The sequence below is a fragment of the Cheilinus undulatus genome, linkage group 10 (assembly GCF_018320785.1).
Source record: "Cheilinus undulatus linkage group 10, ASM1832078v1, whole genome shotgun sequence".
In the NCBI taxonomy this organism is placed as follows: domain Eukaryota; kingdom Metazoa; phylum Chordata; class Actinopteri; order Labriformes; family Labridae; genus Cheilinus; species Cheilinus undulatus.
The window spans coordinates 47210298-47354476 of NC_054874.1; the positions used below are offsets into that span (position 1 = coordinate 47210298).

Sequence of the window (144179 nt, forward strand, 5' to 3'; positions counted from 1 at the left end):
TGTGAGGGAGCTATGAAGCAGCGCCGTCTAGTTTGGGATCATATTTAGAGGAAGAGACCTTAAAAGTCTTAACAGAGACTGTTTTCCTCTGAGCACTCAGAAAAGAAGGTTTTATAAGCTCTTAAAACACAGCACTGATTTGGTGACTTGGTGGGCTGAGATCCAGCAGAATTTGTTATGGGAAAGAAGCTTTAGATTTATACACGGATTATTTCAGCCCCTGTAACGGGTCATTGGCATCGTCCAAGTCAACACAAGCAATATCCAATATTAGCTGAGTTATTTTCCCTTGGTGTGTGACCAGAAAATCAACAAATCGATGCTTTTTTAAATTTTTTTTTTCAATTATTCACAAAAGGGAATAATGCACTTTGATATTTGTTTTATAAAGTTGAATTGATGCTGAGAAAACAGATTTATATTGTTCTAAAAAGATGGAACATTTTTAACACAACAGCAGGGCTGGAAAAAATTTTTTGCCCGTTCTCATTTTGCTTCTTTACTTTCAAGTTAATTTTTGCACATGATATTCAAAATACAAAGTGTTTAAAATGTATAAGAAATATAATTTTATGTGTCTAATTGCAGTTATAGAAACTTTTATGGATGTCCTGATCAGGTTTTTTTAATCACCTGTTGTTGAGATCAGCAGATACCAATCATATTTTGTTTTTTCTTGCTACCAGCTGGTTTAACAGTTTGTCTACTTAGCTTTGTAATGTACTGATGCCTCCTGTAGATGGCAGCATAATCTGGTAAAAGGAGCACGGAAGTCATTCTTATTCATTTAACCTCAGTTTATCTCAGAATTTTTACTTTAATCTCAGGATTCTGACTTTAATGTCAGAACTTGGACTTTAATCTCAGAATTCTGATTTAATCTCAGAATTCTGATTTAATCTCAGAATTCTGTCTTACATCTCAGAACTTGGACTTTAATTTCAGAATTCTGGCTTTAATTTCAGCATCCTGACTTTAATCTAAGGATTCCAAATTTATTCTCAGAATTCTTACTTTAATTTCAGAATTCTGACTTAATCTCAGAGTTCTGACTTTAATCTCGTCATTCCAATTTTATTCTTAAAAAAATCCGACTTTGATCTCATAATTCTGACTTTATTCTTAGAATTACAACTTTGATCTCAGGATTCTGCTTAATCCAAGAGTTCTGGCTGATTTCCTAATTCAATTCTAATATTCTGACTCAAATCTCAGAAATCTGACTTTAATCTCGGCATTGTGACTTCATTCTTAAAACTCCAACTTCCATCCGTGAATTCTAGGTTTGACCACGGAATTCTGACTTTACTTTAAACTTGGCATTCTGACTTTAATCTAAGAAGGCTTTATTCTCAAAATAACTTTTTTAAAAATCAAAATAAATGAAATAATGAGATCAGAATAAGAATTCTTTAGTAAAAAGATTTTTTTCAAAGTAAGAAAATAGACAGAATTCTTACTTTAATCTCAAAATTCTGACTTTTCTCCAGAATTTGAAAGTTTTTTCTTTTTCTCAGTGGCCCTGCTCCTCTTCCTAAGTACCGCTCGTATGTGTGAGGTTTCGAAAATGTCTCATTCATCCATTCACTCATATTCATTCATTCATTCATTCATTTATTCATTCATTCCTTCATTTGTTCATTTATTCATTCAGTCATCCGTTCATTCATTCATTTATTCATATCATGTATTGTTGCCTCTGAGTGCACATAGACTGTGCATTGATGTTACCGTCCTCGTGTGTAAATATTGTTTGTGTTTCTTATATTAAGAAGGTTTATAGTAACTTCACATGAACTCTCTCTACAGTTAAATGTTTTTAAAAGTCTACAGCATAAACGTAGAATCACTAGCACCTAAACAGTTACATTTCTGACTAATGACCCAGCACGGTCGCTTCTCAATGCTCCAGGAGATTTCTCATAGTGGAGTAAGAACCCTCCAACAAATGTCTGCCGTTCTTCTTCTTCATGTAAATACTTGTAAATATTTCTAGTGCCATTCCAGATGTTGGAGGGACAGAAAAGTCTTATTGTAAATAAATAAAGCTTTTAAACTCATCATGGTAGCGGCCTTCTCTGAATCTGTTTGACCTCCATCAGGGATCATCTGTCAGCAGGTCATTCTGCTGCTTCCAGATGAACACGACGATGTTTTTGTGTATTTGAAGAAGAACGTTGGTTATCAGGTCATGACTAAAGCTGGTGGGAGGAGTCAGGTGTTGCCTCTGTGCCTGCAGACGGCTGATAGCAGTCAGCTCGGCAGTGAACTGTACGCTCTGTTATTGTCTTCTTACCAGCGCTGGAAAAATTCAAGTAAAAGTAGAGTTACTCTGGTGAAAGTTTACTGCAGCAGGAGTAAAAACACTGGTCTGTAAATATACTCAAGTAAGAGTTACTGATCACATGTTTACTCAAAGTGCTGTAAGGCGAAACTACAGGCACATACAACCCCAATTCCAAAAAAGTTGGGGCACTGTGTACAATTTACATTTTAAACAGTGTCTCGATGTTTTTGGAATTGGGGTTTTACTTTAAGTCAGTGTCAGTACAGCTGCAGATTTTGAAATTATAAGGTCCCATTACTAAGATTTTCCCATATCCCTTGATTCCGTGTAGAGTTCCAATGACAATTCAGGACAACTCTTCACTAAGAAGTTTGTTATTTGCTTGTCTTAAAGGACCATAAAGCATTAAAACAACATTAAATTAAGATCTTAGACTGTCACAGTGATTTTCAAACCTTGTCCATTATTCACTAGACATCATGGAAGGTTTCTCATATCTCCCAGTCTGGAGTGTGTCTCTGGAAAATCTCTTTTTGAGGGTCTATGTAAACCCAATCACTTAAATCTATCCCTCCATTCCAACAAGAACTGGGACACCCCTACATGCAAACACTCAAAATGTAGGGACAGGCTGAGAGGAAGGGGGGAATATAGAATCTGGATTGAGCTTTTCTCTCACTATGAGCTTCTGAACGTCACATGGAACCAATAAATCACAACTGTCCAGTTTCAAGATGATGGAAAGCTTGGACCTCCTCTTTTTAGCATTTAGTTTTTAATGTTTTTACTCAGAAACTGACGCTGAAGTAGAGTGAGATATCACCCCTAAAGCACAAGAAAATAAAAGTAAAACTGATTATTTAAAACTATTTTTTAAGAAGTGCAAATACACAAAAAGCTACTTAATCCCACTGATGTTAGTAAGTGAGTTATATTTCCAACCCTGGTTCTCAGTGAAACTCGCCTGTGATGTCACGCTGTAACCACTAGATGGCGACACGTCACAACAAAACACGACCTTAAATCAGAGCCATTTATCTGAGGTTAAATTGGTCTGAAGGATTCAACAACCACAAAACACATTTATTTAAGGGTCCTAGGCTTTAAGCTGGAACTGTTTTTAGTGAGGTTTTATTACATGTAGGACTATAATCTCTGACAGTTTTATAAACTCAATAATTGTGTTCTGTGCCATAATTTTAAATTACTCTACACTAATTAGGATTTTAGTATCATATATTTAAATGTACTTCTTGCTATTTTGGATTATTCTGAATTTTTAGGTAATTTGACACCCCAGTGGCAATTTTAGAATTTTGATAGTCCTATATTCACATTATATATATGCAATCTTTATAATTTATATTAAACATGTTATAGTGACTGTGTATACGGGGGATTAGAATACTGGTTTAGTCTGTGTTTACTGTTTCTCTGCTATTATTTATTATTTACATATCCCTCACTTCTTTTTGCCACTTTTAACCAATTTGAAGTGCCTGTTTGCCACTTTATATCCATTTTTGTCAACTCTCTGCCCTTTTTAACCCGTTTGAACCTTTTAGGTCCATTTTTGCCACTTTTTTGTCATTTGTCATCCTTCATAGCTTTCATCATTTTTTTCAGTTGCCCCTCTCTTTCCCAATTTTTGCCATTTTTTACCACTTTTTACCCATTTTGCCTCTTTAAGCCATTCACCCCACATCTTTTGCTACTTTTTATGATTTTTGCCACCTTTCACCAACTTGTGCCGTTTGAAACCCATTTTGCAGCTTTTCTTCAGCAACTTTCAACTCATTTTTGCTACTTTTTTGCAGCTTTTCATCCATTGTTGCCCCTTCCTTTAGTCACTTCTAACCCATATTGCAGCATTTCTGCATATTCTGCCACCTTCGTATCATTTTTGTGACCCCTTTTTTTTTTTTCAAGGTTTATTTTTGGGCATTTTTGTGCCTTTATTAGATAGAGGAGGGCAGTGGACAGAGTCGAAAACAGGGTCAAGAGTTGGGGGAGAGACATGCGGTAAAGGGTCTCAGGCCGGACCCGAACCCCGGCTGCCCGCGTACATGGCGAGCACCTTTAACCACTAGGCTACCTGCTCCCCGACTCCTTTTTTTTTGTGCCTATTTTACTTCTTTAACCCAATTTCCCCCACTTTAAATCCATTTTAAAGCTTTATTTTTTAGTTGTTTTTTACCCATTTTGCCTCCTTTAACCAATTGTGCCATGTTTTACCAACTTTTATTGCTTTTTGACCTTTTTTTTTTTTGCCACTTATCACCTATTTTCTTCCACTCATTTTTGCATCGTAACCCATTTTGACCCTTTTTTAGACATGTACAGTATTGCGAATTATTTTGGCTAACAATTTCATCCTCATCCGTTTCACACTTAAGTTCTGCACACGTTTGGTTTTTGCTTTCAGTATTTTTTATAGAGATATTGTTAAAATCATTAACCTGCTTGTTTATCAAAAGAATTGACCTCTCTGACATTGATTGTTTATTTTTGTTGATTTTGGTGTGGTTTATTTATTATAAAACCATTATTATTTATGTTCACAGCCACTATTTTTTTGTCATATTTCTGATTATATTATATATTCAGCTTATCGTCTGCTGCTATTCTGTGGTCTTTACTATTCCCATTTAACACAGGGACAGTGTTTTCGTGTTCTGATAAATATTATATATAATCATCAGCATATAATGCTAACTTACACTGAGGTCCTTCAGTTTTTACCCTCTTTTTTCATTATTTTTCCTCACATAATCTGCCAAAGATTCAATACACAAAGGGGACGCTCATGGAGATTCTTGTGGCTGTCTTCAGCTCATAGGGGTTTTAGCTCTAGTTTGAGCTTTGGAGGTTGTAAACACAGTTTGGAGCCTTAAAGTAGAAGTATAAAAAATCTTTGACAAGTCTCAAAAACAAAAAGCCGGCCCACCCAATTAAAGGCTTTTTCTGTGCCAAGGTTTAGTATTAGATCTTTTTCTGTGTGCATTTTCTGATAATTGTCTTTTTACAATGAATGATTTCATGCATTTCACAGACTATTCAGTGTAGAATGAAATGACTAAAAACACCATTATTGAGTGTTTCTACTTTTAGCCCCAGGGGGATTCAGCCTAAGTAACATACATTATCAGCCCCCTAACATACGTGTGCACACGTAGAACATGTGAGGGTTTATTCTAGGATTAGGAAACGTTTGTTGGCCATGCCTTTGGAGATTAATGTAAACACCAGGAGCTCTATTAACACACTGCAAACTAATTATAGAAGAGATTTGTACAATTAAAAACCAGCTATTGAGGGAATTGTCGATGAGCTTCTTAATGTGAGCTTCAATAATCAGTCCTATAAGTAACTGAGCAAAACACATCCCTATCTATTTATAGGTAGTCATTTAAATCATAAAACCCATTCGAATTTTTGAGAGAGAACTATAAAAGGCTCATCAGAGGTTCATCAGAGATAAACTAATGACCAATCACTTCACACGCTTTAAGGACAGATATCAGCAGTTATAAATCTAAGTTATTGATAAAAAAAAATAAGTTGTTATTATTAAATACAGGACAATACATCTGACCAAAGATTGCATATTGAGGTCAAGAGATTTCACTTTATGACCCAAACAATAACTGTAATCAGAGGAGTGAGTTTTTCTCTCTGTGCTGTGAAAAGTCTTTCCCCCCTTACAGATTTCCTTCTCCTGTCTACATATTTGTCAAACATAAATTTTTCAGATCAAATGAATGTTGACATTAGACAGAGAAAGCCATCCAAACCCACCTGTCTCTCTCTGAAAAGTCGTCGCCCTCTAACTCTAACGACTGGTTGTTCCACCCTTGGCAGCAATGAGTTGTTTACATCTCTGTGGGGAAGTTTTGTCCCTCTCTTCTCTGCAGAATTGTTGGGATTTAGTCACATTTTATGATTTTCCAGCGTGAATCAATAACCACCATAAATACAGAAGAACCGGTCTGACAAAGTGACGAAAGCTAAAAGATCTCCAACACATCATGGTGGCATCTAAAGGAGAACAGATGAGGAACAAAGTCACTGACATCTATCAGTCTGACAGGACTATTAAGACATCTCTAAGGCTTTGGGACTCCAGCCAACCACACTGAGACCCATTACCCACAAATGGAGAAAACTTAGGACAGAGGTGAACCTTCTCAGGAGTGGCTGGCCTACCAAAATGACTCCAAAAGCGCATGGATTACTCATCCAGGAGGTCCCAGAAGAACCCAGAACATCTAAAGACCCACAGGCCTCACTGACTGAGTTAAGGTCAGAGTTCATGATTCAACAATCAGAAAGAGACTGGGCAACAACGGCATCATGGGAGAGTTCAAGGCCAAAACCACCGCTGAGCAAAAAGAAGACAAAGGCTCATCTCACATTTGATTAAAAACAACCTGATAATCCCCAAGACTTCTGGGAAATATTCTGAGGACTAATGAGACAGAAGATGGACTTTTTGGAACCCTGACCTACTCCTTAACTCTGCACTCAAAAAGATAATTATGCCAAAACCCCCTGACTTTAAGTAATTAAATTAGATGTACATTTTCCCTGTATTTTTTAACTTAAGTTTAAGGTACAACATGCATTAAAGTAATGCATAAAACCTTGTAGAGAGAGCTTGAAATAATTTACTAACTTATATTTTGTTTAATTAGAGTTGTGCAAACTTGTGCATCGAGGTTAAGTGACTTTTTTGTCCTGTCCAATCAAACATGAACTCTGACTTCTAAACTTTATATCTAATCAAGTCCAGCGAGTCCACCTCTGAGTTGACTAAAAACTAAATGAAGGTTCTGGAGTGGTCTAGTCAAAGTCCAGGCTTGGATCTGATTGAGATGCATTGTTATGACCTTAAACAGGCCGTTCATGCTGGAATACCCTCCAATGTGGCTGAATTAGAACAATTCTGCAAAGAAGAATGGGACAACATTCCTCCACAGTGATGAGAGACTCACAGACAGTTCTGACAATCGAGGGCCAGGTAGGCTTGGATGGCTTTTCCCTCCTCTACCTGGGTTATCTTTGTTCAGTATTAAACGTTTTAGAATGGTCTGAAATATTTAAGTGTGATAAATATGCAAAAAAATAAAAATAAAATCAGGAAAAGAGAAAAGTGTTTCTCACAGCACTGCATACACAGCTTTGATTAAAGTTTGTTAAAAAATATGAGATCAGAAAAATAAATACTGAAGACTGGAGTAGCTTTTTAAAAACGTTTTTATTAGTGTAATGCAGTAAGTTTCAAAAAGAATGATTCAGTTTTATCAATGAGACAGTTTTACAGTGATTGGGCTCCACATAGAGTATAAGACATGCAGTTAAGGAAAAAATAGCATAAAAATCATATTTTACATTCTTAACTTAGTACCCTGAAATTATTATCACCCTGAATTAAAAAAGAAGGACCCTCTTGGTTCAATCCTCAGAATTTTGTTTAAAGTGTAATTTTATTTTGGAATCCCTTTTCTCTAAATGGTTTCTCATATTTCCAACATACACTGGTGTCTCCATCGTTCATCAGAATCCTCCTCTGGACAGTTATGTGAGAAAATTCAGTGACGAGGAGAGTCACATCATCAGCAAACTCGCACACTTTCAACTTTAACAGGTTAATGTTTGTCAGTGTGAAGTTTGAACATTGTGTAGTGCAAATGCCAAAAAAGACTGGAATGTATTCAGAGAGTTGCTTTTCACAGTTACCGTTGTGCTATCGAGCCCCGTTAATGAGAGCTCAGCAAAATCTCAACATCCACGGCAGGGGAAGTAAACGTGGCGAGATCGACTCTTTTAACATGGAATCTTGGTGGAACACTCACCAGGGCCGACACCTTTACTTCCACCTCTGGATTTACTGGCAGGAATCAGCACGGCAGTGACAAAAGTGTTTAAAGGTTTACGTAAAAATGTTGAGGAGAACGTCAAATTTTTAAACAGTGGAAAAATAAATCAAGATTGTTTAGAATTAGATGACAAAAAATCCTTTTCACTGATAATTCAGAGAAGACTCTTCAGAAGTAAACATGAAGTCCCAGAAGCCCCACACAGACATGCTTCAACACTTTTCATTTAACTCAGGTTTCCTAGGAGAGGTAAATTTCAGGTGTTTTCTCATGATCAAAAATCTTTTTTATGTTTTCTGTACATAAAAGTTGTTACGTCTCTGCATTGGGACAATCGGGGATGTTATGGTTTTTGGATTACCTGTCCATCTGTCCCAAACAAAATTGTGGACATAATATTTCAAGATCATGTTGTCTGATTTTCTTCAAACTTGGCAGAAAAGTCCACCCTGACTCAAGGATGAACTACTTAAATTTTCAAGAATATATGACAAAAGTCAAGGTTACTGGACCATCCATTCACCCATTGCTCATGCATACAATATCTCAAGAATGCTTTGCAAACTTTGCAGAAAAATCCGCTCTGGCTCAGAAAATCTGATTCCATTTTGGAGACTAGAGGTCAGAGGTTAGGCCATTGTCCCTCATGTTAATCCTTTGCTTGAGATCCCAATATCTCAAGAAGTCTTTGCAAACTTTGCACAAATATCCACCCTGACTCAAATTTAAAGAAAATGCATTCTGGAAGATTTAGGGTCAAGGTGGTCATTGGGTCACATGTTCATCCCTCATTTGTGAATACATTATCTCAAGAACACTGGGGGGGATTTCCTTTAAACATTGCAGGAATATCCACTCTGACTCAGGGATAAATACTGCTCATGTCTAAGACTTAGGTCAAAGGTGAAGGCCATTGGACCTCATGACCATCCCAGTATCTCAAGAACACTATTAGGGATGTTCTTCAAATTTTGCAGAGATATCCACTCTGACTCAAAGACAAAGTGATTGCATTTTGGTTATCATAGGTCAAAGGTTAAAGGTTAAGGCATATGTCCCTAATCAACCCTTGTTTGGGAATACAATATTTCAAGATTTCTTTGCAAGCATTGCAAAAATATCGTTTTGACAATTTGGAGGCAGTAGGTCAAATATGAGGATCGTTGGGCCATACTGTATTTTTATCCCTTGCTTTTGAATGCAATATCTAAAAGATGATTTAAACATCGCAGAATTATCCACGGATGAACTACTTTGATATTTGGGATCAAAGGTTAAAGAGTAGGGCCATTGTCCCTCATGTTCAGCTCTTGCTTGTGAACTCAATATTTAGAAGATTTCTCTGCAAACATTGCACAAACATCCACTCTGATTCAGCGTTAAACTAGATGCTCTTTGGAGGTAGTAGGTCAAAGGAAAAGGTCTTTGGGCCTCAGCACGTTCATCCCCTGCTTTGTGAAGGCTCTATCATAATGACTATTAAAGGGATTTTCTTCAAACTTTCCAGAATTAAGGATGATTTGAGGATGAACCAATGATATTTTTAAGATCATAAGTCGAGGTTATTTTAGACATTGTCTCAGGATCTTTCTGTAGACATATTGGTCTAATTTTTGGGAAACCTAGCATGGTTATGCAGAGTTACAGACGAGATATAAAGAAAAACTGAGTTAAATGAAATGTAGCCAATTTATTTCTGCTTAGGGCTTCTGTATGTTTGCACACCTCTTGTAGTAATCCTTTTTTATTGTAATATTCATAAGAAATATCACAAACCTAACAGAGAATCTCTGCTTTGTAAACTGTGGTTTTAAAAGGCAGCTCAGAGTCGAGCCTGTCTCTCAGTTTTCTGGTGTTTCTGGGCTCCTGACAACAGAAAATGCTTCGATAATCCAGTTTTCCCAGTGTAATCTCTTAATCTCGACTTCCCCTGTCTGAAAGAAACACAAACCAGAATCTGATGAGGTTGTTTAATGTCTTTGAGGCCTTTCACGTCAACATCCAAACCCTCGTTTCTCTCACTCAGCTGCTTCTCTTCTGTTGGGAAAATATACAGTGTTTATACTCAGTGTAAAATAACCATTATTGGTAAAAACCTCCAATCTATACGATCATATATCCACCCTAGGGTTCTCTACACTGACAGCTCCACGAACACTGAAGTAGCTCATGCAACCAAAAACAAGACGAGCACAGATTGGACGGATGAGTTAGTGCTAACCTCACAGACACGATGACGTGGTTTTAGCCCTTTTCAAAGGCAGTTCACATGCTGTGACGCCTTGAGATGAGTCCCAGGGAGAGACTGGTTTACATACAGAGGATGTATGGCTGTAGTTTCCATGTAGGGAAACAAAACAAAAAAAAAGCTTCAATTATCTTAATTCAGATGCTGAAGGTGGAGCTGACCTGGTCTAGGTAGTGAAAATGTAGTGAAATAAAGGTGGTGGATCTAACATCATACTTTAATGCTTAAATCTGTGTCTGACAGTCATGCATTACACCAACACGGGTGGTTAGTCTATGAGGATGGGAAAAGCAATGGTAGAAGATGCACCTCTAAGGGTTGGTCTCTTATTTAGAGTCTTAATACTTGGTAGGGTTTAATGAGAAATGGAATCCAGTTTTACCAGTACACCTATTGAAAAAGGAACCCCTTTAGTGAAAGTATCTTTTCTTCTTTGAATTGCACGTCCCCTATTTTCTCTTTAAAAGCCTTAAATCAATCAGAGTCTGAGTCTTAAGGCCGTGATCACAGAGGATGATGCAGACTAGTCTCACTAGACGGCTGTGCAGAATGAGTCTGGTTATACGTTAGTGCCTTCAGCCTTGAATTTCTCGTGTTTAGCTCATATAGCACTGCGAGTCCTGCTTACAAGTAAAGCTGAAAAAGGAGAGACTTTTCAAAATAATAGCTGTATTTCCTTTTCTTACATTTATCTGCTTCTTGGAAAATCATATCTTCAAGTTTTCACACGTAAACTTGTCTCCTCCATCAACTGCACCTCATGCTTAAACGCACAGCTGGTGGAGGACACAGGAGAGTTAAAACTTAGTGGGTTAAATGCAATTTGAAAGGGGCATTTAGCCGAAAAGGGAAATAGACGCCTGTTAACACTCTTATCCTGGACACACAGAAATGAACAACTGGGCATTCTTGCACTCACATCTACAGGCAATTTAGAGTCATCAATTAACCCTACTTAGAGACGGAACAACAGATGTAGACAGTTCCTTAAAAAGCATATCGTAGACTTATGCCACATATTTCTCCAGGCACACATCTGTGACCAGTTGTTGGGTCCAGGCCCACCAATTTGGAGCCAAGGGTTGCAAAAAAATCCACTGCTAACCACTCAAGAAGTGAAGCAATTAAGAACCCACTTTTCCAATGGTGTGAAAGGAAATTCTGACATGTAATGTACCAGCAAACCCCAACTTTTCCAGGTGTTAATGTCTTGATTGTCTCTGAAGACCACGCGTGGGAATACCCTTACCCTGGACATATAGAAATGAACAATAGGGCACTCTTGCACTCACATCTGCGGGCAATTTAGAGTCATCAATTAACCTAACGAGCATGTTTTTGGATTGTTATAGGAAGTTGAAACCCACACATGGCATGGGGACAATATAGAGGGATACAGGGATTTGAACCAGAACCTCTTTGCCACTGCTCCACCATGCTACCCACAGTCTATTTTACTTATGTTAAAGTGACCACAACTGCAATGCTAATTTGGTTAGCTCATTAAAGCCAATTCCCATATGTGTTAGCATCAAGCTAAGGGGAAAAATGCCTCATTTGCCACTGCAGAAAACGAACTGCCTGCTGTTTAGACTACTTTAAAGTTTGACCCCAGCTTGAGTTTCCAGAGTGATCACAGCCTGAAGCTTCAGCAGAACCTCAGACAACAAAGAACACTGAACACTAAACGCGCCCATCACATGGCCAATCTTTCTGGATCCAACGCACAAATTCTGTTGCCTGGAGACTCCGACAGAAACAGGAAATAGTCCATTTTTTTTCTTCTTTTTTTGTCTTTCTACTATTTAGTGTACTCTCTTGTCTACCAAACATTTGCATGCTTTACATTTGAAAGGAATGTGTTAAGTTTTTTAAATTTTTTGTAGTCGTGGCTCGACCAGGGAGCTGCCCCCAGTTTCTGCCTGTGCACAAAACAGATCATAGACACATTTACGTCAATAAACCCGGACTATGTGAGTCGATAACACGGACACAGAGAAAGACACACAAATAGAAACACACACTAACATTTCACGTGTATACACTCAGACAAATAGAACAATGGCTTCTTCTACAGACATTTCCTTGTGTATACATCAGTATACATGTTAAAGATGGTGATAATTTACAAACAGATATGCATTTTTTTAAACAGAAAACAAACAAAAGACACTTAACTTTCAATGCTGACATTGTTTTTATAACTTTAAGTAATTATTGCGATCTAAACAATATGGCTTTGTCTAGTGAAAAGTCCTATCTGAGCTAGAAAATAAAAAAGATCATGTTTTTATAGAGCTTATGACTACTGCATCATAAGCCAGTCATTTTTAAAGTTGTTTTAAGTTACAAACTCACAGAACAATGCAATAATCATACATTGTTCATAACTAACCACAGAAAAGCCACCAAATCATTAAGATATCACCAACATGCTTTTTTTAAATCTCTAAATATCTGTATATTAAGGTAGTATCACTAAATAGACATAGTTTCCATTAACAGCACACCTACTTAGATGCCATGGAAAAATAACTTACTTTTTAAAAAAATATTCTCACTCATAAAACATCAAATATAGCAGCTTGGCCAGTGGCTTCTAAGTGACAACCTCCAGTGTTGAAAAATGAAGATACTGCTGTAGTGAAAACAGCTGCAGTTCCTCCAGTGTCCACTAGAGGCTGTCTCAAAAAGCTGATGAACCCCATAAGGTCCCATATTAAAATGTCCATTTTTATAGCAGAAATTAACTGGCTTACCGCCGACTTTAAGGAGCAGATTTGGACTCATTTTGCTCATTTTCCTTTGTTTTGTAAATTTAAGTGCGTAGAAGACCTAGCGGGCAGATTGTGCCTTGAGTTGCACATCATTCCTCACTCTCTCTCTCTCTTAATTTCCTACTTTATTCACTGTCCTGTCTTTTCCTAATTAAAAAGGCAAAAGTCCCCCCAAAAAATGAATCTAATTTTCTTAACTGACTAATTAACATCTAATCTTTATGTTCTGAATGAGTGCAGAGCTAGCATTCTTCCGAGCAGCTAGCTGAAGCTAGTGGTTGGCAGTAAACTGGTTTCAATATCACCAGCAGTATTATTTCTGTCAAGCTATGGATTTTTGCAACACATGTTTAACAGGTTTAACAGGTGTTGAAGTGCACTCTCCCAGACCATTCGTCTGAGACGTCGTACGCCTCAGAAAGGAAGTGCTGCAATTTTCCGGTAACATACTTCCAATTTTAGATTCTTTCTTTTAAAATCCGACTTTATTCAGAAACAAAGTCAAGCATAATAGACTAAGAAATATTTCAAAAATACAACAGAGAAAAAGATCAGATGTCTAATAAAAAAATATGTTTAAACCAGTTTTAGGAGAATACACAACACTGGCTCGTTTTAGCCAAAGCTAACGTAGCTACACTAGCTTCGTATTTAACGATACTGTATAAGCCTATGTAGCTAAGTTAGTTTAGCAATATGAGCTTTAGCAACATAGCTAACGTAGATACGCAGTTAACATCTCCACATAGCTGCTTTGTGAGCTTAGCTTTAGCCATATTAACTACATAGCTCCATTAGCTATGTAGCACATTTAGCTACATAGCTCTGTTAGTTTTGAAGCTCCATCAGCTGCATAGCTACGTAAGCTATGTAGTTCAATAGCAACAGATACGTTTGCTTTGGTAAACACAGCTGAAGTTAGCTTAGCTATGTCAATAATGTATCTACATAGCTGCTTTGTGAGCATAGCTTTAGCTCCATTAGCTCCATAGCTCTGTTAGCTATGTAGCTCAAAAGCAGTACACAAGTTAGCTTTAGAAAATGCAGCTGGAGCTAGCTTAGCTATGCAGATAGCATATCTACATAGCTTTTACAGCTGCTTTGTTCGGCCTATCGTTAGCTCTGTTAGCTATGTTATCTTTGGATAAGTCAGTTTTAGCAAAAGTAGCTATGTAGATAACAAAGATACATAGCTAACATAGCTGCTTCATTAGCTATGTAGCTATGTTGGCCACATAGCTTTCACTGCTAACAGAACTACAAAAGCTACATTTGCTACGCTTGAATATTTTCATGGAGGAGGAGCTTAAGACTGTTTGCCTTATTAATCAGGGCTGAAATAAAGTAATTTCAATTTTAGGTCATACTGCCTTCCACTTTGTAACAGATATAACGGCCATTTATCTTGAGTTTGCTCCTTTGCTTGTAATATTTCAAAGTGTCGGACCACTGGCCAAGCTGCCATTTCTGTAGATTTAGAGTGAGAACAGACTTGTCATTGTGTTGGATTATAAGATGCAGGCTGCAGCTCTAAATGAGCTCTTCAGGCAGTGAAAAGTGACATCTCTCACCCCAGTTTTCTAAGGCTCAGTCTACAGTTTTCTGGTTTTATTAAGCCGTAGAATACTTTTAAGGAAACAGGATCATCTTCATAGCTGAGCGGTGGTCTTTGGGATGCATGCACTCGCTGAACAGGCTGATGGATTCCTCCCACAGACCTTGCACATACAGAAACCCCCCCAAGCATGCAGGTCTTTTATTTTGGCGATGACAAAAGAAATAGTAAGGTCTCACCAGTATTTCTTTGGTCTTAATGTTGATGGACTTGAGCAACATGTTAAAAGGTGAAAGGTTGCACATTTTCATTTCCAGCTTGCAGCACACTCACACAAAAAGAAAGTATAGAGTAAAAAATCCACATGTGACCTGGTATTTTCATTCATGTACGGAGAAAGAGAAAATAAATAAAGCCAATGGACTGGTTTAGCATCAGGACCCACCACCAAATCCAAACTGCACCCAGAACTTCTTAAAATGTTCAATAAGAATCGAATATTTTTCAGTGAAATACAGGGAGGTTTGGAGTTGGGATGGACAACAGATGTAGATAGCTCCTTCAAAATAAAACCATAGACTTTGCCACATATTTCTCCAGGCACACATTCATGGTCCCAACCCACCACTTTGGAGCCAAGGGTTGCGAGAAAAATCCTCACTTGGGGTGAAAGGAAAGGACGACATGGAATGTACCGGCTAACCTCACCTTTTCCAGGTGTTAATGTCTTGATTGTCTCTGAGGACCACACTTAACTTACATTACAATGATTTGGCATGAGCTTTGTGTAAATCTGGATGTATTTTGGGTTCAAACAGATCTACTCGACTTGGATGGATGATACCTTGAGCTAAATAAAATAATGTCATATTTTACTTGTCTAGGATCTTAACTTTTCATGCATGATGGCGGTCTCACTAGCAGGGGCCGATTTAGTAAGAGGTCAAAAAGAGGGGGAATAAAAGCTTTTTTTGCAGCTAACAGTTCTTCAGATGCTCAAGGCTTTGTACGTTTTTGAATAGCTGGGTAATCTCTCATGCCATCTTGGGTTTCCAGAAGTTTCTGCTTCAAACATTAGCTTCAGGAAGTCCAAGAAACTACCAGAAAGCCAAACCCTTGATTCCAGAACTGTCTGATTTTTCATCCCTACAACTGTTTGAGTGAAACCCTCATTGACAATTCCTCTGCTGGAGGAGATGATATGAAGGCACATGTCCTAAAAACTCAAACGTTGGTTTATTTTTATTTTATTTTTACAATATAAAGACTTAAACCAGGTTCATAAAAGTAGAAAACACCCACTGATGTAAACATGCTCCGTCTAGTGGAAAACATGGTGGCAGTGCCGTGAAAGACCACAGACGACAGCGGTCGTAGTTTAAGGGAATACTGCTCTCCTTTGGTCCCCGTCACCAAACGATGACCAACCGGTCAAAATGTAAAAACAACAACTAGGACGTACTTGTAAGAAATGTGCTAAGTGGCAGTTGAGACGTCGTACAGTAACTGTGACAAATAAACAGGGAAGAGTCGTCGAGGAGTAGAAAACAAAGTAAAAGATTTCTAGAAAGGCAGTGTGTAGCCTCTAACAGTTTGGCAAAAAACCCCACCCTCCCACCCTACACTCATCCTGGCCTCCAGACTCATCCTCACTCATCCCTGTCCACCCAAAGTCCCACAGAGAGATCCCCGCCTCCCTTTCCCCCGCAGCCTAGCCGAGGCCAGACTGGACCCTGATTTTAGGGTTCGTTTGATTTCTGTCGTCGTTTTTTGTTTTACTTCTTGAACATGTCCTGTAGAGGTCCGGGCAGAAACTTAAGGACAGTGTCGAGGATGCTCTCCTCGTCCTCTTCGTCGTCGTCTCCGCAGCCCCGTGGGATCGCCTTCTTGGGACGCGTCAGTGAACCCTCGCAGGCCTGCTCCATGGCTGCTTTCTCCTCCGCCTCCTTCTCCTCCTTCTTCTTCAGTCCATACTGAACAAAGAGAGGAGGCGTGACATGGTGGTACAGAAATTAAAACCAGGAAAAAGTAAGAAGATAACTTTTAAAGATCACACCCAGGAGTGCTGGAAGACAGCCGTGCTTACGGCCAGCCTGCTGACAGAGTTGGCCCCTGATAAACCCAGAGAACAGGCCCTCCCTTGCGGGGATTTATCGATTATGCATGTGTGTTTTATCATGAGCACTCTAGCTAGCATTACGGCTAACAGTTACATCATTTGAAGCTGAAAAGTGAGTCAAACAATTATTGGGTCTGATCTCCTAAGCAATTTGTGCCACTCATTGTCCATTTTTGATACTTTTAACATATTTTTGTTACTTTGTACTTATATTTGATACTTTTTAACCATTTTTCATCTTGTGTTTCTGCCCATTTTTGCCTTTTTAACCCCTTATTGCCACTTTTCTGCCCATTTTGCCTTCCTAAACCAGTTTTGCCCCTTTAATCCCATTTTTGTTTCTTTAAACTAATTTTTGCCATTTTTTACCCATTTCTGACATACCTAACCACTTACTTTTTTCTGTCAATTTTTGCATCTTCTAAGCCATTTGTGCCACTCATTGCCCATTTTGATAATTTTAACTATTTCTTGTTATTTTGTACTTATTTTTTTGATACTTTCAACCCCCTTTCATCACTATTTCCACCCATTTTTGCCTTTTTTAACCCCTTATTGCCACTTTCCCCATTTTCTGCCCATTTTTGCCTTTCTTAACCAGTTTGCCCCTTTCATACCAATTTTGTTTCTTTTAACCAATGTGTGCCACATTTTACCCATTTGTGATACCTTCAACCACCATTCAACACTTTTTTCTGTTATTTTTTGCAACATCTCACCAAGTTGTACCATTCATCAACTTTCAATCTACTTTTTTGCTTTTGTAAACCTGTTTAATTTCCCTCAGGATGCATTATTTTCCTTTTGAATCAATAAAGCATCACTTATACACAGGTATGAGTATTTATGTGTGTTTCTGTCGTGATGGGCTGTCTGAATGTTTTGCTGCTGTAATGAAGCAATTTCCTGCAAAGGATTAATAAAGTATCTATCGATCTAGTCCATCCATCCATCCATCTATTCATCCATCCATCTATCCATCCATCCATCCTACGGATTTACTGTTTACCTCACTCTGCATGCCTAGTCTTTGTGTAGCATCTGATTGGCTTAGTAACATCACCTGCACCTTTTGTAGGGATGAGAGGCTCTGAATTTATTCAAGTGATTAAAAAAAAAAAAAACCTGTTGGGTACTTCCCAGTTGGGTTGTCGTATGTTTTACGGGACATGTTTAAACTCTCATGTTTTCCTGCCACAAATTAACAATCCGCTTGGCTTTCACTATCGCTGCCATGACTGTGTTTGTTGTGCTTCCTCCTTCAGCCAGATTGCTTCCTGGCTGGCTATCACTCTGTTTTTATGTAACAATCCACAGAACGCATGTTTGGTTTTCCTCTGTGTTCCCCCTGCACAACAGGACTCTTATTGTACAGTGCTTAACAAATTTATCAGACCACCACCCAAAGTAAGGTTTATCCCACAGCTGCCCTAAATTAACAGCACTGGTAATTACCAAAATCATTTTCTATGTTTCTCCAATGGTCAATACACCAATATGTAGAAGCTCTTCAACCGAAATGATATTTTTGATGCTAAAATATAATTATTATTGTTATCCATGAATTTTCAAATTTACTGATTCACAAAAAAACTGAAAAAATAGTAAAGCACATTAATATTTCTTGATTAATATGTCAAATTATAGTTATTTACTTGCATTCCTGAACAGAAAAATTAGTTCAGTGGTTGAATGTTATGCTTGATTCATTTCTGACTTCTCAGAGAAGCCCAGTGAGCCGGCTCAAATTTGGGTGAATTCAGTTTGAAATTCCTCATTCCTGTTCAAAACGGTAAAACGTGGAGAGCTCACTGAAAATGAAAGAGTCCGCATTAAAGCACTTCATGATGCAGGAGGTCTCTGAGACAAATATGGCCGGTGGTTGAGTGGCTCTGGTTGAATTCCTGGGCCTTAAATCATCTTGATTATCTTGTAGTGTGTATCCTGATTTAGGAGCATTTAAACGTTGCAGATCTGAGCTCAAGCAATGAAGACCTGCAGCTTGTTTGTTAAACAGTGAACATCTATCTTAACACAAATGTTTAATGAGAAAACAAATCCCTACCTTGTCCCTGATGGTCTGCCGTACTTTTTCCCTCTCGGCCTCCATGCGGGCATGTTTGGCCTTCCTCTCCTCCTCCTGCTGCCTCAGAGCCTCCTGCCGCTCCTCCTCCTTCTTGGCTGCATCAGGATCCTTCTCCTCCTCTCCACCCAGCATCTTTCCCATGTCTTTGGTGGCTCCTGGACAGAAAAATACAATCAGATAATACGATTAACCCCACTGTTTATCTGACTCTCTGTCCCTTAGAATTAAGATTTTATTTTTCCACCATAGAAGTCAAAGTAGTCAGAGCAGTATGAGCAAAAACAGACCACATGTTCACTGGCATACTTTGTCATATTCAACAATTAAAACTCTCTATGTTAGCGGTTCTGAGGATTATGTAGCGACGGGGTTCTCTGAAGATCCTTGAGGGGGACTTGAAAAACAGAAGAGAAGGAGAGCCAGCTGGAAATGTTTCAAAGAACCACTGAGACGGAGAAGAACACATTCTTCCATGTGGTGTGGGCCATCTGTCTGCAGGATCTGAGCCGACACGTTCAGGTGTACAGCCTCTATCTGACTGATCGATCACCAATCACAGTCTAGGTCACGTTTAAAGACAGACTATTTCATTATTTCAAGAAGCAAAGCAATAACGGGCTGAGTTGGCAACGTTTTTTTTTTTTGTTTTTGGTTTATTGATCTAACACCCTGATCAGTTTAAAGCTGTGATCTTAAAGACGAAAACTCCTCCACACTGTCCAGATTGCACAGATGTATTGGCAATGTTTTAATTTTCACAGGAGCAGGAGTTTGGCTGTATTTCAGATCATTATAGTAGCCCAGTATAGTAGAAATATAGCAATATTTTCAGTGCTGTGAAAACGTATTTGCCCCCTTCCTGATTTCTCTCTTAAATCTGTCCCAATTAAATGTCTCAGATCACCGAACTAATTTTAATAAACCCAAGGAGGTTATGTGATCGGGTGGGTTTGTTTGTTTGTTTGTTTGTTCATTTGTTTGTTCGTTTGTTAGCAACAAAACTCAAAAAGTCATGGATGGATTTTCATAAAATTTTCAGGAAATGTCAGAAATGGCATAAGGAAGAACTGATTAGATTTTGGGACTGATCCGGATCAAAACCTGGATCCAGGAATTTTTTTAAAGGATTCTGTACAGTTGGGAGATAGGGCTAATGGCAGAGGTCTGCACTGTTACCACTTTACACCAGGAGATGGCGGACATGAGTAACTTATTCAAAGTTTTGGAGTTTATAGAGTTTGACAGACACACGCCCGGTCAAGGAGACGAGTTGGAGCGTAACAGAGAAAAAGACAGCGAACTGTAGCAAGAATACTCGCAATGCTGGGAGGAATAGAGGAATATTCACCCTCTGCCATGACTTCCACACGTAGCGAAGCCAATGCTTTGCCTCACCGTGTCTCCACCCCACCGGGTAGGAAGCAATCGGCGAATTAGATTTTGGGAGTGATCTGGACCACCGTCTGGATCCAGGAATGTTTTTAAAGGATTCTTCACTATTGGGAGATAGGGCTGATGGCGGAGGTCTGCGCTCTCTGAGTGCTTTTCTAGTTTATTAATGGGAATAAAGCCACCCAAACCTACCTGGCCCTACGTAAAAAAAAATGAATTACCCCCTAAACAAATGAGTCTTTTTGATCACTGAGGAGGAATTTTTGGCATGTTGTTTTGTGTTATTTTTTTGCTGGACTAGACCATTTGGACATTTTAAGGGAGGGACAGAGGCCCCCCCAGTATTTACTTTACTCTGTTTGATACAAATTTCAGTCTGTTGACTGATTCATTTTGTCCCTTTTGATTCAATGACACTAGAAAAAATAGATCAAAACAAACTTTTCATTGCAGGTTCCTCAAGGGCCCCTCACTACTGTAGGCCTGGGTAATCAGTACCCTTTTCCCCCCTGTGCTACGCCCCTGGTGATGGCAACATGGTAACAGTAGTCCAAAATGCTAAAATCAGGTCACAATGCTTGTTGTTTTCTTATTGCAATCGACCCCTCACAGCCGACCTGCAGTACCTCCAGGGCCCACAAGGTGTGAAGCCAGCTCTGGAGGGGGTGAAACCTCTGAATAATTAACCCCCAGTGTACTGTTCAATGTAAAGCTGAGACATATTTTGAAGAGTTCAGAGCCTAAGCTGATCTTCTCGGAACATAAAGTTTGAATTGAATAAAAACAGAGATTTTTGGGGGAGCAGGTACCCAGGTTATTCTAAGATGCCTCTATCTCCTTCATTCTCCTCTCCTCCTTCTCTCCCTCTCCTCGTAAACACTCTCACGTCTTTATCAGTGACAGGAGCTGCTCAGTAGACGTGAAAGTGACTCCCTCGGGCCATCGATGTTGCTGCTGTTACCCCGCGCTGATCGATAGTAAATACAGGACCACCTGAGCGTGTATGAATTATGGATCCTCCAGCAGAGAGAAAACTTCATCTGGGTATTGATCTTTTCTCTCAGGCGCTGCAGAGCGGAGAGCCGGGCTGGTCGACTGGGTTGTCATCTCGTACCTTTCTTTAACCAGGGCTGGAATAAGAGCTAAATATGGTTCAACTCTGAGGGGATTATTTCAGGAAAGGAATGGGACGGGAGGCTTTTTCTGACATTGTGAGCTATAGGGGAAATGAAAAGGCTTCAGTGATTGTCCAGCTCAAATATACCCACACTAGAGGCCATTAGGAGCTGGTTATAATGAGGGTGTGACTGCTTTGGCTGAAGCTTTGTCTCTTTTGGCTGACCTAACGTGAAACCCCAGCCTGGTCTGAGGTTTTTCTATGACTTTACTCTGGAGATTTCATGTTTGAGAACATTACAGGACTGACCGCTGCTTTTAGAAGTCATGAAGATCATTAAAAATTAACGCTGCAGTCATGGAGAATAATGACAAACCTATAAAGAGAAAAAATAGTGGCAACAAAGAGCTGCCTCTTTAAGGGGCCATATGAGAACATTTCTGCAGAAGCAGAGTAAATTACTCCGAAAAATGAGAATATAAGGACCGGTTCCCTCCCAGGTTTATAAACCAGCGGTGGCCCGTCCTGTCGGTCTCAAACAGTGGTCCTAATTGCCCTGCAGCGCTGCGAGGTGGCAGCAAATCTGAAGATGACAAATTAGCGCTCAGCTGGTGGGAGGCGGGGATGGTGAAACGTTCCCCATGACTCAGTGGGGAGTCGGGTGAAGGTCAGACCATCCGCTGTGTGAGCTTCGGTGTGTAAAAGCACTCAGACACACCACATATGGACCGTCTGTATACTGGGACTGTATGAAAACAACTGACACTGATAAAGGAAGTGCTCTGTTCCTCAGGGAACAAGAGGAGAAGTGAGAAGTTTCTTTTACATTGACTTGCTTACTAACCAACAGGAAGTTTTGCTACCTCTGTATAGGGGCTGTCAAGATTAATGAATGGGATTAGCTTATGCTGATGGTCACTCTCCATAGCCCTCTCTCTCTCGCTCTCTCTCTCTCTCTCTCTCTCTCTCTCTCTCTCTCTCTCTATATATATATATATATATTTATAAACATTTATATTTAAAAGCTAATTTCATTCATACACACCAATACTCATTCACTGATGTAGTAGTGGGTCCATGAAGCTCATGGTCACAGAGAGAAAAAACACTTTCTTTAAACAGGCAGAAACCTTGAGTAGAACCAGACTGAGTGGTGAACATCTGCTACTAACTACTAGAGGGAGGGACAGAAAGAGAGTAAAAATGTCAGTTATCACTCCTCCTCATTCTCCAGAGGGGCAGAGCATTTTCTCTTTAACCTCTCAGAGTCTCTACCCTTCATATGTCCTCTCCTCTCATCCATCCATCCTCCTCATACGTCCTTCTCCTCTGTCCTCCACCCTCCGTATTTGTTCCTCTCTTTGCATCCCATCAGAGTCCCCTCCCCACCTTCTTTCCTCTATCAGAGACCAGCTAAAAAAAAAACAAACTACAAATTAAGAGTTAAAATACGTGACAAAAGTCAAAATAGAAGACGCATGGAGAATTGGGGATATGTTGGATTGATGTGGTAGGTTTGGTTGGGGCTGATTATGAATTTTAGAACCGCTGTGGGAGGAGAAATCTGCAGGAGTGCATGTACAAAATGACTCTGACATCCAAAGACTTCCTGGTTAATGTGACAGTATTAAGAGGTTCACATTTAGTTTTCTCTGTGTAAGCCCCCTGGTAGATGATAGTATTTAAGCTAAGAGATTTTCTCACTCATCTCTGTAACGCTTTTATTTTTTACGTTGTGCTGTTTCAAGCTTAAACTGGAGAGTCCTTGCTGTCAACTGTACAGACACAAATGCATCACGGCCGCCATGCATCCTCCCGTAAGACTGCAGCACTTCAGCTGTTGCCTGAAAATCAATGGTTGCATGATGAAGCGTGCACATGTACACTCTTAAAACTGTGGGTCCTGACCCAGACTGTGGGACAGAGTGCGCTAATGCAATAGTATGCTCATGTATCTGAAAGCCCGTCTTGGTAGGCTGCTCATCAAAATGAAAATCAAGCCTTGACGCAGCTGTGACGCAGACGCCACGCACCCAGACTGAAACAGCCAGCAAGGAAAGCGAGTTTTATCTCATTTTCTAAGAATCTCAAGATGCTTTTAAAAAAAATAACAATGTTGATAAAATACTGAGCTAAAAATGACAGAGACCACAGAGGAGACCATGACACAGAGGAAGTCAGAGACAACATAAAGCCCCCCCCCCCCAGGGGGCAAGATGGATGGTGCTGCAGCTGGATAATTTGTTCAGGGTGGAGGGTTTGAAAAATGGAACTCGTTTAAATAAAATATGACCTCCATCGCAAAATTACGCCCTCACGTATCAGATGAAAAATCTGCAGCATCGATCAGATATTTGGGAGGTAGTGCAGCGTCGTGTTTACGTCACTGACTCCTCATGTTCTCCTGAGGTGTTCCTGAACACTGTAAACTGGTTTCTAGAGTCTGGCGACCCAACAGCCTGCTTTGTTATTGCAGCGTCCTTGCCGTCATCCCGTCTGCACAGGAAATGAAACCGTGAGCTCGACCTGGCTGGACGGGACCGGCCCACGCTCATGTCTGAGAGATTATCGGAGTAATCTCTAATATGAATTTCTTTATGAGAAAGGCGAGATGACTGATATTCAGACTCAGAGAGGAAAGCAGGATGTTCATGACAGGAGGGAAATATTGGATGGTACCTTTCTGTTGAGGAGGATGAGAATCTGGTGGGAAGAATAAACAACATTCAACTTATCCTTATCTTTCTCTCTGTGTCTGTGCAGTTTAACAAGTTAGCTCTGCAAGCCACATACTTCTTTATGTCGTGTTTTTATCAAAAAAGTGATCTGTTATGAGGAAAATGCCATATTTCTAGATACTTGAAGCATCCCTGCACCAATAATACTTTGCATAAGAGCAGTTCACCCGTGTATGTTGTCAAACGATGCAGGCCCCGACCCTTTCTGCATGGAGACGATTCACCAAAAGAAATGCAAATGTAAAAACACAGGTCAGGGGATTTAAAAGCTAGAGGTACAAAACCCACACTGATTTGGACAGACCCCTGACGAACCCAGAGCCCTCAGCTGTGATTTATTGATAATATCGATGCATGTGGGTCAGATCAGTAGCATTAAGGCTAGCATCGTGGCTAACAGAAACTTCATTTAAGAGCTGAAAAGTGCTTAAAAATTATTTTGTTCTGGGGTGAATGTTTTAGGGTTTTGTTGCATTTTTAACCCCTTTTAACCACTTTTTCTCCCCATTTTTGCCACTATTATTTTCCACTTTTCATCAATTTTGCAAAATGTTTGCCAGTTTTTGCTTCTTTTAACCGTTTTTACCAATGTCCATCCATATTTTGCCTCTGTTAAGGACATTTTTTCCACTTTAAAACAATTCCTACCCAGTTTTAAACCCTTTCTTCCCATTTCAGCATATTTTGTCTCTTTTTACCAGTTTCTGCCACTTGTTTCCTCTGTTGACCCATTTTAACCAATTTCACAACTATTTGTCATTTTTTTCTAATTTAAGCTGCTTTGCACTAGTTTTAATGACCATTTTGCCACTTGCAAACCATTCTCCCCATAAATTCTAATGGTTAAACCTATTTTAACCCACTGTTTAGATGCATTTCTTCCCCAGGCTTGTCTTTCCTTCTGATAAACACCACAGTGCTAAGCTCAGTCAGGCTAGCTGCTAGCAAACAGACTCTACAACTACAAGAAAAACAGAACCAACACAAAAAAGAGAAAACAATTTGGAAAAAAAAGCAAGGAACAAAATATTTTAAAAAGCCTCTATCGTATGGACCAAACCATTTTAAAAGCCATTTTTTAAAATATTTTAATAAACATGTCTTTTTAAATGATACGGCCGTTACAATGAGGGGATAAGACATTTTTCATGCCTTTTGGTTTCCTCTGTTTATATATTGGCCATATTTTTCCATGAGCATCCAGCCAGTCTCTCCACAAATGAATGGGTTCTGACCTCTTGATCAGCTGAAATGATTTAAAAAAGCAGTTCCAAAAATTTTGCATCTATTGGTGATGCAAACACCAGTCAATGACTACTTCTCTGCGATTGGTGACGTCCTGTCTTTGACTGATTAATGCAACACAACATGGAAGCGAATGAATCCGATTTCTAATTAAACAACAGCTGAAAAAAATCTGTGGCCTGCAGCTGAAATCTATACTTCAGTCTGCATCGATGAAATGTTCAGGAGGCGTTTAACCTCTAATGACATTAGTGAGTGTGTATGTGTCTGTGTCACGGTGATTAGATAAAAGTTTGAGTGGACAAAGTGGAAAGAAGGATGCTTTGTGCCTGTTTGTCTCAGAATGATGTAGACTGTGTGGTTTTTAAGCTGATAAATAACCTACAGCTTTATTTATACATTCACAACAGTCATGTTTTCTTTAAGACTGCTTGTCATATGATGTATGACTCAATATTTTATCAAAACAAGTAAATAAAAGGCAAAAATTATGTTCTGTACATCCAGGCTAATGGTTACCTGCCAGAGCAGGTTGGCTGAACAGTGAACACATCTTTTCCGTCATGCAAAGCTCACAGTGTGGCTCTATGCTCTTCATTCCATACATAAATGTGGCCCAGTTCTGTTACAAATGCCACTATACTAGAGCTACAGTGCTTAACAAATGTATCAGACCACCTGTCATATTTGTCTCAGAGACCATCCAGCATCATGAAGTGCTTTAATGTGGACTCTTTCATTTTCAGTGAGCTCTCCACATTTTACCATTTTGAACAGGAATGAGGAATTTCAAACTGAATTCACCCAAATTTGAGCCGGCTCACTGGGCTTCTCTGAGAACTCAGAAATGAATCAAGCATAACATTCAACCACTAAAACTAATTTTTCTCTTCAGGAATGCAGGTAAATAACTATAATTTGACACATTAATCAAGAAATAATAATGTGCTTTACTGTTTTTTCAGTTTTTTTGTAAATCAGTACATTTGAAAATTCATGGAAAACAATAATAATTATATTTAAACATTAAAAATATCATTTGGGTTAAAGAGCTTCTACATATTGGTGTATTAACCATTGCAGAAAAATAAAAATTGATTTTGGTAATTACCAATGCTGTTAATTTAGGGCAGCTGTGGCAGAAACCTTACTTTGGTTAGGGTGGTCTAATAAATTTGTTAAGCACTGTATATCCAAGCTAACGACTACAGTGCTAGCAGCCATCACTACTGGCTCACAGTACAACTAAACTCAGCAGTAGTTACAGCCTCGATTTCCTTAAACAATGCTGACTGGTCAGAACTGATTTCAGAGCAAGGTTAGCATCATAGAGGTCACTTTGACAGGTCGATGGAGATCACACACATGCCAACATGCCAACGACCTTGAGTGATCACGTGACTTCAGAAAAAACAACAACAACAAACACTAATGTCTGTCGATACCCTCTTGCTAACAGTCTGCGCTGGCATGTGCTACAGGTGCAGCAAATCATAAACCGAGGGAAAGATTGTGTCTGGAATTAAGCTACAATTGTGAACAGTAAAAGTATGCATGATCTGGCTGGATATGCTGCCTGGTCAGCTCACTCTTTTTGGTTGTTGTGGGTACCCCGTCAAAGGTACTACGACCTAGAATCTAAAATATAAAACATGTTTGATATTTAAGATTTTGGGTCTGGGAGACTATGACATAGTTTGGAGCAGTAAAACAATCAATTTGACACCACACACATGAGGATCATTCAGACAAATAATAGTTTTCGGCAAGGTTCCACTCAGGGTACGCCCCCACGATCGTCGGGGGAGGCAGTGGAGGTAAATGCTGTAGTGTGTGGCCAGCCTGACCTCCAGTTTCCACATACAGCGACAGCAAATCGCTCCCTCTCTAGTCTATCAGAGCATTTCCACAGCCGGCGCTCCAGACCGGCAGCGGCGCATGCCTAGAACGCCACTTCGCTCCACTTTGTTTGAGATATGCTGCAGGTTTATTTTCAGTGCCAGCTGCTGCTAAACTGCGTCAATACCTGTTGATCAGAAAGCTCCAAAAAAGGAATTCACAAGCATAGAATATCCGGTTCTTTAAAAATACAACACAATGCACCGACTCCTGATCCCAAAACATCGTTATATCAACATTATGTCTCATCCTGCAGCCAGAGGTCAGTGGGTCATAGAGCTACAACGGCGCCATTGACAAGAAATAATTAACTTTTGAGGACATTTAGCCCAATAATTTTACATAAAACCACAGATCCTTTAAGCAAACATTAACCTTTGAACTTCCTAATGTACTCACACAATGGTGGAAGCAATAATATCATGGACTTATACTAGAAAGGATGATAAATTAACCCCAAAAGGTAAAATAGTCCGCTGTTAACGTACTATTCCTGCATGAACTCGCAGTTCTCCCGTGATCTCTGCCTGCTGCGGGCCGCTCAAGGGCAGTTTATCATGTTTGTCTTCTATAGGCACATTTTTAGCAGTGTTTCTGCAAACACCAGTGCACCACCAGTGAAAATACATTAGCATGGAATTTCAGCAAAAAGACAAATAATACTCAATGACTAAATCAGTGTAGTGTACTCAGCTCATTTGTTTGCATGAGAAAGACTGCAGCGTTACTGTTAGATTGATATCCTGACACGCCCATCTCAACACAACACTCCCACTGGGTGGAGAAGACTTCATCCTGAAATGGTATCCTCCCCCCCGGGACTCTGACAACCACTGAAACCTCATCTCTGCACGACTGTGTGTTTGTGTGGGTGTATGTATGTATTCATGGACAGCCAGCTGCGGCCCAATGAAATAAATGCCACTCTGTTCCAGGAGAAAAGGTCACGGCACCTCTACGGGAGGTAAATTACAAGGAGGTTTAGAAAGAGAGGATGCTCGGCCAGGAGGAAAGGGTGGTCAGAGTTAAGAGAATAAAAATGCTAACAACCAAATCTGCCCCTCGCCCTGCAGGAGGGACAAAAGGATGGATGGGAGGAGAGGGAATTGTATGGAGAATGTAGGAGAATGGATGAATGAATTAAATCAGGAAACACAGGGCAGGATAGCCACAATACAAGCAAAGGAGGAAAAGGTGGAGTGATGGATGAATTAAGACAGAGACAGATGGAGTAAAGGAGCTGCATGTTCAAACGGAGCATTATTTAGATATTGTAGCTCTGTTATTTATCTAAACTGAAGGCCTGGTTGCTGTTTTGTTGCTTGAACCCTCCCTGAGTCCAGGAAAAGCATCAAGCTCCGGTTCCTTAAAGCTTCAGGACAGGATTAGATTTGATTATTCTCCATTGTGATTTATTGGAAAAGTCTTTTTTCAGTCTGACTGTTCCAATTGTGTGTTAAAGTAGATAAAAATACCCTGTGGGGAAACAGAAACGGCCGAGCCAGAGTGTTGGATTAGCCTGGCGAGATTCAGCACGGGACGATTTCTAATAAAAATAAAGCTTCTGTTCAGGTTCAGGCAGAAACGTTGGAAGCATGCTTTTATAATAGTGCTTGTATTGATTGTATTGTCATAGTATCGAAAACAATGCAACCCCAGTACCAAAAAAATTGGGGCACTGTGCAACAGTTAAATAAAGAACAGAATGCCATACTATGCAAATCTCATAAACCCATAATTTAATCACAGTAGAAAATAAACGACACATCAGATGTTCAAACTGAGACGACAAATGTTAGCTCATTTTGAATTTGATAGCAGAAACACATCTCAAAAAAGTAGGGACAGGAGAACAAAAGGCTGGAAAAGTAAGTGCGGGAATGAAAAACAGCTGCAGGAGGAGTTTGCATCTTATAAGGTTAACTGGCAACAAATAAGTCACATGACTGGGTATAAAAGGAGTATTTTAGAGAGGCAGATGCCCTCAGAAGTAAAGATGGGCAAAGGTTCATCAATCTGCGACAAACTGTGTTTAAAAATTGTGGAACAATGTCAGAAAAATGTTCCTTAATGAAAAAGTGTGAAGACTTTGTACATCCGCCGTCTAGAGTCCATCATATCACGGAAAGATTCAGAGAATCTGGAAAAACCTGTGTGAGCAAGAGGCAAGGCCAAAGGTCAGTATCAGATGCTGGTGATCTTGGGGCCCTCAGGGGCCACTGCATTAAAAACCGGCATGATTCTGTACTGAAATCACTGCATGGGCTCAGGAACACTTCCAGAAATCATCGTCTGTCAACACAGTTGACCGTGCCATCCACAAATGACAGTTAAAGCTGGATCATGGAGAGAAGAAGCCATATGTGAACAGGATCCAGAAATGCCACCGTCCTCTCTGAGCCAAAGCTCTTTTAAAATGGACTGAGGGAACATGGAAAACTGTTCTGTGGTCACATGAATCCAAACTTGAAATTCCTTTTGGAAACCATAAACCCCATGTCCTAAAGACTAAAGAGGAGAGCTCGGCACACAGTTCAGTTTTACTCGACTATTTCAGCAAGACCGTGCTAAACCACATACTACATCCATCACAACAGCATGGCTTCACAGAAGAAGAGACCGGGTCCTCAACTGGCCTGCCTGCAGTCCAGACCCTTCCCTTACAGCAAACATTTGGAGCATCAGAAAAAGGAAGAAAACCCGTGACTGTTTAGCAGCTAAAATCCCACATAAGACAAGAATGGGACAACATTCCTCTCCCAAAACTCAGTCAACTGGTCTCATTCCTCAGACATTTACAGGCTGGTGTTAAAAGAGGAGGGGATGCTACACAATGACTACCACGGCCCTGTCTGTACTTTTTGAGATGTGTTGCTGCCATCAAATTCAAAATGAGCTCATATTTTTCATGAAATGATAAAATGTCTCAGTTTCAACATCTGATATGTTGTTTGTGTTCTACTGTGAATCAAATATGAGATTTGACAATCATTGCATTCTGTTCTTCTTTACATTTTACACAGCGCCCCAACTTTTTTGGAATTGTGTTTTTAATACCAAACTGTTTGCATAAAGTAATATTTGATAATTCGCCAGTATTACAGGACTGTGATATGATAAAAGTGACTTTAAAACCGGCTCTGATTATGCAGAGGGACGGAGGAGAGGAGCATGGAGGGAATATTTCACCTGGGTAAGAAAGCAGGTAAAAGCTGTGCCCCCCTCCACTACATATCTGACCACCTCAACCCCCCCTCTCTAACAGTGTTGTGTTTATTAAAAACATCTACCTGACTGCATTATTTCTGTACTGTGGTGTTCAGCGATAAGAAATTTATGAAGCTCTACTTTTCCAGTGCATGCCAATCATGAGCATCCCTGCATGTGTACAAGCAGCAGAGCATGAAATGACATCTCTGATGTCGTATTCTCCTCCGGTATTCAGCTGCTTGGATGAATCTTCCTCTGTGTGAAATGGTTTTGTTGGGAATGACCACATGGGTCATTTCCTGGGGGGGGGGGGTCGCTCCAACCTAGTTGTGTTGTGAAGGTGAGGGGTCCTCTTGTTAACCTCATGCAGGCCTACCCACAGAATTGACAGAGCTCCTGAAACACCCTGTGAATGCCTGCCTGCCCCCCCCGACCACTTTGAGCTCATTTTGAACCCCTTCACATCACTGTTTGCACCTTCTTTTTTCCCAAATTTGTTTCCACACTTAACCCATTTCTACCACTTTAAATAAATTTTTTGCCACTTTTTAACTGCTTTTCACCATTTTTACCGCCTGTTTATGCCAATTAAATCCATTCTATTGCCACTTAAAACCAATATTTACGACTTTAAGCCAATTTTTGCCACTTTTCACCATTTTACTACCCACTCTTGACACTTCATATCAAACTCTTTTTGCCATTCTAACAATGTTTCACCACATATTTTTTCAACCTTAAACCCATTTCTGCCACTTTTTAACTGCTTTTTGACATTTTTACTGCCCAGTTCTGCACTTCAGACAATTTTTTGCCACATTTAAATGTTGTTTTGCAATTTAACTGCCTATATCCAGCACTTCTGGACAATTTTTGCCTCTGTGAAACTATTTTTGCCACATTAAATCAATTTTTTGCCACTTTTTGACTGCTTTTCACAATCTTTACTGCCCATATTTGCCACTCATAGCCATTCTTTTGCCACTTTAAACCACCATTTGCTACTTTAAACCATTTTTTTGCCACTTTTTAACCACTTTTCACCATTTTACCACATACTTTTGCCACTTCTTTCCTTTCCTCAAACCATATTTACTGCTAATCCCTTTTTTGCATCTTTTCAAACTCTTTTTACCACTCTAACAACTTTTCACCATGCATTTTTTTTCTAAACATAACCATTTCTTTCATGTTTTAACAGCTTTGCACCATTTTTACAACCCAATTTTGTCACTCTGGACAACTCTAAGCCAAATTTTACAACCTTAACCCATTTTTTGCCACTTTTTTTCTACTTTTCCCAACTTATTTCTGCTCTCTTTTGCCACATTTGACACATTTTAACTGCTTTCCACTGCTTTTCACGGTTTAATTCTGCCCCCTGTGGCACTTTTTGCTACTTTAGAACCATTTTTGCCAGTCTCTCACTGCTTTTCTCCACTTATTTCTGCCAATTCTTACCACTTTTAAACCACTGTTGCCTTTATTCTGCAATTATTTAATCATTTCCCCCCCAGAAGTGATCACAGTTTGTTGTGCTTTCTTCTCTGGTATTGTCATGTCTGAATACATCATGGTTTAGCAATGAAGTCTAACATTATTTTCCATTGGGGTTAGTTTTAATGTGCCTAACTACATTGCTAACATTAGTAACAAAAGGTAAAACTGTTTAAAGAGAGGTGGTTTCTTGTGAAAATACCATATTGTACTATAGCATAAATAAATACATTTATTTTTTGTTCTTTTGATATCAGTGGTTATTATTCAGGTTAAATACAAAATATCATTACACAGATTAACTTTACAGTGGACCATGATTTTGCAGACCTCCATGGGGGCCCTATCTAGCATTCCCTTTTACCCCCCCTTATTGGTGGCCTTGCCTCATGAAGAGGTGTAGAAAACGATGTGCAGGGGTATCAGTGAAAGAAAAAACGCTTTTACCAGCTACAGCCTTGAAAACAAGTGAAAAATCACAAACTAGTCAGGTTCCTTTGGGTTCCAGAAGCAAGAAATAAACTTTTAATCTCTGAAAAGTATATTTTTATCCTCTCAGCCTGAAGTGGTTTTAAGCTCTTTAGTAAAGTTCTTTAGAAATCCTCATTATGTCTGCCAGATCAGGCTAATTTGACTGAACTGAGACACAAGACGGTTTTCTTTAGAGATGGGCTGAACAATATGATTCACGGTTCTATCTTTAGGTTCACAAGTAGGTCAGTTTTTAGGCTTTTATTCCTTTTATTAGCTGTCTTCAATGTTATTTTACCAAAGAATTACACATTGTTTATTAGTGATGCACCAATGCAGCTGTGGACCATCGGCATGGTCCCATGGTGGCCCTGTGAACGCTCATGAGCCCACTGGCCAAAAAAAAGGGACACGTGCCGATGACAGTAGCCAACGTGTGTCAGACGTGGAAAACTGAGAAGTCTAAAGTGCATGCTGAGTTTGCAGTGTGTGAAATTTTTGCATGTGGTTGAAAAATAGTGGCACATTTAAATCATTCTCTCTTTGCTGACAGGAGTAAAGACTAAAAGGCTGGAGCCGGACGTCTCAACCTGGTGGAATAGTACGTTTTACATGATGATGATAATCCTCCTGGAACAAAAACAGACGCTGCGGCAGACTATCCGCTTTAACTACGCAGCAGTTAGTTTGAAAAATCTAACACACTTCTCTCTTCATTTGAACAGCTGACAACAGAATGACTGCTTACATGATCCCTCGGTAAAAGCCCTGAATGTTGTTTGTTTTAATGCATGGAGGCAGCCATCATCTTAGTGCTAAAACAATAAAGACTACAACCAAATACAACACCAAACCAATAACTACGTAACTGAGGCAGGTCCTACTGTATACAGATTAGATTTTATAGCAAAAGTCTTAGCTGAAATCAGTAAAGGGAACTGAAATCTCCTCAAATCTGAGATGTGATAATTCAGTTTTCAATAATGTAAAAGGGAATGAGAGGAAAGCGAGAAAAGCCCCTGTGGATGGTAAATCCAATCTCAAATTTGGTCAATATGAAGAGAGGGAACAGCAGTGCCCAGGTCCAATCAGGGTGAAATTAATTTAGTGGCCTCGGTCTGACTCCAGTCTGGGTTTTGGACTTCAGAGGGGCGCAGTTTCAAAAGCAATCTATCATGCAGCAAATTATCTCGTTCTGGTGGAAGAAAGGATGGAGAAAAGAGGTAAGAAGTGAATTTAAGAGAAAGATTTAGGTGTGTAAAGACAGCCGGGAATAAACAAGGGAGACTAAGAACAAGGAGGGAGGAATGAGAAGACTGGGGAGGATGGAGAGGGAGAGGGAATAAATCTCATTTCACTCCAGCTGCTGGTCACTGAGCTGATGAAACTAGATGAGAGAGTTGATTTAAAGGGACATTGACCTCTGGCCCCTGGGGGCCCCTCACTTATAAGAACACTCACAGAGACGTTTTTATTTTGCTCTAACTGAATGAGTCCAACCTCAGCCAGCGGTGCGCTTAGAGAGTAACACTGCCTCTGCAAACTCCATCATAATATCAGGAGAGGTGCTCTGAATAGATATGGACTCTTGTTTATGACTCTTATAACATCTGATGTCATCTTCATAATTCTAAGTCATAAAAGGCGGTATTAGGCCAATGTAAGAGCTACTTTAAGAGTCACATGTTGACTTTTTCCAACATTTAAAACAACATTATTAAAGACAGAGGCCTGTTTCAGGTTGGAATTCCAAAACAGCAACGAAGACTTAGAAAGCCAAGTGTTGTATGAAAGTGAATTAGAAAATGGCTCAAGCATTTGTATGAGGTGTACTTACCACCTAAAGCTTGTTTCATCACAAAATCCATGATTCCTGATCGGTAAAATCGTTCTCCTTAAAATCAAAGCAAACTGAGCATGTAGCCACCAAGTCTGGGATGTGTGTGTGTCTCGCTCCGTCTCGCTGTCCTCGTCCTCTGTCGGGATGCTGAACGTCTTCACTGACTCTCCTCTGGACCTGAGAGAGAAGAAATAAAAAAAATCAAGCTTTGCATACATATTCAAAATCACAATTTCATCACAAACTAGGGCTGCAAGCAGCACTGAAGGACCCCTGTACCATGGCGCATGTCGCATCATTTGGCAACCGCGGGTGCATGGGAATTCTTGGGTGATAGCAACCTGTGCAATGTGCTGCAGCACAGCAGAGACCATGTAGATCCTCCCAGGTCTCTCAAGTAGAGATACTGCACTTTGTATATGAGGTAGTACTGGGTATCAACACTAGATGGCAATATAACAAAATAAGATGCTGATATGTAAAGGTGGTCAAGCCAAAACTGTTATTTATTTTGTAAAATACCAAAAAAAATTGGATTTTTTTTTCTAAGGGGGTTGCTATTGGAGTCTTACAGTAGGTGGCGCTACTGAAAACCATGACATTAACATTTACATACATTTTTAAGTCAGATAATGAGTAAATGTGCAGGAGAAGCCAAAGAAACTTGAGCGGGCTTGTCGAGTGGCCCTCCTACGTGAAAAATTAAACATTCAAATGAACATCAAATAGTATAAATTATTACAATGCAATTAAAAAAATGTTTAAACAAAAAATAAAGAACAATATTCTGGCAGGAGAAAATACCAAACAGAAGTTAGATAGACTATAATGTCATACAGGTGAAGTTTCATAATAAGAGTTATGGCAACTTCCTGTGAAATTGGCGAGACACTGAAATGCTCACCATCCTCAGTGAAGTGACATATCTGTGTTGTTGGCATTTATTGAGGACTTCAGCATATAATTAGAGCTTGATAGGTTCAGCACATTAAGAGGACAAAATAACTGACCTGTTTGTGTCACTTCCTGTTGCCACTAGAGGGCACTATGATGAGATGTTTGCATGTGGGTTTGTTCAGTATGATATCATTGTCTTGCAAGAAAGAGCAGAAGATCACAGAATATTGTTTACCAAGGTTATACAAGATTAAAGCCATTTGGCACTATTAAAAATGTCTTATTTTGAAATGAAATGAAGTTTGTGGACTTCCTGTTTGGAGTTGGGCATGGCTCCATGAGGCTTTTTTGTAGGGCTTTCACACATATACAGAACAAAATTTATAAGCATAAGCTTAATGGTGTGTGGGTGCTGAATATTTAAAGGGAAAATGACAAAAATCAGAGGCAGAAATGTTCAAACAGAAGGGGGCGCTGTGGCAAAGTAATGATATTGAAGTATGAATGTATTCAGGATCAATATGTGATCATCCTTAATAAGTTGGTGATTATCAAAATAAGCATTAATAAGTTATAAGGCATTATTATTGAATTTTCACTGCAAAAAATGTTCAAAAAAGTAGTTTAAGTTTGGCCGCGGGTCACAGCCCCACCCTATGATGAAAACACAGTTCACACAACTTAAGATCTCAGGGTTGTCTAGTATGAGCAGACAACATCTGGAGTGAATCGGATGAAATCCCTCGGACTAGTTTGTTAAAATATGAAACTTGTGAATCGCCCGGAAACGCCAAATTTTGACACTTAGCTGTTTGTAGTGCACATCCTGTATTTTAGAGGATGGCCTCAGGAGACACTTTCTGTTTTCTGATCATGATATATATGTAGACAGATTTCCATGCATGTAGCTCTTACCCCGTCCCCTATCTCACGTTTGGGGCCCCTGTGGGACCCCTGCTTAGACCCCTGCTTAATGGACTTGTAAGATTCCACCGAAATACAAAAATTTCCACTGGGGGAAGATTTTCTGTAAAGTTCGGTGAGTTTTTGAGCATGTTAAAGCCCCTATAATAACGGTTCTACTGACAGAAAAATGCTGAGTCCTTGCCGGCCGAGGTCGGTGCTCAGCCCTAATAAAGTCACTCTAAAGGACAACAGATCTCCAATAAGCCGAGTACTGAACCGTGTGAGGCTGCAGATGTTACAACAACAGATAATGGGATCTTCTTAACACCCTCCTGCTCCGTGACAGGAATCCCATTCAGGGAAACAGGAAATCAATGCTGAGGCCATTTACCTAAAGTCACTTAACTCAATACCTAAGCATCCGTCATCTTTATCACCAACTGGTCATAAATATTTACAGACACTGAGGGCTTTTTCTCCTGATGAATATATCCAATTCAACCACAACACTGGTCCAGCATAAATAAGGATTAAGAAACAGCTCATATCTGCATACTGAAGCAGCATGTAGGTCAGACTGACTAAAGGTATTGACAATCAATATGTCATTAATATTTTACACTGCTATGGCATTTAGATGTCTCAGTTACAAAATCCACATCCTGTTTTTCTGTTCCAGTAGGTAATGTCAAACCTGTGGCATTTTTTTAACCTCTCGATTGATTGGTAAACTACGGTGGCTGACAAGTGCAAACAATGCTGGCCTACATTCAGAAAGCTTTCAGACCACCTTCACTTTTCCTTTTTTTTTTTTTTTTTGCAGCCTGATGCTACAGTTGAAAAAAAAGTCATTTTTATTGTCATTAATATTGTTTGCAACATTCGTCAGTTTTCAGCCCCTCTTATTGATTTTATGAATTAATTATTGTCAATATAGTTTGTTTTTTTTGGCAACAAAATTCTAGTGTAGTGATTATAGTATAAAGAGAGGCTGGAGAACCCAGTCACCGGTTAATAAGCATCACTGGCTATCATTACATCATGAAGACAAAAGAACACTCCAAGCAACTCAGAGCAAAGGTTATTGAAAAGTTGAAGTGGGGGGGGGGGGGCAAAATCTGCCTAGATCAGACTGTTCTCACAAACTGAGTGGGCGTGCAAGACGGAGACTAGAGAGAGAGGCCACCAAGACACTTAGTTTTTCAATATTTGGCATTATAATACTGTTCATGTTGGAATTATAAGACAAAACTGGTGGTGCCTCCATATGTTTGTGTGCATAAATACTTATTTGACTTTGATCAGCATGTTTTAGAAATATTACAGTAAAGAGAGGTTCCGTTTCTGCATCGATCACTCATAACTGAATGCTAATCTTCAAGGATTATGGCTCTTATGTCAAGGTTAGGAAGTGAATAGCCTCAGTACAATACAGCTCTATTCACTCTGTCCTTTTTTCCAGATGTCCTTGTCTGATGGCTTCATCTCTCCTTTATTCCATTAGTGTGTCCTTGAGCCTGCTTCTGCAGCGATAAGAGAAATGTTCTGCTGCCAGACCGAAAACACCAGAGGATGCACAGCGCTGTCTATAATCCAGATACACTGCCTACCTCCTCTGTACTGGGCTGTATTGATTTAAGACTGAGCTGAATCAAAATAATGACTGATAAGATGCAGCAACGAACACAGACACATAAAATGATATCAATCAAATCATGTCTCTAAATTCAATAGTGAGCTCTGGACCTGGATCCGGAAAGATCCGATGGTAAACGAGGTTATGGATCTGTCGTATATCCATAAAGTTCATGGAGGCATCACAGCAGCTTTACAAATGTTGTTTACTTACTCTTACACTGCTAAAAACAATGTTCACCCCCTTGGATGTTTACCCTTTTATTGATTCTATAAATCAGTAATTCTGACTATGATTTGGCTTTTAAATAAGTGAGTGCATAAATATTCACCACCTTTGTATTTTAGTAGAGTCACCTTTGGCTGCAGTCACAGCTCTGAGTCTGTGTTGATAGATCTGGACTCTGAATCTGGAATTTTACTCCATTCCTCTTTGCATAACTGCTCAAGCTCTGTCAGGTTAGACAGGTACTGGGCACGACCAACCCTTTAGAAGTCCAGCCACAATTTCTCTATTGGATTGAAGTCTGGGCTTAGACTCGGCCAATCCAGAACATTCTCCTCGTTGTCTTTAAACCATTCCTGAGTAGCTTTCTCTGTATGCTTCGGCTCATTGTCTTACTGGAAGATAAATCTTCTCCAAAGCTGTAGTTCTCTTGCAAACGGAATAACATTTTCCTATATTGTGCCCTATTCATATACCTTTACAAGCCTTCCAGGGCCAGCTGCTGAGAAGCATCCCCACAGCATAATACTGCCACCACCGTTCTCCACAGTGGGGCTGGTGTGTTTGTGGTGATGTCAGTGTTTGCCGTCTTGTCTGATGGTCAAAACGTTCCATTTTGGTTTCATCAGACCAAAGAACTTTCTTCCTCTTGACCATGGAGTCTCCCACATGCCTTTAGGTGAACTCTAGTCCAGACTGAATCTGAGTTTTCTTCAACAGTGTCTTTCTCTTTGCCACTCTCCCATAAAGCTCTGACTGGTGAAGGACCCGGCCAACAGTTGTTGTCTGCAGAGTCTCTCCATCTCAGCTGCTGAAGCTTGGAACTCCTTCAGAGTAGTCATAGGTGTCTTGGTGTCCTCTCTCACTAGTCTCCTTCTTGCACGCTCACTCAGTTTGTGAGGACGGTCTGATCTAGGCAGATTTACACATGTGACATATTCCTTCATTTCTTCATGATGGTTTTAACTGAACTCTGGGGGATGTTCAGAGACTTGGAGATGTTTTCCTGACGTATGATTTTTCAATAACCTTTGCTCTGGCTTGCTTGGAGTGTTCTTTTGACTTCATGGTGTAATAGTAGCCAGGAATGCTGATTAATGGGTGACTGCACCTTCCAGACACTCCATACTAAAATCACTGAGACACATTCACAGCACTCAGGTGATCCCCATTTCACTAAATGTGAGATTACGTATTTGTTTTTGCCAAAAAAGCCAAACTAAACCAAACCATGACTGATTTAAGAAAACAATTAAAGTGTCAAATCTAAGGGGGAATACTTTTTATAGGCTCTGCAGGATGCTTGCTCATTCTTGAATTGGTTAAACATGAACTATTTAGCACTTTTTTGCAGTCCAGAGTCTTTAGTGTTGCCTCACAAAACCATGAAGACAATCTGGGGCCTCTGTGAGAAGACAGGAGTAATTCATCATGTTATAACGTGTAACAGCGGAGCATCACTCTACCTGCCTCCTTTAACATCCTCATGAGGAAGCCAACGCCAGAACGAAGCCTTGTTATGTAAGAAGTTCTCCGTGGGCGTTTGGTGGAGGACTGAAAAGCTCCAGCAGACTGAACTTCTCCTCTCTGGTGATGGTGGAGCGGCTTTAAATCCTTATATAACCCTCCTTTCCTTTCATACAGGGCCAGATATACCATACAATCACTGAAGACAGCACCCAAGGGCATCCACCACCTCCCCCCTCTGCTCATCTCCCATCCCCCAGCACCCAACCATTCTTCTCCCATCCCACACCACCCTTTCTTCCTCATCTTCTCCGTCTTTTTTTAATTTCATAATCCAGGCACTGGCAGTGGTGCGTGACGTGGGATAATGTTATCAGGGCCGGGCAGGACGGCGTGCTGATCCTATCCACTTAATTGGAAGTTGTTTCCGAGTTTCACGGTCGGAGACGAGGATGAGAGCGGCTCGGGAAGGCGAACACGAGTCTGTCAACGGAACATGTTTGCGACAGGCGAAGGGAATGTGTTAAAGGGGGGGAGAAAAAGGCAGAGAAAGGCTTTGGATGTGTGTGAATTTGGTTCAGAGATGACAGCTCTATTACTGGAGAAATAACCAGTATGAGGAGACACACTGGTTTCAGTGGGGTTGCTGTCGCCTTCTCTAATGACACACTGATTGCCGTTGTCTTGCAAAAGCTCATTTTTCTAGTATTGCTGTTTTACTTCTACATGAAAGCTGGTTGGAAAAAAAACCTAAAGGACTGCAATGTTTCTGACACTGATTTTGGTCTTTTGCATCATACAATTTCTAAATTAATAACCAAAATGCAAAAAGCATGGTAACTAAATAGCATAAACCACAAGGCTTACATAACTTGCAATTGTTCCCAATTAGGAATATGATGCATTTATAATGTAATGTATAATTTAAACTGTGACGGACTGAAAATAAAAGATGAGGGGTTTCAGACTTCACAGACTTCTTTAAAAATGTAAACTAAACCATGATGATCTGAAATATCTTTAAGTCATAACAATCAGAAAACGTTAAAATAATTAGATAAAAAGTCAGGGATGAGGTAAAATAGATTTGTTTTCATTTCATAATCTTAATTTTGCACCTCACAGTTATGACGCAGAGTCATGTTTGACTTTTATTTCATATGTTGACCTTTTCAATTCACAATTTTGACTTTTTATTGTATTTGTTTACCTTTTAGATCCACAATTGTGATTTTTTAAGTAATATTTTGACCTTTTAACATGATTGTGACATTTTCCTCACATTTTGACCAGTTTAGCTCCTTACTTTGACTTTTATCTCATAATTTGACCTTTTAGATTAGGGTTGTCAAACTCGAGGCCAGGGGGCCAAATCCGGCCATGGTACAGTTACACCCAGCCCACAAGATCATATCATGTTCTGTTAAGTGGCCCTAAAACATGAGGTCTGCGTTTTTTCTCCAGTATAAAAATGTAAACTTAACTTAGTGAAATATCCTTAGGTCATAAAAATGTGAAAATATAAAGAGTAAAAAAATTACATAAAAAGAAATGTGGGAAAAAATTCATTTCTGTTTTCATTTTTATATTTCCAGTTTTGCATTAAACAACTATGACTTCAATCTATTATTTGGACGTTTATTTCATATTTTGACCATTTTGAATTGATTACTTTGACTTTATCTAATATTATGGCATTTCAAATTTATAATTTTAACTTTATCTCATATTTTGACCTGGACAATTTGTTATTTTCACTTTTTATCTAATCTTTTGACTTTTTAAATTTATTATTTTGACCCTTATATCATATTTAATCTTTCAGGTGCACCAAATTCAATTTAAAGCCATATTTTTGCCTTAAAAACATAATTGTGACGTTCTTTTTACATATATTTGTCTACTAAAAGCATTATTTCAACATGTAATTTCTAGGGCTGTCAAAAATAATGCGTTAATATCGCACTAACTCAAATTACTTTTAATGCCACAAATTTTTTTGTCACATGATTAACGCATGCGCGTTCTGTGTGACCCTCGGCCCATCCCGTAGTTTGCCACATCAGGAAGCAGTGCCGTTGATGCAGTACAAGCGAGCAGAAATGGATACAGGACAGAGACTTTTGAATGGCAGGTTCAGTTTTTAGATCATGTCAGAAAAGACTGAAGTTATTTTCTCTTACTGTCAACATGAACTGAGTTAGCAGGAGTTCGTAAAATACCCTGTACCATTCACTAGCCGAGCACACCGCTAATGCAGAGAGAGACGCCCCCCATGTTAGTTTACCATGTTATGCTCTCAGCATATTTTTGGAGCATTCAGTATCTTTGAGATTAGTCTAGAGATTCTTCTGGACTTTATCTGTTGTTGTTTTGGGTTGTTGACATGAATAAACATTTGCATGAAGAAAGTATTTTTGTCCACGTGTGTTGATGAGGGTATTTAAATCTTGAGAAATAGACCTGAAAGGTGCATTTAAACCAGACAAAAGAAAAGTGTGATTAATTTGCGATTAATCTCGAGTTAACTATGGAATTTGTGAGATTAATCACGATTAAAAATTTTAATCTTTTGACAGCCCTAGTAATTTCGTGTTTTGACCTTTTGAACAAATAAGTTGGACATTTTATCTCAGATTGAGCCCTCACTTATCATTTAGACTTTTTAAATCTCAAACTCATGTATCATAATTGCTCAGTTTTTTTCCCCATAATTTATTACTGCCAAAAAATTGGGTTTACAGATTGTTTAATGTGGACTCTGTTAGGCCCTCAGGTTAGACCTTAATTCAGAATCCCTTCTGTGATTGAGTTTGACACCCCTGCCTCAGAGCCACTCTCAACTGAGGGGGTTAGAAAAACATAGATTTTCAAGTTTGACACTTCTGCTCTAAGGCATTTTGGTTAGAATGATGACAATTTTGAACACACACTGATAACTGTTATATGCTTTGTGACTACAAGGCAGACAAAGTGTCCATGAATGAGGCTAACAGGTCAGCAAAATTACGAGTAATGGTGTAGGGAACTCAAAATGCCATGTCCTCATATGAGGACGCAGCATCGTAGGAGGTTACGGTTTCACTGCCATGTCTACTACGGACTATATTTGCAAATAATCTGGCCTGGCGTGCTTTCGTTTTTTACTGTTTGATGTTTCACCCTGAAGAGCGTCTGATCCTGGTCAAATTGGAAGTTTAGTTACTTTTGAAACATTTGTCTTAAAGCACTGTTGAAGCCCAGAGAAGGAAAAGTTTGTTCATCAGTAAACACAGTCTCTCTCTCACACACACAGTAAAAAGGGCTGACAGACATTTTTCTCTGAGTTTATCCTGAATAAAAAACGACCGTTCTCTGTACAAAATGACAGTCTCAGTGCGACCAAAGACAGAAAATAAATCCTGCAGACGTCTGTGAATGAATTAATGATGAGCTGCTAATGCCAGGCCTCGCTCTCAGACCTGCCAGGCAGCGACTTCAGCACCCTCAAACATTATTTATTCATGTGACGATGTGGTGATAAATTATTCCCTCAGCACTGACTGGAAGGCAGAGCGCGGATACATGACTCCGTTTCATTTTCCCTTTTTTAAAAGTGACTCGGATGTTGGAGCAGATTCTGTGAAATGATGTTTCTATGATGAAGCTAATTTAAACTTAAATAATTTATACTCTAATGAGACTTAATGTGGCTTATTATAGCTCTGACTTTTCTTAATTTAGACAGTATGATAGATTAAATATTGCTTCATTTCTTCACACATCTTCTATTTTTGCTCTGGTTTGATGAAATCCAGTCTTTTAAGTCATCTGGACTCTTAGTTCTTGCCCTGCTTGTTTCATGGATCAGTGGTCTATTATTTCCACTTCTTGTGCATTTTGCATGTTTTCTGATTGTACTGCAGCCTAAACAGATTTTACTTTACTGAGGAAAGGAAAGTGAGAGGAGTCCACTGATGATGATAAACCCTTTATTGGCTCTCTGATTGGTCCGCTGACCTTCCCCTGTAGCAACCTTTGCCAAGCTACATGTGGGCCAAGTATTATTAGTCAATCGAGATAAAACTGGGACCTTAATTTTGTTCCTTGACATGGTTATTATGTGTGGTTAAGGTGTCTGTGACCCCCAAATTGCACATACTCCATCTGCTCTGCATTTTACCTTGCAGACTGGTAGCTTTCCAGGAGCACAGCACAGCCCTGAGCATCTGGAGACTCGAGATCACAAGATCACAGAGAACTAGTTCATGACGTAAGAGTAAAATAGATTATTCTACCTACCTAGAGTTCTTTTGCTGTGTGTTTTAATACTATTCCGTATTTGTATTGCTTCTACCATAGGTGGGTAAAGAACACAGTCTTCAACTCGAATAAAAAGGAAGCTGTGGAGCAAGGTTATAATAGTTTTAGATTTTTCATTAGTTTTTATATCTATAGCGTTTTCACTTTCTGTGTTCGATTTCAGTTTAGTTTTTATTAGTTTTGACTGTTGGTTTGTTAGTTTAGTTTTTATTTTGCAAAAATGCTTCGTTTCAGTTTAGTTTTTATTAGTTTTAGTGTGTTTTAGTTTTTACAAGTAGATGTTGAGGTTGAGTGAGCGTCATACATTTTTTAAACATATTAAACAGGCTACTCTTCACTTATCATTTTATTCACTTAATGATGATGTCTGAATACAACTCCAGACATAAAACTACTGTGTGAAGTCTTAACCAATTAGATTAGGCAACTTTACACTACCCAGACTCCGGTGTAGGTGCCAGTCAGTCTGGTTGTGCCAAAGACTAAAACCAAGGATATTTTATCTCCATTTTTTTTTTGTTTGTTTTGTAAGCACACTATACAGTTTTAGTTAGTTTTTCTTTTTTTTTTTTTTTGGTAAAGCTTGGTTTTTATTCAGTTTCAGTTAACTAAAATTATTTCTGAATTTTAGTGTTAGTTATTTAGTTAGTTTTACTTAACTATAACAACCTTGCTGCAGAGTTTGGCGCATTACTGCCACCTTCTGGACTGGAGTGTGGATCTCAACCTGAAAATACCTAGTGGGGCAAGTTAGGGTTGTGGGGAGGGGTTCAATGTTAAAAAAAAAAAAAAAAAAAAAAAAAAGGTTCATCTTCAAACTGTTGGAAATATCTGAGTATTAACTCAACTAAAATCATATAACATAGGCGCAGACATTTTCAATCAATGTCTTCATTGTATTTCATTGCAAAACGTCTCCATATATATTAAGATAAGATAAAATAAGATATTCCTTTATTAGTCCAACAAGGGGAAATTCGAATTTACAGCAGCAATAAAGTGTCTTAAACAAAGCCCGCCATTGGCAACAGAAACAAAATGAAAATAGAGGACAAATAAAAGTAGTTTTCAAGAGCACTAATAAATACAAAATATGTAATGTAAACACAAATATATACATACAAACATGTGTACAGATAGCTTATATATTACAGATTGGGTGTGGTAGATATTTATATGAATCCTGATGGGGCTCGATCTATGTGTGTTGCTCGGCTGCCCACCTCTTTTGACCTGGAGACCACTGCCAGTTTTCAGACCCGTCAGGCATGCCTACTCTCCACATCTACTCCTTACTTCAGCCTCCATTTTTGGCCCAAACATGCCAAAATGTTCTGCACAGTACTGTCTAACTTAGAATGTGCAAATACTCACAAAAGGTGCTTTCAATCAGAACAACTATGATGGCATCTAAATGCTCCCCCTCCTCATGGGAAGACTCCAAAATGGACCCAAGCCAAGAGGAACAGTCCCAAAATCTTCTACAGATGTTGGATTAACCTGTTTTTTCACACCCTTGCAAACATGAGCCACAGAATACACAGGTGATGGCTGAGAATAACCGTAGTAAATCACAAGAAAGCAGCACAAAACATAAATGAGACACAGCAACAGAACAGCAGCTTCCAGCAGCAGTTCATGCTTCAGTCATCAGACACGCCCCATGATTTCAACTATGAAATTATATCTAATGTTGGTTTAGTCATTTTTCAAATAATTACGCCACTTCAGTGCAAAATTTCACCAAAACTTGAATTGCACATTTTAGGCCTATGACTTTGAAAAAAGAAATGCTGAAAATGTTATATTGCCCTTGATGAGAAAAGTGCAGTTTATTTTGACAAACTGTCTGTTTACAAAATCAACCCTATTTAATAATTCTAAAGGCAAATCACCATCTCCATTATGGAGACTGTTCACTCCATTCATAGCCCTAAATACAAGGATTAACTGTTAAAGTTTTAAAAATGACACCTGTATGATTCCACATCTGCTTATAATCCAGCAAGCATCCAGGAATCAGTGAGTGAGCTCAGGTGAATGAAGAAATACACGTTGTAAAGAAAAGGTTCAGAGTGAGTAAATAAATCCTGGGCTCTGTATTGAGATTGACTCTGAGTGCTTTATTCAGCGGTTGACAGGCTGAACAGCGGCTGAGCGCCGTATCGATTTCGTTGTTTGTCATGTGAACAGATGGCTGAGCGTGGCTCCATGCTGTAGCAGATAATTGCTCCATTAATTACATCATATTCAACACGCTGCTCCAGCGACTTTCAGCTGCATTAGCAGAAAAACAACAGCTTCAGAATGTCTGCCTCATTCTCTCCTCAACTCTCAATAAATACACTCCAACCATACACAGCAAAACAGTTAAGATCATAATCTTCTGAGCCTTCATGCATCTCTTTCATTCGTTCGTGTCCCTTTGGACCAAAATGGCTCATTTTACACACTAGGCTATAAAATATATTTAAATATTATTATCATTATATATTTTTTAACCACTCCCCCAATTATAAATATCAAAAAATCATAAGGTTGAAGAATTTTAACCCCATACTGACCAGGGTGTGTCGCAGAAATCCCTGGTGTTTTAGACGGAAAAATAAAATATGAGGGTTTTTTTAAATATACTGCATGCAAAGTCAATATTTTTTCTGGTGATCGTTGCCTGGTATACGTCAGTGATTTTCAGCAACTCATTTGATTTTTATGCATTGTTACTTTTTATGCGATGATAAATGTTAAAAAAAAAAAAAAATGAAATATGTGTCCCTTTGGACCAAAATGGCCCAATTTATAAATCAGGCCATGAAAATATCAAAGATTCCATTTGGAAATATTTAACCCCTTATTGGCCATGTTCTCTCATGGAATGGATGTTTGATAGAAAAAAGAAATTACACACTCATATATCCACCCACACATTTTCAAATCTCAGGTATAAAAAATCGTTTTTAAACAAGATAAGACGTTTTCCTAAAGATTTAATGTTTTTTCCCCAATGGACCACAAAAAGGGAAATCGATGCCATTTGGTGGAAGATAGTAAAAAATACAACTTTCACAAAATAATAAAGAAAATTCACAGGATTTCTTGCACACTGTATGTTCTTACGGCTCCAGGATAAAAAAAAAAAAAGTCTAATTATAATGGAAGTAGATGAGTCTATAATGGACACTAGAGACACAGACGGCAGAGGTTTTGCACACAGTGCATTAATAGTATGGAGTATGACCTAAGAGAACATTTTTTGAAATGCCATAAAAATACAGAAACGTGCCAAAGCTCATGCCTGAGGTTGAAAACTAACAAAACAGTGATGAGACAAAATGAAATAGTCCCTAAATGGTACAAAGGGGCACATGAAGGTTAGAACAAGTAAACAAAAGATCAGATTGTTTTTCATCCCTTGTGTCTCTCCTGGACTTATTGTCTCTAAAATCTTGATAAATATTAACCTTTTGGTGCACAGTCAAGGTCTAGACATCCCTTTTCTCAGGGCTTTAAGAATATCTGTGCTGCATTACTAGCACTTAAATTTAAAAAAAAAAAAGTTATAGGACTATAAAGAAAAAAGATAAAACTAAATGGAAATTAAAAAAGATTTTTATGTGCGACACACAGTAAACAATAACACCTACGACAGGGGGAGGGGTTTGCACAAACCTGTTCTCCCATCTCCTGGAGACCAACAAGTGAAAAATAATCACTCTGTGATTAAAAAAAAAAAAATCAAAAAATACAAACATAATTACAAAAAAAAGTCCTTGCATGCCTTTGTGATATCTGTTTTCGAGCCGTTATTTACAGCAGCTGCTGTCTGCAGTGACACACAGGGCCACATCACAGGCTCTTAGTCTTTCTTTCCGTCCTTCTTGAGATATTAAGGACATCTGCATGATCTAAGTGGAAAGACATGCAGTTTGGCAAAGCATGACGTGACGACAGAACAGCTTGCCACTGGTCGTTACAATGCAATGTGGGGAAACAGTATGGTTGGTTAGCATGCAGAAACGATCGAAAATTGATTAAAAAATAGATCAAGCAAGACTTTCAACGTTGGAGTTACTGGTTTGGGTTTAATCTTTAAAGACCCTGGAAAGTCACCCAAGCTCCAGGCTTTCTAGAGAAGCCACCATAAGGTCTATGAAGGCATGGATAGTACCATTAGAACAGGACAACAGCAAGCAGCAAGAGGAGAAAAAAGTAAGGGGCTATGATTTATGGTTCACAAGTTGTCTGACTTTAAATAACCCAACGATGTTGGACTCAGAGGGTTAAGAGAGTCCTTACTCCAAAGAAAGATGTAACAATGGAAAGGCAAAACTGAGCAGTACTGGTATTCACGTCATACTCTATTATTGTTTTGATTGAGAGCCCCCTGGTGGCCGACTTTTACAAACTGTACATTTAAAGTGACTCAAAGCTCACTGTAGGTAGAACTGAAGGATGACATCATCTTCATTTTGATTGGATGAAAATAAAATCGGGCCCTGGAGGAAGTCAACCAAAGTAACCAAGTATGGTTCCTTGCCCATAAAGGGTTAAAATGCCTACGCCAATGGTAACATATATTTAAAGGGATCAGTTAATGTTAAAACCTAAAATGTCTTTATAAAGCATAAAGAGCAGTCTCTGTCTCTTCCTTCTAATTCATTATGATATACATCAGAGAAAGTCTTAAAGGTTCTGGGTCTCTTCAGACAGTATTATGAACGTTACTGACAACTCGAACACTCTGAATAGGATTGGGTTTCCAGTAAATAGCCTCATTAAAGTGTTTAACTGGAGATCTGCATGAATTATGAGAGACACAACTTTCAAAAGTCATCAGAGAAGGAAAACAAGCAATGAAAAGGTGACAAAGTGAACTCCAACAGCCGGTGACATTTTCAGGAGGAACTCATTCAGCCCGAAGCCAGAGAATCACAAACACAGAGAGATGACACTCATTTACTGACATTTAATTATCTGCTGATATTTCACTTTTGCATTGATCCAAAATGTCATCCATTCATTCCTCCGTTCATCTATTCATCCGTTATCTCAACATCCACCCAACGGACTCATCCGGGCTGTTTTTAGCTGTGACATCACTTTCATTCATGTGCCCTTTTCTGTACAAGTCATTTACCACTATATCCATCCATCCATCATTCCATCCATCCATGTAACCATGCATCAATCCATCCATGCATCCATCCATCCATGCATCAATCCATCCATCCATGCATCCATGCATCAATCCATCCATCCATCCATCCATCCATCCATGCATCAATCCATCCATCCATCCATCCATCCATCCATTCATGCATCAAACTATCCATCCATCTATGCATCAATTCATCCATCCATCCATCCATCCAACCATTCATGCATCAAACTATTCATCCACCCATCCATCCATCCATCTATGCATCAATTCATCCATCCATCCATCAAACCATCCATTCATCCATGCATCAATCCATCCATCCATCCATCCATGCATCCATCAGTTCATGCATCAAACTATCCATCAATTCATGTATTAATCCATCCATCTATGTATCAATTCATCCACCCATCCATCCACCCATCCATCCATCCATGTATCAGTTCATCCACCCATCCATCCACCCATCCATGCATCCATCTATGCATCAATCCATCCATCCATCCATCCATGCATCCATCCATCCATCCATGCATCCATTCATCCAACCATTCATGCATCAAACTATCCATCCATCCATCCATGCATCAATCCATCCATCAGTTCATGCATCAAACTATCCATCAATTCATGTATTAATCCATCCATCTATGTATCAATTCATCCACCCATCCATCCACCCATCCATCCATCCATGTATCAATTCATCCACCCATCCATCCACCCATCTATGCATCTATCCATCCATCCATCCATCCATGCATCCATCCATCCATCCATCCATCCATCCATTCATCCAACCATTCATGCATCAAACTATCCATCCATCCATCCATGCATCAATCCATCCATCCATTCATGCATCTATCCATCCATTCATGCATCAATCATCCATCCATCCATCTATTCATGCATCTCCTGCTTTTTCCTCCATCATTCATCACTCTGTTATTCTGCCAATTTGTTCCCCCAATACCCCTCATCTATCTACTGTCCCCTCTAATTTTGTTTACCCATAAAGTGGCTGATTTTTTTTCATCCTTCAGTTCACCTCTGCCTACTCATCCATCAGCCTGCAGCGTCTTTGCTTTTATTAAGCTGCCCTTCACTTAAGAGCACCATTCATTAATCCTCCATTCATTTCATCATTTCTCTCATTTATCTACATGTGCTTGTGTCTGTCGTGTTGGTCAGTTAATATCCTGGTCCTTCAGCGATCAAGGACTTCTCTGACAATTAATCAACCCATTCATACTCAGAGTCTGTCATTCATTTATACAGCATGTATGCTGTTTCAGGTCATACCACAGCATCTCAACTAGATTCAAGTCCAGACTAGGAATAGGCCACTCAAAATCCTTTATTTTGTTTATACAGCGTTTTTGTTTTGTTTATTGCATTGCACTGTAATCATGAGTGGTGTTAAGGAAGGTAGTATCGGCATCGTCACTACCTGGAGCTCACATCAACAGAGCCTGGGTCTGTTGAAGGTGGTATGCTGTTGAGGCTGTGTGGGCCATGTGATAAGATAGGTAAGAGGATGTCTGCTTGTTGGCATGGTGGGTCGTGAGAGCCGGCGTGGAGGGGGGTGGCTCTGGGATGCTAGAGATCATTGTTCAGCCCTCTGGAGGTGTCTGCTCTTAACATCGAGGAACCACCAGGAGGAATCACCAGGAAGACTCCCAATCACTCTTAACATTAAGGAAACCCTCAGGTAAAGTGCATACCACCTATTGGCACAACGGACAGTTTAACATCACGTCCCGTGTTTCATGCTTGCATTCAGAGGTGAACTTGCTGATGTGTTTGGGATCATTGTCCTGCTCAAAAACCCAAGTGGGCTTCAGTTTGAGGCCGTGGACCGACAGTCAGAAGTACTCCTTCAGGATTTTCCATGGTTCTAACAATTGTGGTAAGTGGTCCAGGTCCTGAAGCAACAAAGCATCCCCAGACCGTTACACTACCACCACCATGTTTGACTGTTGGTACAACATTCTTTTGATGAAATGCTGTAACAGTTTATCAACTTTTCTCCCTCATGTTGCTTTTGAAGGACACCCTGATGTAGCATTTAGCTAAAAAATCTTGTGGGGTACTGGGTAGACTGAAATGACAGCTGGGGGCCTAGACTGGCTAATGTGAAAAAGGCAAGGATAGAATGTCAACCTTTGAAGATGATGTCATTTGTTGAAGACTCTTTAAAAGTGGGTGGAGCTATCAAGAAGTGAGGGTCAGGGTTCCAGTAAGTTCAACTATTGTCTGGTTAGTCCACAAAATACTGTTCCCAGAAGTCTTGGGGATCATCAGGATGTTTTTAGTCAAATGTGACACAAGTCTTTGTGTTCTTTTTGGTCAGCAGTGGTTTTGGCCTTGGAACTCTACCATGATACCATTGTTGCCCAGTCTCTTTCTGATTGTTGAATCATGAACTCTGACCTTAACTGAGTCAGTGAGGCCTGCAGGTCTTTAGATGTGGTTCTGGGTTCTTTTGTGGCCTCCTGGATGGGCCGTCCATGCGCTCTTGGAGTCACTTTGGTAGGCCAGCCACTCCTGGAAAGGTTCACCACTGCCCCAAGTTTTCTCCCTTTGTGGCTAATGGCTCTCATTGGGGTTCGCTGGAGTCCCAAAGCCTTAGGCCCTGTCCACACGGAGACGAATTCAGGAGTATAAACAATTTTTTTTTATCTCCTGGTGTAAAGTAGTAACAAAATTAGACACCATATTTGCAGCTAGAGCCTGTTTAATTCAGCAATGTTGCTTTTCATAATTTTGCGACTTTGGCACTTAAAGGGTTAAGATGCCTGCGCTAGTCCGGCCAAAACAACAATGGCGGGTACAGGATTGTGTTTGTGTTGCAGAAGCTACTTAGCTTGTTATGGCTTTTACAGCAAAATCTGATGCTCCTTTACCATAAACCCAAAATAAAATTTGGGTTTATGAGGTTTTACAGCCATTGCATTCTGTTTTCACTGGCAGTTGGTACGGCGACCCAACTTTTTGGGGATTGGGGTTGTAGGTAGTGCAAGGAATTCAACATTTGAACACATGCTGAACAGTTTTTTCAACTGAAAAATGCATCTCTCTGCTTCTATCGCTTCCTCTTCATCACCTCCTCTACAGCCTTCTCCCTCCTCCCCATCACTTTTCCATCATGGTCTCCTGTTTCATCCCTCACTCTTTTTAATCCTCTTTTTCTCCAACTCTCCAAACCTTCAGCTGCGTTTGAATTCCTCCTTCCACCCTCTTTAGTTCTCAATGATTATGCACTTCATGTTTTCCAGCCAATCATCTTCCTTCTTCTGGTTCCTTCCCTCCTGTCTCCCCCCTTCCTATGCCCTCATTTCTCTTCCCCACTTTCACCCTTTCTCTTCCTTCAGCCACCCAACCGCAAGACAAATGGACGAATGCTTCGTTGGTGATGTATAGCCGCTTCCTCCCCCTCCGTCCTCCACAGCCTGAGGGGTGAAGGGGGATGTAGGGAGGAGGTGTGCAGCAGTTACATGTATAAGGCTAGGAGAGTAGCCAGAGTCAGTGGTTGTTTGGTGTCGTCGGCTCCATTTATACGCATTAGTGCTGTAATTTACAGCATTTTCATAGCTAACCTGCTTGGTTTAGTCCTAACAAGCTGAAGTCCATTAACCATGTTAGTTTGGTTGGGCTGGTGTGAAGGCGGCTAACCGAACAACTTCACTAAGATCACTTGAGAAGGCAGTCCTGGTTTCTTTTTCAGATTTTTCAGTGTGGTCGACTGTAGAAAGAACAACAAACACTGAGAGCTTTCTGGACCCCCGCCATATGGGGGGGCTCATGGAGGTCAGCAAAATCATGGTCCATTGTAAACCATATTTAATATCTAACCTGAAAAATGACACATCTGATCAAGAAACAAAGGTATAGGACTGTAGTAAGATAGAGTATTTTAACATGTAAACCCTTTGTCTTAATGCAGATTCTTCTGTTTTTCTAGATAGTGATTACAAAATGGATGAGCCCAATTAACTGCACCATTTTGAAAGTAACATCAGCCATCAACATACTGGAAAAAAATAGAAGAAACTGTGTCAACATTATTGGAAGAAAAAAAGTGTTGAATGACACGAAATGACCAAAAAGCTGAGAGAAATAGTGGCAAACATTGATTTAAGTGTAAAAAAAGATTTTAATATGGATTGAAAGTGGCAAATAATGCACAAAAGTGACAAAACAGGGTTAAAAGTGGTACAAAATTGCAAAAAAGTGCTTAAAATGGATGAAAATTGGTAAAATAAGTCGCAATAGAATGTTGAAAATTGCAGAAATGGGCTTAAATTAGTAAAAATTCACAGAAGGGGGCTCACAGTGGCAGTTTGTGACAAAATAGCTTTACAGTGGCAAGAAGGTGCAGAAAATGGAGGAAAATCTTGGATGAAAAGTAAAAAAAAAATAAGTAGTAACAGAAGTTTAAAAATTGTAGAAATAGACCAAAAAGTCTATAGAGGCTTAAAAGTTGCAGGAAAATGTGTTAAAAACTGGACAGAAATGGATTAAAAGTTGGAAAAAGTGCTGAAAATGTGTTAAGAATGGCAAAATAAGCAACAATAGAAGGTTGAAAATTGCATAAATGGTCTTAAATTGGTAAAAAGTCACAGAAGAGGGTTCACAGTGGCAGTTTATGACAATATAGGTTAATAGTGGCAAGAAGGAGCAGAAAATGGAGGAAAAATTTGGATTAAACCCAGCAAAACAAGTAGCAAATGATTCCTAAAAAAGGGGGGAAAAAAGTAGACCAAAAAAGGCTACAAAGGGTTAAAATCCTCATCCTCTAAAGGGGAGGGAACCAGGAAGCAGAGTGTCGGGCGCTCTGTGAGCTATGAGGGAGGTTATCAAGCTGATCTACATCCCAGGAAGAGGAGCAGCGCTGTATGTCTGAACTTTGTGCTCTTACTTGTAAATAATAATCTGCAGCTCCGGACGCTTCTCTGTGAGTCTTCCTCAGATTTTTCTGAGTTGTCTTTAACAAGTTAGAAACAAATAAAGTCAGAAGGACTGTAATATTTTTGAGATCAGAGCTCTGAGTAGTTTCACTTTAGAGAAAGTGTAACTCATTGAGGGCTGAAATGGCACAGATAGTAGTTCAGCTGGACCGGGACTCTTTCTCTTGTTCCATCTGTTTGGATCTACTGAAGGAGCCGGTGACTATTCCCTGTGGACACAGCTACTGCATGAGCTGTATTAAAAGCCACTGGGATACAGAGGGGAAGAAGAAGAGCTACAGCTGCCTTCAGTGTGGGCAGACCTTCACACCCAGGCCTGTGCTGGTGGAAAACATCATGATGGCAGTTTTGATGGAAAAAATGAGGAAGAGCAGACTCCAGGCTGCTCCTGATGATCACTGCTACGCTGGAGCTTAAGATGTGGCCTGTGACATCTGCACCGGGAGGAAACTGAAAGCCCAAAAGTCCTGTCTGGTGTGTTTGGTCTCATTTTGTGAGAAACACCTTCAGCCTCATAAATCTTCTGCCATTGAAAAGCACAAGCTGGTGGAGCCCACCAGGAATCTCCAGGAGAACGTCTGCTCTCGCCACGATGAGGTGATGAAGATGTTCTGTCGCACTGATCAGTGCTCCATCTGTTCTCTCTGCTCTGTGGACGAACACAAAGGCCACGACACCATCTCAGCGGCAGCAGAGAGGGCCGAGAGGCAGAGAGAGCTCCAGGGGAGTCGACTCAACATCCAGCAGAGAATCCAGGACAGACAGAAAGATGTGAAGCTGCTCCAACAGCAAGTGGAGGCTATCAATCGCTCCGCTGATAAAGCAGTGGAGGACGGTGAGGAGAACTTCACCCAGCTGATCCGTCTCATGGCGCAAAGACGATCTGATCTGAAGCAGCAGGTCCGATCCCAGCAGGACGCTGAGGTGAGTCGAGTCAAAGAGCTTCAGGAGAAGCTGGAGAAGGAGATCGCTGAGCTGGAGAGGAAAGACGCTGAGCTGGAGACAATGTCACACAAGGAGGACAACAACCACTTTCTATACAGCTACCCCTCACTGTCACAAATCAGTCAATCTGCAGACTCATTCAGCTCTGACCTTCATCCTCTGAGCTACTTTGAGGATGTGACAACGGCTGTAACAGAAGTCAGAGATCAACTACAAGAAGTTCTGAGAGAGAAGTGGACCAACATCACACAGACGGTGACTGATGTGGAGGTTTTACTGTCCACAGCACCACCAGAGCCCAAGACCAGAGCTCAGTTCTTAAGATCCTCATGTGACATCACTCTGGATCCAAACACAGTATACAATCAGCTCTCACTGTCTGATGGCAACAGAAAAGCAGAATGTATACAATCTAACCAGTGTTATTCCAATCACCCAGACAGATTCACTGATAGGTATCAGGTTCTGAGCAGAGAGAGTCTGCCTCAGCGTTGTTACTGGGAGGTGGTGTGGGCTGGTTCTGGGGTTCGTGTGGCAGTTTCATACAAGAATATCAGCAGATCAGGGAGCTCTTTTGAGTGTCTATTTGGACAAAATGACAAATCCTGGATGTTAGAGTGCACCAACAACAGTTATAAATTTGTGCACAACAAAGTCTGTACTCCAGTCTCAGGTCTAAAAAGAGTGGGTGTGTACGTGGATCACAGAGCAGGTATTCTGTCCTTCTACAGCGTCTCTGAGACTATGACTCTCCTCCACAGAGTCCAGACCACGTTCACTCAGCCTCTACATGCTGGACTTTGGTTTTGGTGTAGTTATGGAGACACTGCTGAGTTCTTTAAACTCAAGCAGAAAATCAAAGAGCAAAGATGAACAAAATGATGATTTTTCACCACTGGAGCGTAGGTTAGACCGTCATACATGGACGTGCTGTTCCTTTGATTGTGAACGAGAGGAGACAACTCACATGTAGGGGCTGGGTCCTATTTTTCAATTTTTGTTGAGGTTTAATAGACATATTAAAAGCCTTAATGGTGCAGAATTGTGACATAGCCACAAAGTGTGGGGTGGGGATAACTAATTTTTAATTTAGGGATTTACATGAAAAAACACTTGAAAGGTTAAATCCCCTAGCTTTCCCTATCTGAGTCTCTTTTCCTGTTAAGTAAGCCTGTTTAGCTGCAGTCTGCCTGGTCAGGTGATCTGCTGCAGCAAGGTTTGACTCAGGTTTCAGATCCATTATCAGTGGAACTGAAACACTAAAGAGGAAACAGAAAGAATTGGAGGACATTGTTTCCTTTTTTTTTTTTTTGCTTTTTTTTTTTTGCTTTTTGGGGGGCAATTGGGGTTTCAGGGCCTGATCTGCTGACTTAAAATCAGTTTTCATGATGAATTTCTGGTCATTAAACTGACATTTAAGCTTGTATCCGAGATATCCGCGGTGATTTTTCTAAGGTTATTAGTTGTTTTAATTCAGTTTTCAGGGCTCTTTGGTCACCCTCCCTTCTTAATTGAGTACCTAACCAAAATTAAATCATAATTTACAGTAATTTTAAGCTGTGATAACTAAGCTTTAAAAAAGTACGTCAATTGTTATAGACCAGTGATACTCAACGTGTGGCTCTTTTGTGATTATTTGTAGCTCTTTTATGTCCTAATTTTAAATATTATTCCCCCAGAAAACCTTGAAAAAAATGAAATGTTTTTGCCATTTTCAACATTTTTGCCACTTTTCACCCATTTAAGCTATCTTTGCCATTAAATATCCCTTTTTCCTGTTTTGGGTCATTTTGCAACTCCTTTTGTCACTTTTTTCCCCATTCATTCCACTATCATCCAATTCTTGCCCTTGTTCACCATTTCTTGCCCACTTAAGCTACCTTTTGTCATTAAATACCCCTTTTTCCTATTTTTTGCCCATTTTTGCAACTTCTTTTTTCCCCCAGTTTTTGCCACCTTTATCCCATTTTCGTAACTTTTGTTTTTACCATTTTTTTTCCACGTTTCGTCTAAATAAGCTTCCTGTTGCCATTAAATACCACTTGTTTCCTTTTTTTCACAAACTTTTGCCACTTGGTTCTCATTTTTGCCCTCTTTCACCATTTTTTTTTGTCATTTTTTGCCCATTTAAGCTACCTTTTGCCATTACATACCACTTGTTTCCTCTTTTTTTTGCCCATTTCTTGACTGCTTTTTGCCATTTATAGTCAATTTTCACTTATTTTTTGCCACTTTTGGACCATTTTTTGCCACCTGTCACTCACTATAAGTCACTTCTCACCCATTTTTGCTACTTTCTGACCATTTTTCCACTTTTAATCTCCATTTCGCCCCGCTTCACACATTTTTGCCACCTTTAACTTATGTTTATTGCTACTTCATGCCATTTTTGCCACTTCTCACCACTTAAATTGCGGCTCTTGCACAGGTATTTTTCAACAATTTGGCTCTTTGGTTGAGCAGTTTTGAGTAACACTGTCATAGAATAAAGAGATATTTGGGCGCCTGTTACTAAGCTGAGCCTAGTAAACCAACTTTTTAGAAAAAGGGCACAAGCAAGAAACCATGCCAAACAACTTGGTACCAAAACAGACCGTCACTTGGTAAAAATGCTCCATATGTTAAACATTGATGTTACTGACTAATAGACTTATTTCTGCATACTTTACACATTACTGAGCCTTTATTTTCTACATTAGCTCATGTTTTTAGATGTCCGTAATGACATCTATATTTGTGGTTTGGAAGATCAAATGTTGTTCCATGAATTAATGTAGAAATCAGATTTAGTGGTGATGATGAAATAAATCCATCAGATTACTGACAGGATCTATGCACAAATTTCTTGTCAAAACAAAACCTTAATGATAATGATAAAAAATCTATTCTAAAAAAAAAACTAAAAAAATGTCATGCCCTCTTTTAAATGGGTTAGAGAGAAAACATAAATAGGGTTTAACTTTAAGGTTTTAACTCGCACTTAAAGGTACAGTGTGTAAAACTGTGAATATGTAATTCTAAAGAATAGTTATGTGGTTAGGCTAAATAATATAGACTGTATCTTTAAGTCACCGTACATCTAAAGTGGATTTACTGAAATGTTTCTGCTCTTAGATATTTTAACCCCGTCTCATCAGCAGTGGAGGCTGGAGTTGGTCTGCTTCCGCTAAAATGAAAGTTACGGTTTACATAAGCTCTGTGGTAAATGATGCAGAAATCTAAAAACTCTGTGCTTACATAAACTGTGTCATGTTGGGTAAACGTGTGGACCGGTCGGAGGAGCAGCAGGAGAACACAGAGTTGTTTAGCCCAGTGTTTGTTCTTTTGTTTGTAGAGGACAGGCGTCCTGAGAGAAACAAACACTACATAATACATGTGGAGCTGAGAGGTTTGTCTGCAAACCGGCCGTCTGCTCCTCTGTGGAGGGCACATTAGGGTGAAAAAGGACAGAAAGATAGTGTCCTGTGGAGGATGGCTCCCAGACTCCTAACCCGGGAAAGGAGAAAGTCAGGAATGACAAAAACTGTCTGATTTTCTGAGGTAGATTTAGTGTCAATAAGGAGAGCCTTAGTTTGACAAAGTAGTGTGGACGCCAGGATTTGATGTCCTCTAAGTATTCAGAGGGAGGTGAGTGGTAGGGTGGAGTTAGGGTCGGTGGACAGGTAGAGCTGGGTGTCGTCTGCATAGTGGTGAAAGCTGAGACTAAATTTACAGAAGATATGACCAAGGGGAAGATAAGAAGACAATGAAGAGGCGGAAACCCAGGACAGAACCCTGCAGAACACCGGTAGAGTGGATAAGGGAGGGATTTGACCTGAGTGCAGCCAGAGAGATTTAGCACACGCAGTGGCGAGTTTGTGATTCCACAAAAGGTGAAGAATCATTCAAAAATTACTCAAACTTGCCCCCAAGCTTTTGGAAAATATCAGTTTGTGGGGAGGAGAAAGTCAGCCCTACTAACAGCATCTCAGTTTGTGTCCATGAGGCCGTACACACGGAAAGAACTAAGCTTTAAATTAACATGAAAAAATGACCTATTTAGTGCACTGTATGTGGAGAAATCTACCAAATATCCCTCTTTGGTGCCTTATACATAGACAATTTGACAAAATGTCCATACTGGTGCCCTGGGTGGACAAAATTTGGCAAAATACTCATTTGTGCACATTGCAAGTGGACAAACTTCTGATAAAATGTACTTTTGGTTGCCTATAAGTGGACACATTTTGACAAAATGTACTTTTGGTTGCCTGCAAGTGGACAAAATTTGCCAAAATGTACTTTTGGTTGCCTGTAAGTGGACATACTTTTCACATTCCCCCCTCGGTGCCCGTTATGAACACAAATCTGATGGAATACCCTTATTGGTGCCCTAGGTGGACAGCATTTCTCAACATGTCTATGTTGGCACCCTGTAAGATGACAAACCTTTGACTGAGTGCCCTCTTTGTTGCCATGTGACTGGACAAAACTGACAACGTTCCCTACATGGCACGTGCCCAATCATGGAGAGAATGCAATAAATTATTACAAGTCCCTTTGTATTAAGTAAATTTTCACTAACATCCTCCTTTGTGTATCTTAGTGAAATAAATGTTTAAATAGTAAAACCCTTATCTGTTTGATTGCAATGGTGTCGGGGGTTTAAGCATGTTATAAAAATAATATTTTATTCAGGTTTTGAGTTATTTTACTATAAATGAATTTCAGCTTTACTGCCCTGGTGCTCCACCACGAACATTCTGATGAATCTGTGCAAGACCGGGGACAGAAGTTTGGGATTTACTGTTTTCATGTTTATCAACCTTATTCCAACATAGCTAGTGTGTTAGGAACAAATTTTGGATTTCACCTCACAGGGGCTTTAAGAAGGTTATTCCAAGGAATTACACAAATGTGTTTCTGCATAGAAATTACAGCTGTTGTAATTTACAGAAGATATTACCCAGGAGAGGTAAACAGATAACTAGAAAAGCACTCAGAGAGCGCAGACCTCCGCCATCAGCCCTATCTCCCAATAGTGAAGAATCCTTTGAAAACATTCCTGGATTCAGACAGCGATCCGGATGACTCCCAAAATCTAATTTGCCAAACCCCCCCCCCCATGGGGTGGAGACAAATGCATTGGCTTTGCTACATGTGGACTGTCATGGCAGAAGCATCCATGGTCTCAACGGATTACTGAAAGTCATGGCAGATGGTGAATACTCCTCTATTCCTCCAGCATTGTGAGCATCGTCGCAACGATTCGTTGTCTTTCTCCGTGTTACGCTCTGACTCGCCTCCTCCGACCAGGCATGTGCCTTACAAAGTCTATACACTCCAAAACTTTGAATAAGTTACTCATGTCTGCTACTGCTGGTGTAAAGTGGTAACAGCGCAGACCTATCTCCCAATAGTACAGAGTCCTTAAAAAAGTCCCTGGATCAAGACGGTGATCGGGATCACTCCCAAAATCTAATCAGTTCATCCTTATGCCACTTCTGACATTTCCTGAAAATTTCATGAAAATCCGTCCATGACTTTTTGAGTTATGTTGCTAACAAACTAACTAACAAACTAACAAACAAACAAACCCAACCAATCACATAACCTCCTTGGCGGAGGTAATGAACATAAAGGGAACCAGTACAGAACCTTGGGGAACACCAGCACAGCATTATATGATTTATTTCCATACAATTAGGGAATATTAGGGTATGCGTAGAATCCTACTAGTGTAATTATTTGGATTTTAACACGAGTTAAAGTGTGGAGGTGTAAAATTAAAAACAGGCTGATTCACGTTTAGAAATGACCTGATTTGTGATGATGAATATATCTGAAGGAGAGCTGGGCCAGAGTGTTCTATCAGGAGACAGAAAACTCACTTGAGAATGAATTATTGTATACGGTAGCCCTTGGATTTTCCTTCAGCTGTTTCTCTCCATCAATAAGCACTCACTGGGCCTTTCTTTCACTCCATAGGGTGAAGAGGGCTGTGCTAAGTAGCCAGGGGCATGCTGGGATGGTGGGCGGTGATGCTGCGTAGGCAGGCAGTTCGCTACGCCTGCCAACTGTTCCAGTGCGGCAATGAATGTTGCTGATGGAGGGGGATGCTACAAATTCAGGAAAACAAACACAGCAGAGAAACTAAGGTGTACGGAGCTCTGCTGCAGATTTTACATCTACTTTAAGAAGATAATCTTTCAACTTAGTTTGTGTTAAATGCACCATGTCTGCTGGAAAAGTAATGCCAGGAAATATATGGATATGAAATCTTAAACCCTAAATCAGACCAAACTGGTCTGAAATAGTAATAAGTGTTTGTGTTTGAGCATCAGGGAGGTGAGGGGCATGGGTTTCTGTGGGTGGGGGGAGTATATAATCAAGTTACGCTCAATATAGCTCTTCCTCCTCAACAAAGTGGATGTGACAGCAGGAACAATGGATGATTAGCATTAAACACGGAGCTCTGGAGCTCACAGTGGGTCGCTCACTGCCCCACGCAGACAGGAGGATCTGCAGAGAGGAGGTTAAAAATACTGCCAGGTCTTAGAGAAGACCCACAATCAGTCGGAAGTCACTTCAGTGGAAAAAACACAGGGCAGTTACATTAGACAGCAAGAAAGGGAACACCAGTACTGAATGGTTAAAGCATTTAGAGTAGCGCTGCAAAATTTCTACACGTTTCATATTCTAACGAACTACTCTGAGGGATTTCATCCGATTGACTCCAGAATTTTTTGCTCATACTAGACAACCTGGAGATCTAAAGTTGTGCGAACCATGAGTTTTCACCATAGGGCAGGGATGTGACTGGATCCCAAACTTAAACTACTTTGTTATACAGTTTTTACAGTTAAAATACACCAATTATGCCTTATAACTTTTAAATACTTATGTCAATTACTACCAAACTTCACAGGGATGATCACACAATGATCCTGAATACTTTCAAATATCAATATCATAACTTTCTCACAGCGCCCCCTTCTGGCTATTGAACATTTCTGCCTCAGATTTTTGTCATTTTCCCTTTAAATATTCAGCCCCCACAAACCATCAAGCCTAGGCTTAAGATTTTTGGTGTGCATTTGGGTCATCATAAGACCTTAAAAAAAAAAAGCCTCTTGGACCCATGCCCAAATCCAAACAGGAAGTCCACCATTGTCTTTTTCAAAATAAGGCGTTTTTGATGGTTCCAAATGACTTAGACCTATTATAACTTTGGTAAACAATATTCTGTAATCTTCTGCTCTATCTTGCAGGACAACAGTATCACACTGAACACACCCACATACAAACATCTCATCATAGCGCCCTCTACTGGCAACAGGGAGTGACACAAATGGGTCATATTTTAATTTCTCTTATTGTGCTTCGCCTATTGAGCTCTGATTTGGAAAGAAAGGCCTCAGTAATTGGCTACATCATAGATATGTTTCATTGAAGGATGTCTTACAGGCGATGGCGAGCATTTTAATATTTTGCCAATTGATGCAAAGTACATGCAACTCTCCTATCAAACATCTAATCGCCTTCAAATTTCACATGTAGGATCACTGTCTGCCCCTCTACATGTTTAATGGTTAATTTTGACCACAGCACCCCTACTGGCAACAGGAAGTGACCCAATTAGGCCACTTCTTAATCGGAGGGGTTCGTTATCTTGCCATTTCACAGGAAGTCACCGCAACTCTTAAGTGAAACTATCAATTTGGATCAAATCTCTCATTAATGAAAAGGGTCTGCCCCTCTACAAATTTAAATATGTATTACAGGTTATTGCTAATGATAAATAACATTCCTAGGAAGATTGACATGCTTTCTGTGCTCTGCAGCACCCAATTATTCCTACACTCGACCTATGCCAGGGTGCAAGGGTCCTTCACAGCTGCTTGCAGCCCTAGTTGCCAATTACAACCCATTGCCACTTTTTTGCCACCTCTAGCCCATTTTCATAACTATTTTGCCACTTAAAACCCAGCTAAGTTTTGTTTTTCGTTGCTTTTAACCCACTGTCACCACTCAATATGACTGTGCCCAAACAGGTCTCCCCTTTATCTGCCCTTGTGGCAGCCTTGCATACAACACTTTGCACCAGATAAGCCAATTTGTTCTAAAATGTCAAGATTTGAACCCTCATCTGATTTAAAGTGGTCTGAAGGTTTAGCTCCTCTTAAATCAGCTAGAGATTGTTCTTTGTATAAACACGTGGGTTATTTAACTATTACATGTCTTCAGATGTCTGAGTTTCCACAGAACCAGGGATCCAGTGTTAATTTTGGCAGTTATTTTTAATTTCAGTCTTAGTTTTAGTCTTTAAATGAAAAGTATTTTATGTTTTAGTCCCATTTTAGTCATTTCCACCCTTTATCCTTTAGCCGACGAAACTCAAAACATTTTAGTCTAGTTTTAGTCCAAGCATTTATTTTCTTGCCTAAATCTGATACCAAATCATGGTAGTGTGTTCTCTTCACCCTGCCTAACCTGGGGTCCCTGCTTTCTACAGGTGAGAGGCAGAATAGATATAGATGCATTGTTTGTTGACAGATTTACCCACAGAGGAGAAATGTCATGGATTTTGAAAGTCCGACAAAAACTAAATTACATTTCAGTCTAGTTTTAGTAATCTTGAAGAAAACTAAACTTACTTTTTGTCAATTTTAGTCATCACAGATCTATTTTTGTTAGTTTTAGTAGTTTTTGTCATGGAAAAAAAGGCTGTCGACAAACACTTTTAGTCATAGTTTAGTTGAAATTAACACAACAGGGATCTTCTTTTTTCAGGGTCATGCACTATAAGCTAACACATCTTGTCTTCAAACTTTCATCTAGATTCACAGAAACCTGGCAGCAGCATTGCACAGCATTCAGAGAGAATCAGGACTTTCTCTGTATTTCTAACTGGTCCTTGTCAGGTCCATATATAGCCTCGATCTCGTATAGATTCTAGTTCATGACCTGTTTCTGTTTCAGGCCTTGTTCAGTGAAATGAGCCGCTGCTGTCACGCTGCCAACATCGTGCTGAACAGTGTAACAGGGCTGAGCTTTGCCCCATTTGCTGTCACTGTGTGACAGCGTGAGGAGCTCCATGATAAACGCGGTGACAGCCCGCTGTTAAACAGGACTTCAGAGGCCTCGGTGTGGTGGCAGACCGCCAAACCATCTCCAGAACACGGAGAGGTGACCACGGCGTCAAAGTGTAGACGATTAAAACTCCACATGAAAAAGTCATCTGACCGTTTCAGAGGGAATAGTCGGCTTTCTGCTGAATGTACAGACGGTATTTAGTGGAAGTAAGTGAATCGGCCCTGCTTCCAGCCAGACAATGTGTGGGCTGGCCACCAGTTATTTAACATAGCGCTGGAACCTGCTGTGCAGTTAATTAGCTGGGGATTCAGGACGGTGGCGTTCATTACATGGCTGATTGAACAATAAATCCATGTGTTTTCTGAGGGGTGACATGCAGAGAAACAGAGGTTAAAGCCACAGCTCTGTCAGAGGAGGCTGGAAACACTAAACTGCTTTTTCTCTTCAATTTAGAAGCAAAAATACTTTAGAGAATTGTTTGGGATTTCCACTGTCCACTAAATGTTCATCTTTTTCTCTATGGTTCTCATTTAATACCAGTTTATTCTAAAAGTTACTTGTCTGCATATTAAGCTGTAAAAATATTCATGTTCTTGGATGCAGAACAGAAATGTAACGTTAAATAAGTGACTGTATAAATATTCCTCCCTGTTACAGTGACTGGCCTAATTCAACAGAGGCCCTGCCAGTCAGTGCTAGTAGTCTCACAGTTAGTGAAATGGGGATCATCTGAGTTCTGTGAATGTGTTTCAGTGATTGTAGCATGAAGACACCTGTGTAAAGAAGGTCCAGTCACTGGTTAACCAGTATTCATGGCTACCATTACACTGACAGGACAAAAAAACACTCAGACAAAAGGTTAATGAAAAGCATAAGTCAGGGGATGGATACAAAAAATACCCAAGGCTCTGAACATCCCCCAGAGGTCAGCTAAATCCATCATGAAGAAATGAAGGAAAATGTCACATGTGTAAATCTAGATCAGACCGTCCTTACAAACTGAGTGAGCGTGTAAGAAAGAGACTAGTGAGAGAGACCACAAAGGCACCCATGACTACTCTTAAGGAGTTCCAAGCTCCAGCTGAGATGGGAGAGACTCTGCAGACAACAACTGTTGGCCGGGTTCTTCACCAGTCAGAGCTTCATGGGAGAGTGGCAAAGAGAAAGACGCTGTTGAAGAAAACTCAGATTCAATCTGGACTAGAGTTCACCAAAAGGCATGTGGGAGACTCCATGGCCAAGAGGAAGAAAGTTCTTTGAGCTTTCTGACCATCAGACAAGACGACAAACACTGACATCGCCACAAACACACCATCCCTACTGTGGAGCACTGTGGTGGCAGCATGATGCTGTGGGGATGCTTCTCAGCAGTCTGCCCTGGAAGACTTGTAAAGGTATATGAATGGGGAAAAGTATAGGATAATCCTGGAGGATAATCTTTTTCAGTCTGCAAGAGAGCTACAGCTTAGGAGAAGATTTATTTTCCAGCAGGAGAATGAGATGACGCATACAGAGGCAACACAGGGAATGTTCTGGAGTGGCCAAGTCAAAGCCCAGACCTCAATCCAACAGAGAATTTGTGGTTGGACTTGAAAAGGGCCATCCATGCCTGATACCTGAACAACCTGACAGAGCTTGAGCAATTTAGTAAAGAAGAATGGAGTAAAATGACAGAGTCCAGATGTTTGAGACCTATCCACACAGACTCAGAGCCAAAGGTGACTCTACTAAATACTGGCTAGAAGGAGGGGAATATTTATGCAGTCACTTATTTAACATTGCATGCTTTTATTTAGCTGACATTGCTTTGTAGAAATCTGTTTTCCAATTAGCAATAAAAAGGGTATTTTTTCTTAATTTTTGTAAAAAAAACAAAAACAAAAACAAAAAAAAGCCAAGTTATATTGTCCATGATTGATATATAAAATAAATATAAAGGTAACACATCTGTATTCCCAGCTGTTCTGTAAAAGAGGTAAGTTGCAATTCACTGTTGAAGAGGACTCGCTGATCCAGCGTAACTGTAAGAGAAACTGCCAGTACTAAAAGAGCAGAGATAAGAGAAAGCCCTGCAGGGATTCTGTTGGTTTAGGAGGAAATGATGAGGTCACAGTGATGTCCTGTTATTCTGACCTTTAGCTCATAAAACATCTGAGTGGTCATTAAAAACCAATAAACTTCTAAATATTTTACAGTGACTCATCTAATGGAAAACAAAAGTGAAATCTATCACAGGTAGACACAGAAGGATCCGGAGAGGCGCCGGTGACTCAGATGCTTTTTAGGATGACTCATCAATTTGCAGCTGATCAGCGACAGAGAGCAGGGACGGACAGACGGACAGGTGGATGATGACTTCATTAGAGTTGGTATTAGAGAAAGCAGCAGACAGGAAGTGCAGGGTTTAACTCTTCTCAAAGCAGCTGGAACACAACATTCAAAAAGGCTTCATGCAGCATTTTAAAGTAGTACAGTTTACAATCAAATTTAAACTTTTATGATGTTGCGTTTAATTTGGTGTGATTCAACTGGACTTTAAAGTGAAATAAACCAATCTTAGGAGAGGTCACAAGGGGGATTTCCTCTAAAAATACAATCATTTACATGATCCAGTGGGTGTGGTTGCCAGATATGGACCAAGAGTCCAAGTCAAGTCCATTACAGTTAAAAGGGGACATATTATGCAAAATACACTTTTTCAGGCTTTTCTAATGAAAATGTGTGCCCCTGACCTGTCAACAATCCTCTCAAGTACCAGAAAAATCTGTTCCCTCCCCATGTGAGGGGGTTAGCCCACCCCCAGATTTGGGCCTTACCCCTTTGAATAAAGTTCTGCCCCCCTCTCTTGATCAGATTCAAAGGCAATGGGAATTCATTTCAGATTCAAATGCCTTCCCATTGACACTATTGTCAATGGGAAGGCACAACAGCTAGCTTCAAGAGGAAAAACAAGAAAGAGGCAACGATTTATGTTCAAGAGTTATTTCACTTTTGATAAACTGTGTCACTTCTTGTCGAGTACGACAGCGCCGGTCAGGAAGGCATTTTAACGATCACATTCAGGGAAAAAATATCACACAGCCTCCATTCTTTGCCGCTGCAGTGAGTCCTTTGGTTCTTCTTCACTCTAAAAACAGTAGCTCGTGCATGTCCAGTAGGGAAGAAGAACTGTTTCTGGTTTATAGCGCTAACATTTAGCATGGCTAAACGCAGCAAAATATAAAGCTAAACCAAACGGTATCATATCGGTGCATAATCATTTGTGGCCGTTATTGTCGGGGGTTAACTGCCTGGATGCAGCCACAGTGGCAGTTTCGTCAGAATTGAAACACATTCATTTTTTAAAACAGGAGCAAAGAGCTAGACTGAAAGCCTTTCAGGATGGAAAACCCTGGACCTGGACGATGTTGGAAAACATTCAGCCATGCAGAGCTAGAGAGAGTTCAAAGTTCTAATGAGAACTCCTGATGTGTAAACTTGCTATGAAAGTTGAATCCTGCACTGTGAGTGTGTAATCTAAATCTAAGCAGTCTGATTTAAGGTTTAGAGTTTAAAAACAGATCTGATCTTACTTCAATCTGCAGTATCGATGTTCTCACAGTTCCTTCTGCAACTTCATCTGATCTTCACATCTGCCTGAGAGCTGTGAAATAAAACAGTGACAGTTTATTGACCTTTATCAGTGGAAACTAATCAACCACACACTCAGAAACAGAAGCCTGATTTTGTACCTTTAAAGGTACAAATGAGGCAGCACCCTTAAGGTACCCTTAACATGGGGTACTTAATTGTATCCTCATGATTTGTACCTTAAAAGACCATCCTTGGACCTCTGGTGACAACATTGTTAACAAGGCCTGTCAAGATTGATCACTAATTGCCATTACTCAAAGACTACAGTTAGAGTGCCTTTGTTGCTTTCTTGGGCCTTTCAGAACATTTTGGTTGAGCCATGCCACTGTCTCCCTGCAGACACAGATGTAAAAAAAAGTCCATCTCTGCCCCTTCATGTCCCATTATACCTTAAAATTCAGACAGCTCAATGGACAAGTCATCAGCATCTTATGTGTAATTTTAAGTGTCATTTTAAAATGGGAAATCGTGATTACAGAAATCCTAAGATTAATTGTGATTAAAAATTGTAATCTTTGGACAGCCCTAATTTTAACACAATATTGCACAATAAATCCTCAACAAACACTTCCTCTGTCATAGTTAAACACAATGACTAACTGCTACATGCAGCGTGTGGTCAACTATGTGTCATGCTTGAAGGACCAACTCTTGTCCTGTCCTGAGTACTGTCCATTCTTCACCGACCCTTTCGCTTCATGTATGAAAACGACCGTCATAACAAAGAGGAACCAACATTTTTCAGCACAGGATCCAAGTTGTGTCAACATTTAGAATATATTTGATTTGGAAAAACAGTGGAATTTTTTCTGAATGTAATTGTCTCTAACAGCATATTAAGTGGGGGCCCGCTCAATAGCCCCGCCTCTGGAAGTCCATATTGTGGCCTCTGCTGTCTCACCTTCCCCACTGTCAGAGGACACAGTTGAGCTCTCAGAAGGGGATTCAGACACAATCCTCTTCCTCTTCTGTGTCCTCCAAGTCTGATGCCCTTTGCTAGCTGTCATCAGACTTCAAAACAACATCCAAAGCTGCACTTCGTCTTGGGAACATCTTTCCATATTGCCAGGTACAAAATGAGCAGTTCCACAGGTTGCCTTCTTATAAACTTCGGCTGCAGGCGCAGCTGTGTAAACAACTCACCAAAAAGCTCCAGTTTGTTATTGTTTCTGTTTCTGCAGCATCTCTGATGTGATTGAAGATGCCCCATATTTGATTTACTTGAAGTGGTATGCTTGTGTGTATGGACCTGTGTGTGTGGGTGTGTGTTTGTGGTGGTATGTGTGTGTGTGTGTGTATGACCTTATGACATTATGAGCAAAGGCCTTCAGGTGCCACTGTTTTTCCATTCATTCTGTTTCATGTGGTTTTAGTGCAGAAGTTCAAAATTCAAAGTTATAAATGTACACACACAGACACACACACACACACACACACACATCCATCCACACGCGAGGGAGGGGTCAAATGTGACAGTGCCATCTAATAGAAATAGCATGTTTATTCTCCATGTGCCAAATATGGTCAAAATGATGCCACTGGTGCAGAGTACTGAAAGCGATCAATTTTTAAGGTCAAAGTTAGACTGACACCCAGATATAATAAAATGTATGTATTATGCTTTGATGGCAGGGAGATCAAAAATTACAGTTAGAATGGGTTTCAATGGCGTATATTATGGTCCTAAATGTGAGTATTTGTCACTGCATAAACAGTTATAATGCATAAAAAGCAATGTTGCAGCCAATCATTGACATATCCCAGGCTGTAATAATCCACAACAAAAAAATCTACTTTGCATGTAGTGCATTGAAAAAACTTCATATTTCCTCTTTTTTTCCATCTGAAAACATGGAGCCATCATAACAAATATCTGGCATTTAAAGGGTCAAATCTTTAAAAATGCAAAAATGTTCTATATGAACATTGAGGTCGGATGTAGCTGAATAAAATGAGCTCAATGAAAGCAGAATAAAATATGAATGAATAATATTTTTTATCAGCGACAACATGAGGACCGCATATTATGCACTAAAGGTCCTAAGTGGAACAAATATTTAAACGGTTCCAGAGGGTTAAAATTAGAGCGCTAATGCTAGCCGCAAACCTCTTCCTCTCATTTGATGGATTCAAAGTGCCTTCTAATTTTTTTTTAAACTAACTAGCGTGCATCCGTTAGCCTACGTGCTACTAGCTGCTGTTTCCCTCTTATCTGATGGATCCACAGCACCCTGACAGCTAATTTTCTTTAAGCTTTTCTTTTGCTACTGACATTCTCTAAAACTAGCCAGCCCATGACTTTTAGTAGTTATTGTTACTGTGTGCTAACAGTATTTTCCCTCTTGACTGGCAGCTTCTCTGTAGCCTCAAGTTGCTCACACAAGCTGAAACTAGCCCTGTGTTAAACTTCACATCAGGACCGGTGGATTCTTGCTAGCCGTCTGTTAGCTCCCGCCCCACAAATGTTAGCCCGCGGGTGCTAATATTTTTCCCCTTGGCAGTTGTCCAAAGGGAACTGTTGTAAAATAAATAAAAACTTACCGCTGAACCTTTGGGCCTTAACTTCAGTCAGCTCTATACCTGTTTCAATAAAGTTTTTTATCAGGTCTTCAGCTGTAAGCTCTGCCAGCGCCATGGAGAACACTTTTTCAGCAAACCTGCACTGCAGCAAAAATGCTGAGTCGCTGCCCCAGCACTTCTTTGTTACACTCCAACAACCAATCAGCACTGACTGCTTATGATTGACACATGTAATCACCAATCAAAACAGGTAAACTGCAAATCTGTATCCAATAAAACAAGAGGATGATGGGAAGTATAATATCTAAGAAATCTAACATTTTTATGTAATTCACATATATATATATATATTTTTATACACTTATAATTTCTATTTATTTCAAATATTTAATCAAAGTTGTTGCACTACTGTTGTATACCATTAGCAAGATAACTTTGACAAAATATATTTTTCCCATATTTGTTTTATTTAAAGCTGATGCACTTCTTTTTTCTATTGAAAAAGGAAACACTTTTTTGTTATGACAGTCGTTTTTTGCACAGAGAGTGACTTTGAGTACCTCAACATGAGGAAAAAGTACAAATATGTACCTTTGTGTCAAACTCAATCACAGCAGGGACCGGATTCTGGATTCAGGACTAACCTGAGGACCCTAACAGGTTCATCTTTTCTACCATAAACTGTCAACCTCATTTCACCAGTGACAGAATATGAAAATAAACCTTTGCACCAATGATGAATGATTTTGAGTTTAAAAAAGTCAAAAAGAAATGTTTAAAGGCTCATGATCTGAGAAAAGTAAATTTATTAGTTCACAAAGGTCAAAACATGAAATTGAAAAGTTATGTTTTTTAAAGGCAAGTATATCAGAAAGACAGTTGAAATTATGAGCTTAAGAGGAAAAATTATGAAATAAAATTTGTAATCACGAAATTAACCCCTTACAGCCTGTTGTATCATATTTCATACATACTTTTATGATACCGCTATCTAATCAAAATGATCAAAAATGACAAAAAAAAACTTCTGAATACAATCTGATAAATGATAAAAATGCCCCCAAGTGGATTATCAGTTACCAAAAACAACTATAGTATCAAATGAGATTCAAAAAAATATATGTTAAATTTCATAGGAATTTAGATTTTTTATTTATTCATTTATTTATTTATTTATTTTTATTTATTCTTTTTTTTTTTTTTTTTTTTTTTTTTTTGTTTTCATTAGAAAGTCAAATAAACATTTAATTTGTGTTTTCAGGCTTTAAAGGGTTAAATGTCAAAATATGATTCAAAATTTTAAATTGAGTCTAAAAGGTCAAAATATGTGATTACGAAGTCAAAGTAAGGAGGTGAAAATATGAGAAAAATACAACATAATTACTTAAAAAGGTCAAAACATGACTTAGAATTTTATATTATGACTCTGAAAGCTCAAAACATTAAAGAAGAAGTCAAAATTATGAGTTGAAATGTTCAAAGTACAAAATTTAAACTCCAAATCCCAATCTTAAGTCCTTATTGTGAAATGCAAAATTGAAAATATGAAATTTAGAAACAAATTAATCTCTTTTCCCTCATTCCTGATTTTTTATATAATTATTTTCACTCCTTTTTCAGATTTTATGACTTAACAAGGATATCTTAAATCATCAGGATAAGTTTACATTTTTAGACTTGAGGAAATCTGCAGACCTCAGACTGACGGCCAGTTAAAACAGAAATATGAGATCATCTTGCAGGCAGGATTTAACTGTTCCACAGGCCGGATTTGGCCCCCGGGCCTTGAGTTTGACACCCTTGCTTTATGGTACAAGCACCGACAGTGACGTTTTAATTGTACCCCTATTTGTTTGTTGTACCATTATGTGTGGAGAAAACGGTACTAAAAAAGAACCCTTGAATATTTTGTTACTTTATTGTATTTAAGGTATTAAATACCATTTAAGTACCATGAAGACCAAACTTTAAGGGTAAATAACTAGCATTTTTATACCTTAGAGAACATAAATGGACCCTAACCGTACCCTTATTTGCCACACAAACCTTCACGTCTTGAATCCTGGAGACTCATTCTCCCATGAAGCTTAGCATCACCTTCATCATAATTTCTGTATAATTGATGATATTTTGAATTTTTCATGTCGTCATGCACAGACTGAAGGTGTTTAAATAAATAAAGCTGTGAATCTGCCCTCACAGATGCAGACAGACGTCTCTTTGTTTCCTGACTGAACCTTTGGGTGAGGTCTGAGGCGGGTTGTGGTGAGAAGCATCTCAGCATGAAAACAGTCACATTGACTAAATAAAGAACCGCAGGCAGCCTTATTGAAGGTATTTCAGGGCGCAGCCAGTTATAAATAATGCATCTTTTATGAAATCCCTCTGACGTCTTCTGAGGCTCCTGCTGAGTGAAAGAATGACGACACAGACAACGGTATCAGATGTTCAGAAGTGTTCAGTCTGCAGCGTTTAGGAGCATTATCATAAACATTATCCAGTGCTATGAACATGCCCTTTATCTGCAAGTTTGTTGGCTCTGTTGGGATGCAAATGCAGTGCATGAGATCCCAGATTCAGGAAAATATAACAGAGCTAGAACCACCAGCAGGTGGATCATGAGCCTCTGCAGCCGTGCTAACTATTGTTGGAGTTCTGTCTCTGTTAATGTTAGCCTAGAGTGATAAAAAAAAAAAAAAAAATTTAAACGTGGTTTATAGTGCGCACAAGATTTACACCTTTCACTCCAAAAGCAAGGGGTGAAAATGAACAATGTCTTTGAAACTCTGAACTCCAAATCCAAGAGTTTATCTTTAAGGCAAAGGAAAAATTCATGCAAAGTTTGCACAAATTCCCTGTGAGTGCTCTTGAGATATCCTAGTAACAAGCAAGGGATGAAACTCAGGCCTACTGGCCTTGACCTTTGACCTATGGCATTCAATTCTACTGAGTCCAACCTTGACTAAGAGTAAACAGAGTTCTCTTCAGAGTTGTGCAAGTATAAAGAAATCCCTCAAAGTGGAACGTTTGGAATTTCCCCTTGCAGGACTAATAAAGGAATATCTGATCTTATCTGAAGTGTTCCTCAGATATCTGTTCACAAAGGCATCAGCTGTGGCCGGAGCAGTACGGCTGGACAATTAATGGAAATTTACAATAAACCGCAACGTGTCCTAGCGCAATTTTCAAATCGCAGGTGCAATATTTCTCTAACCTGAAATGTCTGTCAAAATACCAGTTAAATATATTATTTAAGGCAGAGATGTTCTCTACACATCATGCAAACATTCAAGAGTAAACTCTTCCTGGCATAATTTGCAAAAAAAATCTGCTTTTTTTCCTTTTGTTGATATTTGACTTTTTTAAAAAATGAGAAAGACATAAAATCATCATTCCCTTCAATTTGCGATGAGTCAAAATAATTGCGATTGAATGTTGTTATAAAATAAAATATAATTAACCTGACACTTTGGAAACGTTCAAAAGACAGCTTTTAGGAAAGAGCAGAGCCTTTGAAAAAAAACGTGACGTGACGTGGTAGCCCCAAAACGGGGAGCACTGCCACCGACGAATAAACTCCATAGAGAGCTGCATAACGAGAACCATGGCGACTGCAGACATGTCAGTACACGACTTTTGTCGTTTTTGAAAAGAAAACATCTCACTGCTGTTCTTTGTTCTTCTTTTAACGAAGAAATGCCGTCAAGTTCTGATAAAGCTGGCACTTTCGTGAACCTTGTAAAGCAGATGGATACGCCTGTTTCCGTGTTTCTCACTGGCGAATTCATCTTGCAAAGCTCCAATCTGTACCGTTTGGACCCGGTTAGAAAGTGACAGGACCAATCAGCGTCGAGGAGCAATACTTTCAGGTGCGGCAGAGTCGTGATGTAAGCAAGCAGCAACAAGACGCCAGTGCAATTATGGAGGAAGAGATTAGCGTGGATGCTGCTAAAGCGCCAGTTTCACCAGAACTTGACGACATTTGTTGGTTAAAAGAAGAAAAAAGAACAGCAGTGGGTTGTTTCCTTTTCAAAAACGACAAAAGTCGTGTACTGATATGTCTACAGTCACCATGGTTTGCGTTATGCTGTTCTCTATGGAGTTTACTGCTAGGTAGCGGCTACATCACGTGTTTTGTAGCTCTGATTGGCCCGTAAAGATGTGACAGAGAACTTTCATCCAATCACCCTCTGAGTTTTTTTTTTTCAAAGGCTCTGCTCTTTCCCAAACACCATCTATTAGAGGTTTTTCAGATGGATGTATGAAAAAAATCCATCAGGTGTCAAGTTACGCTTTCGCAGAATCCACGCTTATCTCTTCCACCACTCCGGCCTCTTGTTGCTGCTTGCTTACGTCACGACTCCATGCACCCAAAAGTACTGCCCCTCGTTGCTGATTGGTCCAGTCACTTTTCTAACCGGGCCCAAACAGTTCAGACGGGAGCTTTGCAAGATGGATTCACCAGTGAGAAACACGGAAATGGGTGAATCCATCAATCATGTAATATTAATAATAGTAAGTAATAATTATATAATGATAAATGCATTGCCCCTCATCAAATTTTTTTTTAGGCTTTTATTCTATACCCATGAAAGCCTCTGTGTTTGTCTTTTTTGTAATGCAGGAGCACATGTAAAGCCTGCATTGAAAAATAGCAATAAAACTCAGAGGCTTTCTGGGTAAGAAAAAAAAAAAGCTTCAAAAGTTTTCAGTGCTGCAGACGTCTGAGCCAAAATTTTTTGTAGCCCATTTTTACTAAAAACTCACTAAACACCGCAGAGAAACTGTACCATCTGTGACGCTGTGTAGCCTAGCTTCCTGGCCGGTAAAACCAGCGAGTCCTTCTTAAAGGAGCAACACTCACTGAAGTCACTGCAGGCTATAATGCCACTACTATGGCTAGATATACAGCTCAGCTTAAAAAATAGTGAAATATCCCTTTAACATGCTCAGCTACATCAGCTCTACCAGGTGAAATGCACAGTTCTACCAGCACTGACTGCTGTGCATGCATGGTATAAACACAGATTAGCAAAAACCTGAACCGTTCAGATCTCACTGAGCCTTAATCATAAAACACCTGTTGGCCCTTTAAGGGTGGATTCACATTAGGGACCTGGGCCCACATCCAAGTACAACTGACCCCAAAGTCTGGTTCATTTGATAGTAGTCTGACTCTAGAGACAGTTTTGGGCTTGACTCGTGTGGACTCACAGGAGATGTGAACAAAACTGTGCCCTAGAACTGTAAGTAGAGCTGTAAAGTCAGCCTCTGAGCTGCAGGTAGATGTGGTTGGCATCTTTAAATGTCATAAAAACATCCCTAACAGTCAGCAGGATGGGGTCACCTCTCTGTACAGCTGACAGTGACCGAGCTAACATCTACAGCGGCCTGTTGATGGCACCAGCAGGGTGACAGACACGGCGAGAATGCCAGTGTGTTGACGAATCTTTCAGAGCAGCTGCCACTCAAACCTCGCTGCTCCGGAGTGATTCCACCAGCGAGGGTGGAGCTGTATTCATCTGTGGCCACGCTATCATCCCAGTACAGAGGAGAGATGCAGCGCTGATAACCGTGAGCCTGTAGTCAGTGCAGCCACGACGGCTGATAACGCTCGTCAGCTGCTTTAGTTGCTGATATATTGACGTGTGTCGAGTTCTGAAGGCTCATGAGCTCATTGTGAGGTTGTCATGAGAAACAGGATCCTCCACACTGCTGTAAAAAGGGGTCATAGTAAAGGTCAGGAGAAATTACACCTACACAAGGAGCTTTAGAGCTACAATATGCAACTTTTCAATCTTAAAAGAGGAAAGTTATCTCGTCTCAAACAAACACTGCGGCTGAGAGATGGATGAGGATGAAGAAAAAGAAGTAAAGCTGCACAAAATGTAGCTGTCTGACAGTCAAATATGGAAAAACTCAGATATAAGAGCAATAAAATAAAGGACTGCAGCTACAGCAAACACAGGTTAGCAAAGAGGTGGGTTAAGTCAACCAGCAATGATTTCTACTCTCATCATCTACATTTACCATCCTTTATCTTCCTGTTTGGGGTTGTAAGTTGGCTAGATCCCAGCTGTCACTGGATAAGAGGTGGAGTACGCCCTGACTGAGAAGGCAGGAAACACAAAAACGCTTTAGTAAGGTGATTTTCTTCACAATAAATCTGCCTCTACCACAAGGACATGCTGCACATTCACTGTTTTTGATAATATGTAACATTTTGATCACACACAGGTGCATGAGATTAATCATCACTAAATCCTCATCACCATTGTAGCATGGCAGCGAAATTTTACGGCACAAAAGTGCATTGCAAGACCAATCTTGTTATAACAAAGATATCTGCTAAGACTGTTTGAATTTCCAGAGACAATTTTTCCCCTAAAGCCTTTCATTTTTTGTGGATTTTCTTAGAAAGTGCAGCAAAAGAAGGATAGCCTTTTGACAACAATATTTCTGTTTCCCCTTTTTCAATTTTATCTGCTTCTTCAAAGTGATTAACTCATTTTTAACCATAACACAGAAGCTTTGGGCGTGCCAGTAGTCGAGTGGTTAAGGCACCATGTACGCAGGCGACCCGGGTTCAAATCCGGCCCATGGCACTATCTTCCCGCTCTCTTCCCTGTTTCCGACTCTATCCACTGTCCTCTCTCTAATAAAGGCTCGAAAAAGCCCAAAAATAAATCTTTAAAAAAAAAAAAACATAAAAGCTTCTATCCTGTCTCCTCCATCAGCTGAGCACTGATGTGCAGCCAGTAGAGGAGACAGGAGAGTCTACAGGCTGACATTGGTTATTAAAACTTAAAGAAAAAAGATAGTCATAATCAGTGTTACTCAACCCTGCTCAACCAAAGAGCCAAATTGTTGAAAAAAACCTTTACAGAGCCACAATCTAAGTGGTGAAGAGTGGCAAAAACAGCTTAAAGTAGCAATAAAAATAAGTTAAAGGTGGCAAAAATGGTCAAAAAGCAGCAAAAATGTGTGAAAGGGGGTGAAAAGTGAAAAAATGGTCAGAAAGTAGCAAAAATATGTGAGAAGTGACAAAAAAAATAAGTTACAGGTGGCAAAAAATGGTCCAAAAATGGCAAAAAAATGAGTGAAAATTGACTAAAATGGGCAAAAAGCAGTCAAGAGTGGCAAAAAATGTGCAAAAAAATAGGAAATAGGTGGTATGTAAGGCAAAAGTAGCCCAAAGTGGCAAAAAAAAAAGAAATGGTGAAAAAGGGCAAAAATGGGAAAAATTGGCAAAAAGAAGAGGCAAACGTCTGGGAGTCTGGGATAATTGGAATAAATGTGGAAAAAGTGGCAAAAGAAGTTGCAAAATGGCTCAAAAAAGGAAAAAAGCGGTATTTTAATGGCAAGGGGTATTCAGTAGGAGGCGGAAGTGTCTGGCTACGTAGCGCTACTGCTACTTTGATATGTGGTCATTGATTTGAGTCCTTTTTGAGTTGGATGTGTTGCAGGTAAAAAATAGTTTATTTGAGCTTGTAGCTGAGCTTCTTCTGTTTAATTTGACGTGTAACACGACTGTTTTTGTACAAAACTAGAGTGCACAGACCAAGTTTGTTCAGCTCAAGGACCAAATTTGGTCCTGCTAGGGCTTCAGAGGTTAAATCAAAACAAATCAAAACAAAAGTCAGGATCTCTCTAATTCTTCTTTCGGACATCTTGGTCTAAAAAAATCTTAGTAAATAAAATTGTGGTCATTTTTTCAGCTCTTTTCCTTCACATCATACACTGTGAGCACAGGGAGCTCTTTCATGCTCTCCAGTGTTTGCTGCACATTTTCAGATCACTGATTTTCTCTTCAAACAGCCTGGAGGAAAACTAAAGAGCTCTTTACTGGATGCTCTCATCTCCACCCTGTTCCCTCTCCTCTGCTTACCGTCCAGACAGTGACTCTTTAATTTATGATTCCTGTCTGTTGTGTTCTTTAGATTCAGTAGATGAAGAGTACGATAGCGAGGAAATCCGCTGACTCTTGTTGTGACAGCTCTGATTGTCTGCAGAGATCCAACACAAAACACGAAGCTAAAGCCTCTTTTGATGAAGTTTTATCACCATTTTCCCGGTCTTACAGTGTCCGCTGTGGCATTTCAGACATGATTCAAACAGTCTGAACATCAGGAAAAGCTTAACCTGTAGTTCAGCAGCTCCAGATGAAATAATCACACATTCAAGAAGCAGAAAGATTAGAGGATTAGACGGAAACTCAAGCAGCAACCGTCCCAATCATCAGTAAATTATTTTCAGAGGAAAAATGCACAAAGATCTGCAGGTCCAAGCCTCTTAGAGAGCAGGGTTTGATTTATCTGTGTTATAAATGACAGGAAACTGAATTCTCTGAGGACTTTTCATGACACAAACAAACTGACGTGCTTCAGAGCGCTATCGAGGGTGTTTTCTTACTCTGCACATTTATCAAGAATTATATCAAGAGGATAACTGTGGTATTTTTTTTTATTTAGGCTCGATTCTGACATGTTTTGGGGTCATTAACTATGATTTTTATGTGTTTGAGATGCAAAAGCTGCGACCAAATTCTAGCAGAAAAATGCAAACTGTAACCTCTGGTTCTTAAAGCAGAGAATACATGGAGATGAAATTACAGTCTACTTATGACAAATGTGCACATACTCATTTTAGAAAGTCTCTTATTTTGAAAGGACTGTCCTGTTTTATAGAATACGATTCAGTCTCTCTCTGATTGGCTGCTCAGAGCTCTGTCAAACTCGCACAGACATGCATTCATGCACACGGTGTGTGCAGAACACCTCAGCTCTCCTTTCCAGCACTATTTCATTGATACACAAACACAAGCCTCCACTATGACAGCCCCCACATAACGCTCCCTGTGCATTACATAAAGCTAATCAATGCTCTGGCAGCTATAAATAATTCAGACTCTCCAGCAGCCACCAGCAGCCGAGATGCTGCTGCTGCTGCAGAGGAGGAGGAGGAGGAGGAGGAGGAGGAGCACTGGAGCCGGCGGCCTGGCCCTCCTCTAGGGCTGGGTGAGACGCACAAAAACATCTAATCCTACTATATTTAGCAGAATGGTGAAACACAACATGGATCTCTGATTTTTCTCTGGAAGGAAAACAAATGATGGTCAGAGTTTGATAACAAACGCAGAGACACCAAATACTGGGCAGCTTTGTTTAGTTTTTGATTATTAAAAAGTGCAAACTCCTCCTAACTGCACAAAACCATGGGCAACAACAGACTCTATAAAAGATGTCAACATTTTCTAATATCATGTGTGAAAATGATCAGATCTCTGATATTTTAATGATCAGAGGGATCTGAATATAAAAAAAGATCATCCGTCATAATTTCAAACCAAAGAGAGAGACGTAGGTGTGTAAATTTAAAGGTTCATTATCATTCAACACAACACCATACATTACATTACAGAGAGAAACAATGGAATTTCAAAATAAAAGCCTAGCTTCAAGATGACTATGATGCAGATCAATGTTTTGACTTTTTATGGATTTGATTGGATAATTGATTAGATCAGTGATCCTCAACATGTGGCTCTTTAGTGATTATCTGTGGCTCTTTAATGTCCTATTTTTATCATTATTCTCCAGAAAACCTTAAAAAAGGGAAACTTTTTTGCCCTTCTTCACAATTTTTTGCCCATTTTAGCTACCTTTTGCTATTAAATACCCTTTTTTTCTATTTTTTGTCCATTTTTATTTTTGCCCATTTTTGCAACTTCTTTTTTTTCTTAATTTTTGCCACTTTAAACTCATTTTTGTCACTCTTTAACCATTTTTGCCACTTATCTTCTACTTAAGTTACCTTTTTCCATTAAATACCACTTGTTTCTTTTTTTTCCCCAAATTTTTGCCTATTCTTTTTGCCTTTTTTGCCCTTTTTACAATTTTTTGCCACTTTTTGCCAACTTATACTATCTTTTCCCTATTTTTGCAACCACTTTTTTTCCCCAAATTTTTGCCACTTTTAGCCCATTTTTGTCACTTTTTTTTTTACCATTTTTTGCCACTTTTTGTCTAAATAAGCAACTTTTGTCATTAAATACCACTCATTTCCTTTTTGCCAAGTTTTTGCCTCTTCTTTTTGCCATTTTCCCCCATTTTTGCCCTTTTCAGCATTTTTTGCCCATTCAAGCTACCTTTTGCCATTAAATACCACCTGTTTCCTATTTCTTTTGCCCATTTTTTCCATTCTTGACTGCCTTTTGCCTATTTTAGTCACTTTCACTCATTTTTTGCCACTTTTGGACCATTTTTTGCCACCTGTAACTCATTTTTTGTCATTTCTGACCCATATTTGCTACTTTCTGACCATTTTTCCACTTTTTCTCCCCCTTTTCACAATTTTTGCTGTTTTTGACCATTCTTGCCACCTTGAACTTATTTTCATTGCTACTTCATGCTGTTTTTGCCACTTTTTCACCACTTAGATCATGGCTCTTGTTATTAGGTAGTACTGAAAAGGTTTTTACAAAATACCGGCATTAAGTAGGGATGTCCTGATACCATTGTTTCCTTCCTGACTCGATTCTGATAACGAGTACTGATCTGATACCAGTGTGAACTTTCTGGACTGACTGTGCAGACTAGAAAATGATCTCAGACCAATATTTGACTCATCAAATAGAATCATAATTACAGCATCTCTGTGAGCCTAGAGTTGTTTTCCTGCTGATTATCGAGTTTTGCAGCTAAATATTAAAATAACAATAATACAGGAGGCTGAATCACAGGCTATCTCTCTCTCTCTTTAATGCTCTGTTGACGTGATTACAGAACAGCCTGCCATTGGCTGACAGACCCTCACAAAGGGTGAACAATATGGCGGTTAGCATTCAAGTTAGCATTCAAACTAGTGGTTATAAATGATTGTAATTCGATTAAAATGGATAAAAGTCATTCAGTATCGGGTTTTCTGGTGTGGATTTAATCGTTAAAGTCCCCAAAAGTCACACCAGTTCCAGGCTCGATGAAAATGCTGCTGTAAGGGACTCAAAAGCATCAGTGGGAAGGAACAATGGCTAGCTTCAAGAGGAAAAACAAGAAAGAGGAAATGTTTTATGGTTCAAAAGTTCTTTCACGTTTGGTAAACTGTGTCACATCTGTGTACGACAGCGCCGGTCTGGAAGGCATTTTAACGATCACATCCAAAGAAAACATCACACAGCCTCCATTCTTTGCTGCTGCAGTGGCTCCTCTGGTTCTTCTTCACTGCCTTAAAAACGGTAGCCTGTGCAAGCAGTGCTTACCGGCAGTGAAGAGGAATTCATTTCCGGTTTATAGCACTAACATTTAGCATGGCTAAACGAAGCTAAATATAAAGCTAAACCAAAAGGTACCTGATCAGTGCATAAACTCGTGTACTTGCCAATACTGCATTTTCCTTAATAGCCATGCAAGTAAACTATAGTTCAGTTCATCATATCCTGATTGCAATCATAATTTCCACTACTGTCCAGTTTAATTGCAATCATTACCAGGTCCTGCAGCACTAATAAAAACATTATATTTAGCTAGAAAGCAAAGATTGGCTAAAGAAACGTCTTAGCCAGAGTGCCGTCTAAACTTTAAAACCTCTCACTAGTAAAATTAAGATTTCATACTTTCAGAGTCTTCATTTTACTTGGTAAGACTTCTCACAGATCCATGGGATACCTGGTTTTAACAGCCAATCAGAACCCAGGAGCTTGGCGATGAAGCCAGCAGTGAAACACACTCCCAGTATCATGAGCCAGCAAGCTGGAACCAAAACAGTCATCTGTCAAATTTATGCAAAAGAAGGGATTTTTCCCCACGCCATCATCAGCAGTGTCATCAAAGTGTCTTTTAACTCGTGATTTGTTTGTTTTAAACCCATAATGACTTAAAGCAGTGGTTCTCAACCTTGGGGTCAGGACCCCCTTGGGGGTCACGTAACACTGAGAAGGGGTCTAAAAAAAAAAAAAATACGAATATTTCATAAATGACCCTGTTGCCACTTTACACCAGTTTTAACCCATTTTCATCAAACTTCCCATCAATCGTAATACATTTTTGCCATTTAACACCTATTTTTGTCCATTTTAAAACCTTTCCACCTCTTTTTTCTGCATGTTTTTGACACTTCTAAACAAATTCTTACCAGTTAAGACAAATGTTCCTCTGTTGACCCATTATTGCCACTATTTACCCCTTTTGTACCACTTTTTTTACCCCCAATTTTTCCCATTTTACCCACATTTAATATCTGATATCTGATCTTTGCTAGTTTAACCAATCTGCAAATATCTGCCTGTTTTCTCTTTCTCAGTTAACACTTTTTGCCAGTTTATATAGATTTTTCAGTTCCATTTTTTCACCAAATTTCCACACATTTTTACCTTTTTAAAGCCATTTCAGCCACTTTTGAACTCATCTTTACCAATATTTATGCCCATTTTTCCACTTTAACCCATTTTTGCCTTTGATTTTTTGTTGCCACCTGTAACCCATTTCTGCTGCTTTTAAAATCCAATTTCACCACTTTTTTCACCTTTTCTTTGCCATTATTAACCCATTTTTGCCGTTTTAATCCAATTTTAATTCTTTTCTTTTTTTTAAACAAAAGAGATTTACATTTTTAAGAAGGCAATTTACTACACAAACGATTAAAAATATATTTTTATCTTTGATAGGAGTGGTTATTTATGACTTTCACAGCTTAACTTTATAATGGACCATGGTTTTGCTGACCTCCATGAGCCCCCAGTTTGGCTGGGCAGCAGAAAGCTCTCCCATTTACCCCACTCATGGGTGACCTTGTCTATGACTATTCTTTAATGTGCATGGCTGTGTTGAACCACCTTCAGGTACAGTGGGGGTCCCCGGTCTCTGGTACCTTTATTTTGGGGGTCGCGGGCTGAAAAGGTTGAGAACTACTGATTTAAAGGGCTGCACCAGCACTGGGGTCAACACTGCCACCTCACAGCAAGGAGGTTCCTGGTTCACTTCCTGGTCAGAGCTCTGTAGAGTCTGCATGTTCTCTCCAGGTACTCTGGCTTCCCCCACCCCCAAAGACATGCTCGTTAGGTTAATTGGTGACTCTTAATTGGCTCTAGGTGTGAGCGTGCCCTGATATTTCCCTCTAACCAGTCCTGAGGACCCTGCCTGTCCCTGGTGACAGCTGAGATAGGCTCCAGCAACCCAGGACCCCTAATGTTATTATTCAGTAGTGATGGGTCATGCTCAAAGGCTGCAGCTCTGAGAGCCGGCTCCCAGTTTTTTTTTCCTTTCACTGCTTAGCCCTCATAGTGCTCAAACCCCAGCTCTGGTCAGAACTTTGTTTTGATTGGTCAGCACAGCAGCCATGCGGCCAATCACATGTGAGGATAAAGTTTTATACCATCATGTGAAAACAGAGAGGGGGGTTGTAGCTACCCGATCTGTCCCCGATTTGTACTGCACATGTGCAAACACGCGTCTACATCCCTAACCAGTGGAATTTAAATGCTAAACCTAGGAATGGTTTTGTAACAGAATAAATGCACAAAATTAGGCAATTATAAGGCATTATTTTTTGCGAAGTTAAGGTAAAATATAGGGCTATAAAAGATCCTAAATAAAGAGTCGTTCGGGAGTCGAAAGAGCTGGCTCTCTGAATAGAGCCGAACTTCCCATCATTGTTATTCAGGTAAAAAAATGAATGAAGCTTATAGCGTAAGTTCAGTTAGGAAGACCATATTCCCCATGTGGGTTTAGTAGTTCATGCCTGCACGATTTCATGCACTCCCTCCTTCTGTTCTGTCACATCATAATCAGCTGTTCGCATCACCTGGTCACACCTATCCAATAGCAGTGCTCTACTTCCTCACTGTTGGCCTATCAAATCTCTGCTGCCCCTTTTAAATGTGGCTTTCTCCTCCATCAGTTCATTCATGGCGTGGTTCCAAGCGACCCTCCACCTCCCCATCACCGCCAAGTCTACAAGTCCATATGGACTAAGGTCGCGTTCACACCGGATAGTCCGAGGACTCGGCCTGTTTTAGAACAGAAATGGCAACATTGTTGCACTTTCCTTTGTTGGTTCGCATTCACACTGCTCTCTTGGTCAAGCGGACCAAACCGTCTGAACACCTACAACCTCTGCCCGCTAGGAGCGCTGTCGCCACGAACAAACGGCGACCAAGAAGAAATGAAGGCGTAGAAGAAGATGAAACTCCTTCCTCCTGTCTTTTCTTCCACATAAACAATGAAAAAACACTGAATTTAAACTGTCTTGTGGTTGCTGCTCTTGCATTTCAGCATTATGAGCAGCCGGCAAGGTGGTGAGCTGTCCAGCATGTCGTCCTTTACAGGAGACGAATAAATAAGCACGGACTACGACGTGTTGCCATGGATACACAGATGCGAAGTGAGGTACCAACATGTATTTGAGAGTATTATATCACATATAAATCCGTATATCATTACAGTTTAAGCTTCTTCCTGTCTTTGGTTCACAAGTTGGTCTGCTTTTCTTTCACACCTCTAACGATCCGCACCAGGGTTCCTTAGGAAGCGGACTGAGACCTCCTGTTTCAAGCGGACCAGAGTCCGCTTGTTTGGTCCACACCAGAGTTTGTGTGAGCTTTCACACCACTCCAAACGAACCGGACTATCTGGGGAAACGGACCAGAGTTTGTTTAAAGCGGACCAAACAGCTCTGGAGTCCAAGCACCAAACAGACCCTGACAATAATTCAGTATCACATCTATGTTTATAAATATAATCATGCTTTTTGCCCCCGGCTTGGCTGGGGGCAAAAAGCCCCCCCATGAGCAGCCTTGGATAAAGCAGTCTTAGCCTATAGTTCATATAAAAATACGAGGACATATCTCAGAAACATTACCGGCCATCTTGCCCATCCCTACCCTCCTCACCCAGCAGCAGCAGCGCGGGAATACCGCCTCATCCTCATCAGTGATTTCAGTGAAAACAGTCAGCCGAAGCCTCCTCCATCTCCTCCTCTCTCTCCTCTCTCATGTCTCACCTACAGCAGAGATATGGCGCTGATAGCGGCGAGCACATCCGCCTTCACCTGAGTGAGAGGATGAATAGCAGGAGCAGAGGGGAGGACAGGGAGCAGCCTGGTCGTGTTTGGAGCCAACACTCAAACATGAACCGTGATTTTTTTTATTTTCTTTGCAGAGAAAGCGCTTCTTCCTCGCGGAGCTTCTTCCGCATGCTGCAGTACAAAGACTCCATCCAGGTGCAGCAGTCTGGTACCTGCAGCCTGCAGACAGTCTGGATGGAGGGATGTCTGCACACCGCGGCGGTTCACGCCTAAAGCCTGCCGTATCCTCCAGCTTCTAATCATCTCACAGCGCTGAGAGCTGCACCCCGAATTCAAACCCTCTTCTCCACAGATTCAAACAGACACCAGCATCCCCGCTGCTCCCTCCCTGATCCACTGAGACAGTCTGACGCACGGTGCGTTTGGTTTTACTGACCTGATGTCTGAAGAGACCGAGGTTTCCGGAGGGATCCCGACCAGTCTGCAGCCAAACCACCGATTGATGCTCGTCCTATATCCTCTCTCGCTCTCTCTCTCTCTCTCTCCACCCCCTCCTGCGCACTATTACCTCACAGCCTCCTCTCCTTTACTCCAAGGCAGCAGAGAGCACAGAGGCATATGGCGACCAGAAAAACAGACACCCAACAGGTCTCTGCTTTCTCTGTTTTATTCTGCAGAGAAGCTGTCAGTGACTCATGGAACTCCCCTAAAAAGGCCTGAAAAAGGAAGAAATCACAGTGTGATGAACTGAAGTTAAAGCAGAAGATCTCTGTCTGCATAAGGGCTCTCTCTGCACTTTCATGACTGTTGTTTTTACATTCTTTAGGGTCTGGAAGCTCCAATTCTTGAGCTGGCAGCAGTGAAACATGATACTGAATTTAAAGGCTTATCTGTGCTTCAGATTTAATAAACTACCACATTCTTGAAAAAGTAGGGACGGGGCGAAAAGATGGGAAAGTGGCGTGCATGAAAAACAGCTGGAACAAAGATAACTGGCAGCCAGTCAGTAGCATGACTGGGTATAAAAGGAGCATTTTAGAGAGGCAGAGTCTTTCAGAAGTAAAGATGGGCAGAGGTTCACCAATCTGTGAAAAACTGAGGCTGCAAATTGAGGAACAATTTCAGAAAAATATTCCTCAAAGTAAAATTGTGAAGACTTGGAAAGTCCCTCCATCTACAGACCATAATATCATAAAACAGTTCAGAGAATCTGGAGAAATCTCTGTGAGCAAGGGACAAGACTGAAGGGGCCCTCAGGGGCCACTGCATTAAAAACAGGCATGATTCTGTACTGAAATCACTGCATGGGCTCAGGAACGTTCCAGAAATCGTCTGCCAACACAGTGTCAAGTTTGCAGGGAAAAACTCAAAAGGGAGGACCCAAACACAGATAAAAGAAAAAACTGATTTAATTAACAAACAAAAGAACTACAAAAATCAAAGTCCATGGAACAAACTAAATCCAAAAGAAGCACGAGGAGTGACAGACACAAGGAAGACATCAAATGAACCGACACAGACCCAGAGAGACAGAGCTTATATACACAGGGAGTGATTAACAATGGAGGACAGGTGTGGACAATCAGACACAGGTGAAACTGGTGAAGGTAATCAACGAGGAGGGAAACTGAAGCAGGAAGCAAAACTGGAATCACACACAAGGGAAGGCAACTAAAAAGTAAAACAGGAAACATGGAACATTTCACGAGAAGCACACGAGGACTGAATGACAAAACTAAACACCAGAAGCTGAACAAGGGAAACACAGGAGGATAGAAAGAACCAAACACAAGGAGGGAAACTCAGACAGGGAGGAAAACTGAACATGAAACACAGAGAGTAAATCTTAAACATGGAATAACTAAACAAGAAGCACAGGGAATAAAACTGAACATGAGACACAGGAATTAACTAAACATGAAACACAGGGAATGTAGAACTGACATGAAGCAGGGAAGTACTAAACATGAAACAGGAGGAGTAAAACTAGACATGAAACAAGGAATAAACTAGACATAAAACACAGGGAATAAACTAAACATGGAACACAGGGAATTACTTCATACAATATAAAACTAGAAACATGGAAATCAGCACAAAATACACAGAAACACAAGGACTAAAGAAAACATCAAGGACAACTGAACTAAACACTAGAAACATGAAATACACTGAATAAACACAGGAAACACACTAGAAAACAAATAAACACAACAACTCAGAACCTGGATCATGACACACAGCAGACCAGAAGAAGCCATATGTGAACAGGATCCAGAAACAGCGCCGTCTTCTCTGGACCAAAGCTCATTTAACATAGACTGAGGAAACATGGAAAACTGTTCTGTGGTCAGAGGAAACCACAGACACCGTGACCTGTGGACTAAAGAGGAGAGGGAGCATCCAGCTTGTTCTCCTGGCTCAGGTCTAAAGTAGTCTGCATCTCTGATGGTATGGGGTTGCATTAGTGCCTAAGGCGTGGGCAGCTCTGCAAGTAGAGAGAGCTTTTAGAGCAACATATGCTCCAATCCAGACAACGTCTCCGTCAGCAAGACAGTGCTAAACCACATACCACATCCATCACAACAGCATGGCTTCACAGTAGAAGCACTGTTAATTTTCGTACTGCAGAATACTTCACTCCCCCTAAAGTCTATCAGAGCATTTCCATAGCCAGCGCTCCAGACCGGCAGCGGCGCGTGCCTGGACCGACACTTCGCTCCGCTTTGTTTAAGATATGCCGCAGGTCTATGTCAGCACCGGCCACTGCCAAACCTCATATATTCACTGTGGTTCTGAAAGCATCAACCATGGAAGTCACAAGCGTAGAACATCCGGTTCTTTCAAAATAAAACCCAACGGACTCCTGATCGTACATCATCACTATATCAACATTACGTCATCCTGTAGCAAGAGCAAAGGGTCACCGAGGGGTCAGTGGGTCACAGAGCTACAACGGTGCCATTGACGAGGAAAAGTTAACTTTGGGGGATATTTAGCCAAAGAATTTTGTATAAAACCACGGATCCTTTAGGCAAACATTAACCCTTTAACTTTCTAATGTGCTCACTCAATGGCGGAAGCAATAATATCATGGACTTATACTGGAAAGGATGAAAAATTAACCCCAAAAGGTAAAATAGTGTTACGTGTGGAGTATGAGTGGACCCAGAAGCAGACGAAGAAGACAGTTTTAACATTTATTGAAGGTATAAAGGTGCAGGAGGGAGGGGGTCTGTGAGTCCAGAGACGTGAGGGGATCCAGTGAAAGAGTGCTGGGTTTGGGACTGACGAGAGGCAGGAGTGAGGCACTGGAAAAGAGGGAGGAGAGGCACGGTTAGAGTCACGTAAAAACGTTTCACGAGAAAATTACTCAAAGTTAATCACTGGAGATAACCAAGAGGAGCCGATGTACCACTGTGGGAGGTCGATAATACACTGGCGCAGAGGAGAGAGTCTGCTGCCTACTTCAGGGAGAGCTGATTGTAGATGTGACTCAGGTGTGTCTGATCAGCCTCGGCGCCTCCGGGGGGAAGGGAGAGAGCCTCGCAGCAGCACGTTTAAGTTGCCCAACAGTCAGCCAAACGAAACTGGAAACCACCAAAATTAAACCAGATCCCGTGATCTCTTCCTGCTGACCAGGACTGCGCGCCGCAGCGCTGCACTCTAGACTTGCTTCCACTGGGTCGCTCTCCTTCGGTCGGAGCAAACCTGCGGCGCACACGCTGTATATGGAAATCAGAGGTAAAACTATTACTAAAAATGTTCATCGACAGCCTTTTTTTCCATGACAAAAACTAGACTAAAACTAAAAAAAAATACATCTATGATGACTAAAACTGACAAAAACTAAGTTCAGTTTTCGTCAGGATGACTAAATCTAGACTAAAATGTTTTGAGTTTTCATCGACTAAAACTAGACTAAAACTCAAAGGATAAAAATGACTACAATGGGACTAAAACTAAAATGCATTCATTTAAAGACTAAAACTAAGACTAAAATTAAATATAGCTGCCAAAATTAACACTGCCACGTACCACATCCATCACAACAGCATGGCTTCACAGACGATGCCTGGTGCTGCCTACAGTCCAGACCTTTCACCAACAGAAAATATTTGGAGCATCAGAAAAGGAAAAATCCAGCAAAGACGACCCCAGACTGACACGAATGGGACAACATTCCTCTCTCTTAAACTTCAGCAACTGGTCTCCTAACTCTCCAGGTGTTTGTTGTGAAAGAAGAGGGGGTGGGAAACACGGCCCTGTCCCTACTTTTTTGAGATGTGTTGCTGCCATGAACTTCAAAATGAGCTAATATTTTCATATTTTTCCTCAGTTTCAATGTCTGATATGTTGTTTTTGTTCTTTTGTGAATAAAATATGGGTTTATGAGACTTAAACATTATTGCATTCTGTTTTTATTTACATTTAAAACAACATCCCAACTTTTGTGGAATTGTGTTTGTACATAACGATCAAAAAGGAGCTTTCTGTCTCTACTCTGCACGTTTTCTGGAAGCAGCTCTGAGCTCTCCTTAGGTTTTCACTTCCTGTTAATCATCAGGACTTTAGCATTTTTATTTTTATTTGAGAGGAAGGAAAGTTCCCTGAGTTTACACACAGCTATTAGATAAAAACGACATGAATAATTCAAAGAGATGGATAAAAACAGTTTGGGAAAGTTACCGTGGAAACTTCCGGCCCTTTCTAAACTCTGATAGCTGCTGCTGTGTTCAGGTGTCATCAGCTGTGGCAGCAGCTGCTCCCTCTGCCTGTTTGTGCTGCAGGCTGCTGCTGATGTGTAGCTCCAATGCACTTATTGTTAAAGTGTCATTAGCGGCCTCATTTATCACTGAGCAAACACACAGGACAGGTGCTGCCTGCTGCTCGCCACCGCGTCACGCCAGCGACATGAAGAAGTCATAAACAACCGGCTCCTGATCAAACACAGAGAGGGAAATGTGCAGAAGAAGGCTGGCTTCACATCACATCATCCTCACAGCTCGACTCAAAAACACCAGACAGACCTGAGGACAGGCACAGCAGGTTGACGGACTGTTTACGGGTCCAGGACAACGGTTGAGGATGGATTTACCAGACTCCGAGTTTGTCGCTGGGAAAATCCATCTTCCAAAGCTCCAATTTACAATAAATGTTCCAGATCTCATAACAGAAAAGATCTTTTTGCTCTTCTCCAGACCTCCCTCAGCATGAGTCTGTAAACGTTTGAGGTAGGGTTCAGTTGGACTGTAAGCCGGACAGCCACAGAGACTGGCTCCTGATAGACCCTGAGACTGAGCCCCTGATAGACCCAGAGACTGGGCCCCTGACAGACCCAGAGACTGGCTCCTGATAGACCCTGAGACTGGGCCCCTGACAGACCCAGAGACTGGGCCCTGACAGACCCAGACACTAGGCCTCTGTCAGACTCAGAGACTGGGCCCTCCCCAGCTGTGATTTATTGATATCAGTGTATATGTGTTGGATCAGTAGCACTGGTGCTGGTCTTGGTCTGGTGCTGGTCTTGGTGCCAGGTTTCATCACTGTAGCTCATCTTTTCAGCCCATTTTGCCACTTTAAACCAATTTCAGCCACTTTACACCTTTTTGGCCTCTGTTTACACATTATTGTCCATTTTAACTCTATTTCACTTTGTTTATGCTCATTTGGCATATTTAGTTAGGTTATATTTCATTATTTCTACTCACATTTTTTACAGTGTTTACAGCATTTTATTATTTTTATTCTCATTTTTGCCCATTTTAATAGCAATTCACTACATCTATGCTCATCATCCCCTCTCTAATTGTTTTTCACTGATTTTATGCCCATTTTTGCAACTTGAAATCCATTTTTTAGTGTTTAATCCTAATTCACCATCCTTTCTACCCATTTTTGCCACTTTTAAACTCACTTTACCACATTTTATTGTCATTTTTGCCCATCTTAACAGCATTCCATCATTTCTATGCCCATTTTGCCAGTTTTGATCACATTTCACCACTTTTATGCTCATTTATCTCCAATCTTAATTAAATTTCTTAATGTCTATGCCAATCGTTGCCTGTTTTAATTGCTTCCCTATTTAAATGCCCATTATTGCCTAATTTAACAGCTTTTCGCCATTCTTATGCTCAATTTGTTCATAATTTTAACAGCATTTCTCTATCTTCTATGACCATCTTTGCCAATTTTGATCACATTTCACTGGTTTTATGCTCATTTATTTCCAATTTTAATTGAATTTCTCAATGTCTATGCCAATCGTTGCCAATCTTAACTGCATCTCCCTTCTTTTATGTCTATTTTCTCCAATTTTAACAACTTTTCACCATTCTTATGCTCATTTTTTCCCCAATTTTAACAGCATTTCATTATCTATCCCTATGTTTGCCAATATCAATTGCATTTCACTAAGCCCAATTTTGTTGATGTTAATCACATGTCTCCTTTTTGCTGCTCAGTCAAGAAAATTTAAACTGCATTTCACTAATTTTATGCCCATTTTTGCAACTTTGAATCCATATTCATTACTTTTTAATCCTATCTCACCACCCTTTTTGCACATTTTTTCCACTTTTAAAGGGCTTAAAAGGACCTTTAAAGGGTTTACATTTTGAAAAAGGCCATGCACTGTGGAATAAGTAAACAAGAAAAATATTTTAAATATTAATATTGTTATTATTCAGGTGCATAAATAAAACACGGCTATCACAGTTTATCTTTACGATTGACCAGGATTTTGCTGACCTCTCCCCTTTATCCCCCCCTTATGCTCGACCTTGACTGTAAGTCAGTGTAGCTACCCCAGCATGCAATGCTACGGCTGTAGCTACAGATGTAGCAGTAGAAAACAGTGAGTGTAATCAGACCTTTGTTAAAACAAGAGCAAAGAGCCACACTGAAAGCTCCTCTTGATGACGATGGTTTTGCACGTTTCCTGATACCGCCAAGCTCAGCTTTCCTAAACTACGCCAGTGTTAGCCTGGAGGTTAGCACTGAAGCTGCACAACTCCCAGATTTTAACCATTTAATGACTCTGATTTAGATAAGATGAGGCCTGTCCTCTATTTCACTCTATTTCTTCACTGACCATCATGCTGCTAAGCGAAATGCTAATTCCAAATGTAGCTGAAAAGCTTGGATTGAAAGATGTGATCATTATGAGAATGCAGCGTACAGTAGCCTTTATATCATTCAATGAATCAGTGCATGTTTAATGTTGTTAGGAGCAGAAATGCAACAACAATTGCACTGCTAGAGGACAGTTTCAGCAGCATTACTGTTACATCAGGCTTTGCATTACCATCTGAGTCCACAATAGGTGGTCAGTCAGAAAACAAACTCAGCATTCATGGACATTTCAGAAGTTAAATATTGATTAATGCTGACATTTTCTCACTTCCTGTCCCCAGAAAAAACTTCAAATGCTGAAAATGTCCTTCTAACAAAAGTGTTTTATTGAGATTTTGCAGACGAGCGTTCATGAAAATGAGTCTAATATGAAGAGAAATCCGGACATACTGCAGTAATGTATTCTTAGAAGGAAGGAAGCTGCTTTGGCTCATTTTCACTCATGACACGATTCATCAGAACACAAACACAAGTCAGTGGTCTGAGAGAAGCATCAGAGTACAGTGAAGTGAACATTGCACTCTGTGTTTTCGGTTCGACACGCACGAGGCGGCTGTAGGCTGTTCCCTGACAAAAACAGGCATCAGAATGTAATTGCATTAAGCCGTGATGCCTTTAAATAGCCACATCCTGCCAGATAAAAAGCTAATTAATGTGATTTGGGTCTGTTTGTGTCCGCAAAGCATCGGGTCTCCAGGTCTGAACAGTCTGCAGGATCGGCCTTAATCTCAGCGAGAGACCGGAGGATTGCTCGACACGTTGCTTTTGCAGATAAAACAGAGAAACAGGAGAAGATTTGCTGTTGCTGCACGTAGAGTCCTGGCTCTGTGGGCAGAGAACAGAACTTTCAAAGTTTATTTTAGGTTTAAAAAAATTCCACATAAACTAACCTTCACTTAAAAATAGTAGGACGGTCTATTTCGGTCTAAATCTCTGCAAAACATGTTTGTCATGTTTGATCCAAGCAGCGTGCTTCAGCTACGATTGTGCATGGCTAAAAGTAAGGTACATTTCAAAGGAAATTAAAACATTTTAAATAGATCTTATTTTTTAACAATCTGGCCCCACAATGTCTGCCAAGAAAAATCTGGCCTGTATGCAAATGTAGTTGATTAACCCTGGCCTACGGGATGAAGAAAGAAGTCAACTGCACTGGGACAGAAGGGTTGAAGGCGGGTTTGTTTGAAAGTTCACACATTTCATCGACTCTGGTTGTTTTAAATGTGCCGTTATAGAGTCGACTCAGACGAAGGCATTCAAGAAACCTGCTGAGGAAGCAGAAAACGGGAGATGCTGACTTTGGCTTAAGAGGTAAAAGCAAACTTTATGCTGAGATGGATGCACAAAAATATGTCCCCTTAAAAATGTCTCTCAGGCTAATGTTGATGAAAGCATATTTGTATACTCATATTTAAATATAAATACTGAACAGAGGTGTCAAGTAACAAAGTGTAAATACTTCGTTACCTTACTTAAGTTGAAATTTTGGGTATCTATACTTTACTGGAGTTTTAATTTTCAGCCAACTTTTTACTTCTACTCCTTATATTTTCACGCAATTATCTGTACTTTCTACTCCTTACATTTTAAAAATGTCATTTCAGTTTGTTTTCATTCTGGCTTGTCATTGTTCAAAAAAACACAAATAAAAACCCCAAAACCTATCCAGATAAATCGTGCCATCCGGATAGAGTGAATTTGATTGATGTTGGATGAGAAATATAAACATAATACCATTCTGACACCCTACTGGTTTGTACACAATCTATTGCACCTGCACACATGACTCAAATCACGTCACACTCCAGCAAGGAAATAGCCTAGTAGGAAGATGTCCATGGCAGAGACTCAAGAGAACTGGAGCGAAATGTCCCAACCAATCACCAGCGAGGAGGTTGGTAGTACACATATATGGTTCTTGAATGTACTTGCACTGTACTAAAATACGCTCATTTTCAATGGGCATAAATGCGGCTAAAACAGGTGCATCCCAAATTTTTCAACATTAACATTTGAATATAACATTATAGTCATTATGGCCTTTAGAAAAGGTTTTTTGGGGAGGTGGGGTAGTGCACTATGGTAGAACGGAATGCAATGGAACGGAATGGTAGAATGGAATGGAATGGTAGAAAAGGATGGAATGGTAGAATGGAATGGAATCGTAGAAAAGGATGGAATGGTAGAATGGAATGGAAAGTACAATGAAATGGAATGGATTGGTAGAATGGAATGGAAGAATGGAATGGATAGTATAACGGAATAGAATGGAAAGGAATGGTGGAATAGAATGGAATGGTAGAGAAGAATGGAATGGTAGAATGGAATGGAAAGTATAATTATATGGAATAGAATGGTGAAATGGAATGGAATGGTAGAATGGAATGGTAGAAAAGAAGGGAATGGTAGAATGGAATGGAATGTAATGGTAGAATAGAATGGGATGTATGATGGAATGGAATAGTAAAATAGAATGGAATGGTGAAATGGAATGGAATGGTAGAATGGAATGTAGAAAAGAATGGAATGGTAGAATGGAATGGAAAGTATAATGAAATGGAATAGAATGGTGGAATTGAATGGAATGGTAGAATGGAATGGAATGTATAATTGTATGGAATGGAATGGTAAAATGGAATGGAATGGTAGAATGGAATGGAAGAATGGAATGGATAGTATAATGGAATAGAATGGAAAGGAATGGTGGAATAGAATGGAATGGTAAAGAAGAATGGAATGGTAGAATGGATTGGAAAGTATAATTATATGGAATGGAATGGTGAAATGGAATGGAATGGTAGAATGGAATGGATTGTAATGGTAGAATAGAATGGGATGTATGATGGAATGGAATAGTAAAATAGAATGGAATGGTGAAATGGAATGGAATGGTAAAATAGAATGGAATGTGAAATGGAATGGAATGGTAGAATGGAATGTAGAAAAGAATGGAATGGTAGAATGGAATGGAAAGAATAATGAAATGGAAAAGAATGGTGGAATTGAATGGAATGGTAGAATGGAATGGAAAGTATAATTATATGGAATGGAATGGTAAAATGGAATGGTATGGTAGAACGGAATGGAAGAATGGAATGGATAGTATAATGGAATACAATGGAAAAGAATGGTGGAATAGAATGGAATGGTAGAGAAGAATGGAATGGTAGAATGGAATGGAAGAATGGAATGGATAGTATAATGGAATAGAATGGAAAGGAATGGTGGAATAGAATGGAATGGTAGAGAAGAATGGAATGGTAGAATGGAATGAAAGAATGGAATGGATAGTATAATGGAATAGAATGGAAAGGAATGGTGGAATGGAATGGAATGGTAGAGCAGAATGGAATGGTAGAATGGAATGGAAAGTATAATTATATGGAATGGAATAGTGAAATGGAATGGAATGGTAGAATGGAATGGTAGAAAAGAAGGGAATGGTAGAATGGAATGGAATGGAATGGCAGAATAGAATGGGATGTATGATGGAATGGAATAGTAAATAGAATGGAATGGTGAAATGGAATGGAATGGTAGAATGGAATGTAGAAAAGAATGGAATGGTAGAATGGAATGGAAAGAATAATGAAATAGAATGGAATTGTAAAATGGAAATGAATGGTAGAATGGAATGATAGAAAAGAAGGGAATGGTAGAATGGAATGTAATGTAATGGTAGAATAGAATGGGATGTATGATTGAAGGGAATGGTAAAATAGAATGGAATGATAAAATGGAATGAAATGGTAGAATGGAATGGAATGGTGGAATGGAATGAAATTTCTGATGCAGTGGAATGTTAAAATAGAATGGAATTGAATCATGGAATGGAATGGAATAGAATGGAATGGTAGAATGGAATGGAATAGTAGAATAGAATGGAATGATAGAATCAAATGGAAAGTATGATGAATGATAGACTGGAATGGAAGAATAGAATGGAATGGTGGGATGGAATGGAATGGAATAGAGTGGAATTATAGAATAGAATGGAATAGTAGAATAAAATGGAATGATAGAATGGAATGAAAAGTATAATGGAATGGAATGGAAAGGTAGAATGGAATGGAATGGAATTGTAGAATAGAATGAAATGGTAGAATGGAGTGGAAAGTATAATGTATGGAATGGTAAAATGGAATGGAATGTATAATGGAGTGCAATGTTAGAATAGAATGGAATGGTAGAATAGAATGGAATGGTAGAATGGAATGGAATGGTAGAATGCAATGGAAGGGAATAAAAGAATGGAATGTAATTGTAGAATAGAATGAAATGGTAGAATGGAATAGAAAGTATAATGGGATGGAATGGTAGAATGGAATGGAATGTATGATGGAATGGAATGTTAGAATAGAATGGAATGGTAGAATAGAAGGGAATCGTAGACTGAAATGGAAAGGTAGAATGAAGGGAATGGAAGAATGGAATGGAATGTATGATGGAATGGAATGTTAGAATGGAATGGAATGTTAGAATAGAATGGAATGTTCGAATAGAAGGGAATGGTAGACTGAAATGGAAAGGTGGAATGAAGGGAATGGAAGAATGGAATTGAAATGTAGAATAGAATGAAATGTTAGAATGGAATGGAAAGTATAATGGAATGGAATGTGTAATGGAATGGAATGTTAGAATAGAATGGAATGGTAGAACAGAATGGAATGATAGAACTGAATGGAAAGTATAATGGAATGGAAAGTATAATGAAATGGTAGAATGGAATGGAATGGTAGAAAGGAATTAGCCCCTGTGGCACGGCCTAAGCTTTTGTTCTTTATGGAATTTTTTCCCTTTACATAACATTTACTTTTATACTTTAAGCAGTTTTGAAACCAGTACTTTTATACTTTTACTTGAGTAAAAAGCTTGAGTTGATACTTCAACTTCTACAGAAGTCTTTTTAAACCCTAGTATCCATACTTCTACCTAAGGAATGAATGTGAATACTTTTGACACCTCTGATACTGAATGAGTTTAAAGTTTCAGCAGGAACTTAAATTTTTTTATGAGACTCAGTAGAGGGTATTTGCAGCCATAACTCCCTGAAAGTGAAATGACCCCTGTAGAAAATGTGATCATGTCTGTGAAGGTGAGAAATGTTTTCCTCTTCTGCAGCTCCGCCGCTGTTTTGTTCCTCACACAGCAGCGTGGACCAGATGCTGCTTTAAACACATCAGGTTCAATATCCTGAATAATTTTCATACGGCATGTTCTCTGACGTGTTCATGCTCCATCTGGGCGGTTATTGACACTTTATCAAGTTTTCACACGGCAGAAATGCTGTTTAAATTGACGAGAGGATGGCGAGTACACAACAATCAGATGATGATAAATAGCCAGCTGCTCCTTTAGGAGCATAACACCTAGAGTTGTGCTCTGGTCTGAATCATGATCAGTTTGATGCTCAAGTTTAGTCTGTTTAAGAATTCTACAATGATATCACAGTCCTGTCTGTCTGCTGTACTTTTTATTACCTGGAATAATATTTCTGTAAAAGTGCAGTGCATTGAGCTTGGAGCGTATTTTTGCTTGTGAGCTGAAAATATACAGTACTGTTCAGAACTTTTAGGCATGTTTGGGCCAAAACTTGAGGCTTAAGTAAGGTGTGTAATAGCGAGCACGCCCACCTGAGGGCCCCATTGGTGGGAAGGAGGATTTACACAACCCAGGTCATGCTCTGGATGTCTTTGTACATCACCAAGGGCTTGGTAAAATAATCTGATGAAAACAAAACAAAAACCACAGCTTTAGGGCAGAGTTATGGGTAGATGTGGTGCTTAAAGGTGGAAAAATCATCAGAAAAGGTGGGGAAATAGAATTTAAGGGGCAGAATTAGTTTAAAAGAGGCAAAAATGAATGACGAGATGCAAAGAAAAATGGCAGACAGTGGCAAAAGTAAAAGGTGCTAAAATGATTTTGCAGAGGCTAAAATGGGCCAAAAGTGGCAACAACCCAAAGAAATCGGTTGAAAAAAGGTTAAAGTGGAGTCCAGATGTTTGAGTCTGATTGTGATCTATCCACTCAAACTCAGAGCTGTGACTGCAGACAAAGGTGACACTACTAAATACTGACTAGAAGGAGGTGAAAAGTTATGCAATCATTGAAGATTTTTTGGACATTTTTTGTCAAAAAAAGCCAAATTCTATTGACCATGATGGATTTATGAAATCAATAAAAGGGTAAAACATCCAAGGGGAGGTGATTAATTTTTTGTAGGTTCTGTACCTCCTATTAACAAATATTCCATCTGCTCCACGATCTGCTCATAAAACACAAATCGCCTCCCTCCTAGTTCCACTGTAGTTCCGACTGCAGTGCATCACCACTCTACGCCGCTCCAGATATGCACGAGGTACAGCACTGTGCAGAAGTTTTAGGCATGTAGAGCGCTAACAGTTCTTCACAGGTCCTGATGTTCCACAACCCCGGGCTGAAGAGAGGAGGGAGGGCGTCCAGAGACAGTGTTGACACATTTGACATGTACATGTGTCGCTCAGCAGCCAAGGTCGAGCTTGACAGCATTTCTTTTGCCCGGGCCTTTGCACCCCTGGTAATACGCCCAGCAACCACCAACAGTTTTCAGGTGCTTAGAGCATACACACGACAACCAGGGGGTTGTGGCAGCCCTCCTACCCGCCCTAACAGCACCCTAGGCTATGTTTAACCCTGAGATTTACCTAGGCACATTCTTTGATTCTGTTTTGGAATTCTTGAACTGATTTGTGTTCTGTTGATGTGATTGGCATGAAACTGCACAAAGATGTGTATTTTTGCTCATTTTTAATTTTTCAAGCCAAATCATTACACTGACCTGTTTGGTATTGTGCATAGGAAAAATAATCACGTTGGCATCCCTTAGGGACAAAATTGCCTATTTAAACCCTTTATAATTGATTATTTTGATTGCAAATTTGCAAAATCATGTATCTCTGTTACTGCCATTATCTGTGATGCACTTTTGAAGAGGGACCTTTGACATGCAATTTTTACTCCTAATCACTAGACAATGCCATTATCCTATTTGGGCCAAGCGTGTATCTGTAGGGCACTTAAAAGACTCACTTACAGTGGGATTTTTTTTACAGCTCTGTGAAATAAAGGCCTAAAGAAATGAAATAAGAAAATGTCTGTTGGTGTTGATATGAATATAAACTTGGGCATGTTAGATATGAGAAATTGCATCTCTGAAGAGCCACTCCAACGTGCTTCATTGGGGATGTGCTGCAGGTCTATGTTCAGTGCCGGTGAAGCCAAACCGCATCAATACCCAACGATCAGAAATCTCCGAACAGGAAGTCAAAAGTTTAGAGTATTAGGTATTTCAAACAATGTCATGATTAGAAGTGGAGGTGAACATGTAAAAATAAATCAATTTATTAAAAAACAAAAACTAATTATGAATATAACCATACAAAGTAGGGGTCAAAATGTTTCCTAGGGGTCTAGATTTTGCATAATTTCTGCCAATTTCTGGACACTGCACAAAGAATGAAAATGCAGAAAACTTGATGTTGGTGGTAATTGATGACTTGTGACCATCTTTGATAAAAAAAAAAAATTTAAAAATCCACTTAGCATTTTTAATATGGAAAATATCTCATTCTGATTAATTGAAAATTGAACAAACTGGCCTTTAAAGGGTTAAAAACACATAAAATCATGACAACAACCAAAGATTTGCTATGTCATGATCAGAGCTGGAAGTGATAACAGAAAAACAAAAATTGTTTTTAAAAATAATATAAATCATGAATTTTAGCATTTAAAGTAGGTGCAGAAAATGTCCCTTAGAGTAGTGGTTCTTAACCTTGGGGGTCTCCGGATTCCCTAAAAAAACTAATATTTTTAGAATTCCACTGTTGCCACTTTACACCAATTTTGCCAAATCTTAACCAGTTTTTAACATTTTTCCCAGTAATGTTAACACATTTTTCCATTTTAAACTTTTTCCACCACTATTTCCTGCCTGTTTTTTGCTACTTCTAAATCAATTCTTGCCACATAAGCCTAATGTCTCCTCTGTTGACCCATTATTGCCACTATTAACCTGATTGTACCACTTTTTATGCCCAAATTTTCCCATTTTAGCCACATTTCATTACCTGATTTGCCCATTTTTGCCAGTTTGACCCATGTCTGCCAATATCTTCCTACTTTTTCTTTCTCTGTTAGCATCATTATATCAATTTTTCTTCCCATTTCACCAGATTTCCTCCCATTTTTGCCAATTTAAAGCCTTTTCATCCACTTTTTAATTTCCATTTACAGCTATTTCTGCCCATTTTTGCCACTTTTAAGATCCAACTTCACCAACTTTTCCATCCTTTTTTTTTTGCCATTATTAACCTTTTTTTTTCATTTTTAACCAATTTTGGTTCTTTTTTTGTGTACAAATAGATTTACATTTTTAAGAAGGCTATATACTACACAAATGATTTCTAAAAAAGATATGTTTCATTGATAGTAGTGGTTATTTTTTCAGGTTTAATATAAAATAAGGATATCACAGCTTAACTTTACAATACACCATGACTTTGTTGACCTCAGTGGGCTCCCAGTTTGACTGGGCCCCAGAAAGCTCCCCCCTTTATCCCCCCTTATGGGCGGCTTTGTCTACATTTGCTTTTAAAGCCACTAAACGGTGATAACAGTGATTCATAGGAAGAGAAAGCTTCAGTATTTTACAGAGAAGCCGTGAAAATAGAAAGAAGACTAAAAGGTCAGAGTTTTCCAGCGTCACAAACGTCTGATGAAAGAGACAAAGATCGCTTTATCCAACCAGAAATCTTTGGTGCAATCTGCACGAACTCCTGATTATCATGCAGACTTTCCTCCTATCTGCTCCTGCACAGGTTGAGCCTTTTCTATATCTGTACCAGGGTATTTTTGGTCTGCCTCCTCCTCCTCTTCCTCTGCGCTGCATTGTAACAGCCATGATTAGGCCATTAGTCACAGAGAGGAGTCCGTTTTATCATCCGAGGACGAGCCATCGCTACCGCTTCAGTAAACCATCCATCATTGTTGTAAGTTGCTTTATTTGTTGGGGACAGTTTTGGGGAAAACGATAAGATTAATTACAGTAGCATCCTGTTCTCATCCCAGCAGAGAAAGAGGAGGGAGAGGAAGGCCGGCGGTCGCAGTAAACAACTTGTTAAATCTGATGAGTGTGAATGGCAACATGATGGGGAGTCATCATCCTTGTTGATCGATAAATCTGAATCTGAGAGAGGAGACACATTCATGATGGGAATTTAACTATCCGAGTCCCAACATCAAAAATAAACCTTCATGCAAAACTTCAGTGATGACTGAACAGTACTTTAAAACAAAGAAGTCCAGTTAATTATCCTAATAACTGGAGCCTGACTGGACTAAACATGCTGGTGCAATGTCACAGCGAGGAACTCCAGATGGGGGGCAGGAGGGGATTTCTGCACAGAGGAGCGCTATCAAAATGCCAAAGTTCAGTGCCTCTTACAACGGGACCAACACTTCAAGTTAGGAAAAACATTGAGCTACTTTCGAGCTGAAAGTTGTAACATGTGCGGGCAAAAAGTTTGAGACGGTCATGAAGAAACGGCAGCAGAAACAGCAGCCTCCGTCATAGTTTCAGAAGCAGAGTCAGACTGGTTGTCTGTTTCAAGTGGTCTGGTTTGGTTCTGTAGAGTTTGTCACGGATGGCATGGTAAACCCTGATCCTGATGAACTTCCAGCCTCACTTGTATGGAGTTATATTTGTGCCTCAATTCTCAGCAAGCAATGGGAAACATGTATCATGCAAGCACACTAATCGTATTTTGAAGAAAAATTAAACTTGAGCAAAGAAAATCTTCGAGTTGAGTCCTCGAAACGTGCCGTGTTTTTGTTTCTGTGAACTTTTTTATGTTTAGCTTTCAACAGTAGAGCCTTCCATTAAGTCCACGTTAGCTCAAACAGAGACGGAGGGTGCGTTCTGACTCTAGCTGTGTTTCTATTACCCTTAGAAATGTGGAAAATCTAAACAGCGTCATAAAACACTGGTAACGGAAACACCCGAATTTCAAATATCGCTAAACAGTTTTTACGCTCTCATGAGGAGGTTTTTCAGATGTTTCCATATAGAAATATATCACAGAAGTGCAACAGAAACACTTTTTCCACATTTACACATCACAGGACATAACGTATGGTGTCACATGACCAGTCCATGCCGAGACAACATGCCGTGGTAACCTTGCAAAGCAGATGGATACGCCCATTTCCGTGTTTTTCACTGGCAAATCCATCTTGCAAAGCTCCAGTCTGAACCGTTAGAAAGTTACAGGACCAATCAGCAACGAGGGGCAGAGTCGTGACGTAAGCAAGCAGCAACAAGAGGCCTGTGCAATCATGTCGGACGAGATAGCGTGGATGCTGCTAAAGCGCCAGTTTTATCAGAACTTGATGACATTTCTTCATTAAAAGAAGAACAAAAAACAGCAGTGAGTTGTTTTCTTTTCAGAAATGACAGAAGTCATTTTTGCTCTGATTGCCCTGTAAAGATGTGACAGACAAAAGTCAACCAATCAGAATCCTTTTTTTCAAAGGCTCTGCTCTTTCCAAACACGGTCTATGGCAGGTTTTCCAGGTTAACTTATACCCTTATACATGGCTTTGCCATATACACGGACTTTGCCTCTGAACTGTCATCAATCGCCTTCGCATTTTGTTCAGAATTGTCATGGCAACTACTGTAGATGTATTTATAACCGTACCAACAGGTTTTGAGAGCGGAGTCTCGTGAAATGAGATTTTACGAAAATGACGAGGCTCATGCCCAAAACTCCCTTCAATGGAAACACATTCAAAGCGCAGTTGTACTCAGTTGAAATTTAAGAAACATCGCTTTTATTCTGGAAATGTAGCTTTTGGTGCACCTTGACCTTGGAGTCCACCTCTAATCTCTTTGGATGTTGTTCTGGGCTCTTTGATTTCCATTCCTATTATCCGTCTCTCCAGTTTTCGTGAGTTTTCCTCTTGCGACTACTTCCAGGGAGGTTGGCTTTAGCTCTGCAGAGCTTGAACTTCTGAATAATCTGGCGAACCATGGTGACTGTAGACATGTCAGTACACGACTTTTGTCGTTTTTGAAAAGAAAACAACTCACTGCTGTTCTTTGTTCTTCTTTTAACGAAGAAATGTCGTCAAGTTCTGATAAAACTTATGCTTTAGTAGCATCCACACTGATGTCGTCCGCAATAATTGCACCGGCCTCTTGATGCTGCTTGCTAACGTCATGACTCTGCTGTGCCTGAAAGTACTGCCCCTCGTCGCTGATTGGTCCTGTCACTTTCTAACCAGGCCCAAATTGTTCAGACGGGAGCTTTGCAAGATGGATTCACCAGTGAGAAACATGGAGACAGGTGACTCCATCTGCTTTGCAAGGTTACTTGTCCATCATTTTCTTTCTAATCTCCTGGGACAACTGTCTCCTTAGCTTTCTGTGCTCCATGTTCAGTGTGGTACCAAACAGCAGAGTGACTTTTCAGCCTTTAAACAGGCAGACTGACTGAAAACAAGTCTGAAGACACCTGGGAGGCTAATTACAGGACACACTTTAGTCCAACATGTCCCTATGGTCACATTATTTTACATATTTTCTAGGAGGATCATCAATTTAGTCCAGGGTAGTTTCATTAGTTTGATTTTTATAATTATTCTGTTGAATTCAAATTCAAAAGCGATATCTGATTTTCATTTGTCAATGTTCAGTGATTTTATTTTATTATTAGTTTTCTCACTTTCAAGATATTTCAGTGACCACTGTGGGTTTTTTTTTCTTTAATGTAAGTATACCAGTTATTTTGTCCACATGTGTTGTACGCCATCCTTTACCATGAAATGTGGTGTTTAAAATCTGAAATTTCAAGGACTGCTGTGATTACAGATTTGTTACAGATTGATTTATGAACTGAACCTGCAGCCAGAACAAAAAAAAAATATTGTGTGACGTTTTTGTTTACCTGAGGTCGATATTAACAAACTGTTTTTCAGTGACATACTCAGGTTGGCTCAAAGACAAAACTGCATGACCTGGTTTTTAATCTGCTGAGCAAAAGAGAGAGTGATAAAATGTAAAATCTGCTGTCCATGAGATGGATGCTGCTGTCCACACTTTTCCTCCGTCGCTCCATTATCTGTCCTTTTCCTCTTTATTCAGCTCTCTCCTCCATGTGAGTGTGTTAGTCCTCTCATGCTTCTTGTCTTTATTCTCGTATTTAGCTCATCTGTTTGGATGTTTTTGCCGTCAGCAGTTCACTCCTGGAAGAAAAGTCCTGACTCTTGCCGGTTCCTGTTCCAGCAGTAATCTGTGTCCTCACTGCTTATTCCCCGTGGTCGAAACCACAAATTAAAAACCTGGGAGTCTCTTTTGTTGTCAGTGATAAACTCACTGCAGAGTTTGCTGAGCACACATGCTGCTTTCTATACGTTTTTCCAGGCAGAGAGGAATATGACCCGTACCCTCTGACTCCATTTATTCAGACTTTGCAGCGTCCTGTTTTTTTTAGCTTCTCTCCAGCACAATCACCAGGATCATGACATTTATAACTGGAAGATGGTGAGTAAAACCATCATATTCATTCTCGGACAGTCTCACAACCAGCTCCTTAAAGGGGGAATCTACAGTTTTACCTATGAAATATTTCAAAGACAGAGCTGCCATGGAAGCTTCCTCTCTGTTGCAGCTCAGTAGTTTGTTTGCTTAAGGCACACCTAAGATCAAGCCACCTGTTTATATCCATGCAAAACAGCATCGTTAACCCCGTTCTGTGCCTTTTGTTGTTGCACAGTCGTAGTAATGCAGTACATGGTTGCACAAATCCCCAAAGCGTACCTAGACTTGCCTTCAGGCACAGCATAGGAAACCACTGATGTATCTCATTCATGTGCAGCTTATATATGATGGACCATGATTATTCTCTGCAGTTGGGAGTCACAGTCACCTAAGCTCCTCCAGGATACATACCACCATCTTCTCACCCCCAGTGCCCATAAGAGTAAGGTCCCACTAGTTACCTTTAAAGTTCGAGAAAGAAAGGTAAAAACAGAAGGTGGAAAAAGTCATACGCAAGCAGCAATCACAGGCAGAAAGACCCTAAAAACAAGCAGCAATTATAGGCAGAAATGCCCTAAAAACAAGCAGCAATTAAGGGCAGAAAGACCCTAAAAACAAGCAGCAATTAAGGGCAGAAAGACCCTAAAAACAAGCAGCAATTAAGGGCAGAAAGACCCTAAAAACAAGCAGCAATTAAGGGCAGAAAGACCCTAAAAACAAGCAGCAATTACAGGCAGAAAGACCTAAAAACAAGCAGCAATTACAGGCAGAAAGACCTAAAAACAAGCAGCAATTAAGGGCAGAAAGACCTAAAAACAAGCAGCAATTACAGGCAGAAAGACCTAAAAACAAGCAGCAATTAAGGGCAGAAATGCCCTAAAAACAAGCAGCAATTAAGGGCAGAAATGCCCTAAAAACAAGCAGCAATTACAGGCAGAAAGACCTAAAAACAAGCAGCAATTACAGGCAGAAAGACCTAAAAACAAGCAGCAATTAAGGGCAGAAAGACCTAAAAACAAGCAGCAATTAAGGGCAGAAAGACCTAAAAACAAGCAGCAATTACAGGCAGAAAGACCTAAAAACAAGCAGCAATTACAGGCAGAAATGCCCTAAAAACAAGCAGCAATTACAGGCAGAAAGACCTAAAAACAAGCAGCAATTACAGGCAGAAAGACCTAAAAACAAGCAGCAATTACAGGCAGAAAGACCTAAAAACAAGCAGCAATTAAGGGCAGAAAGACCTAAAAACAAGCAGCAATTACAGGCAGAAAGACCTAAAAACAAGCAGCAATTACAGGCAGAAATGCCCTAAAAACAAGCAGCAATTAAGGGCAGAAATGCCCTAAAAACAAGCAGCAATTAAGGGCAGAAAGACCCAATAAAATTAGTAACTTCAGGCAGTAGTCAAGGCCTAGCGTACCATCTCCAGGAGGGGAAACTCAGAATTAGGAAATGTCCAGGAGTTTAAGAGTTTAGGCATTGACTTTAAAAGGATCTGGTTTTACACATTGTGTTTTTATATACAAGTGTATCAGTGCTACTATTCACACACCCCAGTGAAAGAGGACAGTGTGAGAATATTGGAGCTTTTTTCCTTACATAGACGTACCTCCTCAGAGCCACACTCCTATTAGATTGTACCTTGAAATGGACACAACCAATCAAATAATCCATAATAGTAATTGTTGATTTTTGTCCATAGAAGGTTCCTATATATTTTTTTTTTGAATATAGAAGCATCAGATCAGTGTTTACACGTTTAAATAGAAGTTCATTTCTGTTGATTGTCTCTCTCTCTCTCTCTGGCTGAAATAAAACACATCACGTCTCCATTCAGACTAAAGCGAGAGTGTGACTGAGCACCAAAGATTCTCATTTCATCAAAAGTCCAAAAATCAATCAGGAAGCCTCCGGTCAATCCAGCACGGTAATTATCCAGAACGGCGGAAGTGCCCTTTAACAGATCCACAGACTAATTCATTTTGACTGAAGCAAATGGACGGGTGGGTCTGATTATCTCTCTGCACACAGCTGCCCTTCTTTAACACTCATGAACACACTCGCAGGGATAAACACACTAACGCTAATGTCACCAATACACTCATGCAAATGTGCAAATAGACACACTCGCTCTGTAACACACGTCTGTGAGCATTAGGATCTGAATGGATTGATCAGCATGCTGCAGCACATCTGAGCCCAGGATGATTTCACCTCGGGAAATGCTGCTGTTCAAAGAATCAGGTTATTGATCCGACTGAAACCTGATTTAGACTGAAAGCTGACACTGTTTCAATTTCCTTAGGTTTGAAAAGTTAAGAGGATTAAGAAGACATTAATATTAATAGGCAGTTAGATGTCCTGTCTAAGTTACACTATCTAAGAAAGGAAAATACTGGTTTGATTATTTAAAGTATTATTGGTATTTAGCAGAAGTCATCTGTCCCTTGACCCCCTAAACCTAACCATATCCCCCCATCCTTACCCTAGTAATATTGTGGCAATTCTCTGATAGTAAGGTGGGCTTTTTTACCCTAACCCTAACCCTATCCTAACCAGTTGACCTGTACACCTAAACCTAAATATTCGACCTATAACCCTAAATGATCTAACCCTAATGTGTGGAACCCTAAGCCACTTCAAAGAGCTAGTTAGCCCAACCCAGTAAGCTATCCCCTCCCTTTTTAGTGACCTGGCGTGCCTACGATCGTAAGTCAGCTCACTGTGACTACAGTAGACCTGTGTATAGGACCAATGTTAGGGAGTTAACATCCACGGGGCCGGCTTAAAAATGTTATAAATTGATGACCCATGAAAAACACTATCATGACAAGAGACCTTCCACGTCATGTTGCTACTAGCGGACTTGCCCACCACTTCTCATTTGCATAGAGTTTATTGGAAGTAAGCGAATTAGCTAATTATTAAAGATAAATCTATCACCTAAAACCTTAAAGTAATGTAAAAAAATAGAAGATAAATTCATCATTACAAAAGTGAAAACACACATCTAAATTTAAAAATTGAGTGGAACTCTAGAAATTGGAAATTTTCCAAGCTAAGTAAAAGATAAATTAATCATTAAAAAGGCTGAAATACATCCTAAAATACAAAGATAAATTCAGCATTACTTAAAAGGAGAAAACTTATCCAGTATTTAAAATCATTGACTGGAACTCTACAATGTCTAAATTTTCTAAGCTAATTTAAAGATAAATTAATTGTTAAAAAGCTAAAATTATATCCTAAAAACATACAAGTTAAATTCATTACAAATCACGCAAAAAAAAAAAAACAAACCTTGTTTGATTTAAACTAATACTAAATTCATGGGTCTAAAACGTTAAAAGCAACTCCCCCCTAAAACACCAAGACGAAAGTTCAGTACAAAACTCTGCGGCTGTAAAAGTCCTCTGCTCTGTTTCATTAGTTCCTCTCTCGGCTCCGGTCATTTCTACGCTCTTCTTATCCCAGTCCAACCCTTACATTTACTCTCTACAGTCTCAACTTCTACTGAACAGTAGCCCAAACTGGTTATAATAGCGTATGACGAGCTTCGGCGTCCTTCTACGTGAAAACTCAAAGAAAATGAACCACGTGTGTTACTACGTTTTTAATCTTTATTGAAGCCAAACTAAAAATGATCAAAATCAGGATACAGGATTTTTTTTTTTTTTTTTTTGTAAGGAGTGATAAAAACCGGACCATTCTCTGCTCAGCCAAATCCTCTTTTTGGTCTTTTGGTTTACTTTGGTAAATGCTGCAACCCAGGTTTTCTCTAAATGACATATCACAGGTGTTTAAGCCAGCACCTCATTGTTAGTGGCCATGGCCAAGGCTCAGTCACCTTTCAACAAGATGAACTATGAACGCAGTCCAACCATGCACCCACAGACATCAAGAACCATCAGTTTTTCTAGTTGGTGTCCATGTCTGTTATCAGTTTTAAGTCCCAGGTCGATTTTCAAATGCGACTTTACACATTCATTTTAAAACTAATGTGTAAAGTCACAGATGAAGGTGCAGCAGTAGACGTAGCAGAGCAGAGAAGGCCTCACAATAAGCAAACTTATCTGAAAATACTGATGCATTTGACATAGTTATCAAATTAAAAAAATTAACTTTTAATCTACACAAATATATATAAAACATAAAAAATGAGAGTAATTAAACCCCAGAGTTTCAGCTGAAATTCATCTAAACTGAAATTTCAAAAGTTCCTTTAAAACATCATGGACATTTGGAGAGAGGGGAAATGAAAGATAAGCCCACTCCCTCCTTCCTGCTGTTCCTTATCAGCCACATCATTCAGTCTATGCTTCTGTATAGATTTGATTGCTCACCATAATGTCATAACCTTTAAAGGTAGACTTACCACGAGCTACCAGACTGTGAAACAATGATATATGGTCACGTAGAACAGTGATTCTCAACTGGTGGGTTGGGAGCCAACAGTGGGTCTTGAGGCCCTTTTTAGAGGGTCGTGAATGTGTACTAAAATATCCATGACGTTCTTAAACTCATTTAGACCCAAGTCTGCTCATAAACACAGAGGCTCTAAAACCAAATCACTGCTTAGAAAAACCACCAAATCCTGATATTTTCCTGAAAAACTAGACAGAATTTCAGTAACTACTAAAATTGTCATTCCTCAGCCTTGGTAGCTGGGAGAGACATGAAATAAAAACATCTGAAAGCTTCAAATCTCAGCTTTAACCATAAACTGTTTTTCTTTGTGCTAACTTGTGTTAATTTTGGCAGCTATCTTTGATTTTAGTCTTAAACTAAACTAACTATATAATATAATAACTAAAAATTCAGTCTTTAAAAACACATTTTTAGGTTTGATGATGAAAAAAGGAACAAACTTTTGTTCTTAAAACACACTTTAAAGTTTAAAGAATGAGAATGAATAAAGAAAAAGATTTCAACTTCCACAGGTCTGTTGGTTAATCCTAAAACTCTACTAATTTATTAGTATATACGGCCAAATTTTACAGTTGATAAATGCGTATATACAAGTCCAAAATATCAGATGGAAATATCGGCAAAAATTTTGATATCTGCCAGTAACGATATTTGGCTTTTTTTTTTTTTTTTTTTGCTAATATCTGCTGACACCGATATCTAGCCGATGATATGCATCCCTAATTTTAGTCTAGACGAAAACTCAACTTAGTTTTTGTCAGTTTTAGTCCTCACAGATCTGTTTTTCTTGGTTTTAGTCTAGTTTTTGTCATGGAAATAAAGGCTGTTGACGAATAGTTTTGGTCGTTGAAATCAACACTGCTAACTTTAGCTAACATCTTTAAAACCATTGATCAAATCAAAATATCCAACATCCTCCTCCTCTTTCAAACATGTCTATCATCCACAGACCTAGCTAGTGAGTCAGCAGTAACACCTTAATCTGGGTTGTTGTCAAACTGTTGGTTTCTCTAGTCTTTCTCAGCGTTGCTTTAGGTTTTTGCTGCTTAACTTTAAGAATCCTTCCATCCATCTGTTTCTCTCTGGTGCCTAAAGAGGCTAAAACCAAAGGGGTTTGTCATCTGATCTGTCTTCTAAATGTGGATTTTAAAAAATCATGATGCAGTTGATGTTTACATGTCTTAAGAACAATGAGATCATCCACAATGAGCTGACGTCACATCAGGTTTTAAAGATAGACCGGGAGGTTGCATCGGTGTAAATGGGTCAAAACATGCTTTTTTAACCTCCCTCTTTGATTTGTCATGGTTTGTATTCGATGAGGTCAAGACTATCAGAGCTCCTATTAGATAAATCTGGCTAGTTGAAAAATATCTGAAGTTTCTGATTGACTGATGATGGTGGGTCCTGAGGGTCAGTTGAGAAGCACTGATGTAGACCACACAGTTTTGTATGTTATCCACCCTGTTTTAGGAAAAACATGTTTTTTAGATAATTTCAGTCAACAGCACTACATTACCCACAATCCTACAGTGCCACAGTAACATCTCTGATTGGCTGATCCGTGCTTTTTGCACCAAACTTTCGAGATCTGTCCAGATCAGCCTCTACTAATTAATGTAATGGTTGTTTTTCAACAAAAGATGGTTTCAATGGGGAAATAAAGATATAAGTTTATCTGCAAGACAAAATCAGGGACATTATCCACCTACTTTTATGAGAACAGCACTACATTACCCACAATCCTACAGTGCCACAGTAACATCTCTGATTGGTGGAGCTTCACATTTCGGCTGTGGCTTCTACCAGTGAAGTGGGCGGTAGGGGGAAAGGTGGGCGGTTACTGTTGATCTCTGTGGTGATGACAGACGGCACCAGATCAGCCAGTGGAAATGTTTAAAAAAATCTGTGGCAGTGGACAGTGTCAGCCTGTAGACGGCAGTCACTTTGCTCATTGTTAACACAAAAGTAATATTTTAACTTTGTTATAAAGAGTCAACATGTGGACACTAACAACAGCACTACGACCCGTATACATATGTTTATATCTGACTACAGTGGTCTGAGGGTTTGGTTACTCTTTAAATAAACAGTACAGTAAATGAATGATACACATCTCATATAAAAGAGGCAGAAGATTACACAAGACAGAGGAAAACACCAAACAATGCAAATACGGCGTAAAGAAATGAGTGACTGTTTCACTCTGAAGAAGAGAACAGATTCTGAAAAGGAATAAACATTTTAATAAGATTTGTCTTGTTTTATCCTTACCCGCCTTATTCCTGGGGCTGCTATTGTAAATCTGAATATGGGCGAAACCTCTGGTGTTAAAGAGGAAGTACATTAAATACATGTATTCTAGTGCAGTGGCTAATGATAGAGGCTAACTACCAACGAACATTGTATAGATAGGAATTCCCATTGAATTTGTAAATACTGATATCTTTTTGTAACCACATGTTCACACTGTTTATATTGTAAGCTGTAAATAAGGTGGATACCACAATATTCCTGAGGGGTCTACTGTAGCTATGAATGTGGGTGGAACTTCACATACAGTAACAATAATAGCAAAAACACGATTCTTCCAAGAGCTTACTAAAGTGATTTAGCCTCAACAGTGGTTGTTCTGAAGTAAATATTTGCTGCAATAAATACTGCCAGATTTTTGTTAAATCATTCAAGTTATATTATCTGAAATTTTTAGATTATATTTTCTGTAATGCTCAGTACCTGTTGGTCTGTTCGTGGTACTAATAATGTTACAAAGACAAATCTATGTCTTTATCAACAGTGTTTCAAACATGCTGTTCACTGTCTAAGTGCATCAGGGATTTGATTCTTTAAATATTCATTTATCATTCATTGTTAAAACTAGACATTCACCAAGCTGAAGAGTTAACAACCTGAGTCATGGAGAGTTATATCAATATAATTCCCACATTTAAACAGGGTTAGTTGGTGAAATAAGAATTTCAGCAACCTCACAAACTAACTAGAGAAATGTTATTTAAAGGTGGTGTCCAGACGTGATCGTCTATTACAGTGATTCTCAACCTTTTCAGCCCACGACCCCCAAAATAAAGGGGCCAGAGACCAGGGACGCCCACAATACCTGAAGGTGATTCAACAGCCCTGCACAAATAGTTATGTGCAGACAAAGCTACCCATAACAATGGGGGGGGGGGGGGGGGGGTCAGAGTCAGCATGGTGAAGTTAAGCTCTGATAACCATATTTTATATTTCACCTTAACAATAACCACTATTATCAAAGCAATAAATATCTGTTTTTAATAATCATTTGTGCTGTAGTATATAGCCATTTTACAAATGTAAATCACTTTCCTTAAAAGCAGAATTAAAATTGGTTAAAATTGCAACAAAAAGATGTGGAACAGGTGATGAATGTGATTTTAAAAGCAGCAGAAATGGGTTAGAAATGGCAAGGACAAGATAAAAATGGCAAAAAATAAGCAAAAAATAAGCAAATAATGGCAGAAAATTGGTTAAAGTTTCAAAAATGGTCAAAAGAAGTGGTAAAAGGGGATGAAAAAATGGTAGAAATATGTTAAAAGGGGCATAAACGGGTGGAAAATTTAATGAAATGGGATTTAGAAGTGGGAAAATCGTTTTGAACTGACAGAAATGAGCTAACTGAGGCAGAACGATAAGCAGAAATTTGCAGAAATGGGTTAAGTTGGCAAAAATGGTTGTAGAAAGTGGTAAAAAGGGTTAATAGTGTCAATAATTGGTCAACAGAGGCAACAACAGAAGTGGCAAAACACAGGCAGAAACAAAGCAGTGGAAAGGGTTTAAAATGGACAAAAATGGGTTAAAAGTGGCAAAAGTGTGTTAAAATTGGCAAAAAATGGGGGGGAAAAAGTGATGAAAATAAGTTAAAATGTGGACAAATCGGTGTAAAGTGAACAGTTCCAAAAATGGGTAAAAGAGAGTCAAAAATGATTCCAAATTGTGCAGAAATTGATTTTAAAAAGTGTCAATTAATAGTAACAAAATTTGGATGGGAAAAAAAAAATTAAAAAATATTCTTTATTTTTTTAAGGCACCTGGCGACCCCATCTAAGTGTCTCGTGACCTCAAAGGGGGTCCCAACCCCAAGGTTGAGAACCACTGGTCTATAACTATATTGATACAAAGCTAATAAAGTTAGCTAAATATGCTCTGAGGTAATGTTGTCACTTTATAGTCTCTAGTAGAGGGTGGAGAAATAATAATATAATCTCATTTGAGGTGAAGTTTTCATATTTTAATGTCCAAATTGTTCTAATAATCACGTTTAGCACCTCGTTTCTATGCAAAGTCCCATTCAGATAGAAAGGACCGGAAGTTGCAACCACAGTTCACACAAAGAATCATGGGGGCTAGGAATAAGGTGGATACTGAAAAAAAAATGTTTGTGACATTGAGATAATAAGCCCAAAACTCCAGTTGTTGATAGTGAGAGTGTATCTCTGAGAGGACCCCTCTTGTGGTCCCCACAGACACCCACAGCGATGACAAATGTCAATAAAAATATCCTGGCTCCACCGTTTTCACTGAGACAACAGGCAGTCATCAAGAAAAACACATCAGTAGTCCCTGGGAATCTGTCTGGTTTTGACCTGGAGAGAGAAATCAGAAAACCTCTCTTTAAACCAGTAAAATCACTGAGAGCTTTCTCCTAATGGCATCATGCCAAACAGTCTGAATCCTCCACTAAATAAAGATGCGTGCAGTACCTTATAGTAGCAGTAGAGGGCAGTGTCGTATATCAGCAGACCACCAAGCAGGACCACACATCTGATGATCAGGTCTCTCAGAGGGTCTGAAACAGATTTGACATCATCACATTTGATCACATGACAAAGTCAGCTCAATCCCTTCAGACCACTGAACCAGAGTCAAGTTAATGTTTATGAAGCTTTTAAATCTAGAAGAGCCCTTCATTTATCTCAGCAGCCCTGAAGTCATAAAAACAGGAACATTTCTGAAATCTGACAGGGATTTAGTAAACATCTTCATCAGGGACGTCCTGATCAGGACATCAGTATCAGATCAGAGCTGATTCTGGCATTTTAACTGATCCAGAATCAGCAACCTGAGCTCATTTCTCCGCCTCGATCATTTACATCAGCTGTCACTAACTGGGAACACTGGAGCAGAACGTTAACACACCAGTAACGTAACAGTGTAAGCAACCCATGGCTAACGTGTCAGCAGTGTGGAGGAAGTTTTAATGTGACTAAAATAATAATGAGCTTTTCTTTTCTGAGGTGATGATGAAATATTTAGTAACATGAGCAGAAATGAGTGAACACCTGCTCAGATAAGAGAGTCTGACAGGAGTGAATGTGAATATACTGGTGGAGAATGACAGTCACTGTTTAAACCAGATAATCAGAGAAGTTACCTCCAACAGCGAGAGAGAGAGTCTGGCTCTCTGAGGAGAAGTTATGGGAGTAAACATGGAGGTGATAAACACAGCTGTACTGCCCTCTGTGGCTCTGGTTTGCAGGAGGAAACAGGAAATGGGCAGAATGGTTGACTGCTGTCTGGCTGTAGCTCTGTGTTGTGACGGCGTCAGAGTAGATGAGCTGGAAATCTCCCCCTTCATACTGAGGTTTGATGGAGCATGTGATGTTGAAGCTACTGCCAATGAGGGCCCGGTAGCCCTGCAGCGTGGCCTCGGAGGCCCCGTTAGTGGAGAAGGAGAAGGTGATGTTTGGCTTTTCAAGCAAATCTGGAGAAACAAACGGACATAATGGGAGGACATGAAAGGACATGTTACTTTATAACAGCTCCAACAGTCAACAGGCCGATGCTCTCAGATCTTTGATGTAAACATCGTTCATTGATTCACATCAGATAGTTTTTAACCCCATGGCTTGTGATTTAATTCTGCTCCTCCAAACACGCTAATGCTAATGTCCCATCACTCTCATATCACTCCAGATTCTTCACATTCATACATCAATATTTATCAAGTCTGTGTTTTTATTTATTATACATTCAATGAAGAGAATATTCCATTATCCTTCAGGAATTACTTTAAAGGTGTATTCTCACTCAGCCTGTCGGCTTTAGATCATCAATGTTTGATACAGGCTGAGGTCAGGTTTTATTGTGATATATGGGCTCCTAATTCTGGAATATTCACATCTACCTGACATAGGTGTTCCTCAGTAAATGTTACAGGAGTCTAATTCTGGAATATTCACGTCTACCTGACAAAGGTGTTCCTCTGTAAATGTTACAGGAGTCTAATTCTGGAATATTCACGTCTACCTGACAAAGGTGTTCCTCTGTAAATGTTACAGGAGTCTAATTCTGGAATATTCACGTCTACCTGACAAAGGTGTTCCTCAGTAAATGTTACAGGAGTCTAATTCTGGAATATTCACGTCTACCTGACAAAGGTGTTCCTCTGTAAATGTTACAGGAGTCTAATTCTGGAATATTCACATCTACCTGACAAAGGTGTTCCTCAGTAAATGTTACAGGAGTCTAATTCTGGAATATTCACGTCTACCTGACAAAGGTGTTCCTCTGTAAATGTTACAGGAGTCTAATTCTGGAATATTCACATCTACCTGACAAAGGTGTTCCTCAGTAAATGTTACAGGAGTCTAATTCTGGAATATTCACGTCTACCTGACAAAGGTGTTCCTCTGTAAATGTTACAGGAGTCTAATTCTGGAATATTCACGTCTACCTGACAAAGGTGTTCCTCAGTAAATGTTACAGGAGTCTAATTCTGGAATATTCACGTCTACCTGACAAAGGTGTTCCTCTGTAAATGTTACAGTAGAGGCCTATTTATAATTGTCCTGCTGTTCTTTAACTGATGCTGTCATTGATGTCTTGGAGCTCTGAAGTGATTCCCCCTATGTTAGATGGATTTTGTAGTAATGTAATGGTTGATGTTGCGCACTGCAACATCCACAGACAGGTACCCATAATCCTCATGCATTCAGGGTTTTTCTTCTTGTTATTCTGCTTTGATTGTTTTTGTTACTGCACGTCTGCTCCTTATTATTACATCTACATGATTATGTGTTCAGAGTTTTTCTGTGTTTTGCTGGTTCAGTAATATTTTAACATTATTAATCTCCTCCTGCACATAATATTTATCGATGCATCTCCTTTTAATGGTGAAAACATAAAACTGAACTGAAAATCAAATAAAGCTTTTTTTATGCAGTTGCAGAAACTGAAATCATACATTCATAGTAGGACTCAGGATACTAAATTCAGATGTGATGTTGTGTATTACCTGAGCAGATCACCTCAATGTCACTGTCGCTGCCATAAGATCCATAATGTACACACTCCAACAGAGAAAACGTCTGGACACAGGAGGGTCTGATCACCCACACCGGTCTTTTATTCTTATGTTCCACTCTTCTTGTTGAAACAGCCGAGCCACATTTCAGAATTCTACACGCTGCAGCTGCAGACCTCTGGTCCCAGAGAGATTCCCAATCATCCAAAGGTTTCCACTCTTCCATGTGTTTCATCTCCAGTGTTCCTGCACACCGGCTGGGCTCTCCTACCAACCTGATATGTGGATCTAAACAGACAAGAACAGAATTATTAAAGGAAGTGAACTAGTGAGTCAAATCAAAGCTACGTCTGCTCTCTTACTTTCACAGGAGAGTCCAACAGCTTTACCAGGTGAGCAGGTGGTTCTACCTGAGTCAAATCCTCCACAGTCCAGGAGAGCAGACTCGTTACCTTTACACTGGAAGTCTCTGGTCCAGAACGGCGCCTCCACCTCTCCTAACATTCCCCCCTTAAAGACTGAAGGAGCCCCACAGCCCAGCTCCCTGCAGACCACCTGAGCACCCTGCAGGTCCAAGTCCTCCTCACACACTGGGGACCAGCGCTGGTCAGACTTCACCTCCAGTCTGCCTGAACACAGATCAGTCCCATTCACCAGTCTGACAGAGTCTGTGGAGATTTCAGGAGAGAACAGAGAACTTGATCATAATCTAAACCCAGTCCTTTCTGATCACTGGCTCCTGTCCAAGCTCAGCTGTAGGAGGATGGTAACAGGCTGAGAAAAGCATCCTGTTCGTCACTGAACAAGAATCACAACAGAGCAGATCATTTCAAAACAATTTTCATTAAATTATTTTCATTTGCTTAAAAAAAAAAGCTGTTTCAGCTCCACAATGATGGACTCCAGACCACCTGTTTGTTGATCAAATGTCCTTTTCTCACATTTGCTGTTATCAAAGTGTTTCTGAATGAGCACAGCTCTTTGAATAATGTTTCTCTTTTTCAACTCTAACTCACAGTTTACCATTAAAGAGGCAGAAACAAGGTCTAAAGGCAATTATAGTTACTACTCATTCAAATGTCAATTTCTGGACAACAGAACGTAGAAGAGAAAATAAGCAGGACATGTCCATATGAGACTCTGTTAACATAGTGATGTGAATGAAAAACATTCAGAAAGATTTGGTACAAATGTGTTAATACTGATACCTGAGCAGGTGATTTCCAGCCCATAAGAACTGGACAGATCCAATGGTATAACACATTCCTTTAATGTAGATTTAAATGGTACACAATCAGTAATGATGCTCCACACAGGTCTGTCAGAGGATTCCTTTATCTCTCTATATAAAACAGCAGAGCCACAGTCGAGTCTCCTACAAATCCCAGCTGCATCCTTTAGATTCAAGGAAGAGTAAGAAGGATCCACCGGTCTCCACTCTCCATGGCGTTTCCACTCTAGTCTACCAGAGCAGGTGCTGGATCCTCTCGCCAACCGGACATCATCAGGGTCTGACCAAAGACAAGGAAATAGTTCAGAAAAGACAAAGGGGGTCTACTGCACCTCTTCTCCAGCAGATCTACAGTAAGTTGTGGAGTCCCTCAGAACTCAAAGCTCAGCCCCGTTCTCTCCTCAGCTTTACATTTTCACATCAAGTTCAATAATCCACACACACAATATCTTTACCACTGTAATGCTGATGACTTCTAGCTCCAACTCCATAGAAAAACTAAATCTGACTCTAAAGCAGGGTTGGACAACTGGCATCCGGGGGGCCACAGGCGGCCCTCCACCTCATTCAATGCAGCCCTGAAATCAATATCAATTACCAATAAATTATTAACCCTAGGAAAACAATTTGTTCAATTTTAATACAGTTAATGATTTTATTGGTTTGACTTTCAGTTGTTTTTCATTAAATATTTGAAATTCCTCACATTTTTATGTATTTTATTTCAATACTTCGTTTCATTTTTAATTTTTATTTTTTCTTAAGCAATTATTTTTCTTATTTTATTTCTCACTTATTTTTTTCATTTCGCTTATTAATTTCAATATTTATTCTTTTTGCTTTTTTGAAGATTCCATTAGCTGCAATTGTTGCTGTGAGGCTTTTAAATGCATCACTAAATGCACTTGTAGAAAATGTGAGAGTAAAATACCAAGCAAGGATCATGCTCAGTGCACTGAAAAAGCAGCTGGAAATTGATTTAGTTCTGTGTAAATCTCATGGAAAAACTATTTCTATTTGCACTTGAGTTTAAAAACATGAATGTTGGTATAATAAATCATCAGGAAAGCTACATCTTCTTCCTGTTGTTGAATGTTTAGGAATCACAGGGCTTAGATTGATCATGAATCCAACAATCTGGAACAATCTGGCTCTTTGTCATTGACTTTACCAAAGTTGTCCATCCCTGCTCTACACAATCTAAAGCTGTACACCATTCAACTTCCTCCAATTCAATCCAAGCAACACTGAAGCTGTTTTTAGCTTGATGACACCAAACAGACCCCTAATAAATGGAACCATCAGTCCACATTAACAGAATGAAGAATTTTTACACATCCTTCCTGATGGAAACCCTGGTCGAGGTTTCAGAAGCTCTAAAGTGGATATGACTGATCCAGATTTGGAAAGTTAGCTCAACTTCAAACCAACAACTAGTCTGGTCTCCCTGGTCTGTTGTCTCTTTAAGTCTCAGCTCAGAATATTTGCTATGCCTATATCAGAGTCTACCTGTGCTCCTGCTCTCTCTTCCTGTTTCTTTCATCTTCCTGGTCAATCATGCTTTCATCTGTGTGTGTCTCAGTCAGCTGGTCCACTTTTAAATGTGCTTTCAATCATTCATTTCACTGATTGATACTTTTATTGGGACAACAAAGGGAATTCAATCAAAGCTCCAGCTCTACCTGAGCAGGTGATCCCAACAGCTGTAGCAGGTGGACAGGTGTTTCCAGTCAACCCTGAGTCTGGACAGTCCAGGAGAGCAGACTCGTGGCCTTCACACTGGAACTTCTTAGTCCAGAACGGAGCCTCCACCTCTCCAAACATTCCCCCCTTGAAGACTGAAGGAGCCCCACAGCCCAGCTCCCTGCAGACCACCTGAGCACCCTGCAGGTCCAAGTCCTCCTCACACACTGGAGACCACCGCTGGTCAGACTTCACTTCCAGTTTGCCTGAACACAGACCAGTCCCGTTCACCAGCCTGACAGAGTCTGTGGAGATTTCAGGAGAGAGACAGAGAACTTGATCACAATCTGAAACCAGTCCTTTCTCTTCACTGGTTCCTGTCCAAGCTCAGCTGTAGGAGGATGGTAACAGGCTGAGAAAAGCAGCACATTTACAAAGTCTCATGGTAGACAGTTGGAAAGAAAGGACAGACATTGGAGTGCTGTGTTTAATGTTCATGTAGAAGAAACTAAAAACAAGGTCAGATGAGCAACAATGCAGGGAATGACTGAAATGGTGACAAAGATCTCCATAGGTTCACACAGAATCAGACAAGAGCTACAGAGCTCACTGAAACAAAGTCACACTGGGCCTCATTCACCCACATCAACCTGAGACTTTTGTTAATTTTTATTCTCAGAGTTTTTCACAGAAACCTTGGTGGGATTGATGACACATTCTTCAGCTGATAAATTGTTCTCACAGGTGTTCCTAGATTGATGAATGCCAGGTGCTCATGAACTAGAAGAACCTGCTTCTTTCTCCTAATGAGGATGGAGACCAAGGCTGAAACAATTCCTCAAATTATTCAGGTGATTCCAGTCAAAAAAATCTCGAGGCAAATTATCTGCCTCGAGGCTTCTCTTAAATCAGTCATGTATCCATATACGTCCATGCTGTAAGATTGGACATTGCGCCGTGTGTTGTTTCTCATAGATGGCTATTTGCGTGGCATAATGCCCTTGTTTTCACTGTAGCTATAACATAGCATGCATGATACGAGGCATGAAAATCACGAAGGCAGAAAATTTGAGGCATTGATGATTTCAGGCACGCGTCCTGCATTTTTATGCATCCACTGCCCGTTGCTTCATGGCAACTATGGCGCTAAGCCTCATAAACTTCTCTGACTGACCCGACAGTTTTACAGAACACCGTCAGGCGTAACAGTTCAAGTCCTGCTCTCTGTCTCTCTCTCTCTCTGGCTCTCCCACATATGCAAGTTATACATTTAATTTTAAATTATTTAAAATTCAGCGCACTGACGTCTTGATTACAGCTTCTTCTTCTTTTTTTTTTTTTAAGTTGTGTTCCACACATTCTTTCCATTACAAAAGCTCTTTCAGCTGCACAATGATGGACTCCAGACCTCCTGTTTGATGATAAAATGCCTTTTCTCATATTCGCTGTTATCAAAGTGTTTCTGAATGAGCACAGCTCTTTCAATAATGTTTCTCTTTTTCAACTCTAACTCACAGTTTACCATTACAGAGGCAGAAACAAGGTCTAAAGGCATCAATAGTTACCACTCATTCAAATATCAATTTCTGGACAACAGAATGTAGACGAGAAAATAAGCAGGACATGTTCATATGAGACTCTGTTAACACAGTGATATTTGGGCTCTAATGTGTTAATACTGATACCTGAGCAGGTGATTTCCAGCACATCAAAGCTGGACCAATCCACTGTGTCCACACATTCCTTTAATGTAGATTTAGACTCTTCACAATAGGGGTTGATCATCCACACAGGTCTGTCAGAGGATTCCTCTATGTGTCTAGCTGAAACAACAGAGCCACAGTCGAGTCTCCTACAAATCACAGCTGGAAACTTTAGAGTCCAGGAAGACTGAAAAGGATCCGCTGGTCTCCACTCTCCATGGTGTTTCATCTCTAGTCTACCAGAGCAGGTGCTGGATCCTCCCGCCAACCGGAAATCATCAGGGTCTGACCAAAGACAAGGAAATAGTTCAGAAAAGACAAAGGGGGTCTACTTCACCTCTTCTCCAGCAGATCTACAGTAAGTTGTGGAGTCCCTCAGAACTCAAAGCTCAGCCCCGTTCTCTCCTCAGCTTTACATTTTCACATCAAGTTCAATAATCCACACACACAATATCTTTACCACTGCAATGCTGATGACTTCTAGCTCCAACTCCACAGAAAAACTAAATCTGACTCTAAAGCAGGGTTGGACAACTGGCATCCAGGGGGCCACGGGCGGCCCTCCACCTCATTCAATGCGGCCCTGAAATCAATATCAATTACCAATAAATTATTAACCCTAGGAAAACAGTCAAAATCTGCCATGAAAGCATGACAACAGAAACATTTCTAGAGTTGACAGCTTTTATTCGATTGGTTGATCGTTTGATCGAAAAGCTTTTGTACGACCAAGATCACCCCCAAAAAAAAACAAACAAAAAAACACAACTGGTCAGGGGAGCAGAAGCGAAGTGCGCAGCTAGAGAGACGTGCTGCTGGGGACAGGAGCAATGCAGCTCTAGAAATTACAAGCAGAGAAGCACACAAAGCTACAAAGAGTGGGATATTTTCTGATGTTTTACAGCACTATCGTTCAGAAACAACATATCAACTCGTCACAAAGTTGCAGGCTGTTTGTTAGAAGTGGCACCGTAGAGTGTATCTGCTCTGCCCTCCCTCACTGCATCAACTCCCGCGGTCAGTTTAATTCACCTGTCGGCAAATAGGCTGCGTAGTTATCATCTCCTTTTATAATCCCCATAAAGTGTTCACGTTAGCGTTAGCTTCTCTTACAGACGCACAAAAAGGAGAGGTGATAAAAGACGATGTCCACTGGTCATTAAGTCCCGACAAGTGAACTTTTTCCCTCTCACCTCCGTAAAAAAAACTCTGCATGCTGCCTGCTTTATGCTCGTCATTGACACGGCGTGGGCTGGATCAAGTAATCCTGTATTAGTACCGTTACAAATGAATAAATGGTGATCTGAGGTTATTTTGTAGGCTGTATGAGTTTAAAGAGTTACAGCGTCGGAGATCAAAGGCAGGTGCGCGCTGATCGTCTCTCAATTAATAATTGTTTTAGTACGACATGATGATCCTAAGAAATGTATTAATGCTTCCAGAAGCTTATGTTCATTTAAGAATCATTTAGAGTACCAAGCAGGGACAATGAGGAACCTGAATGGGTTAAATCAGTCCCCACGAGGTGATTTTTTAAAAAATAAATTAATGAATGATTTTTTTTTTTTTTTTGTACCTGAATGAACAATCGATTAATTGGTGCCTGGGTGCAATTTTGGTCAACCAAGTTTTTCTTTGGTTGAACACAGCCGTAAACATTTCTCATATGATCTCTTAGGTATTAGATATTTTGATTTAGATGTTTAGATATTTTATTATATTTTTGTTATGTAATTAAAATAATGTCAAACGTTTAAAAATATCTTTTGATTTTTAGAAAACCACATAAGATTTTTTTTTCTTTTTACCCCTACTTTTTAATGTCTTTTTAAATTTGTCTTGGATATACTTTATTTTCAGTTTTTTGATTTCAACAAAAATTTAATTTAATTTTTTCAACTTCCAAATTTCTTTTATTTGTGTCTTTATTTCATTTTCTTTATTTTTTCATTCATGTTTTTTTATATTTTGAAATTCATTTTGTAATTTCTTTTTTATCTGTGTTTAATATAATCTATTTTAGTTTTACTTCATTAAAATTAGAAATTTACTCTTTAAAAATATTAATTTCTTTTATTTTTATTTCATTGTCTAAATTTGATTTTATTTAAATTTTGTTATTTGATGTTGATCTTTATTCAATTCCTTATTCAATTTTTATCCATTTAATGTTTTTATTTGATTAATGTTTAGCTGTTTTTCATTAAATACTTGAAATTCCTCACATTTTTATGTATTTTAAAATTTCTTTTCATTTATCATTATTTATTTCATCGAAAATATTTATTTTTCTTATTTCATTTCTTAGTTATTCTTTCATTTACCTTATTGATTTCAATATATAATATCTTTTTGCTTTTTTTGAAGATTCCATTGGCTACAATTGTTGCTGTCAAAGCTTTTACATGCATCACTAAATGCACTTGTAGAAAATGTGAGAGTAAAATAACCAAGCAAGGATCATGCTCACTGCACTGAAAAAGCAGCTGGAAATTGATTTAGTTCTGTGTAAATCTCATGGAAAAACGATTTCTATTTGCACTTGAGTTTAAAAACATGAATGCTGGTATAATAAATCATCAGGAAAGCTACATCTTCTTCCTTTTGTTCAATGTTGAGGAATCACAGGGCTTAGATTGATAATAAATACAAAAATCTGGAACAATCTGGCTCTTTGTCATTGACTTTAAAGGGAGGGTATTATACTTTTCTGATTTTTAAAACATAAATACAAAGTCACCATGATGGGTGTCCATACTTCATGTATGCCAATTTTCGAACCGCAAGATAAACACACGTGGCAGTAATCTTGGAATTAGACTGTAAACTGATCATAACGGTTCGTTGGGAATCTCTCCGAGATCTTCCCAAGACGAGATTTTGATGGAGCAAACTGATGAGGTCATCACAACAGGATCTCCTGATTGGGTCGCCCCCAGACCGCCCCCACAAGGCCTTTTAGCCATTTAGTAACACAGTAATTAAACACTTAAAAAACAGATATGTCCGTCTCTGTCCTTCCCTGCTGCTGATTTTCTTCCCCCTCTCTCTCCAAACTATCAGGATCAGACTTCGGGTTTAACACGTACGGACGTATATCAAAATTTGCCATATTTTACTCAGTCGGACCAGTTAATTCAAAGTTTACAAGTACTAGCATAGCAATATAGCCACATTGGAGGGGGCGGGCACAAAACATGAGTCCTGCCGTCAGCCAGCCTCTGGAAAATCGGCCAATTGGAGGAAAGCAGGTCCGTTTGGGGGGGGGGGGGGGGGTTAAAAAGACAGCGAAACCTCAGCGTTTAAAACGGAGGTTAAAATAAAGGTTTTTCAGGATGCAAATGTGAGAAACATGAGGAGGTTTTTTTTGATAACTTTCTTTATTGGAAGTAACTTCAACATTTACATGACAGTGCAATGTGACAGGGAAGACTCCCAATCCTTCTTTTTCCCAGCTTTTATATCCCTCCTACAATCCCACCCCACCCGAAGTTCCCCGTGCGATACAGAAGTCAATCGCACACCACAAAAGCACAAAACTGAGAAAAAAAAAAAAAGAAAAAAAGAAAAAAAAACAAAGGGGGGGGGGCTCAGTTGTCAAAATCTGACAGAGATGTCAAAGATTCAATATAATTTAGGAGAGGGCTCCAAGTTCTTTCAAATGAAATTAAGGAACCATTGAGAGAAAATCTAAGCTTTTCAAGTCTAATAGACACTATGACCTCTTTCACCCATCTGTTATGAGACGGAGGTAGAGGATGTTTCTACTTGAGGAGGATAAGTCGCCTGGCCAGCAGGGTAGTAAAGGCAAGAACAGTCTGCAAAACTTTAGAGGTAAGAGGCTGCAGTGGGACACCAAACAAAGCCAAGAGAGGTTCCGGAGAGATAGTAGTGGTATATGCTGTGCTAAGGGTTTTAAAGATTTCAGACCAAAATGTGGCAAGCCTGGGACAGGACCAAAACATATGGGAGTGGTTGGCTGGAGATTGTTTGCACCTGTTACATGAGTCAATAACATTGGGATAGATTCAGAGAGCCTGAAATTAGTATAGTGGATTTTGTGTACAACTTTACATTGTAAGAGGCCGTGCCTTGCACAGATGGATGAGGAGCGAACTAGCCGTCAGACTCGACGCCAATAATCATCAGGCAGCGTGATTCCAAGCTCTTGCTTCCAAGAGTCCTTGGGACCGGATGCCGGGGAGTCAAAAGTAGAGTTAATGAGGCCGTAAATGACAGAAACTAGTAGCTTTCGTTGAGGAGTTTTTTGAGCTGTAAACCATGTAAAGCTGCTACATGGGTATCAGAGAGATGGTGTAAAGCCTTGAAAAAGACATAATACTCCTTCTTTAAAATGAATGCGGCCCTCTTGGTGACCAAAGTTGTCCATCCCTGCTCTAAACAATCTAAAGCTGTATGCCATTAAACTTCCTCCAATTCAATCCAAGCAACACTGAAGCTGTTTTTAGCTTGATGACACCAAACAGACCCCTAATAAATGGAACCATCAGTCCACGTTCACAGAATGATGAAGAATTTTTACACATCCTTGCTGATGGAAACCCTGGTCGAGGTTTCAGAAGCTCTAAAATGGATATGACTGATCCAGATTTGGAAAGTTAGCTCAACTTCAACCCAACAACTGGTCTGGTCTCCCTGGTCTGTTGTCTCTTTAAGTCTCAGCTCAGAATAATTGCTATGTCTATATCAGTGTCTACCTGTGCTCCTGCTCTCTCTTCCTGTTTCTTTCATCTTCCTGGTCAATCATGCTTTCATCTGTGTGTGTCTCAGTCAGCTGGTCCACTTTTAAATGTGCTTTCAATCATTCATTTCACTGATTGATACTTTTATTGGGACAACAAAGGGAATTCAATCAAAGCTCCAGCTCTACCTGAGCAGGTGATCCCAACAGCTGTAGCAGGTGGACAGGTGTTTCCAGTCAACCCTGAGTCTGGACAGTCCAGGAGAGCAGACTCGTGGCCTTCACACTGGAACTTCTTAGTCCAGAACGGAGCCTCCACCTCTCCAAACATTCCCCCCTTGAAGACTGAAGGAGCCCCACAGCTCAGCTCCCTGCAGACCACCTGAGCACCCTGCAGGTCCAAGTCCTCCTCACACACTGGAGACCACCGCTGGTCAGACTTCACCTCCAGTCTGCCTGAACACAGACCAGTCCCGTTCACCAGTCTGACAGAGTCTGTGGAGATTTCAGAAGAGAGACAGAGAACTTGATCACAATCTGAAACCAGTCCTTTCTCTTCACTGGTTCCTGTTTGGGATGCACGATAATTATTAGCACCAATAAATTATTGGCCGATATTGCATATATTTTACATATTTTAATTTTACCAATAATAAAATATTAACTGATAAAATCCACCAATAATAAAGGTGTTTGTTTTATTTCTCAAGAGACTACACATTCAGAAACAGTTGGTGGTGCCGTGGTACTAGACCCGCTGTTAACCACCAGAGAAGAAGCAGCAGCTCAGTGCTCAGAGGTTAACAGGAGCTAACAACACAGTGGTACTGGCGAAGTTATTCCGTATTTACGGGGAGGATAACACAACAGTGTTTGCAAAGTTTGCCCTGCAAAGATCCCAAAGAGTGGAAAACAGTCAGCGAATTTTAACACAACGGATCTTATAAGTCACTTACAAGTCTAACGATGTTAAAACTAGCGTTAGCCGCGGGCATTAGGACCAAGCCATAGGCTGACACCAGGCAGAGTGCTGATTGAGTTAGAATTAGTTATAAATATCTTTCCTCACCACATATTAACCCCTTCTTACCCCCAGATGTGAATAAATACATGAAAGAAACTTGTTTTTGAACATCAACAATTGAAAAAAAAATTATCGGTTCTTATCGGTTATCGGCCATCAGGACGAGGAAATTATCGGTTATCGGTATCAGTTCACAAAAATACTTATCGTGCATCACTAGTTCCTGTCCAAGCTCAGCTGTAGGAGGATGGTAACAGGCTGAGAAAAGCAGAACATTTACAAAGTCTCATGGTAGACAGTTGGAAAAAAGGACAGACATTGGAGCGCTGTGTTTAGTATTCATGTAGGAGAAACTAAAAACAAGGTCAGATGAGCAACAATGCAGGGAATGACTGAAATGGTGACAAAGATCTCCACAGGTTCACACAGAATCAGACAAGAGCTACAGAGCTGACTGAAACAAAGTCACACTGGGCCTCATTCACCCACATCAACCTGAGACTTTTGTTGATTTTTATTCTCAGAGTTTTTCACAGAAACCTTGGTGGGATTGATGACACATTCTTAAGTTGATGAATTGTTCTCACAGGTGTTCTTAGATTGATGAATACCAGGTGCTCATGAGCTAGAAGAACCTGCTTCTTTCTCCTAATGAGGATAGAGATACACCCCTTTATGCCCAAATAAGGGCATGACACTGCAGAGCCGTGTGCAAACACGGATGGTGAGCAGGAGTGAGTGGAGAAGTGGTCAAATGTTAGTGATTTTGACATTAAAATAAAGTGTGATGGTAACTGCCCTCTGGACTCCAAATATCAGAAATACTTTGAGAGTTCTAAAGAGGAAGTAACGCTGCTCAAAATGACCCTAAAAACACAATTCAGTTCTATTTATAGCAGCAGTCATGGATATCAATATTAGCTCCAAACACATGAATTTGGATGATAACACTGGTTCAGATAGCACTTTCAACAGACAACATGCAGAATGAAACATTCTATTTCACTGTGTCATTCTGAAACACACTGGTGTGCTGATGAGAGCAAAACTAAACATTTGATCCTCTCAGATCAGCACTCACATGTTTACAAGAGTGTTCTGGAGTAATCTTAGCTTTGGTTCTTTACTGACAACAAATCAGAGATGAGAAATATTTGGTAGAGGTCAGAATCTTCAAGAACTCTGTGGGAGGGCTCAAAGAACAAATGTCTTCATAAGAACGCTTGGTGAAGGAGGAATCAGAGCTTTCATGGATGATGATACCAGAGCAGGTGATTTCCAGGCCTTAACCACTGGACCATCCCATGTTCCACACATTCCTGTCATTTAAAAAAGCTCTTTCAGCTCAACAATGATGGACTCCAGACCACCTGTTTAATGATAAAATGTCTTTTTCTCACATTTGCTGTTGTCAAAGTTTTTCTGAATGAGCACAGCTATTTGAATAATGTTTCTCTTTTTCAACTCTAACTCACAGTTTACCATTACAGAGGCAGAAACAAGGTCTAAAGGCAACAGTAGTTACCACTTATTCAAATGTCAATTTCTGGACAACAGAACGTAGAAGAGAAAACACGCAGGACATGTCCATATGAGACTCTGTTAACATAGTGATGTGAATGAAAAACATTCAGAAAGATTTGGCCCTAATGTGTTTATACTGATACCTGAGCAGGTGATTTCCAGCCCATAAGATCTGGACCAATCCACTGTTTCCACACATTCCTTTAATGTAGATTTAGACTGTACACAAAAAGGGCTGATCCTCCACACAGGTCTGTCAGAGGATTTCTCTCTGTGTATTGATGAAACAACAGAGCCACAGTCGAGTCTTCTACAAATCCCAGCTGTTTCATTGAGACTCGGGAAAAAGTAAGAAGGATGCCCTGGTCTCCACTCTCCATGGCGTTTCCACTCTAGTCTACCAGAGCAGGTGCTGGATCCTCCCACCAACCGGAAATCATCATCAGGGTCTGACCAAAGACAAGGAAATAGTTCAGAAAAGACAAAGGGGGTCTACTTCACGTCTTCTCCAGCAGATCTACAGTAAGTTGTGGAGTCCCTCAGAACTCAAAGCTCAGCCCCGTTCTCTCCTCAGCTTTACATTTTCACATCAAGTTCAATAATCCACACACACAATATCTTTACCACTGCAATGCTGATGACTTCTAGCTCCAACTCCACAGAAAAACTAAATCTGACTCTAAAGCAGGGTTGGACAACTGGCATCCGGGGGGCCACGGGCGGCCCTCCACCTCATTCAATGCGGCCCTGAAGTCAATATCAATAACCAATAAACTATTAACCCTAGGAAAACAGTCAAAATCTACCATGACAGCATGAGAACAGAAACATTTCTCAAATGATCTTTTGCTACTGCTCTATGTTTAGATATTTTATTATATGTGTTATTTAATTAAAATAATTTCAAACATTTTCAAAATTCTTTCAATTTTTAGAGAAAATACATAAAATATTTGTTTTGTTATTTGTATTTCTCTCTACTTTTAATATCTTTTTAAATTTGTGTTGGATATACTTTATTTCCAGATTTTTGATTTTAACAAGAATTATATTTTATTATTTTAACTTTAGAATCCTTTTCTTTGTGTCTTTATTGCATTCTTTTTTCTTTATGGTTTTTAAATTTTTAAATTCATTTTGTAATTTCTGATTTGTGGTCAATATAATCTATTTTAGTTTTACTTCATTATAGTTGAAATATAATACAAATGTACTCATTACAATTTTAATTTCTGGGGTGCCGGTGGTCGAGCAGTTGGGGTGCACACCATGCACGCGGGCGGCCCGGGCTCAAGTCCAGCCTGTGGCACCATTTCCCGCATGTCTCTCCCCGCTCTCTTCCCTGTTTCCGGGTCTGTCCACTGTCCTCCTCTGTCTAATGGAGGCATGAAAAAGCCCCCCAAAAATAATTCTTTAAAACAATTTTGATTTAATTTATTTTTATGTCATTGTCCTTATTCATTTAATGTTTTTATTTGATTGATTTTTAGTTGTTTCATTAAATATTTGAAAATCCTTACATTTTTATGTATTTTATTTCAGTGCTTCTTTTCATTTTTGATTTTGATTTTTTCTTAATCAATTATTTTTCTTATTTTATTTCTCACTTATTTTTTTCATTATCTTATTGATTTCAATATTTAGTCTTTTTGCTTTTCTGAAGATTCCATTAGCTGCAATCGTTGCTGTCAAAGCTTTTACATGCATCACTAAATGCACTTGTAGAAAATGTGAGAGTAAAATACCAAGCAAGGATCATGCTCACTGCACTGAAAAAGCAGCTGGAAATTGATTTAGTTCTGTGTAAATCTCATGGAAAAACGATTTCTATTTGCACTTGAGTTTAAAAACATGAATGTTGGTATAATAAATCATCAGGAAAGCTACATCTTCTTCCTTTTGTTCAATGTTGAGGAATCACAGGGCTTCCATTGATAATAAATACAACAATCTGGAACAATCTGGCTCTTTGTCATTGACTTTAAAATGAATGCGGCCCTCTTGGTGACCAAAGTTGTCCATCCCTGCTCTAAACAATCTAAAGCTGTATGCCATTAAACTTCCTCCAATTCAATCCAAGAAACACTGTAGCTGTTTTTAGCTTGATTACACCAAAAAGACCACAAATAAATGGAACCCTCAGTTCACATTAACAGAATGAAGAATTTTTACACATCCTTCCTGATGGAAACCCTGGTCGAGGTTTCAGAAGCTCTAAAGTGGATATGACTGATCCAGATTTGGAAAGTTAGCTCAACTTCAAACCAACAACTAGTCTGGTCTCCCTGGTCTGTTGTCTCTTTAAGTCTCAGCTCAGAATATTTGCTATGCCTATATCAGAGTCTACCTGTGCTCCTGCTCTCTCTTCCTGTTTCTTTATTCTTCCTGTTCAATCATGCTTTCATCTGTGTGTGTCTCAGTCAGCTGCTCCACTTTCAAATGTGCTTTCAATCATTCATTTCAATGATTGATACTTTCATTGGGACAACAAAAGAAAGTCAATCAAAGCTCCAGCTCTACCTGAGCAGGTGATCCCAATAGCTGTAGCAGGTGGACAGGTGTTTCCAGTCAACCCTGAGTCTGGACAGTCCAGGAGAGCAGACTCGTGGCCTTCACACTGGAACTTCTTAGTCCAGAACGGAGCCTCCACCTCTCCAAACATTCCCCCCTTGAGGACTGAAGGAGCCCCACAGCCCAGCTCCCTGCAGACCACCTTAGCACCCTGCAGGTCCAAGTCCTCCTCACACACTGGAGACCACCGCTGGTCAGACTTCACTTCCAGTCTGCCTGAACACAGACCAGTCCCGTTCACCAGTCTGACAGAGTCTGTGGAGATTTCAGGAGAGAGACAGAGAACTTGATCACAATCTGAAACCAGTCCTTTCTCTTCACTGGTTCCTGTCCAAGCTCAGCTGTAGGAGGATGGTAACAGGCTGAGAAAAGCAGCACATTTACAAAGTCTCATGGTAGACAGTTGGAAAGAAAGGACAGACATTGGAGTGCTGTGTTTAATGTTCATGTAGAAGAAACCAAAAACAAGGTCAGATGAGCAACAATGCAGGGAATGACTGAAATGGTGACAAAGATCTCCACAGGTTCACACAGAATCAGACAAGAGCTACAGAGCTCACTGAAACAAAGTCACACTGGGCCTCATTCACCCACATCAACCTGAGACTTTTGTTGATTTTTGTTCTCAGAGTTTTTAACAGAATCCTTCATGAGATTGATGACACATTCTTCAGCTGATGAACTGTTCTTACAGGTGTTCTTAGGTTGATGAATGTCAGGTGCTCATGAACTAGAAGAACCTGCTTCTTTCTCCTAATGAGGATAGAGACACACCCCTTTATGCCCAAATAAGGGCATGACATTGCAGCGCTGTGTGCAGATACAGATGGTTAGCAGGAGTTAGTGGAGAAGTGGTCACATCAGTGTTGGTTTTTATAGCTGAAATTTGCACCAAACTGATAAAAATCTGGATTTTATGACTTTTAATTAGCTCAAGCAGACATCTGCCTTGAAAAATCTTTTCTGAAAAGGTGGTGCTTATGTGACGTAGGAACCAATGGTCGGTTTCTACGTCACACATTCTATATAAAAGAGCGTTGCCACCTCGAACTGACTTTACCATTCAGAGACCATTCCCATTCTTTCCTGCTTGCACCTGCTCTGCTTCGGCTCTGAGAGCTCCGGCTTTATTAATGCCGCTGCTGGAGCAAACGACCCGAACAGGCAGTGCTCAGAACCACCATGGTCCACCACCACACTATAGCCTGCGTCAGGGGATTCTGGAGGGAAAAACTCCTCCGCTTTAAAAGATCGCTATGCTGTGGGACTCTGTCTGTGTCTCTCTTTGAAAAGGGAACATCACTGTCACTCAAGCCTGAACTAGAAAACCCCGTCCTTTACCCCTCCCTCCTCTCAGAACCAAACTGCCCATTTTATGGGCATTTTTTGAAATACGAAGGTGGGCAGAGTTAGCTCTGAGCTGGGGATTCACTTACACTTTAAAAATGTTACGTAGAGCTCAGAATCTTGAAACCCTCTGTTGGAGGGGTCAAAGAACAAATGTCTTCATAAGAACGCTTGGAGAAGGAGGAATCAGAGCTTTCACAGATGATGATACCAGAGCAGGTGATTTCCAGGCCTTAACCACTGGACCATCCCATGTTCCACACATTCCTGTCATTTAAAAAAGCTCTTTCAGCTCAACAATGATGGACTCCAGACCACCTGTTTGATGATAAAATGTCTTTTTCTCACATTTGCTGTTCAAAGTGTTTCTGAATGAGCACAGCTCTTTGAATAATGTTTCTCATTTTCAATTCTAACTCACAGTTTACCATTACAGAGGCAGAAACAACGTCTAAAGGCAACAATAGTTACCACTTATTCAAATGTCAATTTCTGGACAACAGAATGTAGAAGAGAAAATAAGCAGGACATGTTCATATGAGACTCTGTTAACATAGTGATGTGAATGAAAAACATTCAGAAAGACTTGGGCACAAATGTGTCAATACTGATACCTGAGCAGGTGATTTCCAGCCCATAAGATCTGGACCCATCCACTGTGTCCACACATTCCTTTAATGTAGATTTAGACTCTGCACAACCAGGGATGATCATCCACACAGGTCTGTCAGAAGATTCCTCTATCAGTCTAGATGAAACAGCAGAGCCACAGTTGAGTCTTCGACAAATCACAGCTGGAAACTTTAGAGTCCATTTATAGAAAGAAGGATCCGCTGGTCTCCACTCTCCATGGTGTTTCATCTCTAGTCTACCAGAGCAGGTGCTGGATCCTCTCACCAACCGGACATCATCATCAGGGTCTGACCAAAGACAAGGAAACAGTTCAGAAAAGACAAAGGGGGTCTACTTCACCTCTTCTCCAGCGATCCTTTTTTAAAAATCAACACAGGTCTATCATGATAGGGTATAGTCTAGGGATGTAACGATAACCGGTATCACTATAAACCATAGTAAAATTCGAGACGGTTAGTATTACCATTTCAAATCTTAATTACCATTAAAACCGTGTTTGATTACCACACTTTGAAAACTCACAGTGATACTGCTCAATTCCTGGAGTAGCCACAGCACTCTGTGGCAGTAATGCAACTTCATGGATGCCAGCTGCCGTTAAACACCCAGAAGAAGAAGAAGCAGCGCTCTCTGAGACTCTGGTGTGCGTGCGCAGTTTGAAAACATGGCGAAAGAGAGCGCGAGAGAGTGAGAGAGCAAGAGAGAGAGCAAAAGAGCGAGAGAGTGAGAGAGAGAGAGCGAAAGAGCGAGAGAGAGAGCGAGCAAGAGAGAGAGCGAGAGAGAGATTGTACACAAAGGTACATGAAACAGTGAAAGTGTTCTTTTCTGTACCAGTTTCCCTTAGATCTGTAAGACTAGGTCTAGTCTTGAGCACTGAATGTAAAATATTCGTGGATCTTATCTACAATTTGCACGAAGTGCAGCTACTTCTTATGGCAATAAGGTGCCATCTTTAGTGCACATTTGTATGTTTGATGTTAATATTTTAATGTTCAGCCAACAAAGTACATTGTGTGTGTTATTTTATTTAAAAAAAACTTGGTTAAATGATTTTAGTGTGTGTATAAGTACTTTTTGAACATTTTGAGCACATTTCAACAATACCGTGATAATAATGATAACCATGATAATTTTGGTCACAATAACCATTATATGAAATTTTCATATCGTTACATCCCTAGTATAGTCTTTATTATAACATGAGAGTGACTCTAACAGTGAGGATTAAATTATTGTGACTCTCACAGGAAGTCAAACTTACCTGAGCAGTTGATCTGCAGGTTTCTAGAATATGATGGTGGTTCAGTCCTTGAGGAGTTCTCTGGTCGTCCCAGTGAAAGTACAGAACCACAGTCCAGCTGTCTGCACAGCGTCTCTGCAGACGTCAGGTTCCACTCAGACAGAGAGACGTTTACTGCTCTCCAGTCGCCTCCATCTCTCCTCTCCAGGATCCCAGCACAGCGGCTGGCTCCACCCACCAACCTGACTTCATCAGGAACCGCTAAACAGAGACACACAGGTAATCAGTGCACAGAGTTAGAGACAAAGGGAGGCAGGAAACCCTCTCACTCCTCCTTCATGTGTCTGTTAGTTTGTGTCTTCAGCCTGGAGATCTGAAGAGAGCAGAATAGATAAACAACTGCACACACAGAGAAACTGACCACAAGATTACTGAGAAGAAACAGCAGTCCACTCTGAGACACTCTGATGTGATCCAAATCCTCTATTAAACAGGGGTGAAGGCATTTTAACTGCAGCAAGTCTTCATCAGGACAGCTGCTGTTTCTACCATGGCCTCTGTCTGAAATCAATCTGCTCCAGAGAGAACCTGATCCTGGTTCTAATGTTCTAGACCGTTCTGACCTGTGGAGCTCTCACCCTCCTCTCCCTATATAAAGAAAGTAAACTTGTTGTCAGTTCATAGTCACATTTACCAGCTTCATGATAAAAACTAAAGGAGTCAGGGCACACAGCAGAGACATGCATCCATCACTGACAGCTGAGCTCAGTGATATTTAGCACCATGAAGATGGACAATAAGCATCATGTATGACAGACAGAAAACAAACGGGCAGTTTTCATACAAACAGTGAGCAGGACGTTGACAAGGGATCCAGTCCTCACTAACACCCATCAGAATGATAACACTGGAAGTAAACTGTCTAAAAGACCCCTAACATTTCAAACTATGCTTTCAGGGGACCTCATGTCTCAAGGTTCAGGGTTCTTTATTAGAACCCAATAAGGTACATTTGTTGTGCAGACAGTAGTTCAGCATCCAGGAGACAAAAGCAACAACAATGACTCACAATTCAAGACACAATCCACAAAATACATTAAAATCTGACATTAAAATGTTCCAAGTCTAAGTGAACTGCCAGCTCAGAGCCAACTCCGCCCACTTCAGGATTTCAAAAAATGCACAAAAAGATGGCGGTTTGGTACTGAGAGGAGGGAGGGGGAAAGGACTGTATTTTTTAAGAGGACGGGGTTTTCCAGGTGAATCAGAAGTAACAGTAACACAGAGTCCCCAAGCACTGCTGTCTCATAGCAATCTTTTGAGGTGGAGAATTTTTCCCCTCCAGAATCCCCTGAGGCAGGCTGTGAAGTGGTGGTGGACCGGTGTGGTCCTGAGCACTATCTGTTCGGACTGTTTGCTCCAGCACCGGCGTTACTACAGCTGTAGCTCTCGAAGCAGTGAAGGTGCAGGCGAGGACGGGAGTGGTCTCTGAATGATAAAGTCAGTTAGAGGTGGTAACATTCTACCTTTGATATGGAGTTTGTGACGTAGGTTTCTACATCACGCCCCGCCTATTCAGAAAAGATTTTTTTAAGGCAGATGTCCATTTGAGCTAAATAAAGGATGGTAAATGAAGATTTTTATCAGTTTGGTGCAAATGTCAGAAATAACAGCAGCACTGATGTGTTTTATTATAGCTCAGTCGGATACTCAAGTGTACAGCTGAAAAAAAAAGTTAAAGTGTTCACTGCCTCTTTAATGATTAAAACCCAGTCATCGCCTCACTCTTCTTCTCAAAGGTCAGTTTAGAGTCGAAATCGCTCCCAGATATTTCTCTCCACACATTCAACTGCCTGGATTTTGATCATAGCTGGCTCGGGATTTGGAGCATGTGCTCTAAAATCTATGTTCATTTCCTTTGTCTGAACTATTAAGCTCTAAGAAAGAATCATCACACCAGGTGACAAACTCATTCACAACGGGGCCGTGGCTGGACTCATGAATGTGTAACAAACTCAGTAACAGAATCTGACTGTAAACCTGTTCTCATGTTCACTTTAACATGTTTGTGTACAAAATCTACAATAAAGGTGAGAGAGCACAGCCCCGTGGTGAGCCTGTGGAAGAATACAAAGAATCAGATATGGAGCTGTTTGACCCTTTGTGACCTGTTTGTTCAAAAATCAACGACCCACCCGACCAGATTAAAACTCAGGTTAAAATTCTCTAAAAGCCTCATGTCAAGGATATTGGGCTGGATCATGTTAAAAGCAGAGGAAAAAACAAAAACCAGCAGTCTGGTGTGTGTTTTCTACCTTCACCATGTCTGGTTATAAAGAGCAGCATTAGTGTGGCATCCTCTACTCCTCTGTGAGTCATATAGGCAGACTGTAAAGGGTCTAGTGCCAGCTCAGTGGCTTCAGTAATCCTCTTCTTTATGAAATTTTCATCACAATAGATGTGAAGGACCCTGGCTAAATCATTCAAAGGTTCTGGGCTGCTGGTTTTAGACCTGAGCATGACTTTAGTAGTTTGCCACTGATGTTGTCTGAGCCCAGGCTCTTATTAACTTTAACAGAACCAAAGGACTTCTCAGCCTCTCTCTGGTCAAAAAAAAAGTGACTTTAACAGAACCAAAGGACTTCTCAGCCTCTCTCTGGTCAAAGACAAAGTGCTGACTGTCTCATCAGGAGAGCCGTCTCCTCCACAGTTTGAATCCTGATTTAAGGTTCATCTACGTTAATCAACTAGTGTTGTATTCAAAAACACACTATCCGAGACCAAGACTTGCTCGAGACCAGAGTGCATGGGGACCTAGACAAGATCAAGACTTTTGGAGGTCAAGACTGAGTCAAGACTGAGACAAGAATGAGACCATAAAAATCAATTTAAAAAAAACATGACAAGTGTCAACGAGAGCGAAGAAGTGCTTCTCGTGCTCTTTTTAATAAATCTGACAGATAAAAACAAGATGTCAGGGTTGAAGTTGTTGAAGAGATCTGAAGCAGTGAAAGTAAAATAAAATGTTGAAAAATGATTATTTTATTAGCACCTCTCTGCATGTCCGTTTTCAGGACAAACAAGGACAGATGTAGATAAAAATTACAAGGGACCGCAGGTTAAGTGTTTCTCCTCATTATCACATTAATGAAGTCCAAGAATAGCAGATCAGTGCTGGTCTCAACAGGTCTTAATGGAAAATCCGGCCAGCATGAGACTGAGACAAGACCAAGACATTCAAAATGTGGTCTTGAGGCTGTTCTCAACTTCTAGAACACAATAATCACCTATTCAGTAATCACCAGTCACACTAAGGCTGTCTGTTTGAAACAGCTGCCTTAACAAGGGTTAAATTACAGGGACTGGAGTAAATCTGCTGCCAATCTTAGAGGTTCTATGTTCTTTATTTGTATTGGTGTATTCTGTAAATACTCAGAATGTATTTGTCTTCATTTGTGTGGATAGCTCCTGTTTCAGCAGTGATATTACAACCTTGAAATAAATGTCAGACAGTCACATGACTAATTCAAACGTTTGTAGACTGTCAAAGAGCAGAACTGAAGCCTGCTCTCTTGGCATTAAAACACTGAGCTAACAATCCTTTGGTGCAAATGTTGGAGATCCTTTAGGTAGAAAAGAGCACCTGAAGATGAGACTTTATGCCCGTTCACCGGGTTTATGTAAAACCTCTGATCATCTCAAACCTCAATATTTAAACTGTTTTATTTTGTGTAACATGCATTAATGATGAGTAACACACCAATCTGGACACCTTCCAAAGCCATATTTATTACCTTAGACCTGGTAAACAGACTTTAGGTTCAAAAGCACATTTTTAGTTGTCTGACTCCTCAAAGATATACCACAGGTGTGAGGGTCCTACCTGAGCTCCACAGCCACAGAAACACTATCAGCACTCGGTCATCCATCACTGTGGCACATCCAGCCCCCTGTCCCTCTCTGTCCCTCTCCCCGGCTGTTCGTCTTCTTTATCAGACATCCAGTCACGTCCGCCCCCAACCTCATCTGCTGTTTTATCTATTTCCTGATTACTCATAGTTGTTAGTCAAAATGCAAGAAATAACCTCTACTCTGTTATGAAAACCAGTCTATGAGGATTTAGTGGTGTTGTTCATCAGTTAGGGTCAAAATTAGGGCTGAAACATGATTGAGTCCCTGGATTACAAAAATCCCTTGAGGCTTCATTTAAATCAGTCTTGTATCCAAATATGCCCGTGGTTTAAATAAGAACACTGCGCTGTGTGATATACAGTATTCCTTCTGAAGGAATAATATCAAATTGCATGAGATATCACAGAAGTAGACAAACTCTTCACAATGTGCTTGTTAAAGCTACAGTACATTCACATTCACTGACGGAGTAGTGTGAGCAGAGTTTACATCAGCTGATATTTACCGCTGCTTTAGGAAGTATGACTATCAAATGAGTTTGAGCTCATGAGGAGAAAACCCCCTGGTTCACAGTCACACCCAGGGTTCTATATTAAGGGCTGGGTATTCACACCACTGCTGTAAGTTTCCAAGAAGTGACATCTTTACTTCACTACTATCTTCTGATTGAGGTCAACGTGTTTCTGCTGATATGTCAGAAAATGATTTGCAAAAGAGATAAAAACATTACAAGACTGGCCTAAAACTGGATTTGCACATGTGAAAAGAGGCAAAAATGAGCAAAACAGGACTAATGTTAGAAAAGAAGCTAACAACAACACAGGAACCAATCCATGATAGCTAATGTTGCTTTATCTATCTTCTGACAACACTATGGTCATTATTCATGTTTTCTGACATTATATGAACCTGATTTGGAAGACCACAAAGCAGAGCCTGAAGGAACACATCAGCCTGGTCCCATTAGGGATGGATGTGAAACTGAATTAACATTACAGCGAAGAAGATGCGAGCCACTACGTTATGGTGGATTTGGAAGGTTTCTAGCCCCTCCAATTAAAGGCCTTTACATTATTTAAACCATGATGAGTGCCTAGACTTGTTTTGTCATCTGTTTTTCATCCCTTTTATTGTCTTATTCAGTGTTGTTGTGCTTGTTCTCTCTCTCCCTTACCTTCAGCAGATTACTGTTCATCAGGACTCTGCTTCTGCTGGAGCTTTCCTCCTCTTAAAGGAACTTTCCACTCCAAAATTGCCATGGGGCCATGTGGTCTGCTGGTGTTGCTCAACTGTGTTTCATCAAGAGAAAAAAACTATATATTTTTCTTCTGAATTTTATCAGCTCATCATCCTGTTACTTGATTTCTGAGAAAATAACTCCACCAAAAAACCTCTCAGTGTTTTTCTGATCTTTCATATGTTTATTAGGAGCCCTACCCATGCTCCAGGTTTTTTCTTTTTTTTGTGCACCAAACAAATGAAACAATATACATTGAAACAGAAAACGACACATATACTCACATAAATAAAAAACATATACATACATAAGCACATATATACATACCTTCCCACCTGCAGAGACCCTTTCCCTTCCCACCCAGTTTGTTCTCGGCCAGACCCAATTAAGGTAATTTGTCGTTCATCCTTGCCCTCTAAATAATTCACAAATGGTTGCCAAATTCTTTCAAACAACTGTAGTTTATCTTTCAATATAAAGCGTATACGTTCCATGTGGAGTATCTCAGAAATTTCTTGAATCCATAAATTAGAGGATAAAGAGTCCTCCTTTTTCCGAAATTTTAATATTAATTTTTTTGCTGCAATTAGGCAGTATGTTATTAGTTGTTGCTGAGAGAAACTGAGTATGGCATACTGTTTGAATGTGCCCAAAATAATTAGCTTTGGAACTGGCTCCAATTGACATTTAAGTATTTTAGATAGGATTCCAAATATTTCAGACCAGAAAGACATAATCTTGTGACAGTCTACAAAGCAGTGTGCTAGGGTTGCCTCATGAAGTACACATTTAGCACAGAGTGGTGAAATACTTGGAAAAACATTTATGCAATTTGTGATTTGAATAGTAGAGTCTATACAGAATCTTAAAATATATCAGACAGTGTCTAGAATTTATGGAGCAAGTATGAATAGCTTTTAAACTTCTATTCCAACTGTCATCAGAGATTTGTAAGCCTAAATCTTTTTCCCAGGTGCGTTTGTAGACCTCAGATGAGGGAGCCTTAAGTTTTTGGAAATGTGTTATAAACACAAGTTATCAATTTTTCTGAATCGGCTTCTTTCATCAGACAAATGTCCAATTTATCAGGTTTTGCCTTATTGTACTGTCCTAAGTGTGATTTAACATAATCCCTAACTTGAAGAAATCTAAAAAATCTAGAGCTGTCCAAGTTGAGGAAACAGGGGAGAGCTAGTCCACCTAGAGCTTTGGGTTTGCACAAGTGATGCTTATTTATTCTATGATTCTTATTATCCCATATGAAATTTGTGGTGATTACATCCAATTTTTTAAAGAACGATTTTGGTAAGAATATTGGTATAGTCTGAAGAAGATATAATAACTGAGGTAGAAACACCATTTTTATGGCATTGATTCTTCCCATTAGGGATATTGGTTATGTTTTCCAAAAATTTATATTTTCTTTAAATTTTCCAACAAGAGGAGTATAGTTGGCCTCCATTAAGGAGCTGTAATTATTGGTAATGGTAACGCCTAAATATTTGATTTTTTCTTTGGCCAGTTTGAAAGGAAATGATTGCAGGAGGAATAAGTCTTTGTGATTTGCAGGCATAATTTCATTCTTATTCCAATTTGTTCTGTAACCTGAGAAGGTACCAAAGAAATCTATGAGGGATAGTAAATTTCTCTGAGTGTTGTTCTTATCAAACACACCTAAGTAAGCTCCCCCACAGCTTCATGGTGGTGTAAAATGTTCCAAAAACCTTAGCTGAACTGTGGGAAATCAATAGATAATAGTGAGAGGAAAAAAACAGTCTGATGAAGAGCAGAGCTGATGAGTTTCGCAACAATCATCAGGATGTGTTTTTCTCTCTCAGAGAGACTAAACTGGAGTAAAACCTATCCCCCCAATACTGTGCTGTGCCTGCTGTCTGCTGTAGTTTTCCAAATATCAGCAAGCTAAAGCACTGAAAATATCCTAAATATGTACGACATTTTAACTTATGTTGACTTTTTTGATTGGAATTCCTTTACAGGCCCAAAATACTTGCTGTTCTTCACCCCATCCACAACAGCGCTCTGCTTCTGTGCCCTCACTATGCTCTGCTTTTATAAACTCAGGGTAAATACAGAAAATATGACATCAAATTTCATACAGTTTAAGACCTTTTTCAAGACCCCCTTGGTGCATTTCATGACCCTCTCAAATCTTCAGTTTCTAACTAGTACTACTAGTAGGAGTAAAACATCTACTAGTACTAAAACGTCTACTAGTTCTACCGGTAGACCATTATTGGACTGTTTTTGAGCTTATTAATAAGTACTAGTAGGCATTTTTAGCTCTACTAGTACTTTTCAAAATTGGTCTTCAAGTTGTATTAGTAGACAATTTTGTGATTACAAGTATTACTATTAGACATTTTAAGGCATAACAGGACTACTAGCAAGACTAGCAAGTCTACAGGTAGTACTAGTGGACATTTTTATGTCTACTAGCACTACTCATAGGCAATTTTGGCCTTACCAGTACTACTAGTGACGCTTTATGCTTTACTATTCAGGCCTAGTCATGTTCTAGTAGGCCAAAAGTAAGTACCAGGACTCAAAATTCTAGGAGTAGTCATACTCATACATCACAAATTCTGATGGATCTTTACCTGATAGGTAGTGTGGCATGCCAAGTAGAGCAGCAGTCCATCTCCTCTCATTTGTGTTCTCCAAGACACTGAAAAATATCAGTGAGATGAAAATCTTATCGCAAACATAACAAATGGAGTCTAGTTTTGTAGTCATCCACTCTTCTACTTACATCCTTTACAAGACAGTCCAAACTGTCTTTGAGTGAATGATCTTCCAGACATGGTTGCTGCTGTTTGTATACCTCAAACAGTCTTGGGACCAGACCATCAAGTCCGTGGGGAATAAGCTTCCAGAAGGTCTGAAAAACAAAAAATGAAATTTTGCAAAAGGTCTGAAGAAGTATAAAGTTTACAGCATGGTTTAGCAACTGGATTTGATCCTTTCTTGTTCTTTAAAGCATTCACAAAATTCACATGTAACTGGAGCACAGTAAGAAAGTTGGAGTGATGCAGTGGTCTCCCACATCCATGACTACCTTTGTAATAACTCACAAATGTTCTTTCATTGGAAATGGAAAATCTGCAAAACTTAAACTCCAAATCACCCACAGACGTGGCCAAAATTTCAAAATTGGACCACCGGCACCTAAAAACACAGAACATACAAAATAAGAGTATGTATAAAAAAAAAATTTTAAAAAACAAGAAAAAATAAAAAAGAAAGAAAGAAATCCATCATATGAACTGGAAACACGAGGAAAAATAACACTAAGCTTTTTAACTGAGCAAAACCCATCAACATTTGGAACCAGCTTGACAGAAAGAGGTTTTTCCTATGTTTTTGATTCCATTTTTTTTATCTTTACACATATTCTACCATCAAAGAGAACGTCATGTTTATGTTAGTGAATACAATGTTCACTAATTATCAGAAATAACTTTCATTTTATTGATTTTATTGAAGGGCCTCATTTGGCCCTCGAGCCGCAGTTTGGATAACCCTGATATCAACTAATGGTAGTCAGTGTTACAGTCAGATCTTTTCAACATTAAAAGACATTCATTTAAAATTGTAAGAGTTTGAGTGCATCCACATGTCTAACAGCACTGGGTCCTGGCTGATGTTTTCAATGTGAATGAATAAATCCCTCTATTCTTTAAACACAGAGTGATGGTAACTTAATCAGAGGGTAGCATCAAAGTTAAATGGTACACTGTAAACCTGCTGCCTGAACTTTTCTGTACTACCACAATACTTAACAGTCCTTACAGTGTGATGCTGCTGTGTTTAAACCATGACTGTACTGCTCTCTCCATCTCTCTCCCCATCCTCACCGTCTGTCAGTCTGCCTCATATCAGACCTGAACGTTAAATACAGACATTCACCGGCTCATTACCCACACACAATGAACTAAAATATCAATAAAGGGAATTATTAAGCTAACTGAAACTTGTATATAACGCTGTATAGTCTACAGGCCTTTGTAAAATCTCAGGTATGAAGTCTTTGAGGGGTGAGCAGGTCTACAGGTACAGCCTGCAGTCACCGCTGTTTCCCTGACACAGACACACCTCACTCTCTCCGGGACCCTCTGATGAGACGAGGTAAAATAACTTTAGCACGGACCACTTTTCTTGGAGTCCGTCCGACATTACGTACCAGTGTACAGCCGGCGTTTCTCCGCGTTGACAGACCCGTATTGTTTGTGAGGGGGCGGGTGAGTGTTTGTGAAGGGAGGCAAGGGTTGTGCCACACATTAAGGATCCCCTGGGAATATTTCCCCCACATGAACGTTCCTCATTCTCACGAAAACAGTATTGCAGTAAAATTTTGTCAATTTCCGCGATATTATGCGTTTCAACGTAGACTGTGTTTTTATTGGACAGTGAACTTATTCCGTTAATGTTATCAGGCCCTAGTTAAAGTCCAGATGTACACAAAGTTTACAGGGGTAGCATTACTTTAATCACATCTAAGTACCTAAACAGATAATGTTAAGTATTATCAAGTTCTCTCGATTTTTCTGGAGCAGCCCAGCAGCAGCACAGCTTGGGCCATGGCTAATTGCTGATAAAATGACGAGGCGCGCTGGCACACAACAGGGGCCTGTCTAATTACTGATACCGACACCGAGCCTTGATGAATATGCTAACAAAAACTACTGTTGGCATGCAAAACTTAAACCAACCACCGTGATTGTGCTCCTGTGGGTGTGAATGTTATAAAACTCTCCCTAACTGCTTTCATTTCTTCTCAGTGAAAGTTAAAAAGTAAGCCGAAGC

General features: G+C 39.8%; 3 protein-coding genes and 1 pseudogene across 4 annotated transcripts in view; 2 read left to right on the forward strand and 2 right to left on the reverse strand.

The window, feature by feature from the left end:
• slc25a48 (solute carrier family 25 member 48) overlaps window positions 1–922 on the forward strand; it is a 25528-nt gene extending 24606 nt beyond the window's left edge. The window contains exon 7 of the mRNA XM_041798222.1: window positions 1–922. This exon is cut by the window's left edge and continues 315 nt beyond it. The gene's annotated coding sequence lies outside the window, so the exon portion shown is untranslated.
• A 15445-nt stretch (window positions 923–16367) lies between these two features.
• On the reverse strand, window positions 16368–85630 carry LOC121516022 (complexin-2). 2 transcript variants are annotated; one of them, XM_041797053.1, is made up of 5 exons: window positions 85555–85630; window positions 67520–67590; window positions 34358–34537; window positions 18931–19106; window positions 16368–16719 (listed from the first exon to the last, which is right to left on the reverse strand). In XM_041797053.1, the coding sequence occupies exons 3-5, from the start codon at window positions 34386–34388 to the stop codon at window positions 16522–16524; spliced, it is 405 nt and encodes a 134-aa protein (XP_041652987.1). In that variant the 5' UTR covers window positions 34389–34537; window positions 67520–67590; window positions 85555–85630; the 3' UTR covers window positions 16368–16521. The 2 variants fall into 2 exon arrangements, with proteins under 2 accessions (XP_041652987.1, XP_041652986.1); XM_041797052.1 differs by lacking the exon at window positions 85555–85630 and adding an exon at window positions 70122–70258.
• Window positions 54051–64063, forward strand: LOC121516163 (annotated as a pseudogene).
• Window positions 85631–112482: 26852 nt separating the features above from the next.
• LOC121516496 (scavenger receptor cysteine-rich type 1 protein M160-like) lies at window positions 112483–138147 on the reverse strand. The gene is made up of 14 exons (XM_041797815.1): window positions 138090–138147; window positions 134228–134467; window positions 132948–133253; window positions 130936–131241; window positions 128559–128864; window positions 126057–126362; window positions 121148–121450; window positions 119462–119767; window positions 117757–118059; window positions 116911–117216; window positions 116540–116836; window positions 114677–115006; window positions 114006–114091; window positions 112483–113888 (listed from the first exon to the last, which is right to left on the reverse strand). Exons 1-14 carry the CDS (start codon window positions 138133–138135, stop codon window positions 113856–113858), a joined length of 3474 nt encoding a protein of 1157 aa, XP_041653749.1. The 5' UTR covers window positions 138136–138147; the 3' UTR covers window positions 112483–113855.
• Between the last annotated feature and the right edge of the window lie 6032 nt (window positions 138148–144179).

What these genes read in the sequence shown, in the direction of transcription:
- LOC121516022 (XM_041797053.1), bottom strand. Translation starts at nt 34,388, where the DNA reads ATGGATTTTGTGATGAAACAAGCTTTAGGTG. An exon ending in GATGAAACAAGCTTTAGGTG is followed by an intron (nt 19,107 to 34,357) that starts GTAAGTACACCT and finishes TTTTCTGTCCAG; the next exon opens with GAGCCACCAAAGACATGGGA. An exon ending in GGCAGACCATCAGGGACAAG is followed by an intron (nt 16,720 to 18,930) that starts GTAGGGATTTGT and finishes CTCTTTGTTCAG; the next exon opens with TATGGACTGAAGAAGAAGGA.
- LOC121516496 (XM_041797815.1), bottom strand. Translation starts at nt 138,135, where the DNA reads ATGGATGACCGAGTGCTGATAGTGTTTCTGTGGCTGTGGAGCTCAG. An exon ending in GCTGGAAATCACCTGCTCAG is followed by an intron (nt 131,242 to 132,947) that starts GTATCAGTATTG and finishes AAATCTCCACAG; the next exon opens with ACTCTGTCAGACTGGTGAAC. An exon ending in CCCTCTACTGCTACTATAAG is followed by an intron (nt 113,889 to 114,005) that starts GTACTGCACGCA and finishes TTCTCTCTCCAG; the next exon opens with GTCAAAACCAGACAGATTCC.